The 144,179-nt window shown below is 38.9% G+C and overlaps 1 protein-coding gene across 2 annotated transcripts; it reads left to right on the top strand.

Annotated features, from left to right (window-relative positions):
• Nucleotides 1–34,434: 34,434 nt before the first annotated feature.
• MPPED2 (metallophosphoesterase domain containing 2) lies at nt 34,435–142,564 on the top strand. 2 transcript variants are annotated; one of them, XM_069857491.1, is made up of 7 exons: nt 34,435–34,511; nt 38,168–38,411; nt 71,113–71,294; nt 93,174–93,399; nt 134,753–134,868; nt 137,367–137,480; nt 141,130–142,564. In XM_069857491.1, the coding sequence occupies exons 2-7, from the start codon at nt 38,284–38,286 to the stop codon at nt 141,246–141,248; spliced, it is 885 nt and encodes a 294-aa protein (XP_069713592.1). In that variant the 5' UTR covers nt 34,435–34,511; nt 38,168–38,283; the 3' UTR covers nt 141,249–142,564. The 2 variants fall into 2 exon arrangements, with proteins under 2 accessions (XP_069713592.1, XP_069713590.1); XM_069857489.1 differs by lacking the exon at nt 34,435–34,511 and adding an exon at nt 34,998–35,150.
• Nucleotides 142,565–144,179: the final 1,615 nt, after the last annotated feature.

The raw sequence follows: 144,179 nt of genomic DNA, 5'->3' as shown, positions 1-144,179 counted from the left end.
TACAGTGATCTGCAAAAATGGGTAATTAGTGTAGTAGAGCATTACACTGATGTGACTATTCTGCTCCTAGTTCTGCAGGTAGCATGCTCACCCCTAGCTCAGGGATCTTTGCTTTCTGTGCTGCTCAAGACAGCATAGACGCTTTCTGTCTTCCCAAGCTTCTGAAATTATTCAATCCACAGAAGCTTATCACATTGCCAAGCTCATATAATCTCCTTATCACAGTCAGTCTCACATGAGTAACACCATGACTTATTCTTATGCTGTCCTGGACAATATTTATGTATTCTTTCCAAATAAAACAGCTTCTAATTGCTTGAGCTGTGTGTGATCCATCGTTCACATGGGTAGTACTGCTAATACAAGTATTTAATGGCTTTGTTGTACCTTGAGTATTAAAAAACTATATAAAAGAAATTTTGGGTTATTTTACATCATATTTCAGCAACTTGCTGCAGCACCACTGGCTGCAACAGTGCTAACTGGAATTCTAATATAACTTTCTGACTGATGCTTTTGTTTCTGGTGGATGTTTAACTGCATTTTACCATTTCTATGTACTGCCAGTGAAAGCACCTAAAATCACACAAACTATGTGGAATTCTTTTCGTTAAATACTTATTCCATCTTATCTGAAGATGTGTTATCAGTTTACATATATTCAGATTAGTACATGCAGGGGGATGGGAATGCTATTCTGGATTGTATGAGTACATGACAGCCTAAGTCTTCAATGTGATCTGGATTTAGAAATTCATTTCAAATTCCTTTGTATTTTGGTTACTTGCAGGAAGTAGCACAACTAATGATACTTGATATAATATTGTAGATTTAAAGCAATATTTAATTTGTAGAACACGTCCTGGGAGCTTTCATGTATGTTTTGAAGAGAATTTCCTCTTTTCTCTGCCCACAGGTTTTGTGACGGTGCCCCCCAGCTCCCAGGGTAGAATGCATTGCATTTGTTCATCCACTACAGGTATTCTTCTAAATGAAAAGTAGAAGCGCGGATAGTTGCAAAAACCTTCTCTTCTCAGTGCTTTTCTCTCATTCTGACAAGATGTTAACTTTTGGAAAATGACTGTCAAAAGAAAGATAAAAAATTCTTCCTATTTTCCATAAATATTTGTTACCAAAAAACTGCACCAATATTATCCTTGTATAAATTGCAGTAACTCCCTTGGAGTGAAGTTTCTTTACCTTTCAAATTATTCTTAGATGAAGAATAATAGGAAATAAGTGAACATTTGTGGGTGTTGAATAGAAAAGTTGACTGTCCTCAGTCAGTTTAGGATTCTTTGTGCTCAGTTTTTATATTTCCAAGTATGACATCTAGTGAGGAAGCATATTATATTCAAAATAAATATTTTAATATTCTTTGATTGAAATGTACTGGAAGAGCTTTTCTTTCAAAGACTGTTCTTTATTTTATTTGTACACAAAATATTTTCTCAGAAGTTCCTAGCTTTTTCTGTTGAGAGGGAAAAAAATTGATGCAATTAAGTAAAAGGATAGTAAAATATAGAGACCAAAGATAACACGTGATGTTATCTCTCTGGAATGCTGTTTGTTCTCAAAGGTTTGGGTTTCTCAAAAGGTATTCACTTAGAGGAAAGTCTGAGACACCCAATTCCTTCACATCTGTGACTTCTTTTATAAGCAAATGAGACTTCTTTTCTTTACCACTCAGACTTCAGTATCTGCGTATGATGCTGTTATGTTGGAATGACATTGTCAGAAAATCTGTCAGTACCCTATGACAGTGGTTGGCACTCATGAACAGACTAAAGCAAACTTTTCTGAGATATAACAAAACCAGCAATATGTGCTAAGCGTGGTAGTGTAAGCAATCTTCTGACCGTTTAGCACAATACCATGAATTTTAGGAATGCATTCTGGAACCCGTCTCTTCCTGATGGAAAAATAATACCTTACACTGCCTGGGAAGGGAGAGGGCAGCAAAGCGTTTTAACAGAATATTTTGGGGAGGCAGAAACCTTATTTCTTCAGCATATCATATTTGCTACAGACTTCCAGTAGCCGTTTCACTCTATGGCATCCTGGTGCTATACAGCTAATATGAATCATGACATTAAATGCAAAATAGGCAGGAAGATTTGCAGCTGCTTGCAGATAGGATATGTCTCCATATATAATCACACTGAGTCAGTATTACCAAATCTTTGGCTAGCATTTGAGACCCTTTGGTCTTTTGATTTTTTTTTTCCCTATTGCCAGATGATTTCTGTTCCCTAATTGCGTTTACATGTACTGTGTTCTTGTATGACCTACCAGGCAGCCTCTATTGATGGTCAGGATCAAGAGTGATTCTCATTGCAGTGCAAAGGGAATGATTTTACACTCAGGGTATTATCTTATGAATAAGGCTTAAAGCTGACCAGAGCTTTAAGTCTAGAGCTATATTCTTTCTGCATTACTTAATTTCACTTTGGGGCAACTAAATTATTATTCATTTTGTCCTGCAGTTTCAAAGAGTTGTTTAAAAAACCCAGTTCCTCTTCTAAGCTGCAGTAAATATGAGCAATGGGTGAAATGATATCTGTATGCTTTTTAAAGTGTATGTAGTAATCAATAGTGACAGAATCTCTTTATAAAAACAGAAGTTAGTATTTAAAATCAACCTTTGAAATACTGCAGATATTTTAATTACTTTAAATTTAGTTCTCTTATTTTAATTACTTGTCAAATGTTACTTTAATTTTTGTTAGATAGCCTTTTTGATATAGGTTTGGGTCAGGCAGAAATGCAGAGGTGGCAGAACAGAACAAAGCAGGAAGCTGGCTATGTTCCATCCCATCCTTTTCTTGAACATAGGTTTTGTACAGGAGGATGAACACCTGTCACATGGCAGAACTGTAAATATAGCAGAATTTTCTCTCTTAAACCTGCATCATTTCAAATATATATATGGTTTTTGAGAAGTTCAATGATAAGAGACTATGTCTTTCTAATGAGACTACCTTGTAACACCTTTGCTCATCTCCAGAAATACTGGTCCCAAAGTAAGCAGAATTTTTTTTAATCCAGAGATAAAACAACTTCCTGAAAGGCATGGAGTCTGCAATTAACTTTTTTTCTTCACTTTTATTTTTTTTGTGGAAGAATCAAACTTTCTAAAAAATCTCTTGACAGCCTAAGTCATTTGATGGGGTCCTTCAAGGTAAAAGGGTCATGAAACATCATAGAAAAAGGAGACTTCTTGAAAAAGCCCAGACCTTAACCTTTACTGTAACTATATTTCTTTTACTTCCCAAGAAGAAACACCGTGCTTCAAAATGAAATCTTTCTATCATATAGTAATAACCAAGTGTCGAATAAGAAATAGATATAAAATTGCTCATGAATCCTGTTCTTTTTTAAAGTCTACATTGGGAAAGATGATTAGTACAAGGTCTGTAACAAAAAATTGTTTTATTTATTTTTCTGTACGCTATTCTTTGGTCTAGTCTCTTCTTCTCAAATTATTTTTATAAGACACTTGGGAATTTGTTTAAGTAATACCCATAAAACCAAGAAAATTTGCAAAAGGTGGACTTAATATTACAATTATTGGGATCCACCAGATGCCAACTAATCTAATAATAATGTGTTTGATCTCAAACATTAAACCTGGTGGTACCACTGTACCGCTAGTAGGAGTGAAATCTTCATCCTATTGCCATGAGCAGGGATTGGCTGCATTGCTCTCAGTGCTCGGACTCTGAGCTAATCATTATCAGCCATATTGTCTGCTTGCTTTTCAGGCATGAGCGTGACAATTATAGAAGTTCTTTTATAAAATGAGAACTGATAAAAAGAAAATCTCTATGACAACTATGGCAGCTTCCCTGAGTGTGTTAATATAGATACAAAGAACTATTGATAATTGTGTAAAGTAACCTTACCCTTTAAGTGGAAACAAAGAAGATAAAAGTATACTAATCTATCATTAAAAGAAAATGAAACTTCAGAAGAATTTATGACAATACCTCTACCTCACTGTAGCTTTGTGGCACTTGTTACGATCATTAATCAGGAAAGGCATAATGATGGTGATAACAATAGTCAGGTATGTGGCAAGGGAGTTGAGAGAACTGTCTAATCTAATTAGAAAACTAGCAGATGCCATGAGAAACATCTGAAATGTTTATGGGCTAAGCAATACCAAGGACCTTGACAGCAGGATAAATAGACATACTTAGTGTGGACTAGACATCCAACACTATAGAGAGTCTCAAAGCAAAGTGGGTAACCCATGGTGTCTGAAATATGGTCATCAAAAGGTACGCTTCATTTGGGAAAGATAGAAATCAAAGTGATAGCTGCTTTTCTGTGTTGATGAATCTGTAAAGTGATATAAAAGAATAGAATGTCTGAAACCAGAGGTTTGGAACTAGGATCTTTCAGTGCTGGTTGAACAATGACCTAACGGAAAAATGTCAGCAGTGAGCTATATACAACCAGGCTAAGTTTTGGCTGTGAGTAAAGAACCTTGTTACATGATTTGACAGAGAATTGTTGTGGTAAACATTTTTAAAGTTCACATAAAAGCAGGTGAAAAGCTGAGATATTGGTAATAGGACCCAATTTTAATTCAGTGTGAGTCTCTTTATTAAGTTGTTACAAAAGAAATAAAAGGTGATACTGTGCTATGGTAAGCACTGAGTATGTAATACGACACTGTTGACAGAGAAAAGCCTTGGTTTGGTTGATCTTTTGATTTATTTCAAATTAAGTAGAAATATATCTCAGACTATTTTAGAAGAAATTACCTAAAGAAATCAAGATCGTAGAACTCAAGACCTAGAATTGCTCTCTAATTCTCATTTAAAAAATGTATAAAATTTGCATCTTATGTAAGAGGGAATAAACTTGTAAGGAAGTCCTCTTGTTCTAGATTTAATAGTATTCAGAAATTTAGAGAAGTTAAAGAAGATATTAAGAATAAACAAACAAAAATTTCTGGAGACTGCCCTGAATTTACCACAGAGAAATTATAGCACATCTTTCTGATAAATTATATCTTTTGTGTAAAGGATTATTTTTTTTTGTTCATTTCTGACTTCAATAAACCATGCTGTATGGGTCATGTGGGAAAAAACATGAAGGAAGGAGTAGGAGGAAAATAAGAAATAAACCATAAAGTAGCTGAAGAATTCTACAAAATCTGTTCTAAAACTAGAAAATCTTGGTTGGAATAAGATTGAATGGAGTTTTTTTTTAAAGGTCACCTTTAAATCACTGTTATATAATAACACTGGAATAAAAAGCAGGTATAGCATGATTATATTATTGCGAAGCCCCAAATTATGAAGTCATTGTTATTAAGAAATGAACTTCATAAATGAAGAATTTGGTGACTGAGGATAATGGAAATGGGAAGGTATTTAATACTACAACGGATGATGTTATGCTTTAAAAACTAGTCATAAGGATTTCTTTTGCAAGATCTGAGCTAATCTATGAGAAATAACAAAAAAAAAAAAAAAGAGGAACTTGAATATATTAACAGATTATAGGATGAGGGTGAGCTGCTACCATTATGTAGGTTGTTGAAGAAAACAAAAGTTTGATGCCTCTGGAGAAGTATTCCCAAAAGGGACAGCAAACTGCTAAGGTCATGTATGTGAGAGAGCTACGTGTCATTTAAATCATTGCATGCTGTTCTTGCCCCTGTTTCAGAAATATAGTTACAATTGAAAGAGATGTAGGAAAAGGCTGCAAGGATTATCGATGGGGTCGAGAACCTCTCTGCTGAGAGGAGACTCAAATAGCTTGGTTTGTGTAGCCTGCCAAACTGAAACTCTAAAAGAGCCTGCTTGCTGTTTACAAGTATGTTAAAGAAGTCAACCCTGGACAAAACAGCTGCTTAAGAGAAAGGAAAATAATGGCACAAGAACAAACTGTGTATCACCTGGTCTAAGATGCATGCATTTGGGCTGGAAATGAGGATATCTCTAAGGACTGGAGAAGAGAGATGCCAGAAATGCTGTCTGACAATAGAAATGGGAGAGAGTTGCTGAGGTACTGTTAAAATTAGGTATGATTAATTTATAAACCAGATTATATGATGATGTGGCTTGTGATAGCAGTCAATTAATTTTGATTTAGGAGGTTCTTTCCTGCCCTGTGTTTGGGATTCATTAAATGATTTTCCCACCTGCCTCAGGGTGCCTGATGAATGTGGTAGCATGGCACTGAGGGAACACCAATGATAGCATTTTCAACTGCGTCATAAAATCAGGGAATACATCAGTTGAGATTGTTAAAGATCCTGTGTCTCTTTCTTGAGTTCTTTCTTGCTGCTTATGACCTTGATAGTTGGCCATTTTTATACCTGCCTTCTGTCTCTTGCAGTTTTGCTGTGCCAATATAGGTCAGAATATTTGGCCAATTCTAGCCTTCCATATAGAACAGCAAAGGACAAAGAAGAAACCAGACTTCCTCAGGAGTAGGTCTGAATTCTCTGACTCTGTTCAGGTTATAATGCCTAATAACACCTCTGGCACTTCCGAAGAGGATGTGGAAGTCAGAGGGCAATGACTAAAGTGCTCCTCATCTTCACCAGTCAATGCAAGGTGGGGCATCCCTTTTGCAAACAGCAGCTGGACAGTTCTGTGGCTCCTTCTGAGGCATGTTCAGACTCAAGAGTGGCATGACGTCTGGTCTCAGAATGAAAAAGCTGTTGTGTTGCTGATTCTTTTTCACAGTTTTCCTCTGGTAAGTCTTCAGTTTTTCTGCAGTCACTGGGTGATAGGAACCTGGCTAAGCATTAATTCACTTTGTTATTGTGCATTAGTAAGCAGCGACTGCATTCCTGTTCTGAAATGTATATGGTTTAATGAATGAAATTACATTTATACATAAACTGGACTAAGTATGAGGGGTTACAGTTTACATGAATGACAGCATGTATTTTTTAATTGAATTTACTAAATTAAAGCCGTGTATGATGATGTTAAGGTATTAACATGGATGCTTCAGCTTCAAGAAAAAATGCATACAGAAATGAGGTGTGAAGAATAATATGGAGGTGGGTGAAGGTTTTTTTAGGAGGTTGAATATTAATCATGTGAATTGACTCCATAGTGGGATTTGTGAGGTAGGGTAAGAGTTAGGTATTGCCTCCACAAACTGATGCAGCTGGATTGTTTACCAATGAATCTTTGTAAGAAATCTTTAAAATAAGGAACCTATCTTTTTGTTTCCTTTTATGAAATTGTCATGAAGCTTTGACTCTAGATTAGGGAATTATAATGAAATAAAGGAGACATTGTTTAGTTGTCAAAACGAATTTGAAGCGTGACATGTGTGGGAAGAAAGAAACCACAGAAAATTGGAAATTGGCTCCTTGAAATTTACGTACGTGATGTGATGACTGTGGGTTGTCTAAAAGAATCTAGCCCTTCATGGTTGGTAGAATCAACTATTTTATTGACCTTTCTGGTTTTATGTTTTAAAGAGTATTAATACTAATGACATAAACAAATACTGAAAAAAAGCTCAAGAAGTATTTATTTGTAATCAACTTGATATTCACTGTTTCTGCTTTTTTCAAGTTTTATTATTGCACTTGCTCAGATTTCCTAGTAAGTGAAACAGTAGATTTGAACTTAATGTTGTAGAGCATCTCTGAAACAAAACACTTTTTGCATCATAAACAAAATACTGGATTTACTCTAGGTGATTAAGATACAATTTTATGTAAATAAGAACTAATCACATGCCCTGCCTGTGAATCAAAAATCAAATATTTTTTGTGTAAGAACGATTGATGTTATTTTTCCTAATTTGTGCTTAATAACCTTTGCAAGGCTAGAGTATATGATGTTCAAGTATACAGGAACATACAGAAATACATTCTCTCACATGCAGAGATTTATATATAGGAGGAGAGTCAAATGATGAATGAGCATGTTTTAAAATACAGGTATGAATTTAAGGCGTTGTGCTTATCTTCTAATAGCCAAGCATTTGCATAATCAGGATAGTATCAACTTCACAAGAAATGTATGGAATCCTGAAGTCAGCTTTGACAGCTATAGCAGAGGGAGCTACCTCAATCTTTTGGTTTTGATGTGCCTTTATAGAGAATACGAGATTATGTGATAATGACAGTGCAAATGAGCTTCTGTAAGACAGCTTGTTCTCTCAATAATAATTTTCAATTCTGTATAAATCATCAGTAAATTTTTAAGTTACTTTCAAATTCTCTGAGGCCTTTATAATATGGTCCGGGAATATGCTTATAATATGTTGACGAGGCTAAGAATCTAAATCAAGATGGGTGAGGGTCTGTGCTATTACAGCACAATGACAGGGATGGAACTCTAAGGCCAAAGAAAACGTTGTCTGATGTTTGGGGTTTTGCCATTTTATGCCTAAAAATTACTCTTGAAAACTTGAAACAGGAGTAATTTCCTTCACAGACACTAGTCAGAAGCAAAATTTGCCTTTTCCATAATGGTTCACACAAAAATTTACTGATCAATGTTGGGTTGAAAAAGGAGGGGAAGGCCTGACTAGTTGGTCATAGGGTATATGTCACTGGTTAGAAACTGCTGGAAGCTGGTAGTGACTGGAGTAGGAATTCTCTGACAGCTGTTTGATAGTTGTGTCAACCAAGGTCATGCTTCATTCAGTTCTTAGTTGACTAATGCCTTGAATTTCAGAAAATACTGTGGTGGTTGTCACCAACTGCAATGCCTTTTTCAGTAATTTCACACTGAAATTTGGAAATGAGTGAATTATGAAACTTAGATGTTCTTTTACTACTAAAGTTGTAGTGGCCCTCCTCTCTGCAACTGAAAGCATCTTGCATGGATTTGTAAAGGCTCATGGAATCTGAACCTTAGCTCTATTAGGCTTATGATAGAGTCTCCCCCCTTATACTTCTCTGTGCAATTTTCTTTCTCGGTTTTACATCATGTGGGCTTACTGGCCAGAAGGAGACACTTCGTGAGACTCCATGTGGTTGCAGGAGCAGGACCCCAAGTCATCTGTGGGTCAGGCTGACAGAAGGCCCTGCCTCCAGGCATGATCTGAGAGAGAAAGGTCTTTCCCTCTGCTGTGCTTGCTCGTGAGGGGAAATAACCTTCTGCCTCCTTGGTAATTATAGGACCCACCACAAACACATCTTCCTATACTACGAGCAGACTGAAATGTTGAAAAAAAAGCTTAAATTAATGTCTTCAATCAGCCCTATGACTTATCTGCATAAGGAAACGTGAAACTGCGGCTGTAATCCCCTCTCTCCAGGTGTGCATTCATATGAAATGAAATGATGCTATGCAAGTGCATGGCCTCTGCGGGGCTGTAGGGGAAATGCAGAGAACCAACCCAACAAAAAAAAACAGTGCCCTCACAGAAATAACAGAGGACTCTACACCAATATTGTGTGAAATATTTCAGCAGCAGCAATATTTATGTTTAAACAGCTGTTTACAAAGTCAGTTCAGCAAATTAAAACTCAGTGAAAGGAAGGGTTTAGTAAAAACTTATTTTGTATTGAATGCATGATATTTTGAGACAATGAAAACTAATTTGGAACAGGACACATTACCAGTGAATGAAGCCAGTTCAGGAAGACCTGCAGTTGCAGTTAGTCTGTGGGTGTGTTTCCCTGCACGGCCTTTCACACACCCCAGTTCTTTTTTCCCTTCAGCTCCCTATTCCTGGATGCAAGAAGCGATTGTAGCCCAGACTGAGGCAGGCAGAGGCCCTGCTTCTGCTCCCTGTAAAAGCAAAAGTAGTTCCATGTACTTTAATGGTGTCAATCCTGATTTACTGTGGCACCACTGAGCTTGTAATCTGGCTCTGAAACAATGAATTGATGTACACTTGAGGGGAAAAGGTTTTATGTAAAACCAGGAAAATGCTTTTGTTACAGAAGGACTGTGAGATTTTTATTTTATATTTTGTTTTCCTTTTCTTTTTTGATCTCTGTTAAAAAATACAGGTTTTTTTGCAGATGGATTTGTCACATCAGAGTAAAATAAGAGCAGTATATAGTGGATTGGATATTGGGCTTTGTGGAATTAAATGTAAACAGTGTGTTGTTGGTATCAGTGAAATGCATGCCTTTTTCAACATGTCAGGGGCCTTCTGTTACACTTGTGTTGGCATCATTATACTGTGGTAGGAGAAAGTCATTTATTTATTTATTCCCTTTTGGCATCCATAGGATTCAGAGATGAGACATTGCCCTTCTGGATACATAATGCAATTCTGATGCTTTCGTTTTTTCCAGTAAAACATCAATAATTTGATATGTTTCTATTGTCTAAAGCGGTTGTGTCTTGATGAAAGACATTGTAAGTGGGCAGTGTTTCAGAACAAAATTTCTCTTATGTAACTTGTCATTATGTGTATAATACGTAAGTAAATCTTATCTATTAAATTAATGAGAATGTGGGGAGAAGGAAATATTTTTGATCAGCAGTAACCAAACTCTGAGAACAGGGAGGAAAAAAGATGTGCAGAAAGCTTCAAAATACAGCGCTGCATTGTTTGCAAAAAGCCTGCTGTTTCCTTTATGTCTAACTGATCCGTGCCAGAAGCCCTCTTGAATTTCTACAAGAATAGAGCTTCAGATCATCTGCATTCAGTGCCAGAGTCATGGCCCTGGAACCGATAATTGCCTCTGACAGGATTTAATTACCTTCTCCAGGACCTTTTCTCTGTTTGATTGGAGACCACCCCCTGCCTCCGATCAAATCAGACAGTAATAACACGCCGCGGCGCCGGAGCCAATCCCAAGCCCGGCTGGCACGGTGACCTTGCGGTGCCAGAGCCGATTGGCGGTGTCGGCCTTGGTGGCGGTGGCAGGCAGCCCTCACCGGCCGGCCACCGGGAGATAAGGGAGCAGCATTAATGCTAATGGAGTCTGTCAGCATGTCGGGTTGCAGTCGGAACACGGCGGCATGGGCAGGCACAAGGGCTGTGGAGCCACCGCATGCCCAAGCCACCCATGGCCATGGCCATCTCTGCGGGCCGGTTGCGGTTCAGCAGCAGCCCTGGCAGCTGGCCGGCCGTGGCCACTCAGCGTGACACAGTCCTTTTCAGCAGAGAGTCTTCCTGCGCTCCCCTTCCGAAACAAGCAGGGAGGATTTCCCAGGCTGAAACCTCCCGGTATTTTGTTCGGTAGAAGGAGAATGACAGTATTTGATATGCATCACACAGCCCCTGTTTTTAATATTAACTTGACACGTGCAGGCTCTATATTATTTATGGTTGTTTTAGTGCACAGTCTAAATGTACCCTTGGCTGTAAGGAAGAAAACTGCATTCCTTTAGCAGTTGGCTTTTGGAGACCTGATGCTTTCTAGGTGAAGTAGCAGCAGAATTTAGAGTGTGATCGTTTTTAGCAAATATTTTCTGATTCTCAGAAATTAAACAAAATCTTTTCCCTGCATCACATTTAGCAGCTGGATGTCTTGACAGCATCACTGCTTTGAGAGTTTAAATGGCTGGACTTCAACCGTGAGGTGTGCGTAACAGCCAAAAGTCAACAGATATTCTTTTGTTTTTGTTCAAAGTTATATTGATCTTGGTGCTGGTAAAGGGCTGGTCCCTGCTCCTGCAAAGCAAATGGCCAAGCTCCAGGAGAGGCAAGGGTAGATCTAGGCTTATTTTGTGCTGTATTTGTTGCTTCATCTGTTTTCACCTCGAAGGGAGATGTAAATGCCATGTAGTGAAATGGAGGGAGAGGGTGATTTGATGTCATGGTAACTTCTCCAACTATCTGTACAGCTGTACATAAAACCCAGCACTGCTAGAGGCAGCGCATGTCATAGCACCTCTGACAGCAGTTGGGGGATGCTAATGCAATTCTTTTCCTTGTGGCTCCACTAAGAAGAGCAGCAGTTACCCTGGTGAATGACTTGCATCACGATATTGCCCCTTGCAGTTTGAAAGGCCTACCAGTACAAACAGGAAAAAGATGCTTACAGAGGCAGGGTTACTCAAAGAAGCAAAAGCACAGAAGGGTGGGGGGAGCATGTTCAGTTCTGCATTAGGTGGTCTAGCCCTTTGTGCAAATGCCCTGTCCTCATTTTGCCATTTTGCCAGTTACCCTTTCTTTCCCTTTTCCTAAGTTTCCCTGTAATGCAGATCCAAGATGTTTTCATACGCTCTAAACCAGAATTGCAGGGATGTAGGGCTCTTCTATCTCAAGGCTAAGAAACCTCCATAGGAAAGTATTGTTTAGTGAAAATAAGTTGTGTTTCTGCTGGGCAGCCCATAACCATGTACATGTGACTCTGGTCTGACCAAAGGCTGATTTACTTTGGAGTTATTTCACCCTTCTGTGGATGGTCTGGCAACACAGCAGATGCAGAGCTGTTAAAAGAAAAAGGTGGAGATGCAATTTTTTTCTTTCTCTTTCAAACCTCTGCTAGCAAATAGCAAAGTACAGAGACTGCTTGTATAGACTGAAACACCACACAAATGCTCTTAACTGCAGAGCAAAAGCTCTTCACTTTTCTTAAAGTATTGAAAGAATAAATAGCACAATTTTCTGAGTGCAGATCCCTCCAGAAACACGGAGGAAAAACCAGTAACCCTAACTCTGTAAAGATTTTAATTTCTAGAATGGACAAAACTACACAATTTTTTCTTATTTCAAATAGTAACAGAATAAAACAGAGTAAGAGTGTGTGTGAGTTGGGGGAGGGTGGGCAGAATCTGAGGCAAGTAGTATTTTCTGCTTTTTTCATTTGCCCAGACAGATTCCACTGTGAACATGTAATAGTTTTCACTGGGGCACTGTGTTATTTTAAGGTAAATCTGCTGACTTCAGAATGCATAATCAGTTTCATGATCGTAATAAATTATATCACAGCCATCTCTGGTGGGAAAATAGAAGGAAATGCAGAAAGCAAGAGTGCCAGGACAGCTTGCTGGTTAGGAAGCAAGCTTAGAACCTTTTTTCTTTGTTGCTTTTTAAAGTAAATTATTTCAAAAGCATCTAGGTCAATTAAAAACTCATTTTGAAAGCGTTGTAAGCACTGAGTATTTAAGTATCTGTGAAAGGTATTTTTGGAAACGTTGCTGCAGTTCAGTTTCACAGCTGTAAATCAGGAATTGTAGCACTTCTTGCAAAGGGGATGGGTGAACAAATATATTTGGAAGAAACTGGAACAACAAAGAAGTTCTCTAAGGACTTAAGATAGAGAGACAGTCTACATAGGCTGGGGTACTGAGGGCATTTATTCACTAGCAATTATAGCTTAAGCAGCTCAGGCATCTATTCTCTCTCCTGTCAGGTTGTTCCCAGGTCTTGTGTTTGTTGCCACAACTGTTTGCACAGCGGCACAGTGAACTTGATCAAGGAATAGATCCAGCTGGTAAAAGATAAAATGTATGCTGGCTACATGGCAACGCAAATGAGTGTGCCAGCCAAAACACTGGTTGGCACACAGGATGGAACAAAGGCTGGGAGGAAGAAATATGGGAGCAACTTAAGCAACCCGTCTCCAAATGCAAAATCACACCCTATTCTTACTTTCCAAGTACCTTTAAATATACCTAGATTATAGAACAGTTTTTGTTCTAATGTGAAAAAAGGATCAACCATGGTCGGATGAGAAGACTTGGAGATTTTTTTCACCAATTTCTATACAAGGAAAACTGGCTCTCTGATTTATATATGAAAATGAGGAAGTAAAATAAAACAAAAATTGTTAACAATGGCAGTAGCCCACAAAAGAAATGATTTAGGAGTCATACTGTCAAGTGTTAGGTTTTCATTTTTCTGAAGAATTTAATTGAAAACATACAAATGGAACGCTGCCTGCAAAAAGGACAGCTATAATTTTTTAAAACTTTCCTTAGGAGCTTGTATTGTATGTCTGCTACAGTATTAGTCTTTTTAATTACCACTGCCTAATTGTGAGATAAATCATTGTTGCATTACCCTTTTATATTTAAGATACAGGTACTCAGACTTCAGGTTTGTCTTTCCAGGCTTCGGTGGCAGTATACTAAAGATGAATTTCATCTATTCCATGTGACACAGGTTGTTAAACAGGAAAATGTTTTTATTAGAAGAGCTGGGTTAAAGGTCCATCTGGAACCAATTGAATTCTCTAATGGCCTAACCTTCTATTTCTAGAGGGAGAGAGGAGAAAACACTGGGAGGAAATTCAGGCTAAGAGTGTAGTTCTGCAATGTGAGTTTAAGAACTTTCCCCTCTGCTCCCTCCAGCCTCCTGCTCCTGCTCTCTTGCTGTAATTTGCCACGTCCTCAGCTTTGTATGTACAGCTACTTCTATGATTTGCTGTCAATTATACTCTTCTAGTAACTGTTGTTAAAAGTCATCATCAAAAATGCATGGGGGGAGGAGCACTTAAACAGGACAAATGAGGGAAGAGTAATTATGCTGTGGGAAAGGGAATAAGCATGGGTCTATGGGGGAAGCCTAGGAACCTCTTGAGCCAGTCATCCCTAAAGCTCATATGCCATATAAGTACAGGCTCAGTCATAGACTTGGATGATCAGCAGCCCTCTTCATATCATCAAAGTCTCACTGTGTACCTCCCAGGACTGCATGTGAAGCTTTATCAATATATGAAATACTATAAAAATGGATGGCTACTTTTTGCAGCCTGATTCAAAGTCCAGTGATGATCCCAGATGTCTTTCTCTTCTTCCAAGTGGCTTTGGCCAGAACCTGTGGGTAGCATTTCCACACCAGATGGAAGGAATTCTGCCCATCATGTCCTACAAATCAGGCTGAGCTAAAACGAAGAAGGAAAAAACAGATTTGCACTAACATATCTTTGGGGGACGTTTTCACATCAAAAAGACTTGTCCGGACATTGTGTTGTTTATAAACCCAGAACTTACTGAGTTCCCCATTTTGTAAAGCTATTCTCACATTCAGGCACCATGTTAAGCAATTTCTTTCTCAAATGCAGACAGCCTGTAAGACAAAATATGATTGCTACTTGTCCAGGATGAAAAGGGCTACAGTACATACATTAATATATGTCGTGGAGTTACAAACATTTTTGATTGCATTGCTTGTTTAGTTTCAAAGCTGACTGTAAGAGTCTTTATGGATATATCACTGCATTTGTCTCTGCTCTTTTAGCAGCATAAAATAAGGTCTCTGGCCCAACCATCTTAAAATTATGTTAGTAAGTGATACAGGAAAAAATCTCCAAAAAGAGAATACTTTTCTTTTTTGAAGTTGGTGATTGAAAATATTTTACTTCTAAGTCATGTTGTATTATTAACTCATATCAGGATGGATTGATGGCAAAATGTAGAAAAAGCATATTATGTTGTTAACAGAAACAAACAGCTGTGAAGTCTGAAGCTGTGAATTTTGTTTAGCTTGTGTTCTTTATCATCCCATTCCTGGCAGAAACATTACAGGGTAGAGCATAGCTAGAGGAAATTAATGTAAAAAGTGTTGATTGTAAAATAGTGGTGAATGTATTTGTGTATGTGTTTGGGGAGGAGATAACTGCACAGTTCACTCCTAACCCCATCTGCTTAAGTGCACTGCACAGTTATTTGGCAAACCTTATAAAAAAAAAAAGATAAAATCCTGAGTGCAAAGAGCCTAAAAATGCATCTATATTGAGAAACTGTAGCCAATTGATTATTCAGCTGGCAAAATGGAAATTTCAAGTTGCATAGACAGCTAATTGTGGCCTGCCTATGGAATGACAGGTCTATAATTTTTAGTTTTGTGCACATTCAAAGCCAGTCACCTTGACACTTAACAGTCCATTATCTGCCGGCCACCGACCATATGATGATATTCAAAGAGTGACAGGTCTTTTCCATTACCGAATGATAAAATGCACTATGCTTTATTTGGATAAAGCTGTCTTCACAGACAGAACAAACCAGGTGCTTATCTGATCCTTGCATGCAACAATGACATTAGGACACGTTTTACTCCACAGGGCTAACCTTTTTTTTTTCTGTTGTTGCTGTTGTTCTTTTGGGGTAAGATGAGTGAAATGAGTAAAATTGGTATCCCTAGTATTGTTTTCCAGAAGAACAGGTAAGCTGGCAGTCATATCTGTGATTTCTTTCAGTATTAAATAAGATAGATTGCAGGAAGCATTGGGAGCCAGGTCATGCAACTACATGATTCATAATCTAGGGAGAAATGTTTATTCTTTTATAAAGAAGATTGTTGTGTTTCCAGCATGAATACAGGGCAAGGTCAGGAAATATGTCCCAGGATATTTGCTATCAAAATAATAAAAAAACCAACAAGCCAGCATAAATAAAGCTGAGACGCAGCATTTAATTTAAACAAGAGGCTGGATCCAGCCAGAGACTCTGTTGCACCTTCCCAGGATGTGGTAAATGTGTCCCTGGGTTGCAGCAAGAACACAAGACTGACAACCATCCCTCTCTGTAGGAAAAACATAGCTTGAAGAGGATGGTGCTTGGAGCTGGTTCTTCAGGCTAAGGCATTCCCTACCTGGACGCCTCTTCAGGTAGCTGTATAATCCCAGAAGGGCAGGGAAGAGGTGCTTCTGCCACAAAAGCTCAAGCCATAGTGGCCAGAGGGAGTCTCTTTCTTGTATCTTGCTGTGCAGGGAAAGCCATATCTTTGAGGACTATAATCTGAGTATAGGAACTTGCAGTTTTTGGGAACTTAATGGGAGACCTCACCAAAGTCTCACTAGTTTCTATGCCAAATTGTTCTCAGTGTTGTTTATTTATTTCTAAATGTGACTTTTTAGTTGGGAATTCTGAATGTGCCTTTAGAATAACTATTTTTAAACTATTTCTGAAGTTTGAACAGGAGTCAGTATTATTTTTCTTCACCAGCAGAACCTCTTTCAGCTTCCAATGAGAGTGAGAAGATGCTCACCAATTCATTGTGTGCTGGAGCAAGTGGTATGTGAGTAACTGCAGAACTTTGCAAGAGGTAACTTCTATCAACAGCTCATTTGGAAACTATCTTAAAATTATAAATATCTTGTAAAGTACAAATTTACAAAGGAATTTTCTTGAGCATTTAGGGTTAGCAATAGTAACATTTGCCACTGGAAAAGATTATTTGTGGACTTTCTAAATTATGCAGAGCTGTCATAGCAGTGCTTAATATTATTCTTTTAGCTCCTTGCTTATTCAGTAATGCTCTACAATACTTCTGTGATTTTTTTTTCCCATATAAGAAATGTTCGGTCTCCTGTCTTCTCATATGTACAGTACATTGCATGTATTTATGGCTCTGGAGAAAAGGCTAATGAAGAGAGCTTACTTGGAAGAGAACAATCATGAGACTTTATTTGTTCCTTACAAGCTGCAATAATACCAACACATCTTTTACTCTACAGAATGGCTTGTACTTGGGGAATTGTGTTTCTTCCAATTTTCTTGCAAATAATGAACGAGTTCCCCCAGGTTTATTGGCACTATCTTGTGCACACTTTTTTGATGTAAATTATTTATTCTACTAATTTAACAGCAAACAGTCCTGGATAGTGAGATTAGTGAGGCATTTTCATACATATTGGTTGTAGGTTAATTATTTAGGGATTGAGATATCTCCGGTAATGCCAAATAAGTACAGACCTAATCAGAGAAAGCAATTGAATGCGTCAAGGTTTTCCACATCTCAGATCATGCAACCATTATTTGATGGTCATTAAGTTTGGTGTGTTATTGCAAAAGAACATGAATGTATTTTGAGGTAGCCCACAAGTTAACCCTTATAGTTCCTTTACTTTTCCAGGCAATTGACCCTTTGGTCACTATGAGCCAGCTAACCAGAATGTTCAGCTCCGCATATTCTGTTGTCCTGGAAATGGAGATGGTTAAGGATGTTTTTGGGTTTGTGTCTCATGGGATAGCTTAGTGTTTTGGAGGCTGTTGAAATATGAATGCCAATGAAACAACTGATAAATCCCATTTGGGAATGAAATAAACATCCTCTGCTGATTTTTTTAAAGATGGTGTGCAGCTACACAGAAGACATAATTTAACCATTACAATTGTCACTACTTCGTTTTTACAGAGAGATTTTGGAACCAATAATTTCAGAAACGTGAAACTTCTAAGGTCCTATGTAGTATCACTATCCAGTGTCACTTTAATGGGAATAGGTAGTGTGTAGTATTTCTCTTTTTCAGTGAGGAAAACATTATTCTTAATTGGTATGAGATTTTTTTCAGCTGGCATAAAATAAGTTGGGCAATTAATTGGAGAGAAGTGTAAGCTCTGAGTAGAACCTGGGAAGACAATGAATGAAAGTAGGATGAGGAGAAATCTGTGAGCAATGCTTGATGTGGATAAAATGTTGCTGTTAAGGTATAGTTGTTTCTATTTTGTCATCTTTATTTCTACAACAAAATCACTGCTCTGTGCTACACTGTGCTTGGCTCCTTAAATGGCATTCAAAGCAGGGGCAGAAAGGGGCAGAAACTTTTCATCTTATGTCCATGTTCTAGCACCTCTTCAGTAGGGCTTGAGGGGGGTGCTTTATTTTTGAAGATCTGCAATTGAATAATCTGCTCCGCAGGCTGTTAGTTCTGGTGGAGTTTGTTTTTATTTTCTGTTCAGGTTTGTTTTGGCTTTAGATTGGTTTTTGTTTGGTTTTTGTTTGGGTGTTTTTTGTTGTTTTTTAAATATGCTTGTGGAATCCTTGTTAATGTTAAATTTAAAGCAAATTCCTAAAATGTGCCTTGAAATTTGAGCAGACACTGGGGAAGATTTGAGATGATTCCTTTTTTGTCTAGTGCAGTTCATTACACAGTTTCAGGTCAGCCTTCATGGAAGTTCTTGCTCCCTTTCAGATGAGCCCTACCTTCTTGATTAAGAATCTGTTTTGCTGAAGGAGCAAGGAGTTCATTGCAAAGCTTTATGATTCACAGGCTTTCCAGTGTAGAGAGCAGAGAATATGATGGTGAGTGCATGATATTTTGCATTGTTGAAGGGATATACTGAAGCAATCTGCACTAATTGGATTTTCTTTAGCACGTAAAGCCTTCATGCCAGATGTGTTGCACTGGTAACAGAGATGAATAACTGAAGCCAGATCATTAACAAGCACTATAGGATGGTGTCACTTAGTGACAGATTGGAGGAAGCCCCATTTGTTGCCACATAACGGCATTCTGCTAGCCAGGATTTTAAGAGTACAAATACACGTTTCCCATCTCACAGTCAATTGATCTGAAATGCATCCTAACAATACTTTATTTTTCTTTATTTCACTATGTAAAAGAAACACAATCCTTAAAAAAAAGAGAAAAACTCAAGTGCATCAACTGTTCTCTGGTGGGAAGAGGATGATCTGCTAAATTATCCATTTTTGCATTTCTAAGGAGAGAAGTAACTAAGGATTCGTGGAAGTAGATCAGAAAACTTTGGACGGTGCCTTAATGATGGAAAGCTTCAGGGAAGTTAGGAGACCTGGGGCTGGAGTTTAATGGTCAGCTTCTGAAAAGAAGCCCAAAATGATGGATCTTAAAGTCTGTCCAAGCTTCTGTGTAGCTATGGGGTGGAATAAATAGATACTTCCAGCTATGAGCTTAGAGATCATTTGGTAACTTATATTTTATGGAACCAGGAAAACTAAAAATTAAAAACATGAAGAAAGACTGTAAACCTTAGAAGAGTATACAAGGAATCTTGGCAAAACTATGAAATAAAACACCTACAGCTGTGTTAAGAGAAAGATTTAACTCAATTTTGAATGCCATGAGTCATTAGAACATATTAAAAGGCAAAAAGCAGTGTAATACGGTTTTCCAGCAAAAATTAAGACAAAAAGCTGCATTACACTTAGTTGTAAAGTGTTTTAATTATAGGAGTATGCTGCATTTCTTAGGTGCAATCCCTGTGATCTTAAATCCATCAGCTTAGAATTGTGCAAGTACATGTGAAAATGGAAACACAGATAATCAAAGGCATTGGAGGTACACAGGGTGAATAGAGGAAGGGCTGAATGGGTTATGTGGAGGATTTGGAGTGAGTGGACATGCGCTAGTTCTTGTTATTTTAGACTCTTATTTTGTTAAGACAAAGTGCCAATGAGAAGTAAGAAAAATACCTTGCATAACTCAAGAATTATATGACCTGGCAGGGCTGGAAGAAAATAAAGAATCTCTTAGTATTTGGGTTATATGAACTGTTCATGCAGTACAGCTCTTTTTCCTACAAAGTTGGGAATATGTAGGAAACCGAGCTGTATAATGTAATTAGAATTGAGGAACAGCACATCTAATTTTGCGATACTAGCCTGACCAGTGAGTGAAAACAACAAATGAAAGACACAGCTTCATAAGATGAATGATTTTCTGACAGTAATCAACCACTTGTTCATTCGTTGCAAGGAAGAAAAAATATATGGACTGGAAAAGCAGTGATTAATTGGTCTTTAAATGCTTCCTAGTTTGGGGAAAAAAATATCTATTTTACTAACCGATATGGGGACACTTCAGCTAGTCCAGTGTTTAAAATTATGCTTGCATTACACAACTTGGAGTTCTGTAAAGAGCTACCTGACATAGACATGAATGAACAAGCCAGGTGTTGGAAACAAGCTGGTTTCTAGTAGTAAGGAACTTTTCAAGCCCTAATTTATCCTGTTTAAGAAAAAGCTCATTTTGAATTCCTCAGTTTTTCTTTCCTGCTTATAAATTTTAAATCATCAGTGCAGGATACACTTACATTAATTGATTATGAAGGTATAATTTTATTGGTTGTGATGCTGCTTCTGAGTGAGTATTCGGTAAGAAAACCCTGGATCCCACTCTGTCAGGTTTCTTGCCTCTAGTTGGCTGATCTGGGCTGAGACATGCTTGCTGTTACATGACAGTCTTCAAGTTTCTCCTTCTCTTTTTTCTATTGCCTTGAAATTTTGCTGAGGGGATATTGTAGACAGGCACAACAGTAAAGATTTTTAATCCTTTTCATAACAAAACTCAATGAAAATCTTCAGAAACTCAACGTACCTTGTCTGCTAGACTTTGTGCAGTAGTTGCTTTTTTATTTCTTCTGAGAAGCAGTTCTTAAACAGAGTGCAAACCAGTAGGAATGACTGTACAGACTGATGCTTTCCATTGTATTACTGAGCTTTTCACCGTTTACTTCCTGGCATCTCTGATGGCATGGAGACAAAGCTCACAGCCTATCCACATGAAAACGAGAGCACAGGACTGATTTGGATACAGCCAAACTGATCAGAGAAACTTGAAATAAGAACACCTGCCAGATTCAGGGGCTTCTGGGTGAAATACAGCCTTTTAAAGTCTCAAGAGAATAACACGTTGTCTTTCAATGACATGTCTTTCAATGAATCCTGTCATTTTCACATTGTTCTTCAGTATGAAATGCTAAATGGAGATTCCACCTGCCTGTTCCACAAGTAGGTCAGCATTTGATAACTGCATTAAAATTGGCCTTTCCTAAGTGCTCTCTCTCACTGTAATCCTTCCCATCCTTCTCAATTTTCCTATGTTCTAATGCTTCGCTATGGAGAAAATATTGAGGTTTTTTTCAGATTATTTCCAGACCATCACCCACAATGGGGCTGTTCTGTTTTTGTTTTGGATCATGTTTCTTCCCCAAATGCTTCCAAAGATAGACATCAGAGATATGACGCCACACGGGGAAGAATATTTTTTTATGCCTGTGCAAAATTCAGAGTCTTTTTCTATGGCTTTGAAAAAAAAAAAAGAACAACCCAGACCATTTTGGGCTTGTGAAAATGTCTTAAAGAAAATATTCAGAATATTTAAATATATTTGGTAATTTAATTCTCAAGCCTAACATGCAGTTCATTTTCAATGTGGCCTATCACTTCTGGTGTGACATTACTGAAAACCTTCTGATTAAAGCCAGCTCTCTTATGCATACTTTACCTCTGTGACCTATGAGTAGCTTGAAACCATTTGAACTCCGTCTAAATTGGATCCCCCTGGTTGTAAGTGTTACTGCATGTCAGTTCTATGTCAGTTGGATGGAAATCTTGCTGCAGAGGATGAAAGTTCACAGCTCAGTATTAATCTACTGGGCAAACTACATCTAATGCCTTCAGTTTTCTTGAAATACAGCTTCTGATGACCTCTGACAGGTAAAATATATTATAGGATTTTCTAATATTAATTTTTAGTGTAGATATTTTAAATGTAGCGTGTATCATCCTCCTGTACCAAATAAATGCTATGAGAGACAAAATTTAGAATAGTGACAAGTGGGTTATTCGACATGAAGACTTTCGTTAATAAGATATGTGTAGGTCCACTGCTTCACAGTTGCCTGGTTCTCAAAATAGAAAAAGCAACTCCTGGCTTCAGTAAAGGAGGCTGTGTACCGATGAACTGCTAGCTGAGATTCCCTTGATATCTGTTGGATGAGACTTTCAGCCTGGTGTGCGAAGAGGAGTTTAACAAAAAAAAAAAAAATCCGAATATGCATGGCTTCTGGAGTGGGTAGCATAAATCACTGAGTGCTGGTGGAGTCTGTCTTTAACTCACAAACAAGAACTTGGAATTTAGCACTCACTGGCTGTTTATAAAAGAATCTGCATAGATTTGTGTGGCTTAGATGGCACTATTATCAACATCCACTGTTACAGAGTGATATCTTTGCTCTGGTTTGTCAGTGTTGGGGAATCTTACATTGCAATATAGTACATTTGGGTTTGCTTTTGAAGTGGCCTTTTTGTACATAAAAGTCCAAGCTAAAAATAAGTCTAATAGATACACGCTTGTAAATCTGCAACTTGATCTCACTTCTGTTTAAACTAGTGGTAAAATTCATACCTCTTTCAGTAGCAGCAAGATAGACTTTCAAATATTTAGTTAGTATCTGAAAGGAAACTGATCCTGTATTCCTTGTAAATCTCAAATTGTCTCTGAAAATAATGGGATTTGATAGGAGGAAAGAAATCTAAGATTAAGCTCCGGTCTGTGATGGGATAATGCTGATGCTGGGAAGGATGCTTTCTAGGCATTAGACATTAATCCAATTCTTCTTTCTCCAAACTGTGTTCCAGTCCTACTGAGGAGACCTGAAAAAGTGTGCGTGTGCTAGGCCTGAATGGAGCTTTTGGCTCTTCCAGAAGCCTGTGCTTCAGCCCTGGGTTTGAAAGAGAAATTTTAGTCTATAGAGTGTGTACCTAGTTTAAAAAATCTTTTGAGCCCTTCCAGCTCCTCTTTATTCTGTAACTGCAGTTTGTCATTACAAAGTATTTGATAAGTCAGGTAGAATATCTCATCAGATTACTCTCATCCTGTCACTTCAGTCCTCTTACAGAAGTACAAAACAATACTAATAAATCAGTATTGGTACAGCCAGAGATATTTTAAGACAATGTCTACTGGATCAGTTCTGGAACAGTTTAGGGGGATATTCCTGTTGTTTCCATTTTTAAACTGAGCCTTGTAAAATCCTGAAAGTGTCACACTTTTTCCTATGAGTCACACAAAGAAATAAATTTTTAATTACAACATGTGCAGAACCCAGAGTCCAAAACCTTGGAGTCTCTTCCATCAGAGGCTCTAACACCTGCTATCAAAAGCTATATATCAGAAGTCAGGGGCGCTCCCTGTGGATGCAGTGTTTGGGTCACATTGATCTCTGGGAGACTGGAACTAAGCCAGCAGCAATGCCACAGAAGTTTTCTACAAGTACACATGCTGTACATACACATATTCTAATATAAATAAAGAATAACAGCTTAGGGACTCTTACAACAATGTAATAAGAACAAAGTATTAAAAAAAAAGGAAATTAAGCAGCTTGCAGACTGTTGCAATCTTGTGGCTTGTGGGCTTTAATCATTGATTTTTGCTTTGTTAATTTGGCAGTATTGAACGCAGGTAACTGCAAGGTTCTGATCTGACAAATATGTGGAAAAGAGCACACTGATGAAAATCCATCAGAAGATAAGTGAACGTTTCAAAGTAACATGAGTGTACATAGTCAGATTCTGAGCTGAAAGTACTAAAGTGTGAACTGACAGTGATCTCTACTGAGTGTGATCTCTACTGTTCATTGGCTCACACTATTCATTTTAATAGAGAGACTGAGATATGTAGAAGTCATTTGCTTGTTGTAAAACTCCAATAGGTGGTAAATTTTATTTTTAAGCTTACAGAGCGATTTATGATGGAAAGAATAGAAAGAGATAAACATTGATGAATGAAATAGTATGGTTTAATAGTTTTTGCATTTGAAATAGCTTAAAATCATGCATATTTTAAAAAAAAACCCCACTTTTATATCAATAGCTAATTTATCATCTCAAATCCAAGGGTCTGATCTCAAGGCAGAGCAGAACATCTGTTCCTTTCAATTTTATCCGTTTAGCTAGAAGTGAAGCCAAGGATTTCAGTGGGATGAAGGTGATTCTGTAGTTTCTGCTCTCTGACCCAACAACATAAAGTATAGCTTTTTGTTTGAAGCTTGAGCAGAAGCTTAAATATACATTAGTCCAGGTTTAGTCTAGTTTTTGGCCTTCTTAAAGTTGACAGCTTGTTCTAAATGGGAGTAATTGTCAGACTGTTAGTTTATCTTGTATCTGGGTGGAGACATCAGCTAATCTGGGGATGTTCTGTGCCTTCCTTTGTAGGCTTATCCCCATATTGGATATGCCACTGGGTTTGTGGAAAGCTGTGATCCAAACCCCTACTTTTTCCTTTGTCTTTTGCCTTGCCATTTTAATTTTTTCCCTTTTCTCCTTTCCAGTGGTGAGACATCTCAATGAATGGGTCCCTGTGACACTGAAGGTACTACAGACTCTGTGATTCTGCTTCTCTCAGCTGTTGTTAAAGGCTTTGCTTTATGCAAACCTAAATGTGCAACATGAACCCATGGAAGCCCTGTGTACCAGAAAGGTACCCTGGTTAAATTCTAACTGAGATTTATGAACTGATTTTATAAACTGGTCTTCTTTAGAAGGCTCTTATTTTTTTTTTTAGCAATGAGATCATGGTGTAAAATTTGCAGTAATAACATCACAAAAGATGGAATTGGGGTCAGTAGGTCTGAGGGGGGATGGGAACACTGATAGAAGAGAGCTCCTCAAGTGCATAGTTTGGGTTAACAGTAACTGACAGAGAAAATGACTTTGTAACACGTAGGTTTTGAGATCACCTCATGGGAAAAGAAGATATCAAAACTCATGGAAATCATGCCTGGATTAGTTTAGAAACTTGAATGTATTACCAGAAAATCCTCTCAAGATTCCACTTACCCTTTCTTGACTAAGTCTCCTATCTGTATATTCCCTAATAGAAAAGAGTCTTCTAGATATTTGTTAGCACAATTTTCTAATTAGGCTTATTGATAATTAATCTGGATAAATCAATGTGCAGAAACTTCTCATTATCAGTCTTTTAAAGCATGACATAGGACCTCCAAGAGATGCTTATTTATCAATACTTTCCATTTCATGGTTTCTGCTATGTGCTTGCCATGGTGAGATTGTGGGTATAGTTTAGTTAAATATCCAAATCAGACTACACTTTAAAGAAATTATTGCTTAGTATTCACTGCTTGATCTTGATGATTGCCTTTTGTACACAAAAATGTCTATGTGACAGTAAGAAATATCCTGACATAAATATTTTCTTTTACAACAGCATACTTTGTATCATTCCAGGGTATTTTTGATTTGTTTTGTTGTTTGGATTGGGATTTTTTTTTTGTTACTTCCAGTCCTTGTTCAGCTCTACAAGCACACTGCTAAGTAGCAGGAGGAATAACATATAGCTTGCAGTCCATCATCTGCATTCCCTTTGCATTAGGTGTAACACTGGCATGAAAATCAGAGCCCCTGCTCCAATTTTTCCAGCTGTCTCTGTCTCCCTGTGATCTTTTTGTACAAATTTTCTGGCAAGACTTTGAATATGCAAGCTTATATCCCTTTCTTGAACATACATACACATGTTGCTATCTCAAAACACGGGTACAACTGAATAGAATCATTAATGGATTTTTTTTTTCAGTAGTTTAAGTGTGTTTACTGCCGTAGGCAAATCCTTAAAACATACAATGTCTTCTTCCTTTGTCCTCTTGCTCTCAGATTTCTATGTCAGTTTGTTTTGTTTTCATGCAAAATGTATGAATAAAGCAATATCAGGATCTTTTCACTGCCATCTTCAGGTCTTATTTATAGAGTACTTTTACAGCTTCAGGAATTGTTAACTTTTAGGCAATAAATGTCATCTTACTTCTGAGGTTACATTTGTTTTATTTTCCTTAGCAATATTATTGCTTTAAAACTGTAATATGTTTTCTATTTTGGTCTTTTTATATTGCCCCAAGGGACTTGAGCTATAACTAGGATTTGCATTGGCCACTATGCTGTTCTTATTCTGCACATGGTTACAGACAGACAGGCAGGAGTGCCAGGGCCAAACATGGTATTCTATCAGAAGAGCTTGTGCCAAGATTTGAGCTTGAACAATTTAGAGGAGACATGATGTCACTGTTTCTGTAAAGTGAATTTGGACAGGAATGTTGTATTGTATTTTAGGCTTGTGTTTCAAAAATAACAATTAAAGTAATGTTTTATGTTTTCTTAATTTTTCTATTTACTCTCCGGTGCCACAGTCCTCACCCTATATTTCTTGTGTCCTAGTGGTATTTCCGTTTCATTATTTTTCAAGCAGAGTTTGATGACACTGATTTAGCAGCTTCTCACAGTTCACTGCTTCAGTTTTCATCAAATTATACTTCTAGTTATACTAGACACTTTCATCATCAATTTCCATATGCCTCAAAGACTTGCAGGGACCAGTTTGCCAACACTGAACTCAACTGCTAGACAATAACTGGAATACAGGATTTTTTTTCCTCAGATGTCTGAGACAAGGAGTGTAGAATCCCTTAGTTCTCAGCAAGTGTTTTCAGCCAGTATGCATTAAAAATCTAGACAATAACAACTATGGAATATTGACTTTAAAATGTCAAATCATGGAATAAAAATTAACATTAACCAGAGAGTATACAATAAGATTTTATCCATTTCTTTCTGGAAGCCTATCATACGTTAGAAAGCACGGCATGTGAATTCAAGCTTTGCTCTTTCACCACAGAATGGGTGGATTCATAAGCATGCTGAACTGTATTTTTTGCACAAGAGTTTGATAACTGTGATAGTTAGCACATGAAAAAGATTTTGGCTTCAGGCTCTGGGTTTACATGCACCTTCAGATCAGTAGTGTTACTGGGGACATTCAAAGTGCTAAGACTCCTGAGAGTGACCGTGAAAGTCTTTTCCTTTCTTCAGGGACTCTTGTTCTTAACTTCATGCTCAAATTGGAAATATCTTCCTGTTGGAATGCCTGATCCTTTTAAAGGCTTTCCATTATGTTCATCCTACAGTTCCCTACAATTTTCTATAAAGGGACCACACTCCTGACCCAAAGGTAATTTGAAGTCTATAATCTGAAAGTAGATGTAGAGACCATGGTTCTTAATGTCTTCCAAAAGCATAAAGCTAATTATGGAAGACATGAAGTGAAGCCTTGGTGCCTATTTGTTTAGATGTAAAGAGGTTAACCCTTAGTAACTGTTGACAATGATCACTATCAGCGGATAAAATGCAATTAAATCTGTAGACTTCAAAAAAACACCCCTTCAAGTTAGCATAGGAGTAAAATTTTGTCTTCTGCTCCATCATGTAAATCACTTTACTTGCATGGTGAGATAAGATCTGTTTCAGTTTTGCAGTTTGCTTATGGAATTTTAACTGATGTTGAGAATTTTGTACATAACATTCAGTCCTGACCTTCTCTCAGGTATATAAAGATTTTTTCTCCATCTGCAGGAATTTCAATTCATTGAGACTGCAGAATGCGCTCAATGCCATATAAACCCCTTTCACAGAATCTTCTGTCTAAAGCCAGAAGGACTTGGGTAGAGGGAGAGCATAGACAGGGAGCCATCTGATATCACTGTGACTTCTCAAAACTCATGGGGACACAGTTCATCTCATACCCAGGAATGGAAAAGTAGTGTGGACAGAGTCTGCCACAGGATAAGATTATCTATGTGATGAAGAGGGAAGGAAGTTGTTGAATAAATTGAAGTTCAAGAAGAGAGGTTTCTAATGCTTTTCACTGTAGTATTAGGTGCCTGTTTCCTCACAGAACTTCAAGTTTTGGAATTATTTGGTACAGTGAGTTTTGAGTGCCTGAACTGCTGCTGAATTAAACTGAAAGTTTTCTCGTGCATGGGCTTCAACTCACTGCACTGTAGACCAATTAAGCAATGAAACAATCACTTGAGGAAAAGGGCACCTGCCTTTTCTAAACAGGTAAAGTGATGTGCAATAAGTAGGATATTTTAACACCTCACATTATTTTCACAGTTGTGTAGTCCCTGCCACAGCCCATTGACCAGAACGTGACCACCAAAAACCTTTTGTGCCCTGAGCCTTCACTATCTGGGAGTTCCTGCAGAAATGTCTTTGCAACAAGTGCTGTGCATCAAACAATACTTAGATGTTTATGTGTGTAAAAAACTGAAGTCACTGCATATTCCATTATGAAGGAATAAATCACCCATACATACTTCTCAATTCTTAAAAAAGAATATTGGGTGGAATTTTCAAAACCAAAACCATTGATGAGCAGCTACACTGGGAGTTTTTAGAAGGGCAAATGATTCACCTACAGCTTTTTTGCATCACTTTCTTTTTTCTACAGAAAGCAAGTAGGAAAGTTGCAATCAAACATTTAATTTAATTTAATAGGGGCAAGGCAGCAGATGACCATTATCCTGTGACAATGTTCCGGTCCATCAAGTATAAAATGAATGCCCAGAGGACAACTAGTGATATTTCCTTCAGTAATCTTACCTGATGCACTCCCAGTATTATAATAACATGCTCCTCTAATGTGCAGATTCTGACACAGGGTCCGGGTTTCACTTCCTTTTGGTGATTGTCCTTTTCCTCAAAAAGCTGGCATGCTTCTATGGAGAGACCAGGGATTCTTCCTGAAGATGCAGTGTTTGCTGGAGCGTTGAACAGGTTAGTGTATGGGGCCATATTTGTGAGAGAAAAAGTCAGAGATTCATAGAGATTACACAAAATGAAAAGCAAAGGGGCAGATTTTCTTAAATCCAGTTTTTAGGATTTAATTAGCTACTAGGTCCATTTTGTGATTTTCAAAAGGGAAAAAAAGTTTCAACAGCTAAAAAATATTTACTTGGTATCTTCAGAATTAGAATTCTATTTTTTTTCTTATTTTGTTTGTTTGGGTTTTAATATCTAATATTCCATGGGGATTTTATATCTAATATTCCACTTCTCTGTTGTTTTCATGTTGATGCCCAGTGCGCAAACCAAATGCTCTCTGACTTATGGACTACAAAAGGAGGATGAGAGCAACGGAGAATTTTTACTCTATCGAACTATATTCTGCAATTTCGGAATGCAGTATCTGCTCAGTGGGGCATGAAGCCTAAACTAACACAGTTTTCTCCAGCTGTCTTCTGTTCCACAGTAACAGAAGAATTTTTACTTTAATGAGGGGAACAAGCCTGTTAAGATACAGTTTCTTGCAGATTTGCAGTGGTCTAGATTGAAATATAGTCAGTTCAGTGACTTTTGGTGTAGGTTGCTACCAGTGGATGTCCACTGAACCAAACTTCACTGTCTTAAAATGTTAACATACCAAAATGTACATTGTCTAGGGCTGTACGTAATTTACTAGCCTGCCAGCACGCCCCAGTCTGGCAGGCTGAAGGGGCATTCTCTTTGCAATACAAATGAGAACTCTTGATGCTCTGGTCTTAAAATGGCTAAAAAATTGAGAAAATACATTAAAACAAACTAACAACAGCCCCACCCCCCACCATGCTACCGTGTGCAAACTGAAACAGTGTGAAACACTGGCCTAACTTTTTCTGAAACTGTGGCATACCCTGATACCCCGTGCCGGTCTTGGTCCTGCACTGCGGACAGTGGCACTCTGCGTTATTAAGTGTTCTAGAGACTGTGCTGTGGACTACACTGAGGAACTAATCTGCCTTAAAACCCCTTTTTTCTTTTTGGAAGGAGGCTTTTTTAAGCTTAATTTGTTCTTCTGGTGTTGTTGGTCTCCTTGAGGTATGGGAGCAGAAGTGGCAGAGCGTTGGGGGAGCTGTGGAAACACCCTTAAAGTTGTGTTGTTGATCATTATATACAGTGAGACATAGCCTTGTAATCGTGTCTTCCCTCCTTTGGCTAGATGATGGAATATTCTTGACGTTGCTTACTCTGAGAGTGCCCTCCATGAGGAACATGCAGCAAATTGTGGAGCCCAGTAAATGCACAGCACGATGCAGTACATCCTGACCAGGTAGGATCCCTGTTGGGACAGTACTGTAACCATAGACCGATGTCATGAGACATTTTCAAAGATTTTTAGGGCTTTTAAAAATTCTATTGTCTGTAAAAGATCACCCAGAAGATCTTATTATTTAATAAGTTCTCAGAGACTGACTTCAAATGATACTTTCTTGTATTGATTCACGGATACTTAGGGAAGATTCTTGCCAAAGTGAAGAGTAAAATGAGATGAGTGTCTGTGGTTCGTTCACTCTGGACTACTCTATGTGTGTCTCAAAAGTTGTTAGCTCTTTCTTGTGCTTTGCAGAAACTGGAGACAGTGGTACCTATGAAGTATAGTAGAGATGACACAATAGATGTCAAAGAATTTGTATGCTTTTTGTGATACTGCGGTGTCTTGTAATTTTTAACATACATCTGCTGCATCTGCATGTTTGATGATACTCACTTGGAATTTTTTAAAGGGAAAAAAACAAAATCCAGAGCAAACTCTGAACATGACTAAGGTTTTGTGTAGAACATACACTTTCAACATTACTGATAGAAAGTATTAAAGTAAACAAAAGCTGCTTGTTCAGTGTTTTGAATTTCACCCAGCTAGAAAAATCAGTCCTGTGACACTCACAAGAAACAGCTTGTTTACTTTCTAAGTTTTCAAATTGATCTCTGAAATCCTCTAGTCAAGTGTGTATTAATCAATACACATTCTGGCCAAAATAAAGACAATTTCTTTTCCTGTGCTTACAGATTTGCATTTTGATACTGTTCTTGTGAGTTAGAGAAGAAAGGCAACAAAATGCAACTATTTTCCTCAGAAAACTCTTTAATCAATTCAAGAAAAAATATTTTTTCCTTCTTTTAGCAAGTCCAAGGCCAGCCCTTTCTGAATCATAGAATCATAGAATCATAGAATCATAGAATCATAGAATAACCAGGTTGGAAGAGACCCACTGGATCATCAAGTCCAACCATTCCTATCAAACACTAAACCATGCCCCTTAGCACCTCGTCCACCCGTGCCTTAAACACCTCCCTGGGCAGCCTGTTCCAGTGCCCAATGACCCTTTCTGTGAAGAATTTTTTCCTAATGTCCAGCCTAAATCTCCCCTGGCGGAGCTTGAAGCCATTCCCCCTTGTCCTGTCCCCTGTCACTTGGGAGAAGAGGCCAGCACCCTCCTCTCTACAACCTCCTTTCAGGTAGTTGTAGAGAGCAATGAGGTCTCCCCTCAGCCTCCTCTTCTCCAGGCTAAACACCCCCAGCTCTGAGAGTGGGTACGTCTTTGGGAAGCATACTGTTCTCAGGGAAGCAGCAAACAGTTTGTAAAAAGTAAAAGTCTTGTTATGTGCTTGTGACAGAAAATGTTTCAGAGTTTGTCCGGTTATATACTAAAAGCAATGCTCTCAATGATGGTATTACAGCTTGGTGTTGTTACTGAACATTTGCTATTGTGAAAAAGATGATCCAGATGTGTGTCCCGCTCTGGGTTAATTTGAGCAAACCTCAAGTACCGCCAACTTTCAGGCCACATACCTTGCTTTTTATAAGAACCAGGGAATTAGGTAAATGCTTATTTCAATACTGGGACACCAAGACACTGGAGTAACATCTGATTTGTCTCTCACCATACAAGCTATCAGAGATTAAATCTTTGAGCTTCCTAATTCCCAGTCCAGTCACCTATCCAGGCTTTCACCCCATTTCTCCCTCTATTCAAGAAGTTCATTTTTGCAGTGCAGGGGGATCTAGATGTGGCATAAAGACATGAAAATACAAGAATACAAATACAAGAAAAGTCTGTCTGCTGCAACGATAGGTTCAGGATCAAACATGCTCCTCCTCACTCCCCCTCTCCACATTTTTACATTTAAGCTGGCAGTGGTTCCAGCAAAGCTATCCTGTCTACTCTGTGTCCTCACATGCTCACCCTGCTCTCTGCCTTGTTCCAGCAGAAGCATCAGTGTCAGAAGCAAGTCAGCTAAAAATATTTATGAGACTGTGGTCTCAGACTCCATTCCAGGCAAAGATTCCCTGGAAATGTTGCTTTGATTTGGTGAGGAGGACGACTCATCTGTGGGCCATTTTGTCTGAAACAGGAATTTTCCTTTGGTGGTTCACAGCGCTTACTTCTACTAAAATGGACAATGGCAATAGTTAAAAAAAAAAAATAATCAGACTAAAAGGTCTAATATCAATTTTGGAGAAAACTTGTGCTGTTTAATCTTTTTCAGGTTGAATTTTGTTAATTTGTCATGCTTCTAAACAGGATAATCCATCCTCGTGGACTTCTGTCTGGCAATACTGGGGACCCTTCTTATTGTTTTCGACAACAAAGAAAAACCTGCCTAGTTGCCATGCATATCTCAAGGTTGGCCAGAGTCAAAATTACTTATTTTAAATACGTAGGATGCCACTTATTCTTAGAGGCCTGATAGGAGCTTTTATTTTCTGTCAACTCGATTTTTCTGAATTAATTGTAATTTTTTCTTTTTCTTTTTTTTTTTTTCTCCCCGCTCTAAGTGTCTGACTGTAGAAGTCTCTTCCCTTTGCTGTCTTGAAAGTAAAAGAACAAACACCTCTAATCTTTACTTTGTTACTATTGTGGCTGTTGACAGAACAGCCGTGGATTTCAGGGGAGAAAAAAAAAAAGACAAAAAAAAAACAACAACAAAAAGACGACTGCAACCTCCCTGATGCTACCTCCCCACGGAAAAGCCCCAATTACCCTGAGACAATGTTGAGCCTCAAAGGCTGACCCCGCAGCGGCTGTTTCTTTATGTTTGCTGAGGTTAGCCGGGCTGCACAAGGAGCGGAGCGGTAATACCTAGCGATGAAAGGTGGGGGAAGACGTGAACACCCGTCTCGAGGATTTTTTTTTTTTAAATTGTTGTTATTTATTTTATTATTTGCGTCGGGCAGGGGAAGAGGCGAGCGCGGGCTGCGCTGCCCCGGGGGTCCCGGCGGGCATCGCCCTTGGCGCTGCCCCCGACCCCGGCTGGAGGGGGGGAGCGAAAGGCGGCAGCGATTCCTCCCTCCGTGCCCGGGGAGGGGGTGAAGTGCGAGGCGGCGGGAGGAGCCGTGTGTGTGTGTGTGTGTGTCTGTGTGTGTGTGTGTGTGTGTGGAGCCGCCGCGTTTCCTGCTCCCTGACCCCAGTGGCAGCCCCGCTCACTGCAGCGCCCGCACCGCTGCCGAGGCCGCCGGGCGCCGCCGCGGGGTCGGGCGCAGGCTCTGCCCCGGCCGCGCCCCCGCCGCCCCATGGAGCGGCCCCGCTGAGCAGCGGCGCATCCCCGAGCCGGACGGAGCGCAGGGAGGGAGGTGAGCGGCCCCGGGGCGGCACAAAGCGGCGGGGGAGAGCTGCCGTGTCATGGGGGGGGGGGGGGGCCGGGCGGGCGGCGCCGGGGACAGCCTTCTGCAAACAATAATAAGGAGAAGAACTGCCCGCCCGCTCCTCTCCGCCTCCCCCGCCGGGTCGGGTCGGGTCGGGTCCTTCCCCGCAGCCCGGGCGGCTTTTTTTTTTTTTCTCCCGGCGCTGCCCGCCCTGCCCCGCTCCCCCCCCGGCCGTGCCCCCGCTGCCCTCGGCGCTCCTGCCCGCGGCCCCGGGGCTCGGGGGGCGCCCTGCGAGCGGCCGGGGGCGTAGGCCGGTCAGCATTGTGCGGGCTGGGGCCAGCGGGCGAGCGGCAGCCCCGGGGGGGGACGGGGGGTGTGTGTGTGGGGGGGGGGGGGTGCGCGCTGGAGGAGGGGGACACACACACACGCTGCAAAAGTAACGCGGGTAACGCTTCCCCTCTCCGTTTCGCTTCGAAACCCTGATCCCGGAGGCCTGAAGCACTTGCAAAGCTTCTGGGGTGGGGGCGAGGTTGGCATCACCGGAATAAAGAATCCAGCGGGAATCCCCCCCCCCACCCCAGCTCGCCCGCGGTGGAGTTTATCGCGTCCCTCCCCCGAGCATCCTCTCCCCCCCCCACCCCCCCGCCAAAAAATATAATAATTTCTGTTCCGTGGCAGCCGGGGGGTGATGTGAACTTTGTGCGCCGTGGCACGTATCGTCTGGCAATTGCAGAAATGCCCCCTCGGTGGCAAGCGGGGCGGGGGCTGCGGCACACGCCGGGACGGGGCCATTGGCCACCCGGAGCCATCAATCACCGGGGGGGGGGGGGGGGGAAGGGGGCGAGCCCGGCGCCCCACGGGGCCGCGACCGGGGCGGCCCGGGAGCCGGCGGAGGTGGGAGCGGCGGGGAGCCCAGGTACCGGCGGAGGGAGGGTGGGAAAAGAACGGGGTCGGGCTCTCCTGCCTCCGCCTTGGGAGCGGGGGGTCAGGCTGGAGCGCGGAGTTAACCCCCGAGCTGCGCGCAGCATCGCGGGGGCCGGCGGGGCAGCTGCTCAGTCACCGCGCTGGGAGATGCGGGGGGGGAGGGATGCGGCGTGTCGGGTCGCGGTGACACTGTCGGGACAGTGGATGTGTCAGCGGGAGGTGTTGACACGGGATTAACCCTTTCCGCCTCTTGCCTTTCATATTTTTTAATTTTTTTTTTTTTCCTCCTTCTACAACCGGAAGGCAAATGTTTGAAATTCAGATGAGGAAGGCGTAAATATTTTATTTTGAGGGGGGTGGAAATACGTTTTCCGCTTGTGCACACTCAGGGCTTGTGTCGGGGGGGGGGGTTCCCCGAGAAATGTAACGTCGCGCTTTAAAACCACTTCTCGGTGCGGATCCTGAGAGAGTTTTGTGACACGGCAGGAGGAGGCTGCTGTGAAATCGGCTGCGCCCAACTTTGTGCCAGCCCTTTTATGAAAAAGTGCTGGTTTCTACCTGTAAAACTGAGCAGATGTCTCCAATAGCGCATCCCCTGCCTCGCAGTCGGTGCGGAGCCGCGCTGGAAAAGGTTTGTTGCTCCCAGGATATCGGCTGTATTTGGGGAAAAATGCTATACATTAAAAAAAAAAAAAGAAATCTTCCTTTAGGTTTTCAATACACCCATACTTGCGTCTTCCACGTCTTGCGGAGCAGTTTTTGCACGTTGTTTTACTTGGTCGATGTGAAAAATAATGCAACTTTGATTCTTTTGTACTCACCTCGAAGAGTGACTGCAGCTGGAGAAAGAAGAACGGTAGTGATTCAAAGTAGCCTTTCCTTGGGGCCTAAAATAAATTTGTTTTTAAAGTTTTGAAGTGTTCGGCTCCTTTTTTGATGTTTTCCTCGGAGAAGTCCCCAGTAAAGAAGCTAAAAACTAAGATACTGCTGGTAGGTGAGCTCTAGCACTCCACGGAGCGCTAAATAGAAATCAGGGAATTGACAGAGGAGCCAGCTTCAAATTTTACTTTTTTTGCAGTCCATCATTTGTGGTTGAATTTCGTTTTAAAAGGATGCTTTGTTCGGCTCTGTCTTAATTTAAGTGTAGAGATTTGTTGTTAAGATTAAAGATTGGAACAGTGGGAAGCAATTGCAGTTTATATACTTACAATCTTACTGAAAGTCAACTTTAAAGTATTTAATGCAGCTATTCAAGTATCCTCTTGTCATTCGTTTTATGCCAGTTAGTTGTAATTTCTTTCTGTAACATGAATTGTTATAAACCTTGTATAAAATGCTTATTATCTTTATGTATAATTCACTCGCATGAACAAATTGGATTTTTTGCCAAGAGTAAACTATAATATGAAATGTAATGTTCTGACCTTGCTTGTGTTAGATTACTGAAAATAGTGCGATTTAGCTTTTCTGAAAGCCCAAGCATTTTTGTTGTTGTCGATTTAACGCGTTGGTTTACATTGTAGCTTCTAATTGTGAAAAAATAACATTGGGCATGTAATTTTCACACTACTTCTTAAATTATGCAGATGCTGAAGTTCTTGCTGTGTAAAAGAAAAACTTGGATATTTTTTTTTCCTGGGAGCTTTGATGGCTAGCATTCTAGTTAATGACAGTCATTTCTCTAACAGGAAGATGTTTTCATTTGTATTTACTTTTCAGTGCAGGGCAATTATGCTGCTCTGTGTCGCACACTCTTGGTAGTTTCTATCTCAAAAGAATTACAGTGCTTGGAACGGGACTGCAGTTTGAAGCAGGTGTTGTGTTTTACTGTTATGCAAAATAACACTAAAATATAATTGTAAGGGAAATTAAGGAAACAGCTGCAGACTTGGTATGGTAACTGCTACAATTCGTAAGTGGTTGTTGCACACATCTTACATCATGTCTAACACGGCAAAGGTTTGGCTTAGTAAAGATCACCTTGCTAATTTTTACTCCTGGAACTATTGTGCTTATTCTTAGTAGAGAAGGTTAGTGCAAAGACCAGACTATAACCTCGGTTATGGAGTTGTAATGTCTTACTAGTGACTTTGTTTTTAAATGGGAACTTTATGGTTTAGTTTCATCTTCATATATTTTTTTTTCTCTAATAATAAAGAAGATGAAGGATAGAAGCCAATTACTGGAATGAAGGTTGCAGAATGTCTTAACCCAACTAACATATGGAAGCCTGTATAGGCCTGAGGTTGTAAAATAGTAAAATAAATGGCCTATAGCAGGCCATCTGCCATTTGCAGGGCATTTTTATCGTGCTTCATGCCAAACTGGAAATTAGTCTTTGTATTAAAAATATATTTTGAATACAAATCAAAGATTCCAATTGTTTAATGTTACACATGGCAAACACATTTATATCTTGGAGCTAAGAGAAGCCTGGGAAAATCACATTGGAAAAATACTTCTTAGTTTTGATGTTCAGGGCTCAAGTAATTTTCTTCTCTTTCCTATCTCTTTGTCTTCCCAGTAAGCACTGATTTACTTTTGTGAATTACACACCAGATATGAAAAATTCACTGTTGCATGTGGCAACTAAAAGGGGATCAACTGATGGCGAAGAGCCATGACTTCACGCAAGTGCTTGCAGCTAGGATGACGTGTCCCAGCTGAACATCTGTCTCCTAAATAGGGCCTTTAAAGAGTTGCTTGTCTTGAAAGGGTTCTTTGAGCATCAGCTTATCAATTTTTACCAAGTCCCTCTGAAAGGAAAGCAGCTGAGGTATCCTCGGTTTATCGATTGAAGAAATTGAAGCTCAGACTCTATGTGGGGAACTCAATAGAGATCAGGTTTGGGAGTTCTGGCTATTGGGTTTACGCTTGTGTTATAGAATGCATCCAGTATTGATGCACAATGTGTTTAAGAGCGCTTTGAAGAAGTGAAAGATAGAGGGAAGAGCATGTTCCGTTAATCTTATGCAGAAATATTTATGCATAAAATTGCACTTAAACCTGTCAGATAAATCGTTACTGTCTGGTGATGAATCCAAACCAGTTTCATTGTTAGTGCGCTGTAACAGGTGTAGATGTTCTGTTAACATTGTCTAGATATTAGAAAGATAAATACTTGGATTCCAAGATGTTTGGGTGTGTCTTTGGCTATGCAACTGCAAGATTTTCTGCTTTGCAACAGCTTCTCCGAAGTCTCTCAGTTGTAACTTATTTCATAAAGCTACAACAGGGATTTGAAGACAAGCGTGCGCATTTGTGGAAAGCCATTTGTCCTTCGGAAAACTGGGTTCACTTGTTAATGTTCATGGTTGCCATTAGCACAAGATGTTTTTAAAATCAAGATTAGTAAATGTCGAGTATATAACTGGGGCTTTCAACACAGATCTTCTCCGCCCTCTGAAGATAAAGCCTTATTTTAAGCATTTATCCTTTGGATGTATTTAATGATGATGGAGTTAAATGATGACATAGTTAAAAAAAGATATGTGATTAGTAACGCTTAGAGAGTTGGGTGTTGGGTACATCAAAAATACCGAAAAGGATCTTTGCATGGAAATCGGGAAAGGCTAGAGTAATACGTCTGCGTATGTTTACATCTCCTTCCAATTTATAGCAGTGTGTGTTTTCTTTCTCTCCTGGCAGAGGTCCACGGAGTTGATGAGGAGCTGCTCGGAGTCGGGAGCCACCTGGAACACGATGCCCTACCTCGCTCCTGGCCTTGGGAAGTTGTGAGCTGCTCATGTCCATAAGGAGGAAGGATGGCTCATGGAATTCCTTCACAAGGCAAAGTTACCATAACGGTGGATGAATACAGCTCCAACCCAACGCAGGCGTTTACACACTACAACATCAATCAGAGCAGGTTCCAGCCTCCGCACGTGCACATGTGAGTATTCCTGCCACTGCCTTTGTGCGTGACCTCCTGTGTGTCTGAGCATCCCTTAGAACTGGGAGGAGTGGGCTGAAAACTGGAAAAATTGGTCTAGCGGGCGAGACGGTTGTCGAATCTCTTAGCTGGGGAGCTGGAGAAACCCTGCTCCGTCCCCTCCCTCTGCCTGGAACTTGCCCAGCGGTGACTCCGAGGGTGCGTTCCCCAGGACTTGTCACTTCACCGATCTCACTTTAACTCGCCTGAGGGACTCGTAGCTTTAAAATTTAAGATCCCTTCCCCCCAGCCCTTACACTCAGCTGCGAAATAGGCCTAATTGGGACTAATTGTCCCCCCGATCACTGAATCCTTTGTCCTCCTGGTTGCGAGTGGAACGTGTGCCGCATGCTGCATTCCACTCGCAACCCGCAGCACAAAGGAGTCCCGGCGGTTCCTCCCGAGAAATACGAATAACGGCGTTGAAACGACATCCCTGGCCCGACCTTAAACCAATAAAAGCTTGGGAAGTGGGGAGCTGAAGGCTTCTTGCCTCACCTTCTTGTTCCTGGGTATTGTGTGACCTAGGCACAATGGTTTGTGTGGAGAGCTAAGTACCAGCTTTAACTCTGAATTTCCTTCCCTTTGTTTAGTTAGGGTTGATCTTTATCGGTATTTCTGTGAAGGTTCTTTTTCTTTTTACATTAATAGACTGAAAATCACGTGGAACTAAAACAAAGACGGCATCTCTTGACCTCCCGCGTGCCATTGTTAGTCAGGGTTTTGAACGCTGTCACACTATTGAATTTGATAAGGATTTTGCATAATAAGAGGGGGAAAAGTTGTATGGAACTTCATTGCATTTTTGTTATGTAGAAGCCTGCCGGAAGAGTCACAATGTCGGAGTTCAGCACCTTCTAATAGGATTTCATGTGGTTACAATCTTCCTAAAGGCAACTTTGGGAAGGATGCTGGAGTGTCTGTGGTGCATGTGACCTCTCAAGGTGGAAAAAGTTTTCATCTGTTATATTTGATTTATTAGTGCAATGATGATGTAACTTTTCTATTAGAAATACGTCCATTTCTTGATTCACTTTTCAGACCTTTCGTCAGCAAATTTCCATGGCACTCCAGACTGCACTTCTGACTATTCTCTATGTAGAGAAAGAATTCAGAACAAATGAACAAAAGAAATTTAGAGAATAATTTTAAAGAGCCCCTTCTTACTGACTTTCATTTCAGTGGGGGCTGCTGTTAAGACCAAGGAATTGTGGCATTCAACACTGTAACAATTACTTACGGTTTGTTTCAAAAGCTCACAAACATTTATACAGCTACTTCCCTAATAATTTGTGTGTTTAGGAAAGGATGTTGACTTGAAAGACATCTTGGAAGGTATTTTACTTGTTTAGAGGGATTGTATAACTGAAATAAATACTGAAACTGTCATTTACAATATAGTGACAGGATTTTAAAGGATTTTTAACTGGAATATTGCAGCTTTCTTAAGATCAGTAATTTGGTTTCAAGGAAGGGTGTGGCATACTGAAAGGGAGGTCAAAACTGAGAAAAACTGGAAGGGAATTAGTCTTAGATATACAGTGAAAGCAAAGAAGACAATGGTGCTGTGCGGGAGGTGAGTTCACCTGTAGATATTTAGACAGATAGCATGTGATGAATTTTAGAAAACTTGTTCATGAAGAAATGACAGGATCCTACCAGGTGTGTAGAGTTGTAGATTGAGGAAAGCAAGGAAGCGAAGATGCGACTGTGGCTGTGGGTATGTGTTCTGGGGAGAGCGGTAGAGTTATTTCTGGGGAGGAGAGGCTAGAGCGTCTGAGGGCTTCAGAGGGGGTCCTTGCTTGTCTTCCCAGTGTTTTATATAGAAGCCTGCATATTTTTGAAATATGCAGTCATCAAGCATGAAAATGAACAGAAAATTGGAAAGCAGTTAGCGTGGAAACTGTGATCTTTGTACCCTGTTGTATCTTTGCTAGTGCCACTTTGTTGCAGCTGCCAGGATTGATTGATCTGATTTGGTTTTACAGTCTGCTTTCTTTTTTTGCTGTCTTAAAATAATGCTTGCATTGGCTTGTTTGGTTTTTTTTTTTTTTTTTTACTTTCTTTTAAGAAGGAGTTTGTGGAGGTTTTATCCTCTAGTGAAAAAAATATTTAAAAAATCATGGGGTGATAAAAAATGAATAAAGCCACACAGAAACTGAGCATTACAACATGTATGTGAATAGCAGGGCAGTATGTTGCTACAGGGCCCTGCTGCATGCCACAAATCACTGACTGGGTGCAGTTTAAGGACAATGTTCTTTCTGAAAGGAAATAATGTTTTTAAAAGTAATTTCTTTCTGGGTATGCACCTTCACATGCAGAGGTGAAAACTGGCTTCTTGGCATATACTGAGCCATTTCTGATTCCAGTATCCTTTGGGCTTGACTCTCATACAAAGTAAATGGAGAGTCTGGAATATCATCGGTGTAAACCTGGTGGTTAAAGCACTACTGGCATTCAGCTGCTGGTTTCATGGGGGACGTGTCCTGTGCTTTTTCTCCCGCTTCCATTTTGTGCCTTTCACGTGACAGTGTCATGTAGCTTGAGCACCAGGGGTACAGTTCTCTTTTGATATCATCTTTATTTGTATTTTTACACCAGCACTTCTTGGTGCATCTGTTGAAGTGTGCTATCCGGAAAATAACAGTGTGTGGAAGCTCTTTTGCTTGGGCTGGCTGTGACAGCAATTTTGGCAGTTACTTTGGCTCTGACCAAATTTTAAATCAGTTTCTCCGGTCATTGTGTTTTATTTCTCTACTAATTAATGTTTGAACAAGTGTTCTAAAGATACTGTACAATTATTTTGGGTAAAGGAATACAATGCTAAATTTTTTGTTATCTTGAAGTAGTGCTCCCACCACAGGTTTCACTTATTTTCTGAAGATGTTATAAAATGTTTGTATGTGAATGCTAAGTCATGTTTACTTTCAGTTAGTTTTAATTAACTACATCACCTTAGCTCCCTGCTTTGAAGGGCAGCTGCAAAATAATAACAATTATAGTGTGCCTGCCTTTGCTTCTTAATAATTATTATTCTCCCACAATCCTTCATACTTTCCCATGTTTTGTCAGAAATTGTGACTTAAGGAGGCAAATGCTTGTTGCTTATTTGGTTTAGGGCTGCCAAGTATTATAAAGGTGGGGTTTTGTTTTTATTTTTTTTTAAAAAAAAAAGACTTGTAAGCCTTTTTAGGTCCCTTGAGATGTTCTGTATGAGGCCATGGACAGTAGTGCCAAGGATACCAGGAGCAGCAGTAGGGTGGAGGATGAGCAACTGTGGGAGGAGCTGCTGGAGGCATCCTCCTGTGAAACTGCAGCCTCAAAGGAGAGAGGATAGAGAGAATTTCTACTATTGGAAGCAAACAGTAGGAAAAAAGTAAAAATTACTGAACTTAGAAGGTAATTGGATTCATCAGGTATATCTGTCATTTGCTTAGGATGTTCGCTTTTTTTTAATTTCTTCTTTCAACTCCACAGCTTTACAACAGCCTCCACGGTTGTCTTTAAACAGTTTCAATTTACCAGGAATTACTGAGGCTTAGTTTTGTAGAACCTTCATGTCTCACCTGTTTTTTTCCCTTAGTCCAGTGGAAAGGAGCTGAAAAGAAAGTAGAACAAATCCGGATGGAAAAATATTGAGTTTTAACCAGAGACAAAAATCTTCCTGTTTGGGTATGACACACCATTTACTTTCAGGGAAAAACAAACAAACAAGCAAACAAAAGCGAAATAAACTTTGTGTATTTGTTGTTTAAAATGCCTATTTCAACTGGGCCAGATGGGGAGGGTGAGGGAGTTTGATGGAGGTAAAGTAGCTGTAGCCCAAACTGCTGCAGGCTGAGCCTTTTGGAGGAGTTCACTAGCTTGCCTCTGGGGTCCCCAGAATGGCTTGGTCGCTTGTTTTTAGGATACATAGAGTAAAAACTCTGGTGTGGTTTAAATCAATAGTAAAGGAGTAAGAAAAAAAAAAAAAGGTTTCTGCGCCAGAGCAAAAGTCTTCTAAATTAGTTTATGCATACCTGGAGATACATTGAACAATCTGTAACTATATAATTTTACTGCCTTTTCTGTACTGCAGTAATTCCCTATGAGGATATTCTTATTTTAAAACAAAGAGTATAAACAGCATTTTATATTAGAAGAACTATGTGTGTATAGTTGAAAAAAGTATTTAAATATATGAAGGTGTGTAAATGTGTATATATAATAATAGTAGTAATATAAAAATATAACTGAATAATCGTATAAGAAAAAATTTTGAACTGTGATGGAGCCTTAAATTGGTAAATCCCAGAGATCTTATTAGACTACTAACCTTGAGAAACAGGATCTTGAATATTTTTTTTTTTCTTGGGGAGACCATCCTGCATTTGATGGGTTTTATAAACTCCCACTGAGATTAGTGGGAAATCATGCATTTGATTTGTAATATCCTTAACTTTTGTTTTGTATCGGGTGTGTGATATTTAGGAGCAGGGGAGAGAGGTGGCATTAGTAGAATACGGACTCCTTTGACATTTACAGAATAGTGGAGTTCATACGTGTGATAATATTGATGGAGAGACTACAGAGATTCAGTTTGAAGCTGGTTAGCTGTACCTACTGTGACTAGGCAGACTGTTTCAGTTGATGCCAGTGAGGTGAGGATCATCATTTTGATGCAAATCGTTGCCGAGTTCATTAAGAACGCTTCTTACAGAAGTGTACATAGCTTGTGACCACCTAAGTTCCTTTTCGCTACTTATTTTTCTAAATAAATAAAAAAACAGTTCTCCTTCAAACAGTTAAGTTACATGTAAGCTCTAATAATGAAAAGATAAATACGTTGAATGAATGTAGTTAAAACTTGAGCCTTACTTCTGGACACAGGGATTTTTACTGGGGTCATGGCTCACGCTCAGCTTACCTTTATGCAGTTGTAGTCTCCTTTCCCTCACTGGTCCCTCAGTTGCATGGGTGGCTATCAAAATGCAGCAGTTCACAACCTGATGAGTTAAGTAAAACCTGGTTTTAGTAAGCTGACAGCGGTGAGCATTCAGCAGCTGCCCTGGAGCAGCTGAGCCCTCCTTGCTGTGGCATGGGCGTTCCAGCAGAAAGGTGGTGAGGCTGGCAGCTGTGGCTGCAAATCCTTACAGCTGTCCCAAAATAAATAGTCCCCACTCAAGAAGAGTGCAATGAACTGATTGCATTTTCTGATTCTCCTGCAAAAGGACAATAGACACCACCTTGCAAAGATGCTAATTTTAACCGTCATTAAGAGAACTGTGTTACTAGAGCGTGTGCATATGTCTGTGTGAGTTTAAATAATGAAATTTCTACTGACCTTAACAGTTAAGTTACTGATTTTGCAAAATCTAAGCATAAAATAAGTTCTAAAGTTAAGTTTTACACATTAAATGAGAATGAAACTTTTTAATGAGAATACGCTTACATTTAAAGTCTTCTGAGATGCTTGAGTGGAGCATGCTGAATATGAAATGTTCACACAGTGGTAATATAAGGTTCAGAGATTGCAGCTCAGTAATTAGAACTCAAATTTAGGCCCTTGTGTTTATGCAGCGTTGTCATAATACACTAAACTCTTGAAAATTTGATTATGTTTCTGACCTTTCTTTTTGTCATTGTAAAAAGTAATAATACCAACCTGCCTTTAAAAAAGTCTTCCGACATCCTTAGAAGGCTGATACTGTAGAAGTGCCATTATTATTATTATTATTATTATTATTATTATTATTATTATTATTATTGTAGGATAGGTTTAAAATATTTTTTGTCACCATAGCCCTATTATTTACTATACTTCTGGATTGCCCTGTTCTAAGATGGAAGCCAGGTCTGTTTAAACTGGTGATAAAACCCTTTACCTCTAGTGCTAGTGGGAAGAGACTGACCGAGCAGTCTTCGTACCTATCAAAATCAATCAGTCAATCCTTCAGTGTGGGATAAGGAGTTGTCTGACTGTAAAAAGCTCTGCCTGTAGGTTACTTGCAAGGCTGGAATGGGGGAAATTCCTTGATACACAGACAGCAGCACTGAACCTGCTGCTCCCCAGCTGTTGGCTTCTGCTTGTGCTACACTCTTTGCCACCTCCCCAGTAGAGCCAGCAGAGTCTTTTGTGAAGCTGCCGTATAGATCATACTGCTAAGAAGGTGTGGGTTACATATGTCCTTTCAGTGGTGTGGGTTTTATATTTTCCAATGAGCTACTTTCAGTGATCTCCTCCTTGGTGTAGCCTCAGCAGCAGTGGGTTATGGGGGTGGGCAGCACAGGTAGGAGTGCAGTGAATGTATGGATCAGCCAGCAAGCAAGAATGGGAGGAGGGGGACAGTTCTTTACCTTCTTCATTGATGAAATCGTGCTGTTAAAAAACACTGCCTGGTGGAGTCAGTCTGTCCCCTGTGGTAAGCCCTGAGAGGGAGAAAGAACGAAAAAGGTTTGGGTTTTATGCATGTGTATGTTAATATTCTCCTATGCTGCATTAATCATTTAAAGAAGCCTTCGGGTAATGAGTATTTTAATTGTAAGGCCTGTTTCAGTAACTCAGTGCCGCAAATGAATATTTTCATTACATGATCTGATTCTATGTTACAGTATTACCTATGTAGGAAATTTAATGGTCAGTCATACTGAGTGACAGTTGACTTGCAGTTTCATATCTATGTACCATATACAGTGTGTTCTTATCTTCCAGGAGGTGTGTGATGGGATCAGAGCAGGGAGGCTTTCTGCAGCAGCTGTCCCTACCACTGTACCCTGTGCTGGAGGGAGACTGATCACTGAGAGAGTTCTTTGCTGGGAAGTAGTTATGGAAAAATGGTGGATGTACATTATAATGAGGATATTGTATGGGAAGCTTGCAATTTCTTTTTTTTTCTAAAGATATCAAGACAGTTGGGATATTGTGTTAGCAGCAGATTCTTGCTTTTGTGTTATGCTTGAAGGGTGAGAGTGCAATTTATCTCATGAAACAACTTCTAGAGCATAGATTTCCAATAAAGAGTTAATACTTTACACAATTTGCAGGGTCCATACTGGAAATCTCATCGTAAAGTGTTTTTGGCTCCTGTTTTTCTCCTAGTGGCAGAATGAGACTGGTCCTCCCTGCCAGCAGCAGTGAGAGAGCCTGTCCCCTGTGGTGAATGACTATTCCAAGCCCAGGGAAAGTCCGACACCTACCTAGCACGCATCATATTATTTTATTTTACAAATCCTTGTTTGAATAACTTTAACTTGTGGGACAAATAAGTAAAAGAGGGCCCAGTAAACAATATGGATTTAGAAATCTATGTTAAATTACTACATGCAGTTTACTTATGTTGGATGCAGGACTATTTCAGGAGGGCTGAATTGTTGGTGAGAAACATCGATTTTGTACTGAATGTTGCATGGTTACTTTTTGAGTTTATACTTCCAATCTTGAGATACTGGAGGTGGCTTAATTTCTGAGTCAGTTGCATAACATGGGTGTCTATGGAAAAATCTAGAAATGCAGGCCAGTGTGTCTCCTTCCCCCCAAAAAGCACCTGATTAGTTTTATTTTGAATTCTGTAAAATGTCATGGCATAACTCGAGAAAATTAATGTTTTTAGGCATAGCAGAAATACAGTGAGGTGGGGAGGTTTCTTTAAAACATGCAGCTCTTACAGCAACCTATAAAGTTACTTCTTTGAAGATACAGTAAAGTTTGTTGTAGGGATTTGTTTCTTTTCTTGCATTGCCCCAAGTGATGTGTGGTACCCGAGAAAGTGGAGTGCTCATTTTGGACAGGAAGGCCTTCAGTCTTACATGGTAAAATCATTCACCTCTTAATGCATGCCAGGTTTTCCAAGTCCCTAGAAAGTTTTCCAGTGCGTTTTGGTCCTTGACGCAATGGCTGCTTGTTTCTAGTGTTTTAAATCATACTTGGCACATCCAGTTGTTGTTTTGTGGACTTTATTGTGATTATATTTGCTTGCAGGAGGCCTGATACTGGCTTTCTGATCTTTTCTGTAATTTGTATGTGTGCAGAGCAGTGCAAAATAGAGGAAGGAGGTAAGCATGTCTGCATATACACCTGCACGTATTTCATAGAAGATATTTCAGAAGATATAAAGAGCTTGTTTGATAGCATTTGGAAATTAAGGTGTTGCTCATTTACTTTCAGTTCTGATGTGGGCCGTTACAATTGCAATTTTTAGGTCTTACATTGCAGAGGGCAAGTTTTGTGATGCTGTATGTGGTTGTTTTTAATTATGATGAAGCTGTGGCCAAAACGTGCATTTGAAACACTGAAGTCAAACAGATTCTGTCCTGTAGTAAATGAGACTAGAGTTCGTGGAATGATTTTTAGTTGGATGCCTTTTTCAAACAAAAGCGTATATAATCTTGTACACAGTAACCTGTACAGTAGGTAATACCATGCCCGGAGCAGTAACAAGCGGTTAGAGCAGAAAACTGCAAGCCTGGATTCTAGACAATAAACCTTAGGTACCTGGAGTTGCAGTCATTATATTTATCTGCTGAAAAATTAACCGTAAAGCTTGGTCTTAACCTCCATAAACCTGGAGATTTCTTCTGGCACATCAGCTGCATGTATCTTGCGGGATCTGCTGCATGAAAGCTGGTTGAAACAAAGTGCAGGTGGTGGATGAGCATTGGTGTTGAGTGCTGGTGCTGAAGCGTTTGCGGTGGGGGCAGAGAGGATGGCTAGAGAGCAAGTCAACCTGTAATCCCCAAATAGAGTTGTCCACTTCATAATTCTGATGGATCAAACTCATGTTACTTCTTTCTCTGGTCTTGCAGGTCAGAATGCTGTCAACAGAATTTGCCTGTGTACTCTCTGCTGACAGGGAAATTCTTGCCCCTGTTTTTATATGCCCTATTTTATTATGGGTGTATTTTCTAAATTTTAAATCATTATGTTGAGGGGAGAGACAAATAAGAAAATCTGAACTCTCTCCTGTTTTTACCAAAAGATTGTTTAAGTGATTGTGTTCTGTGGTATCTTGCAAGATTTATTTTTTTGTCACAGGTTGTGAATTTCATATTCCCAGACTCTTTTCCTTGTATACTGCTTGACATTAGGGCTACAGAGATTCCACTGGATGTTGACAAGGAAAAAAACAGTTCTGGAGGCTCCCTTGTAGCAGAGCCCCCACTTACTGTACTGGGCATTAACTTATATCCAGCACATTAGACTTAAAAGCACACAGCCATTAAGTGTAGCACTCCCTTCCCAAGAGGGCAGCAGATGGAGAGAGAATGGGGGAGGGAGGGAGAGAGAAAGGAGTATGATAGAGGGACTTTATCTGATGTATTTCTAAGCCAGGAAACTTGCTATTTACCACGTTTACAATTTCTTTGATATAAGGAATTGAGTGTAGTGACCGGGAGCTTCGGGGTCAGCACATTACTCCTAAATGTTTAGCTATTTTATCAGTTTATGGGAAGGAGAAGGTACTAGTCCAGTATATCTTCCCTCAGGCTCCTTTATATAGGGAGGACAAAGAAAAAGTCATTACTTTTTAATTACTCTAGGCTTCTTTGTTTCTTAAAGCACATTCACTTTTGGCCAAAAGTGAAAATTACCAAAGGGTTATTTTCTTCCCTATAAATTGGTGAAGTCGTAATTTGGGGAGAATTATTGTTCAGAATTGAAATTTCATGTGGTCCAGCATATTTAATAAACAGGAGCCTTGTCCTATACTTGTTAGGTGCAGTGATTAGTGACACTCTTATTGCTTCCAGTGGGACAGGATCAGTCACTTGGAGATGCCAGATAAGCAGCTCCCTTAAATTTAAGCTATGATTCTTTCAGGGACTTATTTTCTCTGGTTGTTAACAATGTACATAGAAAGTTATGGTAATTAACAGAAACTAAAGAGAAGAAAAAAATCTCATCTCTATGGTTTATTTAGTTTATAAAATTTAAATCAGCCAGGCTTTCACTTTTCCTCCTGGTTGAAAGGAGTGAATAAATTAGAACTAAACAAATACATTATTATATGTTACAAATGTAGAACACAGCTGTAATCTTTGAAATTACTTAAAAGTTTTAATTTTTTAAAAAATTTTGGTTATATTTCTCTTTGTATTAGTTTGATTTACCATCATCTTTTGCTTGTTACACAGTGGTGTTTGCAGCTTTGATAGGAAGGCATAGTTGCAAGAAAAACAGATTTTATTCTGCTGTCATTATTATTATATACCTTGGAAGTTTCCACTGTAGGACACACTCTTTGGGTTAGGAAGGGAGAGTTACAACTCCTATTGCAACTTTTTAGATCTTTTGGAGGGTATTTTAATTGTATGCATGAAGTTCTTAGACAGTTTTTCTGTTGGAAATGTTGTCAGTATAATGAGGCCGCACAGATCAAATACTGTAACACAAGTTTCAGATACCCTCTGAGAATTAAAATGATGATGATAATCCTCTAGGGGTGGTGTATGATTTTTTAAATTTTTTTTTCACTGTGACCTTTGGCGATGTTCTGCTCCGCTGCTTTGCATGCCTGCTTTGTGAGAGTGCCGCTGTGTTAATGGGAGGATCACACATTCTGTTCCTCTCAGAACCTGATACCTCATCTTGGCAACAAAATGAAGACCTTTAACTTTTGGAGTTTTCATCATTTGTTGCTAGTTATCTATTACCATAAATTCTATGCCTTCAAGAAAACAGGTTGCTGTTAAAATGTATGTAAGTAGAGTAAAGCCTTCATTTTCTCTGAGACAGTGGAGAAATTAAATCCTGATGTTGCTTTCAAGGAATTTAGTTGGTCTGTATTTAGGGGGATTTTGTTTTGTTTTCAAGTTCATTAATTTTAGATACCATTAATGCAAGGATATATTTTCCTGAAAAAGAATCCTTGCATTCAGTCTAGATTGTCAAGAGGAATAATTGAGGTTGAAAATTAATTTTGGATCACCTGGTGTCCTTGATAGTCCATTCATACCATTGCTTAATCCTGTGGTATAGAAGAGTCACTGTTCTCAGTCAGTATTTCTCTTAGAAGGTTTTTATGACATTATTCTGCAGAATGAGAGAGACCTTTTATGAATCATTTTATTCAGTGTTGAGTTAAAAGTTGTAAACTGAAATGCACAGAGTCAGGAAGTTGATGAAATTTTTTTGATTAATTAGTTCAAATTAAATTGGAGTCTATAGAAGATTTGGTACAAGAAGTGGCAATTTTCTGTATATCATTTTCCAAAGAGGAAATGCAATTTCTTTAGGGTCCAGACACTTGTACAATAAAATGCAGGAGGAATGTACTGGAGGTGACTAATACAGAATAAATGGAAGATGAGAAATGGATAAATGATCTGAAATACCCAGAAATAACCAGAGATAAGATGTTGACCTAAAGTATAGTTCTTGGCACATCTTGCACCTGCAGCTGTATTTCATTTGTTACGATTTTACTGTCTGCATATGTGTGTAAAGGCAATCTTCCTCTAGCGTGAAGCATAGCAGTAATATATGGCATGTTATTACCGCAGCAGGAGTATTGGAGTCTTTCAGGTTTGTGTCTGTTTTATTATTTTCCTAACAAAAGGTTTTTTAGATTTTGAGCTTCCAGACTGATTCCTTGTAGTTGTTCACAAGTTAAGCTGGTAGTGCTGACCAAGAGGTTGTACCTTAACATACCAAAGCAGGGGCATTTGAACCTTTCAGTGCTGTACCCAGAACTTCGCGGCTTTAAAGGCACGCTTTTTTTTTTTCTTTTTTCTCTCTGTTCTTTACAGTGTTTCTTCTGTTGGGCTTAGTGTGCTTGTGAGCAGTGTCAGACAGTGCACTGGGAACAAATTCTCTTTCTCCCTGTATGCACACAGAGCTATTGTAGTTACTGTTAGAGATTCCCTCATAAGTTCTTCACAAATTACTGTCATCTCTTCCAGGTAGGGACTTCATGTGGAACCAGGAGGGTAGATTAGTCTCGGCCTCCATTCAAACTAGAGTTTCTTCAGAGAACACCAGTTGCCGTGGCGTTCTGTTCTTTGTTACATGAACGTCTTTATAGGAACTAAAGCAGAGTCCTTTGTGGTTTTTTTAAGGCATTAAACAGCTGTTGGGGGTAGGATTTCTGTTTGTTTAGGGTCAGCTTAGACAATGCGCTCTAAATGAAAAATCAGGTATCCTGCTATCTGTCCCCTGAGTCATCTAATATTAAACAATATACTGTGCATTCCTTGGGCATTAACAGCGCTGACAAGTATGTTCAAAGAATTTATTGATTTTATTTCCTCTCCTATTTTCCAAGCAGAAAAATGCAGAGAACTAAGAGTTAAAATGTTGACTTGCTGATGGTATAGCTTAAGTGTATTTTGTGTCAGCTAAAACCATGGCTGCTGGAGTTGCCACTCCTAGCATTCTGACTTTAGCACCCTCCTGAAGGCTGTTACCCTGCAGAAGGAACAGTTGAATGGTGCATGAAAATGTTTCCTCAACTGCCTTCATTTGCACTTCAGTATATTACTCTAAATGAAAACTGGCGTTAGTCTATGTGAATATTTTGACTTGAAACAGTGATAGTCAAGGACCATGGTACATGGGAGGCTATGTCTGGAAGAGGCGTGGAAGACGAAGTAAAACCTAGGCTGTCCTTACTGAATTTGTTGCCAAACTTGTCATTACTGAATGAGCCAAACATGGCTCAGTACCTTGGCTCAGATTGGGCAGTGACACTTGTTAACAGCAGTGTTCTGAGTACTTGCATACCAATGTTACATTAGGCATCATTTAAGCAAATGATTTGAAATGTTATTCTAACTTCTGCAGTCTTTTTTGGTCCAGTATCATAGAAGGGTTGTCTTACTGTACACTTGACTAAAGATGTGACTACCTGTGTTCTTTGAGCATGACAGATTTGAGGTCTATTCTCTGTGAACACCATGCAGTTCACCCACTGCCAATTTGCGGTAGATGTCTCACAGTATCTCCTTGTTGTAGGAAGCCATGTGCCTACTGCATTAGTTGCAATTTGAGATTTCAGTGATGTTAGTTCAATGGTTCTTGCATATCTCGTAATAGAAAGAGCTTTTAAAAACAGATGGGTATAGTATTAAAGCAATGACTACGTAGGGCATAGCAACAAATGTCTTCTATTTGTGTTACTAATGCTGCTGCTTGCATTTTTGAAGTAAAGTCTTCTGATGCCTCACACAGCTACACTTCTGTTTCCTCTGAGGAGCCTTATGACCGTATTTTGGATGTGTCTTCTGCAGTGTGTGGTACAGCTGCCAGTGACCTGGCAGCTTAATCAAGTTAGGAGTTGATCTGTACAAAGAAACCTTATTCATTAACCCTCATGTAGCTTTTGGTAATTAGTAAAGGTGGTATGGGTAATTACAAGAAAGACCTGAAGGTAAATTGAGACATTTTAGTAGGTATTTCCCCCACTGTGAGAATCTGACTTTGAGATGGCATAGAGAGACACCAGCCCACATGTGCAATTTAAATAGGTCTGGATTCTGCATTATAAATATGCACCGGATGCAGGGGAGAAACCCAGCACATTCTCTCAGGATGCTGTTAGGGCCAAGCAGAATCTCATTAGGGACAACTTCAAAGATCAGTTCCTCATGTCCATAAAAACAAGTGTAAATTATCTTCTGTGAGCCTGCTGTTAGCAGTTGCACTGTTACATTATGCATGATTCTAGACTGCACATGATATGAACACACTGTGCTATGTTTCATTAGTGTTTTTCATTTTAATGCTAAGCCTGGCAACTTTGCTATTTATTGGTGTTGTTTTGGCTAATGTACTACTTGACTTAAAATTTCCTGTAATATTAGCTGTTGTTAGTGACACCATGCCTGAAAAGGACTTCTAAGGTTCTACAGTGCTGATGGTTATTCAGAGGAATAGCATAGAGACAACTCCTGGTATTGACAGCTTTACTTGCTATCATTCTTCTGCTCCTTGTGCTCAGTAAGTAGGTGGCTGCTCCTGACTCTTGGAGTGAATCTTTAAGAGCATTCTTTGTTGCTGCTCTGCAGCACTTGAGTTAAATGTTTATGAAAATAATAAGAAAGTAGAACTTGAGTGACTTGTGCTTTCACTGAGCTGCACACTCCGTCAAATACATTTGAAAGGCCAGTATGTAATTATTGCTGGGGAAGTGTTTTGAAGTAGTGAAGTGCAACCTCTTTGGGCAGAAGTTCCGTCACACGTTTCAGTGGGATCACAATTTTTGAGTTTAAGTCTTAATTATCCTTGCAGAAGCAGTAAGATGCTGTGCAATACTTTCCTAAACTGGGCAATATTGCTAAAAAGGGCACAATATCTTCTCTATTTTTTTTTCCTTGTGGTATTTCTACCTTTTTTTATATGATTTAATCACTGATCAAGCCAAGCTAGGAAAGCATTCACTTGCACACCTACTCAAGGCTCACTCCTGCCTTCACATGTGATGTTAAACTCCTGAACAGGTCAGCAGTCTGTGGTTTCACTGAGACCTGCAACCTGGGGCTGCTTTAAGCTGGTCAAACTAACGTCTCTTGTAACATCCACTGTGGTTTGACAGCTGGTTTAAGCCACTGCTTGTTAAATTCATAATGACAACGTGTGTGTGAAGCTGTGATTTTATAATGGCTTTTTTTGCCTCCTGTTTTTTTTTTGGGTGGTGGTACTTCCACCTTGAATAGCCCTCACTCCTTGGCTCTGTTGTTCTGTTCTTCCACATGTGTCTGGGTGGTATGCATAGCGGGGACTTCAGAATAATCCCCTGGAACAAGAGGAGAGAAACTCTGTGTAGCCCAGTTCAGTTCTCAGCTGCGTTCAGCATCCGTCCCTGCAGACAGTTGTACTGGCACAACACAGGAGACTGCTGGAGCAGGAACCAGCCACAGCGAGAGGAGACTGGGAGCTGCAGAGGCTGGCACTAGTGCTTAAAGGCGACATTATCAAACTACCCATGCTGGTTAGTAGCCTTGGGTTTAATATTTAGCTGACTTCACAGTTCATTTGCAGAATTACATCATGAGACACAGCTATGAAGTTGTTGGTTCATGTGTCTTGTAGTGTCAGTGGTTTAGAGTTTGGTGTGTAGGTGAATTGCAAAGCTAAAATGAACCTATGTGAGACTTTCATGCTATTTCCAAACAAGATTTGTAGAGTTTTTGTTCAAAGCTACAAGGGTAATCTGAGATAATGTCTACATTATGCTGGAGTGCACCAATGGCGATCAGTGGGAGTTTAACTTTCTACAGGGCAAGAGTAGTGCTTTAAAGCATGGAGAGTGCTGAGCTGTCCTGCTGGTGTTACCACAACAAGTGATGGTGCGAGGACTCAAAAGAACTACTCCATTTTGGACTGGAGGGTAGCATCTCTGGACCATCGCTGGTACTGAGGCCTCTGGAGAGCTTTGGGCAGTCAGCATGGTGCTACTTTAGACTGTGCTGATGGGTTGGGATGAATGAGGAATGGTCTTCGTCACGTGAAGCTTTGGACAGGATGATCTCTCCTTGAAAACCCTTAATCCTCATGTAGAGGTTCTTACCAGTGACTCCTCAAAGAAAGTCTGAACAGAGACCAAATGGATAAGTTTGCTAATATAGTTCTAATGTTAATCGTGTTAATAGATCCACCCAATGAGGACAGTAATTATGCTGGTAAAAAAGCTTATACCTTTGACAGCAAGAAGCCATATGGAGAAAAAATATGGAAGCTTAAGTCTTACTTCTTCCTGGATTTAGGTTTTTTGTTTTGTTTCATACGTATCAGATCTTTTACCATTGAAAAGAACATTGCAAAAATAATTTTCTCTAGCTGACATTGCTTTCTAATGAAGAGCTGTCTGAATTTTAATGAAATTAAAAGACTTTGAGTTCTTTACTCTGGAAAACTCCCAGGCACTTCAGCTGCCTTTTAAAATCTAATGAGCCAAAAAGGCTCCTTTAAACTTTTTTTTCTGCTCACCAGGTGTAACAGAGGAGAATTTGATCTTTTTTTTTTCTGTGATTAAAAAGCAAAGGAATCAAAAACCCCATATGGTTTACAGTTTTTTCTATACGTGTGTATGTATGTATGTACATATACATATAGTTGGTGCTTACCTGTTTCCCAGGGAGAATGTTTACCTGCAGTAATAGGTTTGCCATTCCCTGGAAGCTCACCTCCCTTTGACATTCTTTTGATTTCGATTTTAAAGCCTATAAAACCCCGACATGGGTTTCATTAGAAGTTCAAGACTGCATTGGGAGGAAGTCTTCATTTAACATCATTGTTTAGGTCTGGCTCTTTGTCTGACCATAGCAGACGATGTTTGAAACGGCGATAAGATAAGAAGTGGCAGTGATAGCCATGCTGCAGGGTTACTGGAAGGGCATGAAGCAGTGTCAGGCCATTGGACTTTAGAGGTTTGATTCTTAGTTGTAATGGGTGATTGAAATGTTCCTCTCAGAGAGTTGGCAGTTAATGTGGCATTCATGTCAGCGTGTCCCTCAGGAAAGAATGTAGTGGTTGTAGGAAAACAAAACCAAAAAAAGCGAAATCTGCAAAACTGAGCAGAGCATAAGTGTTTTTCGTATACAGCATGGTCACTCGCCACTTTTGAAGTTCAAATAAATACATGAGACCATGTAGGCTACAGTTTTGTTCAAGGAAGATGTGAAAAACACAGTCACAAATAATCGTGGATGGTTAGGACTGAGATGCTGGGAAAGAAAGGCGTGAAGAAGGTTGTGAAATATACCCCCTTACCACAATAAAGAAATTCCAGTCAGGGCTCTTGTTATCTCAGGATACTAATTGCTTTCTTTTTTTGGTTCATTCATTTTGTTTGTTTGTTTGCTTTTAATTTGTCTGTTTAGGAAGTTTGTTTCCCTTCCAAGCCTAATACTGTCTAACAAAAAGAGTCATCTAGAAGTCAAATATATGATACAAGTTCAAACAGTATCTGGAAACAGAGACAACTGTCATTAGACGGTAGAGTTTCTTATTTTTTTATTATTTGGAAGAGAAAAACCCCACTTAACATTTAATTGCTATGTTGATTCAACATGTAGCTTCTGCTAATAGGAACAGCCCACTGCCTTCATTCCTGCTGTGGCCCATACTCCTGTTTCTTCACTTGTGCTCGCGCTGTCCTGTCTGTAAGATCAGTTGAATCAGCTCCTGTAAGGTCTACACAACTTCCAGAGCTAGTTCAAGTCAGCAGTCATGCTATGAGAAGTGGCAAGGTGGGTATGGGAGAGCAGCTACAGCCAACTCTGGGTCTGCATGGCTCTCCTGTGGATATTAGAGGTCTTGTAGCCCTGGCTCGAAACAGTTGCTAGTGCAGTTGCACTGTGAACCAGATTGGGAAGAGGCTTGACTGAAAACATGCCTGGAAATGAGGAATGGTTTGGAAGATGTGACCAGCCACCTGTTTACAGGCTTCCGGTATAGCTTCTGGGTTACCGGGAGCAGAAGGCCTTTCTTCTTTATTTCTTGACAAGTATCCATGAATCAGCTTGGTGGAACGCCTGTGAAAAAGAGAATCACAGGCTGGGAACCAGCAGGGAAAATCCAAGAGGAGACAACAGGTCTTCATGGTTACCAGTTTCTTCTGTTTTGCTTAGTGGTGTGAAGAATCACAGCAGAGTTTATACAGTCAGCAGCACTTCTCTGCGCTTACTTCAAGATATAAAAGTGGCTGTACATTGTTTTATCGTCAGTGTGCAGCTCTGACATCTTGTTAAACTGGTGGCAAGGCTGTACTTAATGTCTCAGGGCTGAATTCCCTTTGTACCATACTGCAGTTGTCCCTCCTCATCTAAGCATGTACCCATCATGCTTGGATTGGAATTGCATTTTTGCCATGAGGCTGGGAACTGAAAAGTGAGTGGCACATGCCACAAGTCAGAGGCCTTGTTAAATTCCTGTGAGGTTAGATTCCCTTGGGATAGTTGGCTTGTCTGAGTTGAGCGCAGCAAGGCATGCCCCTGCCTTCTGAGGTCTCGGGTCTGGCAGTACGTGGGTCTGGCAGTACGTACGCCTGGCAGGTTGCCTCGTGCTGAGAAATAGTTCAGTGGCAAGTCTGTAATTTGGGCTATTCTCTGGGCATGGTTGTTTAGCAAAGGTCAAGGGCAGAGTGACTTACTGGATCATATTGTTTGGGGTGTGTGTGCACAGAGGGAGAGTGACTTATAAGGAAGGGCATTGTGATACAGTGAACGTCATTGATCTATATAGAAGTGGTTGTCAGCCACTTTAATTAGCTGTTTTACAAAAAAATATACAGCTGTATATATTAAACAGTTGTATTTGCTGCTATCTTGGTGGCAGAGTGTAAAGAGTATACGGGTATCAAATCGTAATAACAGCAAGGTCTTACTTTCGGTGAGATGGTCTCTGGGGAGATTGTGATGTTTCAGACAAGAAAATGTCATTTGTGTGGGTGGGATGAGCATAGCTCTTTAGAACTGCATAACTTCATGAGTTAAAGATGATAATTATTGAAAAAAAAATTAACATGTTGCTTGACAAGGAGAGAAAAAGATGTGATCCTCGTTACTCTAGGTGATACCAATGGAAAAAACCCAAGAGCTAGAGATAGCAACTGATTTTGCATGAAGCACTACTAGAAAGCCTCTGAGCATGTTACCATTTGGTTTCTCCAGCAGCCTGCAGACAAAGCAATTCTTTAGAGCAGTTGATTTTCCAGGTGTCTGATTGACCAGAACCTCTTAGTTCTAGAAAAAGCCAGTCTTGCCCTTTAGGGGTGTAGTTATTCTTAGGTCTTCACAGTCTGCAGAAGATGGAGGAGCTCAGGATTATATAGACCAAAGTAAACCGGTCGAGTACAACTGCATGGAATAATCAGTTACAGAAGGGATTTCTGGAGCAGACTGAACTATCTTGCCAGTTTTGCCCTTAAGGGCAGTATTAGTTATGAAAGAGTCTGTGAGTCTGTTCTTGGTTGCCAAAATGTTTGGAGGGAGGAAGGAGGAGAAAGGTTGCAGGAAATTAGTCACTTCAGTCAAAGAACTAAGCATCTGAACTGCTAATTTTGTTTAATATAGATGCCTGTTAAAGTATAGATGTGAACAAAATAGTTTCACTTAGCTCACATTCCTGTACCTCTACCATCACTGTGAACTCTGGTTTGATTGACCTCGGTAAGCATGAGCACTTCGTGCTGTCCAAATGGAAATTACAGTGGTGGCACTAGAATGTAGAAGTGTAAAGAAAACTAAAAACCAAACGGATCCACATGTAAAGGAAGAAATGGTTAAGGCACTTGTTCCCAGGTTTTAACAGTTGTCAGGTTTCTTTTTGTTTCCTTGACTGATTTACTAAAGTAGCCTGTTTCCCTACTTAGAAAATACCCCACTAGTGCCCAGCCTATCAAAGGTGCTCGGAGGTTTTAAGTTACAGCCTTTTACACAATGTTTAGTAATGATTTTTTTTCTGAAAACTCTAGGAAACATTTTGTTTTTAATTTGCAATTCCCCATAGTCTTGCAGAGCTGTTGTGGAATTCTGTCATAGTCTGCCCCTGGAAGGTGTCTTTTCCTGTTCCATAATGACAGGGAAAAGAACCAGCATTTCATTTGCATGCTGAGAAAAATCACTGTGAATGGGTAGGTAGGTGCAATTTTACACATTCTCAGTCAAAGCAAAAATGATTTTGATATTTTTAGAAAAAGAAACAACCCATCCAAAGTAGTATAGCTGACGATTTGTGCACCCTGATATTCCATATACTTGTGTGCTTTCGTTTTGTCAGGCTGTTGGTTCTATTGTGAATTTTCAAGTAGTTGAAGCTTTCCTTAAGTTTTTGTTAATGGAATATATATTAAGAACATTAAACGTTTCTTTTCCTTTTAAGTACTAAGAGGAGTATGAAAATGAAAACCAAGACTAAGTGTGTATCCATACAGGAAAATTGATTCAGATAGTTCCTGTAGAAAAGGCAGCTGCAGCTGATACTCTGAAATTCCTCTTGGTGTGGACACTCATATTCTCTAGGAAAAGTGCTTAAGCTAAATCAGACAGCAGGACTGTGCCTAATAACTAGACTCCTTGGGGAGTCATATAGGAAATGTTATGGTACTTTTAATTCACACAGCGTAACCTTCTCATATTCTCAAGCTTGAAGAAACCAGCAGACAAATAAAAACACTGAAAAAGATTCTTTTTTTGTTGAAAAAGATGTAAGTTTGTGGTGTTTTGTTAGCTTTGTTGGTTTTTTTTTTTTAACTCATGGTTTGGGGTATCTGAGGTATGATTTCTCTGTCTTTAGTTTGTTAATGACGGGTTTGGTGGAATTCATGACTGTGTGTGAGCCCTTAAGTACCATTGACTTTGTGAGCTTAAATGTTGCCTTACTCAGTTTATACCTTACCAGCACCCACCACAGCAGGATGAATTTCACCCACCTTGGTTATTCTCATCTAAGTATTAAATGATGGTTTCTATTTATTCTGCTGCAGATAGGATGCTTCATAATTTTTACATTGGTTGAAGTAGTGAAATCCCCTCTTTTGTGTTGAAGTGTAATCAGTGAGATTTCTCTTATGTGATTCGGTTATAAAGAATGCAAATGCAATTACATTGCCTGCATCTCATTTTGTATCATAAAATGTTATGTGGTGCAGCTTGTCTCCCTCCTTTCTGGAGCTTTTCAGAGTGATGTTCTTTAAATTTCAAAGCTACAAAACATTTTCTTTTTGTATTTGGCATAGAAATGACTTTCTGCAGTGCACTTTTATATCTGCCATGTCAACCAAAATTTTGATAGTGCTCAACACAAGGATTTGGAAAGCAGTTCACTTTCGAAGCTTTCAGGGTCTTGTGTTCTGTTGCATATTAAATGACTACTAAGTGGGTTTGTAGAATTAACAAACTCTGAATAATGTGTGATAATACCTTACTATTATACAGAAATGGAAACTGCATATTGAACAATTTCAGATTATTTGGCTTTGGAATTGACTTGTAAGTAGTATTGAAATCAGAATGATTCTGTGGTTCTTCCTTCTTTTCCAATGCCTTTGTTACTGCCATAGAAGAGAAAGTAAATGCATTTTTAAATTGAGTTTTCTAAAAGCATCCCTGAGGTAGATTTCTATCTTGACTATAATTCATTTTTGGATTTATTTGATTTTTGGGGGTACATATTTGGAAATAAATGCTTTGACCCAGTAAGAATAATTGCTAACTATAGAAGTCCGTAGCGATTCTGATAATGTGAATGTCCCAGATATTCCCACTGAGGACTTTTAAGTCATTAATTTTTATGATAGAAGTATAAACAAAACAATAATGTACTTAGATAACCTATAACTCAGTGGTTGCCCACAAACCCTCTGCCTGTTAACTACATTATTGATAAAACCTCCTGATCATATATGCAGTAGAGCTTCCTATAATATTGCCTAAATGTGGTGTGTGTCAAATACATGCCATAGATAAGTTACAGTGATGGTGTGACAAAAACATTCAGTGCTGGTTCTTATCCATAGGATTTTTAAAATTTTCTTCAAGAAGGCATTGGTGCTGAGTTCAGCAGGCTCTAGTATGTAAGTACTCATTGCTTAGGAGAAAGTATATGAGAACCTCAAATAATAAGTGAGATTTGAAAAAGAGAATATAGGGGGGAAGGATTTAAGTCAGAATGAATTGTACATTTCTAAGAAGTATCTCTAGCTGAAGATGCATGCAGTGTTCCGCTAGTGCAGACATGAGATTTTTTCTTCTGCTATAGCCTTATCTACCAAGCTGTTTCTCCCTCATACTAATGTTTTTCTCTTGAAGTATTTTGGAATGTATACTATTTGACCTGCAGTTTCCTTGTTGTAAGTTGTTTAATACTGGAGAGAGAGAAAGGAGGGAGAAAGCTATCTGGTATAATCTTTTTAGCTGGAAGTGTTTGGCACAATCTTTTAGAAATAAAAGAACCTGCTTTCAGTATCTGCAGTACAGCACACTGCAGCCTTCTCCAATTCAGTCACTAAAGAATTGCAGCATTTTGTTGATTGAATCCAGTTCTGTCTGGGACTGGGTTCCATGTTAGATATGGATGTTGGAAATGGTTAGCTGTAATGAAGACACTTGGATTAGAAAGATAAAGAACAGAAAGATAAACGTGTAAAATTCTCTCCAGTAAGTGCTGAAAGTTGTCTTTTATGTTTCTGTGTCTCCAGCAAAGTTACTGTTAAGGATTTAGAGCATACACCTAAGAGCAGAACTTAGTATTCTTTTTCCCTACTTCAATGAAAATTAAACAAAGTGAATACATATTCTTCTATACATCCTGAGACTGATTCAGATTCTCCATAGACCAGTTTAAATCTAGAACTCAAATTGAGCTTAAGATGACTGGCGTCAAAATTGGTGGCAATAGAATTACTAGGAATATAGAAATACTAGGCCAGCTGCCTGACTGTATCACATGAAAGCTTACATAATTTTCATCACCATTTTACTGTGCTGAGCGTTTCTGTAGCCTGGATGCTGAGTAGAAATCTGTATTTTGGTGTTAGTAGAAACTAGTTAATAATGGCCTCTCTCTATTTGTATTAAAAACAAGGACTTAGCAATTTAGCCTTCTTTCTAAAGTTGTCTACATTTTATTGTCTTCCCTGCAGGAAGCCTTTTAAACCTTAAGAGAAGCCAGAGGGTGAAACCTTCGACAAGGGCTGAAATAATTCATATACATGAGACTGAGTGGCAATAAGCCTTTTAAGACAACATAGCTATTATGAAGTTTTATTTAGTAAGAAAAGAGTGTTAAATGCCCAGATTTCAATGGGAATAATTTTATTACTCATATCTTCAAAAAGTTTGTTAGAGCTTAGATGCAGAAGAGAATATACATCCTAACGGAGACAGATTTTTGTACTGATTCAGATTCACAAATGGATTTTGTAGAGAACATAGAGTGTCTGTCAGTTTACCTCCTTAAAGTAGTATCTGATGCTGCAGAATACTAGGGAATTTCTTTTTGAGTTACATGTTCTGCTCTGTTTGTTCACTGATCTCCTACTAACATCAATGACAATTCCCTAGGCATGTTGATGGCACTCTGTGCCCTTAGTAACTTAAAAATGGGAACTGATGGTTTTTGCCCAGCATGAATTGTCCTTCATTTGAACAGGCTTTTTGGACTCAGTTTCATCACTCCTGTGGAAGTCAAATCATAAGGCAGAGTAGGAGAGAGACTCGTGATTAACACTCTGGTTAGGAGGGTCTAACACTGCTTGCATAGAGATGGAATCACATCTCATCCCTGCAGAGGGTCATACCTGCAGGTCAGAAAGGAGAATGATTGAGAAGGCCTAGTGCGGCATTTCTTACTTGCACTATATAGTTAACTTGTGGACTAAAGAACACTTCTATTTCCTGAGCTGGAAATCAGTGAAATTTCTAGTAGTTACTGCACTTATTTAGACCAAATATATATGGTGGCAGGAGAGAATAAGAGCCAACCTCAGATGTTTCTCAGCAAAAGCTCTAGGCTCAATCCCAAGTATTTGTTTCTGAAACACGAAGAGAGATTTTAGATTTCATGACAAATTCTGCAAGATAATCAGTTCTTCTAAAAATTTTGTACGCCTTCAAGTCCAGTTGTCCAGTTGCCTTATTACCTGACAGGTATTGTCTATTGCTGAATTTATTATCTGCAAGAGAAAGTATTGAGTTGTGCTTATGAATTCTCTGTATTTTAAGACATTCCAGATTTCATTCTTAATACAAATGGGCATAAGAAAGGGAGTATGTGCTGCTGTATTTTCTCTTACACAATTCTTTTTTTGATGGAACCTTGTCATTATAAGCCCTCTCATCTGTCAAGTTAGAGCAAAACAAATGAAATTTAATCCATCTTGGACATCTACTTCTATTTGGTTTGGGGTTTTTTTTGCATTAGAATTTGAAAAAAAAAAGTTCTACTATTGAAGCAATGGCTAAAGCCTTCTCTTTAGTTTCCACCCTAGAAATAAGTCCACCCCATTTTATGACCTAGGCAATTGAAATAATTGGAGGAATACCACACATTAATTCAGCCTCACTCTTGCTGAGATAGAAAAATGCGAGTTTTTCAAATCTCATTGTCTTTAAATTAAAATTTGGGGCTTGGGATGCTGGGGTATACATCGAGTATAGTTAATGAGTGGGTGTTGTAGAGCTTATAGTAGGGAAGTAAAAATCTGCCTTTAGTGTAGACAGTTTATTGACACACCTTCCTAGTGCGTGTGGTTTAGTCAACAAAAGAGTCTTCAGGATGGAGGGAAGTTATAATTTATATCAGTCCCCCAGCAACAACAAAAGAATATGGGAAAATACTTCTTAATAATTGAAACCATACTAGCACAAAAAAGGCAATTTACTCTTTTATTTAAAGGAGACATTTGCCTGGAATTTAGAGGAATGCTGATACTACTGTTGATACTCTTTTCAGTTCTGTTTTGCTTATCTAACCTTTGGAAAGCCACTTATACCCAAATTTCAGAAGGTATTTTTTCCAGCATGAAGCAATTTCATCTGCAAAGGTGTGATTCATAGGATTTTCAAAAGCGCTCAATCAATTCAGTTTCTGAATTCCCATTAATATCAAAGGAGGTTAGGTACTTCAGAAAAAGGACTATTTGTAATTATTTGCCCCCAAAGAACACCATAGAAAATCTGGATTTTACTTCTTTCTCGTTTTATTACTGATCAGAATCTGGGATTAACAGAGTTAGGACTCTTAATTAGTTGACATTTGTATTGGGCTGAGAAGATGTATTATAATACAAATTTCTTAGAGAGGAGGGTTTTCTTAAATTTGACCAAATGATGACAGTGGATAATATAGGTCTTTTCTGTTTAATCTCATAAATCTCACTGGAAGTGAAACAGCTCAAAAACCTGTAATAAAAAGATCCATCATTTCCCTGCAGCTATAATTGTTGGAAACGCTAGCACTAAGCTGCTGAGTGGTGCATTGAGTCCTCCTGTGGGTTTGTTAATGTAATTTAGGTTTTTTTCCCACATTGCGCCAATATGCAATTAATGCAATTTCTGAAAAAAATACCAGACCTCTGCTTTACCGTTTCCAGAACTCCTGTAAGGTTTTGATAGGTGACATGTGTACGTGGAGATTTCCAGAAGAGGTGTGGCTTTCTGGCTAATTTGAAGTGTTCTATTCTTAGATACCTGAGCTTGTATAAATAAGATCTACCAGTAAGAGTGTTGAAAGATATTTGCATCCCTTTCTTTTTAATCCGAGAAGAAAACAGATTTTTTTTTGGTATTTGGCCATACTGAAAGATGGAGTCAAGTTAACAAAAGCACTAATGTGTATGATTTAAACAATTAATGGATGACAGTGGCCATCTAAAGCAGTGCTGTATTTTGAGTTTCATTGTGTTTATTGAGAGGAAATGGGTACTTAGCTTTGTGTCGTTCAGCATGTGTTGTATAACAAAATCAGCTTTGTATATGTATATGTTTTTCTGCCTGGAGATGTCTGGATATCTGTATGATGCACTGGATTTATGCTGTAAGAATTTGCATGCAGCCCACCGTTCACTTGAGTGTACAACATGATCTGATAACCTGCCTGGCCCATTCACCGAAGTTTTTGTAGTTTCTCTTTCAAAATCATGAGATCAAGTATGAATACTGAGAACTTAATCTATTTGCCAAGGCATTTTTATAAAATAGTCCCTACACCTTCAAAAAAAAAAACTTTATAAAAGCCGTATTTTGCTTGCAAGTTTTAAATTCAAGTCACAAAGTGGTAATAATTCTTGATGGACTAGCGTGAGTTTCCAGTCCCACAGGTCCTTACTGTTGGCACAGCAGGTCTGGTGGTCAGTCATCTGCGTGACAACCAAGTGTGACGTGTGCTGAGTTTTCACGTCCTTACATTAGTGCTGGAGGGGCTGCCAGTGAGGGCTCCAATACCAGGTGGATGTGGGAGGGAAGCTCTGGAAGTAAGGATAGAGGTGCTGAGGTGGCCCTATTGGAAGTTGCTGACCTGCCATTGTTTTCTTGCCTGGTGCACTGGCTTTTGCCTCTCCTCTTTGATGGCAAGTGGTGTGCTATTAGCAGAGTGTTCACCGTGCTGGTTTTCCTTCCACTCCCACCACCCTACCTGGCTTTTTCTCCAATTCATTGCTTGCCCTCTTGGCTGAGGAAAGCCTCAGTAACCCGTAGTGTCTGACCTCACCCATGAGTACTAGGATTTCTTGAACAGGAAAATCAAAACAGTTATTATCAGCTGAATGTGGTATAGTCTTCTTCATCTCATCCTCCTTTTCCAGACACACTTCTTCTACCCCTTTTAATCAGTTCCCACGACTCATCTGGTAGAGTCTTGTTTAGGATTGGGATACCCAGCTATGCTTGGGAAACCAGCATCTGCCTTGGCAATCATAGTGAGATAACTCAAAGTTAAAGATGCCTGTTGGATTCAGTAAGCTGAGCCAGTTCAGGGAACAAAACCAATGGGATGGAGCAGCTGGGGAGGCTCAGCCGTGCATGCTGGGGCTGCATTGATCCAAACAAGAGTGAGCTTGTGGTCAATGAGAGAGTGCTGGATAAAACCCCTGGGGCCTGACGAGTCCTTGGAAAAAAACAAGGTCTCTGGCACCATCTCAGCAGTCTTACAGCCTCTTTTAGTGTCATTTCTCTTTTTATGGACTTTTATCCTCCAGGAACCTTGGTCTTGGCTGTGTGCTGTTGGCTCTGATGGTTCTTTTCGCTGGCGTTTTCATCGTGGTGAATGAGAAGATGCACTTGCTCTGCCTGTCCGGGCTTGGGGTGCCACAGGCGAGTAGGACGTGTGGGAAGGCTGTTCCCGTCGTGCTGTTGCTGTGGTGGCTCCATCTGCCAGCATCCTGCAGCTGTGGCATGTAGGGGAGTTGCAGTGTTCGGTGTTGAGATGCGTGCTGCCATTGTGATAATTGTAAGAAATATGAGTGCTTCAGTATGGGAGAAAAAGAGAAAGTACCTGGGTCTTCCAAGATGCCTTACAAATTTGGGGAACTGCATCCAGAGCAGCTGTGGGAGATGCAATTGCAGAGCAATACAGGTGCAGAAAGCTTCCTCCCTTGTAGCTTTGGTAGAATGAAGCAGCTCAGAAGGTTGCGAGTAAGTTCTAGTAAAGAACTGTGTCTGCTCCACATTTGATGCTTGGGTTCTGGTTTTTAATCTGATAGCATATGAAATCTTTAGTAATGTGTTTGTGTTCATATCAGTGTAATAAACAAACCAAATGACATGTTTTGAAACTAATGTTAATGTTTTGAGTTGGAGATTTTAAATTCAGACGTTAAACTTTTGTTTCAAAATATAGATGTGTTTACAGTTAGCTTTTGATATAGTCCTCTGGTTTGTGGCATAAAAAACTGGTTCTAAAATTACAAAGTTGGCCTAATGGTCCTGAGATGTTTTTAAAAATAAGAACAATTACACATGTTTTATTTTCGTTCAATATCTTGAACATCTGCAGGGCATATTGATGCATTTGATGCATTTTTCTTCAACTGAGAGACTTAATGGTAGATTTTGACAAAAATAATTAAGGCACACGTCTCTCATGATCACCCAGTTCCAGGACTGGGCTTTAAGAGAAATAACAAATTTCACGATGTAACAAAGCTGTGAGATTTAGCCACAGTAGCAAATACTTTAAGTACTGTAGCAAGGAGTATTTACAGGAATCTCCTCAACTGGCTTTTCAGAGAGAGCATTTGTAGGGGTAAAGGAATGAATTCAAAGAAAAAGAAAGCTGAAAAAAAATAGAAAATATGTGGGTTTTGATTTTCAGTTTCAACAAAATTGTATTTGTTGCCTTAGCTGAGGAGAGGAACCTAACAGCACTTAGAAACAAGCTTTTAAAAGTGTTTTTGCAGAAAATGCTTGTATTTTAATCCTAAAATAAATATACTGAAATAACTGGCTCTTTGAAAAAGAGCAGGAAAAGTATAAAGATTTTGAAGAAGACAGCTAAACTGTAAATAAATAAAACTATGACTGTTCATAGCAAGTATGAGTAGGTGGTTTTTTAAAAGCTAGTAATATAGATATGTTTTTAAAATAGAATAGTTTTTAAAATAGAATGTGTCTCCAAATGACTCCCGAAACAGTAGAATATGTGCAACAGCACACACATTTTATGTGGTACACAGACTCGTGGTCTATGCCTAAATGGATTTATAATTAATACTAATTTAGGTGTCATAAAAACCAAACTCACAAATTCACTCGCAGGTATAACCCAATGGAGAAATTTTTAAGAGATGAAAAGATGTTGTACAATGTGACACGGTCTCAGAAGGACATGGACTCATATATCATGGACCTGTTAATGCATCTGGTGAGCCTGGGAAGAAGTCAAACTATGTGATCTTCTGCACCAACTACTAACTTGTCCACCTGTAGCAAAAGCCAAAACAGAACCAGCTTAAGCTGTAAGCAGTAATAGTGCTGGTTTGAATTGTAGAGTTTGGGGCAGGGGGAAGGATTTTCATCATCTGTAAATGTTTTGTCTGGCCATAGGTGCTGCATTCATCTGAGTGATTTATTCATTGTTAGGAACTGAAAATTCTTCCTGTCTTAATATTTAAGATTTTTATTCAGTTTTCAGGGATGAATTGGTTTCTTGGGAATTGTTCCATAAGAGGGGATTTGGGGTCTGCATATCTCAAAACACAAGAGAGCAGGGAAGTGAAAAGGTGGAACCCACACTCAGCTCTCAAAGCACAGGCATTCCCAGGGACCTGCTAACCTAGAGCCGTGTGTTTTCAGCATTATAACTCACCGATGCAGAATTATCTTTTAATTTCTTTCAGAAAAATTAATGCTTGTGTCTTTTCTAAATTTTCTTGAAAGCAGGGTCCCTGTCTAATTCTTCCTCCATCTGTGTCTTGGGGTTGGGGGCTGCACTGCCCTTTCTGCCTTGGAGGTACTTGCTAATGGTGTTAATTTATATGACATCATTATGAGTAACTAGCATAAACTTGGGCTGAAATACAGAGCTAACATGCCTGTTCCATGGTGTGACATCCTGTACCAAGTCCTTTGCCTTCTTGCATGTGAAAGGCCCTCCTCTACGAATTTCTGAATTCGGCCCTCCTGCCTTGCTGTTAAAATCCCTTTGATAACATCTGCCTTGCTCATTGTTGCTTATTTACTCAATCTCTGCTTTTAAAGTGTAAAGCCATGACAAAATTGCTGTCTGATGGATGAGGACAACATACAGCTCCCAGTTCCTGGGAAGAGCATCGGGTGCTGACATCCCAGTCAGCATCACACGTGGGCTGCCATGGGCAAAGCCCACAGGGCAAGGGGCAGCAGTCGCTTTGCTTCTGTACACGGCCCTGTTCTCTTGGAAGTGCCGTGGTAACTGTGGTTTTGGGGGAAGACATTGATCAGTGATAGCTGAGCAAGCCGGCTTGGATCCTTGTTTACGCTGCCGTTTGATTCAGCTGCAGCAATGTGTGAGGAACTGTACATTTGAGGTTTGTACCTGAGGGACTCCTACTCTAAATGAAAACAACTGGTGGTAAGGACAGTTTAGTAAAGCCGAGTAATTATCTGATAAACAAGGTTCTTCTAGAAGTGTATGAAGATTACATTGTCCGTTCTGATTTCTAAACCCTTGTCATAAATGTATTAAATGTGACAGATCTTACATTACTGTCATGATCTTAGAAAGCAGTCATTGCTCAACTGCCTTACAGGATTTCATTCTAGCTCTTATAAACTTTTGAAAAAACACTAGAGTGCCTGATTTTCTCAGGTGCAAGATATCTTGGGATAGACAAGTACCCATTAACAGCTCTCCGAAAATGAAGTTGGGTGCCCAAAATAATTTACTAATTTGAGGCAAAACCAGTCCTCATTCATTTTGATACTTCCCTCTTTTTTTTTTTTTAAGTTGTTCTGTTTCCTGATTAATCCTAATGTATGAGCATTTTTATTATTCTGGAATAACACTTACTGCATCTTTCCATGAGCATGCTTTTCCAAATACAATGCTCAAATAACCTGTAAAGTATTTCAGTCCACCAGATGAAGAATACTGAAAAATAATGGAGTAATGGTGATGAGGGAGAGTGTCAAAGTTAGCTGGATGCACTGTGTTTGGAGCAAATGGTAAAGAATGTGTTGAATTTCTTAGGTATGTGCTCTGATTCAGCAGGGACTGGTTGTGAGCAGGGCTGAAATATAATAATTATTTTATTTTCTGTTGAATTGCAATGAGGGTCAGATGCATAACTGTTAAAGAGCTTTTAGAAATGCCGGTCTATAATCCCCAAGAGCTGGGTGGTGAGGTAAGCAGACCACTAGAAGAAGGGATGACATTCACAGCCCAGACAGAAGCCTGCTAGCAAGCAGTGTGTTACCAACAGTGGTGAAAGGGAAGCACCTTGCCTACTTGTGGTAGCTGACCGTACAAGTTCAGAGGCCAATCCTCTTGTGATGTATTGTGAAAGAAAAATCTTGCATTATTGTTTGCCATACTGTAGCTCTGGATGAAAAGAAAACTTGAGCCTTTAGGACTGGAAATAGCACCACTTTTATTAAGTTTCTTTTGAAGGATTATTTTGAGGAAGATAGATTGATGGGCTGAACACAATAACCTTCAGTATCTCACTTTCAAAAACTTAGTAGGCAAGCACAAGCGAATAAAAGAAGAAATTAAGCTAAGTTGTAGAAAAAGGTTTCTTGGCAACATCATAGTATTTGTAAAGAGAAAGAAGGGTCAGGAACTTAATGAATTTTGATTATAGAATTTTCTGTAAGTCAGTGCATGAATACAAAAAATTCTAAATCAGATTTTAGTGTCACACACTAATAGGGATCAGATAAAGCAAAACAAGGTTTGTTTGGAAGCAAACTGCAGAGAATAGCAAGAGCATAGCTTCTGCGTGCAAATAAAATTTGGACTTCCCATAAGCAGGCAGTGCTGGTAGTAGTTTAAGCAGAGATTATCAGAACAAGGTATGTGGTACTGATGAAAGCTAGTGTTCATTTGATGTTCTGGAGTGAACATACTTGGAAGTGTGGAAATGTTGATTTGGAGACCCTCATATTTACTACGTGACATAGTATTAATAAAGTTTCAGCTTACCTTCAGTATTTGGAAGGAAGACATCAAATACAAAAGCACTATGGCCTACAATTACAATAACCTTATTAATTTCTGACTCTTGAAGAGATGAAGAATCCATTGATTGTCAGAGTTCAGATGTTTGCAGTGAGTTTCTGTAGTGGTAGCCAGTTGTATGGCTCAACCAATCATATGTAGTGCTTTGGCTGGAATTACTTCAAAAGTCTGTATTTTCTTAGGATTTGTGATTTATTTTCTATTACTGATCCTACATCTCATTTCAATTATGGGAATTTAAGCAAAACAGATTCACAGTGATGTATACTAGTTGCTTGTTTTTCTTTTCAGTGTGGAAAGCAAATAATAAAACCTATTTGATTTTCTTTTTACTTTCAGGCACTGATTTTGGAATGTCTGCTATGTCAGTTTGTTCTAATAAGTTTTAGAGCAGCATTATTTTGGGTGCTTTAAAATATTTAGAGCTTGGTTTCACTGCTCTGTTAATTGGAGACGCAAGCAGACAGTTATTCTGACATAACTCCTACATACCTCAAAATTTCTAGCTGAAGCTAAGCTCTAACCATGATCAAAGTGGCACATCAATGGAATGGGTTGAAGTTCTGTGGAGTTGGGGTAGGGTTTTCTGTTGTGCTAATCCAGATGCTGTGCTATTCAAATGTTAAGTTGAGCAAATCGAATTATAGTAACTCTGCAGAGAAGTAATTGCTATTCCAAAGTAGACAATGGGTTGCCTACTGTATTCTAAGTTTTTCTGTTACGAATTAGAACTCCTAACTGCTAAGTATGCATAAAGGACTTCTCTCCCGTATTATTTTCCTCTGTTCTGCTTAAATTTAAAAAAACAAAGCCCAAAGCTCCTCAAACAAAACTTCTGTGCTGGGTCACATACAGTTGATAAGATCAAATTAATGGATTTAGCTTGCACATAACCCATGGAACTAAAGTTATTACATTGATGGCTGTAGAAAAAAATGTTTTATCTATGGTTGCTTAGTGCTCTGCCACATCAGTTTCTGACTTGACAGAGTTTGGGAAGAAGAGCTCAGAATTTTGTATAAGGGTATGAAGTTGACATTAGACTAAGTCCTGCAATTTCCAGGCTTCATCAAAGCAGTCCTGAATGTACCTGATTGTGTGTGTGAGGAAAAAAAAATAATTCCTGCTGGAATCTGTAGGAGTGCCTATGCCCTTGAAGAAAATCGTATGCTAAGCTGCTCAGCTCAAGTGAGAGCCTGTTGCAGGCCAGCCTGTGAGACCTTTTATTTAACAGCCTGTGTGCTTGTTCATGTGTAAGGCAGATGATGGAAAAAATATATTTGAATTCAAATTCTCTTCAATCCATATTCTTCAGTGTTTAAACTAACTTTAATGTCAGTAACTGGTTGTATCTTGTGTTTTTTTCAATCTCCCTGTCTTACCAGGTAAGTATTGAAGAAGCAGTGTGGTCCCTTCTGTATATGTGGCAGTGTTGCACTACAGTCATTTTGTTCAGCGTATTGTGTGTAAATGGATGTGTGTGTGAGCTTGCACGCTTTTATAGAGATAGATCCATGTTGATATCTGAAATAATAGGTGTGAGGGTTTTAACCTTGTAACTGTTACAAGATCTTTATGTGTCTGCTTTAGGGTCGACCCTATCCCGTATGACACTCCAAAACCAGCCGGCCACACGCGATTTGTCTGCGTCTCAGACACACACTCCAGAACAGATGGCATCCAGATGCCTTATGGGGACATCCTTCTCCACACGGGCGATTTCACCGAACTGGGACTGCCCTCAGAGGTTAAGAAGTTTAATGACTGGTTAGGTAAGGAATTACTGCGTTTTGGTGACCCCAATTAACCCCTCCTGTCCAAGTGTCAGTCACTGCCTCCTAATTGAATTAGAGCACTTGAAATTCTCCCCCCACCCTTGCTTCACTTGTCTTCATGTGATGTGCTGTTTCTAGCCTCAGTATGATTCTGTTAATTAAGACAAATTTAGAGACTTTGCTGTATTTTTGCATTATCTTGGGGGAAAATATTCTGTCATTCCATAGCAAGGTCTATGTAGACTTCTGTGTGTGCTGAGGCGGTGGTGGCATCTTGTATGAATATACACAATGTCTCCTTAGTTGATGCTATGGGGTTTTATATCCACAGCCAAAACTATTGCTTGCTGTAGTTTGGGTTTACCATAATTTAGAGTCATGCTGAAAGCCACAACGTATTTGGAAACAATGAAAATCTTTCTTCCCACAATATAGAAAGGCAAAATCAGTAATATTGTTTGGAGAAGGAGAATTTTTTGGGGTGGTATTCGTATGATTGCCTCTTTGAGTTGGAGTACTGGCATTTTAACTTTGAATGCAGGCACTCAGTGCCTCTTTGGTAGAATGCATTTCTTATTCTGCTATATTTGATAGCAGTGGCTTGATAGTGTGTTGCTACAGTTGAGAGCAACCAAACTGCAACAGCAGAAGACCAAAATGAAGAAGGGAACTTGTGAAGGAGGCTCCTGTTACAAATGCCACTGGTGGGCTGTCTGTGTGTTGCCATGTCACTGTTTGCACTAGAAACATGCAGAGGTGAAAGTGGCTCGAGCAGCTGATCCTCAAGAAACATTAGAATGAATTTACAGCATTATATAAAACCTTTGAAAGCATAGCTTTGTTATCAGGCTTTACCTCCATCAACACCCTCTCCCTTGCCTGCTGTATGATGGCCATACCTCTACGTGCCTTTAATGCATCATTTTATTCCACTGGAGTTCCTTGGCTGACCCTTAAAGAGATAAGTAAAAAACATTTAGATGTATAAAGGAATTTTTAAATAGAAGAGCTTCCACATTCTCCATCTTTTCGCCTTCTTTTGCATTTTCTCCATACTGTTCTTTTTATCTTCCTTCTGACCTTTTCTGATTTCCATGGCCCAATTTGAAAGAATTTTTTTTCTTCTTTTTCTTGTCTGTGCATGTGGGATTGTGGCTTCCAGATACTGCAATGTTACTGTAATTTAGTTTTATCATTCTTATTTCTAGAAAGCTGTACTACATTCTATGTGTGCAAAACTACCCTATTTCTAGGAATGTAATTGCAGGACAGGGAAGCAAGAAGCAGTAGGAGGGGTAGGTAGATATGTATGTAGGCTGAGGGATGAGACACAGTGGAAGTCATCTTCTTCAAACTTGCTGAATGTTATTTGTAATAACCTATCATAGAATCATAGAGTGGTTTGGTTTGAAATGGACCTTAGAAATCATTCAGTTCCATCCCCCTGCCATGGGCAAGGACACCTCTAACTAGACCAGGCTGCTCAAAGCCTCATCCAGCCTGGCCTGAAACACTTCCGGAGGGGATGGACATCCACAACTTCCCTGGGCAACCTGTTCCAGTGCCTCACCACCCTCATTGTGAAGAATTTCTTCCTAATGTCTAACTTAAATCTTCCCTCTTCCAATTTGAAGCCGTTCCCACTCATCCTGTCACTCCATGCCACTGTAAAATGTCCCTCCCCAACTTTCTTGTGGCCCCCTTCAGGTACTTGAAGGCCGCTATAACGTTTCTCCAGAGCCTTCTTTCCTCCAGTCTAAATAACCCCAACTCTCTCTGCCCGTCCTCATAGCAGAGGTACTCCATCTCTCTGATCATTTTTGTGGCCTCCTCTGGACCCGTTCCAACAGTTCCATGTACTTCTTACGTTGGAGATTCCAGAACTGGACACAGTACCCCAGGTGGGTTCTCATGAGAGCAGAGCAGAGGGGGAGAATCGCCTCCCTCAACCTTCTGGCCACACTTCTTTTCATGCAGCCCAGGGTACAGTTGGTCTTCTGGGCTGTGAGCACACGTTGCTGGCTGATGTTGAGCTTCTTATCAGTCAGCACCCCCAAGTCCTTCTCTGCAGGGCTGCTCTCCATCATGTCGTCCCCCAGCCTGTCTTGAAACTGCAGATAGCCCTGACCCAGATGTAGGACCTTGTGCTTGGCCTTGTTGAATCTCATGAGGTTCACACAGGCCCAGTTCTCCAGCTTGTGCAGGTCCCTCTGGGTGACATCTCATGCTTCTGGTGTGGCAACTGCTCCACTCAGTGTGGTGTCATCTGCAGACTTTCTGAGGGTGCACTTGAGCTCTCTGGCTATATCATTGATGAAGATATTAAACAGCACTGGTCCCAGTACGCGCCCCTGAGGGACACCACTTGTCACGGATCTCCATCTGGACATTGAGCCGTTGACCACTAATTTCTGAATACGACCATCCAACCAGTTTCTTATCCACCAAACAGCCCACCCATCAAATCCATATTTTTTCCAGTTTAGAGGAAGGATGTTGTAGAGGACCATGCCAAAGTGTTTACAGAAGTCCAGATGGATTACATCCATTGGTTTTCTTGTGTCCACTGCTGCGGTTACCCCATCGTAGAAAGCCACTAGGCTGGTCAGGCAGAACTTGCCCTTGGTGAAGCCGTGCTGGCTGCCTTGAATCACCTCCATGTGCTTTAGCATAGCTTCTAGGAGGATCTGTTCCATGATCTTCCCAGGCACAGAGGTGAAGGGAAATAACCTGTAAACATTAGTGTTGGGCAGGAGGAGAAACAAGCAATTTGAGGGCAATGGGAGGCTCCATAGCTTCCCTGGGAATGGGTGGTGTGGTCTCACCAAGTTACAGTCCTTGTAGAGAGGCTGGACAGCACTGCTGTTGAATGAGGCTTGGTTGTTGCAGATGCCAGGCAGCTCCGGGAAAGGAATGGCTTTCTAGAGAGTGTAGACTTAGAGTCTACCCTGATATAAGCTGCTAAGAGCAGTGTCTGGCTACCCAAGTTCCTCTTTGGACCTTGGGTTGTCTCACAAGTACTGTTCAGATTCAGCCAGAGCCCGTGCCCAGTGCTTGGCATTTGAAAACACTCAGTACTGCTGAAAGCCATAACAAGTAAGCTGGTGCTGTGTTTTCACTCTTTTGTGGGGAATCTTACAGTGTTGGTAGCCACTTGGCATTTCTTGTATTTAAGAGATATTTCATTATGATATTTTATCACACAGATTCTTGGTTTAACATTTGCTACAGGAATTATAACCCCTTGAATAGGTCTTGTTCCAGTCTCAACAGTTTATCATGGGTCTTTCTTAGCATATATATAGCTTGTGTAGAAGTCAGTATGGCATTTATCTGAGAAAGCAGATTTTCTATTCTTTGGCAGTCACTGTCACTGAAACTGGAAGCTTTGACTGTGAGAGGACCTACAGGCTTTCATGAAAGCCTCAGGCTTTCATATTTCAGGTACAGAGAAAACTGCTTTTGTTCTTTCATTTTTATTTATTCTTTTTACACGCACAGAGCCCACTTGCATTTTCATATATATGACAATACCAGTTATTAGGTTTCTGGCATAAGGTGAGGCAGAAAATTGATTCCCCTGTGGAATCTTGTCACGGTGGTGAATACTTGCTCCAGTGCTGTCTGCTCCTTGTCTGGAATCAAAACACTATGAAGTCAGGCGTGCCCTTCTACCACTTTATTTCAGACTTCTGTCTGTAAAATGGGAGTAATCACGTTTTTCTATTTACTCTGTTTATTGTAAAGATTAATACCTTCAGAGTTGTGAGGTGATGACATTTAATAGCTTAAAGAATACATACCAGTGGCAGGCAGGAACAAGCAAGATTCCTTTTGCCTCTGCTATATAGTGGGAGGCATCTTTTCTTTATCATAGTTGGTATGAACCTTATTCCAAAGCAGTGTGCTGAGAACTCCCATCAAATACAACGTTGTCCTTATAGAAAGTGGTTTTCATATCTTTTGTGTGCATGGTTTCCTCCGCTGGCAATTGTGTTGTAAAGCGGTAATGAAGACAAGGCATCTGTGTCGTTTATACCTTGAGGGAGAGAAGTGAGATCAAAGCTAGGCTTCATTCTACAGCTTATTTTACCTACTCTGGTTAAAAAAACAGGGTCTCATCACCTCTAGGATGATATAATGGGATAACTAAGATACAATAACTGTTTGCAATTTTCTTGGCAGTAAAGCCACGGGAAAAGTTAAAAGCTGATTATTCTGAACCCTTGCCTTGCTTGCACTTCTCTGCATGTCACACGTGCCACAGTTATACATGACTGAGAGCACTTCTGTCAGCCTTGCAATTTTAAATTGTGCATCCCATTGCAGGTCTTTGGATATAGCACCTAAGCAAAATGTTCAGCATTTTGTCCATCCATTTCATAACGTTCTTCCCTCTATAGCAAGATCACAGAACGTGCTTTCTCTGGCCTCTTTCCCACTTCTTCTAGCTCTTGGCCCTTCCTGCAAGTTTGCTACTTCTTATGCTTTTTTCTCTTTGACTGATAAATTTTTGTTATTGGTTTTGCCAGAAAGTTGTCTGAGCTCATACATTGAATAACCTCTGTGGTCACTTAGTGATTACATACACTGGCTGAGGTAATTTATTCACTTTGTTTTGGTGTGAACATGTCCCTTGGGTCTTGTAACTGCTGTAATCACTTGACCTTAGTGACTGTTAAATGCTTTAAACACAGTTATTTTAAATTTATAATTGTTTTCATTAAAAATCTCTTTTAGTAACTTAACTGACCTTGCAGTAAACACAGCATTATGTGCTGAGGAAGAATTAAGATGTTGCTCTATGCTCAGTATATTTCTTACTGAATGTTGCAACATACCATTATTATCACTGTTCATATTTTTCCCATCCATTCTTATTCAGTCATATATGGGAAATGAAATACAGGAATGTCTAATTATAGCTCTGTCTTTATAGAGCAATATTTCCTTTCCAGGATGATGGGAAGTGATTGAATAACTCGAAAGAACTGAAGAGAAAGCAAAGATAAATCCAGGCAGATAAATCTTTAATGAGTGGCGATATGTTTATTGTGCTCAATTAGTGTGGGCTTGGTTGTGCATATCCTTACTTGGATGCGTAGTTTGCATCTGGTTTAGTAATTTTTCTCAAACAGCCAGTTTTGTTCTTTTTTTGTTTAATGGTTATCTCTTACTGTATCCATTTGTGATTTGGGGTTTTCCTTTCCATGTAAGATTTCTATAACAAGATATAGTACTGGATGAACTAGGGAGAATTCTACAGATATGGATCAATCCCATAAGCGAAATTACTGCTGGTTGATGTCTGTGGAGCTGAGAGTAGAATTCGGCCAGACTTTTTCTGAGTTGGTCTGGTGTTTCATGTTTTTTTCTTTCATGTCTTGCTTTTGTTTTGAATTAATATTTCTTTTAATTTCCAGGGGATAATGATTTGAGGAACATTGTGAATTGTTTAGTGGCCAAATACATATGTGTTTGTACTGGAAGAAATGTTTCTTTACCTGTAATATATCCTTTCCTTTAGTATAAACATTGTTGATAGAGCTAAAATAAAAATAAAGTGCTTTTTCTGTGGTTTAGTTCTTCTGTCATGTTACTTATAGGGAGCATAAAAGAATGTTTATACTATTTGAATGTGGCAGTTTTCATGTTACTCTGCGTGTATGAATGTGGTCCTCAGAAGTGTATTCTTTTAGAATTTGTTCTTATGTGAAAGTTTAGTTATTGAAAATAGCAACCTCAACTTGGAATTGCTGTCTGTCAGGGAATAGATAACAAAATGGGAAGAGCACTGGAAGTGTGGTGTTGCTCTCGGAGGCATGGACTTGGTTCCAGTCTACACAGAGATTTCTGCGTTAATACTGTAGAACCATGAAATTATATCCAAAAGTATAAACCAGACACCTGCCATAACAGTGTTTGATCTTGAAGACAGTATCATTTAATCTGAAAAAAAATGAACTGTAACAAAACAAGATAATAGTAAGACCAAGCTCTTTTCTTATCATTGTTTGAAAATTCAGGATCACATCCCTTGTGTCCTTTCTCAGTCTCTCTCATATGGCTTAGTTAGTCCCCCATTTTATCTAGGCTTCATCTCCTCTCCAGGCATATTTCTTTTAGGATTGTGTGTGTGTTCCTTTTGCTGATGTACACTGAAAGCAGTTTCATTGTGACAAAGTATTTGTTCTTGAGAACTTTAGCTCCTTAAAAGTATATATGTGATGTGAATTATTTTAGCATCTGACGTGACTTTTTTTATAAAAACAAGCAAGTAACTCTAATTTTCTCCAAATTCAGAGGGATATTAGCTCAAAGTATTCAGAACTAATTTAGATCCAGAAGGAAGCTTATGAATATTTTAAAGTGAAATTATGGCAATAAAAACAAATCTCTTCCTATTTTTATAAATTGATTTATTTCTGATTTGTGCTTTTACCATCTGGAGCATATTTTGAATTCTGTATTGCTCTACTTGTTATAGCTAGAATGAATAATTGACTAAACATAAAATAACATTTTGATGAACAAAATTCCTAGCACTTGAAAAAAAATTGCATTCATTGAAAGTGAAAGAAAATGCTGAGGTAGCTTTAATCCTGTAAGTATGTATGAGTTTTGCACAGCTGTTCTTGGAGAGAGGGAAGCAACTCACTGGAAAATCCATTAGTCTGATTTTGAAAACAGCTTCTCTGGTGAGGAGCTACTTAGGCTTCAGGCTGAAAAGGAATATGCTTATTTTAATAAGAGATTGAGCTGGCTGTTGAGGACAGTTGACTCTTCTGTTGGTGTTCTGCTGTCCTGCTGATCCTGTTCGGAGTTTGGTGTGATTTGCAGGATTCAGACAAGGCTGGCTGCCTGCTTTAGAGATGCCCTGAACTGGAGAATAACGGAGACTTGAAGATGCACTGGCAAGCCTGTACCAACAGTTTTATGGTGTCTACTTGCTTATTAAATATTGCTGCTAATAGATGCTGAATATTATGAGTTTAGAACATGTTGATGCAATTTCTTTGAAAACACCCTTCACTTATATCATGAAATCTAGAGTCATCTTCCAATTTTTTGGTTTGATGGCTTTTTTAAACTTAGTTAGTTTTCTGGGATGTATATGTCACTCTATCTTGTTGGTAAAGTTTTTTAAAACTTATTCCAAATTTATTTAGATTTTATTGCCGTGTCATTACTTATTTCTTTGCTTGTTCTAACTTGAACTGTGTTTAATGTCACTGTTAAATTCTCACTTGCGCTTCGTTTTAAATTCCCATAGGGCTTGACTAAATTAATCATCAGTGCTCAGTTCTTATTTGCAAATACCTTTCTAGATATATTAATAGTAAATTTTTTTTTCTTCTTGGAGGAATGAAAAATTAATTTGAATGTTGCATTTTATTGTATTTATAAAATAGTGGGGGAATACAGCCATGTGGATTTTTTATAATGAGCTGAATGATGTTTTCCTGATGTAAAATCTCTGCTAAGGTGGAATTTGTGCATGAGGAATGATGTGAGTTTATTCATATCTTATCATTTGTTTCTTGTTTTGTTCTTGTTATTCCTGACAACTTTTCATAAAGAAATTTCACAGGAACCTGTTTTTACTACCTGTTCATGGCATACAGAGAGACTTCGAGCTTTTTTCCTAAACTGTAGTCACTGACTTCCTAGAGATACCGTTCTCTGTACAAGTTGTTTACTACCTACCATGATCAGTCAACCCAAATATTAAGGTGTTATTTGACAGCTATTAGGGAAGTTGGCTCAGGTGAAAAGTGCTTTCAAAGAGAATAATGTTATGGATTGAGTGGCTTTTTGTATGTTTAAAACTGACATTCATTTAGTAATTTTCAATGAAAGGAAGGAGCCAGGAGCACTGGAAAGTGTTGCACAATTCTTGGACAGGACTTTCAATCATGATAATTGCTTAGTCATTTCTTGGGTCTGCTTCCCTGGACTGCTGTTGTATTGAAAGGAGGGGATGATCAGGTTTTGAATAACAAACCATAACCAAAGCAAATTTATTAAATAACCAAAATAATTCTTCCTTTTAATTCCCTCTTCCCTGCAAATCCACTTTAAAACAGAACAAAGATTTATGGTGGTTGTATTGACCAGGCATGAAACAAGTAATGCCACCCAAATAGCAAGTTTTATAGACATTGTCATCAAATTCTTCTTCCAGCATTGCTGCTGCAGCTGCATGTCGAAACATGAGAATTATTTCAACGGAAAGCAGTCTATGTATTCTTTGTACACCATAAATTTATTTTGCTACTTACAAATTAAATGTTGCATCAAAAATAAAAAATGCAAAAATGCCTCCCTTAAATTTTCACATTACATACACCATATTAACAATACCTAATCAAAATAAGAAATCTTTCTCTTAGTAGAGCATCACATTCCTGCTTAGAAAGAACAATGGTTTCGGGGTGGAGGAGTTGCTTTGAGCAGAGAGAGGTTGGGGCTGGAGTGAGGAAGCACTGCAGATTTTAGTATAATGTGTAGTGTTCAAAGAAATTTTATTTCATCATAAAGATTAGCAGGCTGTGTAATTCAATTTAAAGCTGGTTGGCAGTGTCCTGTCTATTACAAAGGCTTTTTTTTTTTTTTTTTTAATCACCACTGGTGGTTTTTTTATGTTGTATGCGAGTACAGAAACTAGCAGGCAGCAGGAATGATCTTTGGGTTTTGCGCTTCCTACCTCCTTCCTCTTTGCAGTTCTGCCTGTAAGGAAATGTGTGAGGTTACCTTAAACTGAGGTACAAAACAGAATCTTGGTGAAACGACATCCTGCATTTTTTTGGCTTGTATAAAATAATTTTTTTTTTTTTTGTGGCCAGCCACTGAGGCTGAAGATCTGCTAAAAATGTTAGATTGTGGGGTGGGGATGCGGCATGCTGTTGATTCAAGCTTAAAACTCAAATGTTCTTTAGAAAAGCAACATGCAGCAATTTATGTTAATGCAAGACTGGCAGACCTTTCTTTTACAGTAATTGCCTATACTAGGGGAGTTAATATATGTGCCAAGAATTACTGACTTCTTTTTTTGTTAAATAGATTGTTGTTTTTTGCTGGCTATAGCCAGCCTGCATAGCTAGTTAATTAACCCTCTTGTTGCCGTAGGCTGAAGCTGAGTATTTGAGCTTGGAAAAATTCTGCATACTTTTTATGTATTGGGCACGGTGGTGTCTTGGCACGGAAGGGCTGCAAGAAAGACCTGTGAACTCCACCTCTCACATCCATCCTCACTGCCTGTTAAAAGAGCTTGAAATCTTTAATGTGACTGTATTTAGGAAGTATATTGACTTCAGAGGATGAGTGTTATATTCGTCATCTGATACCACTGGTGAGGAGAAAAAGGAAGAGAACCTCTTCTCCCAGAGTGAAAGGAATTTGCTTTTTCTTTGTCCTGCTTTGTCATCCTGAGCATGATGATGTGAACAATGGTGCTTTGCTCTGTAGGTTGGTTGCAAGACCCACAGGCTGCATCCTCTCTCATAAATCCTGGTACAAGGCTGGAGGACTTTCTCTGCTGCAATGTCTTGTCTTGTGGTACTGGGCTGGTCTCAGTGTTTGGCTGACGTGTGGACTGGTTCAGGATGGCTCTTCCATAGCTTTGGGAGCCAAGCTTCTCAGGACCTGAGATCCCACTGAGGCTGAGGTCACTTCAATGTCTCACTTCACTGTTCTGGTTTCATCCTGCACCCCAGCTGTGAGGTGACAGTTACCAAACCCTCGCTTACTATTGATGATACGTGTAGTAGAGAAGGAACAAAGCAGCACCAGTGTAAGGAGAGAGGCAAGAAGATGCAAAACCAGCACAGAAAATGAAATAACATCAAACTGAAAGAGGGACTAAGGCTACAAAGAAGAAGGAGACAAATGAGAGCACAGGGATGTAAAGTGTGGAGATTCACCTGGTTTTTCCAGAGATTCATTTCTTCCCAAGTCAATAAAATTAAGACATGAGAGCTCAGGAACACTTCGTACTTTGAATTTCCTGTAACTGTTGATAAGTGAACCTTAAAGACCTCAGAATTATGTGCATCGTTTCTAATGAACTAGACAGAATCTTTAATACTACAGGCTGGGCTGGGTATCAAAGTGCAACAGCTCCTTTTCTCCTGAATATTGCCATTAATTTTTTTTTTCATGCAACCAGCCACACAAACATGGAGTTTTAGTTTAAAACAGAGCTGCAAATGATAAAGTTACTCCCATTTCCTCACTTTTATTTGAGCCTCTCTCCCCTATACATTACTCTAATGGCTCCCACCTCTCTTAAGCAGCATTTGGCATTTGTCTTTGCTGTGGAGAGATGAGCAGAAAAGCTGCAAGGCAACCGTGAAGTTTCCTGCATTTTTGTGTTGTAGATGTCTCCTGAGCATTGTAGGGAAGGCGCGTGTTCCCTCTTCTCTCCTTTGTCCCTGCTGCAAGCTTTAGTGGTCGCTGGGAATTAAAAAATGTAGTTGTAGCCATACATGTGGTCCTGAGAGTAAAGGTCTGTGATAACGTCCCCATATAAAACCCCATGCAAAGTAATTCCCAGACTAGCACTGAAGGGAAAGCTGTTTGCCATTTGCAGTCTCCTGATTGTAAATTATAATCCTGTGCCATTAGCTGGAATATGAAAGGCGGGGGGGGATTGCCTGAGCAAGGAGGGCTGCCTGGATACCACGCTGCAGCCTTTGACTGGGCTGCCTGGGGTAGAGGGAAGGGAGAGCAGCTGTGCTGGTGACAGGCAGCTCTGGCTCTCTGTGTCAAAATGGGTCCTGGCATTTGAGTGAGTTACTGGAGAGGGTGTGTGTACAGTTCTAGTGGAAGCAATATAGCCATTCCTAAACAAATGCTTCCGTGAAGCCAGCTGCAAAAACAATGATGCTTGCCTTTGAGGTGAAAGGGCAAAACCTTAGCAGAAAGGAGTATAAATAAGAAATAAATTGTTACCTTTGTGCAAGTGACTGAAATAGCTGTTCTCTTAGTGCTTTGTCCTAATGACCAGCTCTGCTTAACTATAGTTCGTGCTTTATTCAGCTAAACTTAAGGTCTACGTGTTATACCTTTTAACAGCAATTTTTCATTCCTTGTTTAGTTTTTTTTTTAGTTCTAGAAATGACGGCTAAAATGGATAAGTCAAGAGAGACCCTACTCAGTAGAAAACACGTGAGATGAAAAATTGCAAATGTTGCATGTCTCAACAGTTAATGATAGCGTTTAATTACAGAGAAGTATTTATTCGTGTATGGAATCCTTGGTGTATTTCTGTACACAAAAGGAAACTACAGATATTGTGTCATACAGGTTTTGCAGCGCATTGGAAAATGTTAGTGTAAATTCAAATGCATGGATACAAATGCCATAAATATCACATATCAATTTAACTTGATTAAAAAACATTTCACTGCCTTAGTAGATTAAGTGCTTAATATTGTCCCTATAAAGAGCAGAGACAGCTGCAGCAAAGGGCCTGCATATTTGTAATAAGGATAGGAAAAATAAGAGTTTCAGCTGAATTCCATCACATATAAAGTACTCAAAGTCTATATTGCAGAATGTAGTTCACATTGTATATACTATTTTTCGTTGTTCTGTGTTGTCCTTCCTTCTTTGGAAGGACTGTTAGGAGATATTTCAGCACATTGGTTTGCCCACAGAAATTCAAAGAGCAGCGCCTTGGATTTTTTAAAAAAACTTCAGTCTGAACCATCTGTTATGAGGTTCTGGGATACTGTAATATAAATAATTTGGTAAACTCAAGTTCTTCAAAGCCAGGAGGAGAGGCAGGGTGGCAAGAAATAGTAGCAGGGGTGAGATTTGGAGCTGAGAAATCACTGGCACCGATTTCTGTAGTTATCACTCTAAACCTTTATCAGCCTTAAAGTTTTCTTCTGTCTCTCTCTCTTTAGTGTTTGGGCTTGCTATATATGCTTAAATATACAAGGAAGGTATCTGAGGCTATGTGTCATTGTGCTCAGGGAATTCAAGATGGATAGGAAAAAAAACTACTTAAGAGGAATTCAGTTCCATGTAATAACGTGATACAGCTGGAGTGATATGGTTGTCTCCTTTAGTAGCTAAGAAACGTCTCTGTGGGCTGGGTTATTAAAAGGAATTTCCTTACAGGGCTCAGGAGATTCCTGGTATCCAAGTTCATCTTGAATGACTATAATGGAATGTTTAGGTTTATTTAGAATTATAAATTTAAATGTGGGATTCACAAAATCGTACTGGAGGTACGTAAAGACCAGCCTGAATATTTTTGGGTGACTGTACTTTCTGTCTGCATTCTTTGTGTACTTTCTCACCGTGGAGGTAGTTCTGAAATACAGTACATAGTGCTGTCAAATGGATATCGGCTGCTTCCAGAGGTGGAGTTCAGTTCAGGTTTTAGATTTCTCTTCTAACTTCAAAAAAGAAGAAACAGGTCCCAAAAACCATCAGCATTGCCATCTAAAAATATGTTTTAAAACCTTTGAATATCAGACTTGCTTCTCATACTTAAATGTTTACAAGTAAAAGCACAAAACATGATGACAGGGTAACATTTCAAAAGTCACTAATATCTTTAGCACACTGGAGAACGTTACATTCTCAGATTTGTTAAAAAGCTTATGTACTGCTTCTAGACAGCAGTCCATGCTTTTAAAACCTTTGGGATATTTAAAAAAAAAATTAGCTTATTACTCCTTTTTCCTTTCAGTGTATTTTCTTGTGATTATTCTTGCTGTCAGTTATTATTTTTTATTTCTTGTGAGAATTTATTTGTGTTACATTAGCATTGGTAGCCAGTTAAGTCTGAGCCCCCAGTATGTTTTGTAGTTTACCAATAATGGACTCAAAAATTACAGTTTTAAAAGGAAGCATTTCAGTTCCACGTATAGAAATGGAGAAGTTACGTAAAATATACTGTATTATAGAAAGAAAATTAAAATGGTTATCATGAATTTCTTGTTTATGTATTTGAGATTTTTCTTCTCATAAGTTTAACACTTTGATTATCTTTCTGTGATAGAGGAAAAAAAGGAAGCACTCAGAGGGATTTTTTGAGAAATTGTGACCAAGCTTTACCAGGCTTTGAGGTGAAGGGAGGCATCTGCCTCTTGCTCTGTGCATTGTGAACCTCAAAGACGTTTATTTAAAAATGAGAAAACAAATAATGAGAACAAGTTCAGAGAGGGCAGAGACAGCAGAAATTTTCTTGGTGATTTTATGTGGCTTTTGATTTTTTTATCTTAGGATGAGTAGGTAGATATTGGAGGTGTCCCAGTAGAGATGTGTTTTTCAGTCCAGTGGACAGAAAAGGAAGTTCTGCTGCTCACATAAAGGGTGCCTGCCAATAAGGCAGAAAAATCTGGGTCCTGTATTCATAATTCTCATTTCCTTCAGTAAGAAGAGAAGAATTGATATCCAGACTTTTTACTTCGTCTGGAAAATCTTGTCCCCAGCGTTTGCTGGCCTTTTGCAGTGTGAAAGTATACGTACATGACAACACCAAGACATTGTCTGTGATAATTATGATTAGCTTAATTACTTTCTGTATAATTGTTTCTCAAGATGACCTCCTTTTTGATGGCTTTTATTCATTTATTTTAGGGAAAAAAGGACTTAATTGGAATTGTAAATGACAGAGACAAAGGGTATGTTATGGGAAGTTGGTTCAGATCTGTTTGTATCAGACAGTGATGGCTGTTTATTGTATTTTTAAGATTCATGGAGAAAAATCATTTAAATTGATACAATATGTGCGTGCACAAGGTAATATCAACAACCAATATATTATTTTAAAATCTGGTGAGTTTCTTGATAGAAGATTAGGTTATATAGTGTGGGGGGACTCTGAAAAGAAAATAGAATTGTGTATTGATGCCTTTAGAAATATTATTTGAAGGCAATAAAATGTTCCCTGGAATTCCCTCCTGAGTGGAGAAAATGGAGTTTGTTTGCAGTAATTGCATTTTCTAGCATTTGCTTTCGCACTTTCCAATATGAGTTAAGCCAATTGGAACCTGTGATTTCGTTTTGCTTATTGGCAGAAGTACCATGTAAATTGATCTGTGATGCATTTATACAGAATGCTTTGAAAATTTTGAAATAGAGATGGCTTTCTCTTATTAGATTTAGATAGTATTAGGGTTCGTTTCTGTATTTTAGCCTAATGTAATTGTAACCAAAAAAGTTCCTTTTCAATTTAGTCTTAATCAAGTTCAAGGAGAACATTTCTACTTAGCCCCACTGGCATCGTGAAGGCAGAGTTTATGTTCCCATTCTCAGTGTTGGTATTCAGAGTTTGAGATTGGAGCCATTTGAAACCACACCGAGCTGGAATGAGTCTAAAACTTGTCAGCCCTGGTACACTAAGATCTCGATTGCCAGCAAAAATGTAAAATTCAGTTGGAATTACAAAATATATTTCTGTTTATTTGCAGTATACATGCACTGTAGATCTCAAACAACTGGGGGTTAAATGCAAATCTCATTAGAAGTGTAAATATGGGTTTAGACGAACAGCCTTCAGTTCTGCTGGACTAAAGATGTTCTTGCCTGAAAACCTCAGATATTTTCACAAGTGAACACACTATTTCACTTAAAGGATCTCTATGAAAGTGCACACACAGCACCGAAGCATTCGTGGTAGCCCTTTATGTATTGCTTTGCTGTGGGAAAGAGGAGACTAGCAGGAGCTAGCATTCTGCAAGAAGAATTTTTAAAAATGAAAGGGAAAAATAAGGCTACTGCAACTTCCAGGGAGCATGTTTTTCTCAGAATTTGCTGAATTTAAAGGAAAACTTAATAGCTGTCAGCTCTTTTGATTTTAAGTTAGGTGATTTTTTTTTTCCTGTGTTTTTTTTTTCTTTTTTTTTTTAAAAAAAGCTCCATCTTTTAGGTTACATAATTGTAAGCCTGAAAAGTAAACTTTTTCAGGAACTAGCAAGCAGAGAAATTCTGTGGTCCTTCCGTTTCAAATTTCATAATTTTAAAGTCAATTTTGGGGGACTTTTTACACCTAACATTGGCGGTGCTGTGAGCTGCAAAATCTGGAGGCTTTTTTTGGTTTTGAGGTTAGACTAAACAAAAAATTCTGGGTCTCTCTGTTTCAAAACAAATAAATGTCATGTATTAATTGATAAAGCTTAAGTGAAGCTTTCCATGTTTCAAGAAAAAATGTTTCAATAACAGTAGCCCAGTGAAATTCAAAACAACTCCGAGATCAAAAGCTGGCGCGTGGAATGTCAGGATAATGCTAAGGAAGCCGTGGAACACTGAAGCGAAACAAAAGATAGTCGCTTGTGTTGTGCCACATTTTTCTTTTAACAGAGAGAAGAAGGAAATTAATCACAAACAGTTACATTAGAATAATGTTACGGTTGAGACATAAATACATAAAAGCAAGGAATTGTTACCAGTGCAGAGCATCTTTCAATCAGACCCGTAATTACTAGTTTCAGCAGTGTACATGGCCCCGTTGCAGGGTTCATGCTGCACTTGGTGATGTACGTCCCAGTGTTGGGCATCGTTCTCTACATTTACCTGTGGGAAAGAGACTAAATGAAAGCACTGGGTATTAAGTACTGCTGATTCGCCAGTGTCAAACTTCTCCTAAGTGCCTGTGTAGGTTAAGTAGCACCTGTATCCGTGGTTGCGCGGAGAGGAGCGTTTTTGCTGCAATACCTTGGCACTGCATAGCTGAGTTATAGGCGCTGAGGCAAGATTCACTCAATACTTCCTTGCTTTCATGGGTTTATGACTCAACCTTGGCATTATTGTAACGTAGTTTTTTGTGTTTAATGTTTCTTAGACTTGGTTTTCCATTGCCAGCATGGAAGAAATCCTAATGCATGAGTTTCAGAGGAGAAGGTAGCAGTCTGAACCTACTGTGTGGCTCGATCCGCAAGTGTGAGTATTAACGCTAGAGCTGTCAGGCCTTGTGAAAATTAATGAAGCCTGACGGTTACAGAGTGAAAGGTCAGAGGCAGAGCTTGCACTTACCTAACATTTCTGTTTTGTTGTGTCTAACAGCATTTCCAACAAAGGGGAGCTTTAATGTACAAGCTTTAGATTTATCACAGGAATTCAAGGGTCTCAGCCTTTGCTTCTCCCTGTGCTGTGGTTTGATATTTTCTTTGCATAAAGGCAAAACAGTTAAACTTTCATTCATCTACTGTTCTGGCTGTGTAGCCCTTGTGTGTTTTGCCTTTACTTTTTCTTTTCCAAATTTTTTTTGGAGGGACAAAAAGGAAGATGCATCTGAACCGATGACAGTTTAAAAAGCCAGTGGAATACTTTTCATTAAGAAGATTTTGAGACATCTTCCTTTAGTTCTTTGTACTTCTTTAGAAGCATGTTCTGGTTTTGTGCATGTTCTGTCTTTTATTTGCCTGCCTTTTTGTTTTTAATTGTTTAATTCTGTGGATTTCTACAGACACAGAGAGGTAAAATGCATAGGAATTCATGGGTTACGTTTTCTGCCAGGATGTTGGTTGACATCAGTTTTTGCTATTCCACTGAGGACTTTTTGTGAAGGCAGTTTGATTAAAACAACCAGAGTATTTTCACAGGCAGTTGGTCAATCTCATCCTAGAAAAGATGTTTGTTTTTCCTACCCAGTTTTGGATCTCAGTACCTGCAGCTGATTGTTGGTGAGAGAAGTCCAGCTTACCATATGAAAGGTCAGGTTTGCATAACTACTTCTGCAGTCCAACTTATTTGTTGCTGTTGAAGGAGAAATCAGAGCCTTTGAGTATTCTGCCTGTCTTTTAAAAAGCCAAAGGGGGCCTGTGTGTTGCAGTTGTGCTAGAAATACTTGGAGGAGGAGAGAATAGCCATTTCCCTGAGGTGCGGTGGGTTTTCCCTGAGAAACCTCTGTGAAGAGTTGCAGAGCTGCTGACCAGTAGCAGGTTCTGCTGGTTGCTCTCACCTGCTGCCCTTCGGTGGGCGGCTGTGGCCGGACAGCTGATGGCAACCTGTGCTGCTGTGGGGACTGGAAGTCCATAGGAACAACACAAAGTCTGCTTCTTCAGTGTTTTATCTCTGGATGTGTGTGTAGTTGGTTATGGGTGAATGCTCCATGATCAGTTAGGCACTTTTGAAGCATATATGATATACCATAAGTTCAAGATCACTCACTTGTGCAGGCATCACACTTGTACGGATTTTCCTCTTTTTGATGGGACAAAGATCTGTAGTTCAAGCCCATTTCTCAACATACGGCCGAAAGGTCTATGAGGCTATGAAATGGACTGGACATGAGACACTTCATGTGTTGTGGAAATATTGTGTGGTTTGAATAGTTAATGTATCCATGTGCATTTCCAGAGCTTCACATGAAAAGCACTTGCATAGCATTTGTGTGTAAACAGAGGTTTCTACCATGATATACCCAGCTATACGTTATTTCTTATTCCCCTACTTCCATGTGGGTTTTGTAGGTACAGTAGACAAAAAAATAATGTGATTTTCTATTTTTATAGGGACTCAGCAGTTAACATTCCTTGCCAGTCAGACTCCTTTTCATGTCTGGCAGCTCTACAGAACTTGGGTTGTGACTAAATTGTACTCATATGAAGCATGCCATTAAAACGGGAACGCTTGTTCAACAGATTAAGGACTCCGAGGATCAAGTACTTAAGGTGAACTTAAAAACCCACTGGAACACCTAGGTTAAAAATAAAAACCACAACTCCCTTCCCCTCTGACCTTCCCCCTTTGTCCTATGTAATAGCTGTATTTAAAGTCAGTCTGTTCAGCTAACACTTTAGTGATATAAGTGATTGCAGCCAGCAAAAGAAGTTCTGCCTTTAAAATGCTCACAGAGCCTTGTTCCTTTTTTTCTATATCAATTTTCAGCTGGATCAGTTTCCTGATCCGCTGTGCTGTGTGACCACCAAATCCATGTGGTGGCAAAGTGGTGTGGTGGCAGAGGAGTGAGGATGAGCACTGAGGGGGGACAAACGTATGTGGGACTGTAGCTTGAAGGCTGGCTTGTTAAATGAGAAGTCACCAAAATATTTGGAAGACTCCCAAGTTAATGAATTTACTATAAACATTTCAGTTTTTAGAAGCTATTCACAGTTAACTATCTTTGTTTTTATTTGAGCAAGTGTGATACTGACCTTTTGTCTTCCAGAAGAGAACAACTTGTCTAATTGCAATATTTTCTTAATCAATGATTACACTATGCCCTTGCTTCTCTGCTGTTAAAGGCAGGTGTTGAAAAACGTCTTAGACAAAAAAATACCAATGTGTATTGAAGGTACACATGTGCCCCCATGTGTGTGTATATGCATAAATATATAAGGTTACAAATACTCCAGGATAAGTGACTCTACTTCACAGATGTGGTGCTCTAATCATTTTTAGTAGCTGTAATTTTAGGATTTTGATCTCACCTGTTAGACATTTAAGTATTTTTAATTTAAACCCAGTTATTACCCTGGGAGTTACTAATTGGGGTTTCTGAAGTGCTCATCCCAGCAAACTCATCAAACTCTTTTCCTTGTTTGGAAGGTGATTCTTTTATCAGATTCACAATATAAATTAGAATGAATATTACTGGTGCGTGATGGAAAATTTGATAGTTAGGAAATTAGACTAATAAAGACCAAATGTAGCTAATGAAATTTTAGTGAAGGAAAATGAGGAAAATCCTTTCAACCTGTGTATTGTGCTACAGTGTCTCTCTTTGTACAAACAGCACAGATGTAGATATGCAGAGATTAATCTGGTCAAGATGGAACTAAAATACCATGGAGTAGGAGATTTTGTGTGTGACTGTTTATGTTTCCATATTAATCACAGAAGGTCAGCAGATTATAGACAAAGGGCAGGACTGCCAAAAGAAAACACACCGAAATATTTCATGAACTTTATCAGAGAGAATGGATGTTGTGTGCTGCCGTGGGGCTTTTCAGGAAGGAAAAACCTGGGTGCAACAAATAAATAGCTAATCTGTTTGCAGGTAATTTATTACTGGGATTAATGCTATATACTGTTTCCTTGGGGAAGAGAAAAGAAACTGATGAGACTTCCTCTTGCTGCTCCCCTTTGCTTGGCCCTGGCTTTTGATGTGTTTGCATTTCAATGAGTGGTGTTGCTCATCACAAGCTCCTGAACCAGCTGTGGAAAAGGACAGCAAAATGTGGCTGATTATAGAGTTCAGAAGCTAGGTCAGGCCTTGGTACCCATCCTGTGGTAAATCATGTACAAATGTGGGGTGAAGTATATCTCGTATCCTTGCTGGATGGGGCACCTGGGTTACATCCACAGCGCTGTTTACCCTCTGACTCACAGGCTATGGGCATGCAGTGCAGCTGAGCTAGAGCTTATGGGTAGATGCTGCTGAATTTTTGGTCCTTATCGAGTTTCTCCTCTGAAGCTTGTTTTGCATTATTCCTCAGTCCTGACGTTGGTTGTTAGGTTTCATTGATGAGGCCATGTCCTGAGCTCCCCGGCAGCACTGGGAAGAGGTTGTTCTCTCCCAGGCCTCCTGGCTTCCCGGCACCTTCCTGGCTCTCAAGAACTGACCAAGCAGAACCTCTCCGTAGTCTTAATAAACTCCACATCTATTTTGACACAGATTGCAATAAATACTGTTTGGTTTTCCCTACTGATTCCAGATGCTGATGTAACATATATGGTGTTACATTTATATCTTTTCATAATCACTGATGACACCATTGGTTTGTCTTGTTGTGTCCTGTATGCCTTCAAAGTAAGCCTTTCAAGATGTCAAGATAAAACCATTGACTTCAAGCAAAAATGTTCCAGGCTTAATTGGCATAGTATCAGCACAATGCACTGATTTTCAAGTCTATTAAAATAAATGGGAGAAAGTATAAAACTTGGACGTTTATTCAGTAAGATAAGTTCTCTCTGCTAAAACTGGCAAATGTTGATAACTTGGCAAAAACCTGAATTTAACCTCTCCATCCTACTTCTTCAAGAATTTTATCACATCTAGCTTGTTTCGGGGGATTGATAGTTATGACAAGTGTATCAAATTTCATGCTGGTGCTATCTTTTATGTTTCCTGAGAGAGGAGAAAATAGCAATTTTGTCTTGTGCCCAGGAGTCACAGAGAGCTGGAATTGTAGGTACCTGCCACATTGAATTTTTAAATAAAAATGAATTGCAGAGCAGCATGTAGCGTGGATGGGGAAGGAGAGAGAAGAGAGAAAGGAGTGAGGCGTAAACCGTAGAGGAGCATTTATGGCGTCTTCCCCAGCTTTTAATCTAATGCAGCACTGCAGAGAGTTATGAATATGTATGATCCGCATTTTGTTCAGATGTGTCTATGAAGCTGTCTTGGTTTTTTTCAGGGGATTTGTAGCTTTTTGGTTTTCTATCCAGAATTAACTAATTTTGCAAAGATTATGTTTATACTCATATCTTGTGTAATTCCTGTTTCTGTGCTGTAAATATTGAAAAGCAGAAGGGTTTGACTGGTTCCCCATAAGTCTTATTTAGGGTAAAGTTAATCTTGTTGTAAATACTTACAGCTCTACTTTGAAACTTAATTTCAAAAAAAAACCACAAACCCAAACAGTTATGAAAGTTGTAAGACAAGTTTTAAACTATCAAAGCCACATCTGTTTAGGAGAACTGCAGTTATGGGGAATAGCATCCAAATCTGTGTTCCTCAGGGTAGATGTTGGAAGTACCAGAATTGGAAGATGGACCCATAGATTTCCACATGCATTTTGCTACCTTTATGAAAAACAAACAAAGAAAGAAACAAACCTCAGCCTTTTTCCAATTCTTATTAGGAATAAACACTGGAATGAATTATTTGGTAGAAGACTATGCAGTCAGGCTTATGGTGAAGGCAGTAGAAGTTAGCTTTAATGCAAACTTAACTACCGTGTGATTTTTGGCAAGTCACAGTGGGACAGATTTGTAAAAGAACCTAACTTGTAGAAAGACGCCACAGTATGGGACCATATTTTTAAGGGAGCTCAGCACCCTAGTATGTTTTCTTGGAAGATCTAGCTCTGATTGTTGGTACTGAGTGCTTGAAAATCTGTCTTTGAATTCCGCAAAATCTGTCTCTTTGGGCCTGATCTATGCCTCTTTCCAAATGCTGGGAATAGTTGCCCTGAATTGGGGTGATCAAATCTATTCTCTTTATCTCTGACCCTCACAGTAAATAAATTAATCACCTTTCCTTTTTCCTACCTTATGTCTTACTTGCCTGAGTTTCATGGTTTCTTCTACATGTGTACTTCTTACAGAATTGAGATACTGTTATAAACTGAATAGAATGCAAGTACATTGCAAGTGAATTTAAGCTTTGGAGAACAGGCTAGGTCTGGAATAAATGCCACTTGTACACAAATTAGTCCAAATAATGGCATAGTTTAGAAAGCAGCAATATCAGCAGCCTAATTGAGTACCCCATGGCTGGTACCCTCCTGACATACTTGAGGCGTACTGCAGTCTCTGCTCTACCCACCTGCTCAGACACCTGAGGCATCGCGCTGCAGGTCACTCCTGTGGATTGAGACTCAGCACTGCTGACACTGTCCCAGTCCCATCAATTCAGTGGCAGAACTCAGGGTTGCATCTCAGGCTAATTTAAATCGGTGTGGTGGTTTGTGCCACCTTTGGATTGAGTTTGGTGCCTGCCAGCTTGGTTTTTTTAGCTCAGCAGCACACATGTTTTATTATGACATTGTTTTATGTGACATTACTTTACATTTTAATACAATTTAATTCAGTGGAAGAGAATCAGCATTAAGAACTTCTGCTCAACATGGAGGTGCACTCAGATCTTGGGTATTTCATTCTGTTACTGCTAGCTGTCTACTTATTGTGCCGGCAATGCTGGTGTGGGAGGAAAATGTGCTAATTAAGTCCTCTTTTTTGTTATTTCAGGAAACCTACCATATGAATATAAAATAGTGATTGCTGGGAATCATGAACTGACATTTGATAAGGAATTCATGGCAGACCTTGTTAAACAAGATTACTACCGCTTTCCCTCTGTGTCCAAATTGAAACCAGAGGACTTTGACAATGTTCAGTCACTCCTGACAAATAGTATTTACTTACAAGATTCAGAGGTAACAGTTAAAGGATTCCGAATATACGGTGCCCCATGGTAAGTCTCAATTTAAACTTTCTTTGCTGCTTATTATTTGAACCACAGCAGGAATCATTCCTGTTGAAAATGCATGAAGCCACTTTGTTGCATTGCCCTGCAGAACAGTATCAAACTTAGCTGCAAACCACCCTGAAACAATCGCTACAATTTTTTTTTTTTTTTGTGGATAAATAGGCTATATTTAGCCATGCGTGTGAAATAAGACAGAAGGAATTGTAATTTTTTCTATACAGCCTGCACTTAAAAAGTGGTGGACTCAATATCCACTCTGTATTTCTGGATTAATTGCTGTGGCATCTTAGTGTGTATTAGGGAAGCTCCATTATATTGTATGCTGTTAGGATATTTATGTCTGCTGTGTTAATAGATAAGTATGATAGCACTTAACACCCAAACAGCACAAAGTACAAGGCAGCAGGTGCTTTATGTGTTATTTCTGATCGTTTCTAGGCATTGTTTTCTTTCACTTGTAAAGTTGTATTAATGAAATTTCAAGCCAATTCTGATCTCATTCCACCCCTGTGCCCAGCATATGAAGGGAGAATTGCCGTTTGGTTTTGTATGAAGGACACTTTTTCTTGTTATTTTCTGTGTGTTGCTTAATTGTGATGCCTGATATCTCTGTATGGAGTCTTGGGTAGCACTTATTTTAAACTCACATGTTAACAACAGCCATAGTCCTTTCAGGCTGTACCAGAAACTTCAGTGATGGTGATAATCGTTCTGTTACTTGATGTTCTCAATTGTCAGCTGCAGTACTTAGATGCTAATTTATGCACACCTATAAGAAGGGTTTATTATAAGCTTATAACATTTTGATGTCAGATTTACTTTAAAGGTGGAAGTAGGAGATGAAGAAGGAATAGCAGGAATTGAACCAAAGCAAGGAACAAACCTATAGAGATATTAAAAATTTTCCCCTTCATCTCATCACTATTGACTGTTCAGTTGGCCTGCGTGCCTTGGTGATTCATACAAGGCCACACATGTTGATAATACTAACAATGCTTTTTTGGTCACATTGTGTACATTACTGCTAGCTAGAAAACTGTGATCTAGCTGTGTATCTCACATTCTTGACTTAGGCTACTGATTTTTAAAATTTAAGTCCTAGCCTTTAGCTAGTAGTTAAAATCACTCTGACATTGCTTAGCTGATAAAAAAAACACCTCTTAAATCCTGCAGTATCAGCTAATTGGGAAGAAAGATCTTAATTTGGGTTAGGAATCATCTCTTAAAGACGTTTCAAATAATTTTGTTAGTAATAGCATATAACACAGAAAAAGGCAGGACACATAAGGGCTTGGGTGGTGTAAGGTGGATTTGAGATTTGCTGGAAGGTTAGCTCCTAAGGTTGAGATTGTGTTAAACTACTTTCATATGTATATCTCAGAAGGCTTGTATTCTGCAGGCATCCAGTGATAACAGAGCATAGGTATCTTTTCAAATTTACTCAGGGTGGATTTGCCTGAACTCTAGTTACTACAGAGGTGCTGGAGATACTGGAGAATGTAGACTCCAAGACTGGGAAAGAAGAGAGCTTGGTATTGTGAAATGGAGAACTGTGTGATATCCCTTTACATTTACATTTTTATGTACTGGCAAAACATAGTGATCTTTTCCCCTTTCTACTTCCCAAATCCATAATGTTATCCTTTTGTCTCCAGATGCATTTAGAAGTTCTTTCATTTTGCAGTTATACACACGGATTTAGAATGTTTGCTTTGAAATATTGAGGGACATTGCATCAAGGAACTGAGTTCTTTTAACTGTGACGAATGAATGGCACATGTATTCTGACCTAGTCATGGAAGACAAATCTTAATTATTCTTCCATATAATCTATTGATTACTGGATTTTTCCAATTAGCAATCAATGGGAAGTGAAGCTGCTGAGCCCCATCCAAGTGCAGACATCCTCTTGAAGGATGTTCCATTTATGTTCAGCTTTGAGAAACTGTTGTCAAAGCATGTTCTGAACAACTTTCGATGTGGAGTTGAGGCTATAATTTTGAAGACAGCATTTTAGATCAGCTAGTGTGTTTGGAGTACAGAGGTGTGGTGTCATCTTTTCTCTCTCGCTTTTCATCATTATTGCTGTTTTTATTAACGACAGGTCCTGGAAAATGCTAGTTTCCTGCATTTTAGTTGGTCTTTGAGGGGAAGAAAAAGTCACATCAGATACTGGAAAAATCTGTTCCAAATCTTTTCTGTGCCTGAAAACTGAGACAGAATGATTACAAGCCTGTTAGCACTTATTACATTTTTTTTCTCCTTCCCCTCCAATCACTTCTCACTCTGCTACAATAAATCTTGAGATTACCCCAAAGGAAGAGAATTTGTTGGGGGGTTTGTAGGTATTTATGGCCTCCTTACCCCAATTAGTTCTGTCACAGAACTGGAACACTGGTCATTAACCCAGAAGATGCTCTAGCCCTAAAACGAGATAAGTCGGCATGTTCAATTTATGTGCATTTTAGTAAGTATTTCCAGAGGGAAAAAAATCTCATTTGCTGATAAAGCTACTGGTTTTAATTTTAAAAGAGGGATCAAACCAAGAATAACAGCTGTGATTCTGGAGGTTTCAGCCTGTCAGGGGTTTCTAAGAAGTAATTGCCAGAATAGTGGGAAAACTGGCTATCAGTCATCTATCTATTTAGAAAATGTAAATTGCCAACTCAGTGTAACTACGGAAAAGAAATATCAGTCCATATTCATTACATGTTATTACTCATGGTACATCTGAAAGCTTTCTAAAGACCTAAGAGAATTCAAGTAGTGCCTCCTAACTTACAATTTAGTAGAATTTGTATGTTGAAAATAACTTACAATACACAGGAGCATTCATGTGTATTTGCAATTGGAATGCGCGGTGGTGCATATCAACAGCCTCTAAGAAGCAGAAAATTTGAATTTAGCCTGATGGTTCTGAGCGCATTAAATGGCATTAGCTGGAGGGGAGCTGAGAACAAGAGTATCAGCCCCTAAAAGAGAAAAGAGCAAAGGTGGTACATGAATCACATTCAGAGCTCTGCTCATTTTCAGAGGTGGAGAATGTAACTGACATTTTCACACCTTAAATAGGAGATTATTTGATGTACTTTGAAGGAGCAGAATGGCTGAAGATTTTCCATTTGGTCTGGAGATTACTATCCACAAAAACATATCCCTGCTTTCTCTTCCTCCTGACTTTGCCCTATGAACCTGGCTTGTTTGGTGGGAAAATAGTTGATAGTTTATATTTACGCAGTCAAAACTCTCAGAGGTTCCAATGGAAAAATTTTCTCCTTTGAGATTTTGAGATTCAGCCCATGTATTAATCAGGACAAAATGTACAAACTGTAATGGATATGTGAATTTTTAAATCTTTAAACTCCCTTTATGAAGTATACGTAAGTATAACTTGTACTGATTTATCTGTAAAAGGCTAAGGAGAGAGAGCCTTGATATTACTGCAGCTTTGGGTGCTGAATATGTATAAGTAAATACATGTAAGTTTCATTTAAATTCATGTGTTTTTTAAAATTATGTTGGAAATTGTTCAGCAATGTGAAGGACTGAATTTACTACAGTGTGCTATAAAAGTTTAAATACAAATATTCTAGCAATGTCTGTTTTCTAATGAAGCTTTAAAAGCATTCAAACCACTAGAGAGCTGTGGTTAACTGGAGCCAGAATTTGTTTAAACCATGTTTTGACAGAAACAATTGTTCAGGGAAAATATTTTTCTCTGTTTTATTTTGTTCTTCTATTCAACTCTACAGGTAGCTTTTTGTTTGTTTGAAAGATATAAATAATTGAAATGAAAAAGTATTCTGATAAACTTTTATTTTTTGCGTATAAATTTATGGTAATTAATTAATAACAAGTCAATAGGCTTATTTATGGATTTTAAATGCTGTTTTCCATAAAAATAACACAAAAAAGTCACAAACTTTCAGTACAAAATAATCTAATAAAGCAATAATTTAAATTATTTTGGAATAATACCACGCATGTCTAGCAAAAAGAAAAGTAAAACTGAAGACCCAAGACTTTCAGCATATATGTTTGTTTAGATAAGGAGAGATGAATCTTCGAGGGAAGAAAATGTTTAATGTGAAAACTAGTTCAGTATAAATCAGTGTGCTTTAGTGGTTAACAGAATCAACTTTATGGAAATAACTGAAAAGCACAAATGTAGAAGATTAAAATTGATTATTTGAATAATGATTGAAATCTGGGATTTGCATCATTGTGATGAAAATCAGTTCATCCTGAATGAAGCCGAGGATAAAGCTCTTCCCTTCTGACAGGAACAGCAGCATTGTTCAGCAATATCCTGCACATTTGTCAAGTTGTAGCTTGTTCAGGTCTCCAGAACAGAAGCACAAAGCTGGCCTCCCAGTTGCTTTTAATGAATACTAGTGGGTTTTTCCTATGTCCAAGAATTTGATCTGTAGGGTGATCCAGAGGTCAAGAACAAACGGCTCACTACCGCTCACCTCTGCAAAGCCAAGGCTTTCATTTGCTTTTTTTAGTAACTCTAGAGGAAGTGCCTTAACCCTTTTTCAGAAGCAAAATTTTAATTGGCATAGATAATGCAGCCTTAAGAAAGTATAAACAGGTTCAGTCATCTCCTTTCAAAATAATGGTCTGTGTATTTTTGTTCTTTTCAGCTCAACGTAAATTTTGGGGATTTCATCTAATAGTTTTGCATGAGTTTAAAATTATTTCTGTAACCCTTTCTTTCCCTGCTTCACTTGCAATCATATTTTAATATAAGTAGCTCTCAGTGCCTCTCCCTTGTTCTGATCAGTGTTTTCAGACTTCATGTTTATCCTGTCAGAAAAGCATCAGATGTTGGGTTTTTTTCTTTTCAATTATAAGTTTTGTAATGCATCACGGATTTTGCTGACAGTCTTCAAGTTCTTGAAATAGCAGGCAAATTAACAGCAGATATTGAGCGTAAGGACTGGAAAACCAATTGGCAAATCACATGGTACAATTCAAATATACTGATGGGTTGGAATAGATCTCATTTCTTTTATTTTCATAGTCTTAGTTGGCAATTAGCTTGTGCCTAAAAAGAGGAATAGAAATTGGACTACTCAGCGATAAAGTTCTTCAGTTCTGTTTAGCAGTGAGGAAGCCAAGGGGAAACTGGACGAGACTGTTGGTGTTGTACCAGTTCTTTAGGAATTCAGCATTTATGCAGTCGGTAGAAGTCAGCAACCAAGAAAAGTATTGGCAAAGACTGGAGTTTTCTGTCTGTGTGTTAAATAAACACACCACCACTGTAGCATGGTTGTGTTTAAAGGTGCAAGCTTCTGTTTCATTTTTCTTGGCATTTGTCCTTCAGGTCTCTCATTTTAAGTTGAAGAATGTGTTTCCTGTGGTGTAGAATTGCAGCCGTTTATTTACGTTTTTTACCGTGTTGGTAGTAGTTGATTTTTCATCAGTCTCCTTGATAACAGTTTCACTTCTAAGTAAAAAATTGTCCTGTTTACTTTTAGAAGCTTTCATTTCTTTCCTTTTTTTTTCCCTTTCTTTTAAAAAAATAAATAAGTAACTGAATGTTTGTAATTTTAAATACATAATCTCATCAGTAATTTTTAATACTAAGATGCTAACCTGTCTTAGCTAATTCTTTGGAAAGCTCTGTATCCTGACACAGGGGCAAATCATGAAGTTTTAACCTTTCCTTCAGGCTTGACTTCAGCAGGCATAGGAACTTCAGTGTATTCATTACTAATGTAACACACAAAGTGTGTCTGTTTGTGGGTGGAAGTCTAGCCAGTTAAAACTCTTAACTCTTTTGAATCTGTCCTAGTGTGGAAACAGGGATTTGAATTCCTTCAGTGCAGTATCAAATGGATGATTGTGGGAATCTGCCATGTCTCTTATTTCTGTTTCATTTTGCTGGAGTTCAGTAGGTGCTGCACAAAAAAGCAAAGAGCCAGAATAAGTGTGCATTATGCTGTTGAGGGGTAGTTATTTCTATTGGTCTGCTGTTCATAGGTTTTGCTCAACAAGGAGATGATTTTGATATACAAGTTTTGCATACAAAACCCACAAGTTGTGCTTGTGTTTGTAGCTTTCTTTGTTTGGGATCTTTTCAACTGCCAGCTTTCCAGGAACAAGTTTGCTTTCCTTTTGCTGAACGCTGGAATAACACAGTGGTCAATGTGGCATTTGTGGGCACTGAAAGCATTTGCAGCCAGTGAAGAGCTGGAAAGCGTAGGAATTAACTAGAATATCACAAAACTCCAGAAATTTTGCGTTTGAGTGCTACAGACTTCATTTGGGAGGGGGTTTAAATCCCCATAAAGAATGGGAACTAGGAAAAGAGGAGGGAAGGAGAGAGTTAAACCAAGTGTAGAGGTAGGCTGTTCCTTGCAGGATTGGACTCAGTGTTTTGTGTTGATATTTGCTTGAATAAATTCTTTTGTGTGGTTTTCCATTTCCAATTTTTCCATTTTGTTCTACCTGTATGTGCGCTATAGCTCTTTGTGGTGGTCAAGTGCAAAAGGGAAGAAAGACAGAACTGAAAATACCATGCTGTTAGGGTTAACTGGAAAATTATTTCAGTCAAAGACAACCATGCTCACAGTAGGAGAGTGGAGAAGTAAGAGAGGGGCTTGAGCTTTGACTAGCAGACATCAGAATGGATTTTGCATTGGATAGCGCGTGTCAAGCCCTATTACTTTTTTCATCCATTGGTCCTATGTGGCCTATTGTGAACAGGAAGAAGGAGCAGGGGGATGCTTTGAGTGAGAGGTAGAGAGGCTGCTGGAAGAGGTGTGGGCAAATGCCAGCCAAGGCACAGAGCAGGAGGAGGTTCACGACTCCAGTGAAGAACTAAGTGGGAGACCAAGGCTTTGCTATAGGGGCAGGTGGAGAGCGTGAGGGCTGTGTCAGTGAAAGGGCGAGGCCCATCCAGCCCAACGAACATGAACGTGTGTATTTCCAGCAGGAAATTTTGATCCAAACATCACATCAGTGCATTTGATGGGCAGTTGTAAGCAGAAGCAGTGCTGCTGGTTTAAAAGCACTGGATGCGTCAATCATTTCTAAGTCAGGAGTCGTGACCCTGAGTAAAAAAAGACTACATGGGCTGGTACCTTCACAGTGCAAATGTCGACTCATACTGGAAAAATGTACCTAAATCCCCCCACTCCAACAAGGTACCTAAATGTGCCAAGTTTGGGACATGGGTGGTTTCACTGACTCAGTGAGATTAGTAGTAGTAACCTTTAATTAAATGTATAATTATCTGTTAAATACAGATATACATCTGAATTTTGCTGAATTAAATTATCGTTGGAAAATAGGGATACTTTCAACTGTCTTTACAAGATGTGGTGAAATACATGAGGTTGGGGCAGTGGGCAACTGAAGAATTCCTGTGTACTATCAGGAATGTGAAACATGTAGTCTACAGGTGATTTGCTTCATAGTTCATCCATTTAGGACAAGCAAGAAAACATTTAGAAGAGTTTACATTGCTTCAGGTAGAGCTGATGATATATCTGACATGATACACTGATGATAAAATAGAAGTGGAAGAGAAATTAAGTTTGAAAACCTGTATGTGGATTTAACAAAAAAAGTCGGTCAGGTAGCAAGTGACTAGATTTTGTTAGCTCCCAGTGAACGCAAGACTTCTCATGACTGTCTTCAACATGATTTGGGTCATATTTATCTAATAGTTATTGATCAGAATGCAAACTTTGCCCTGACATGTGTATAAAATGCTTAAAGTAATTCACAGAGGCTATGAAATAAAGCAAAAATTGCACAAGCACTTCTAATAAGAGAACACTGATCATGAATCTGGGCATAGACATAAAGGTCAGGAGTGACAGCTGCGTTTATCAGATTTTTCAGGAGAATCCATTCAGTAGAATAGATCTGGCATCTTGCTTCAGAAGTGCTCAATACTCATGGATTCAGCTGAAAATCAATGAGACTGCTGGGTATTTATAACCACCTCTAAAATGTTTAGGTGCTACTCTATATTATGATTTGTGTGCATGTAAAGTATGAAAGTTGCTGACATTTCTGACTCTGCTAGTTAAATATCAAATCTTAATATGGCTGAGAGCTGTGTTTGTGTACATGCGCACAGAGGGAAGGCTTAAGCAGTGGTTTACGAGCAGGAAGATGTCAACAGCTTATCATTGTGCCTTCATAATCGTGGCTGAGTTGCATTCACCGTTGATCAGTACAGAAGGCCTCACAAGCTGCGATGCTTGCTACCTCCTGAGATAGTTTTGCACAGGTGGCGATATTGTTTTACAGCCTTCATGCAGTGTACCTGGGGGAAAGTGATGGGAGTTACCACCTAGTAACTCCATTCTGTGCTCTTCATTAGTTTTAGATAAATGCTAAAGGCGGTATCCTTTAATATATGTGCTGCACTGGTTCCCTTGTATACTGACATGCATGCCATGCTTGGAAACCCTGTGACTATGACTATTTTGACAAAGGAAATAAGGCTTCCTAGAAAATGAGCTCACGATGATTTGACATCATCTGACACGTGTGTCATCGTATTTATCTCTTGAATAATGTTACGAGTAGTGGAGTATTGTATCTACAGATCTGCCAGCTCATCTGTCCTCTGCTTCTGGAGAGCTCTTGCCTTCTGTTTCGATGCTTCAGCAACATTTTCTGGATGCGTAGAATTGATATGAAAGTTGTGTGGTCTGTTTTTTCTTTTTGAAGAATAGTTCAGTTCTGTAGACACGTGAAATCGGTGTATCTTACCAACAAAGGCTAGTATTTGCAGCTGCTAACTGTATAGCTCTCTTGAGTAAGAGTTACAAGTTTGTACCCTGAGAACATACTTACAGAATGTGTATCACCTCAAACTTTGTGTAAAGAAAGCTTTATGTAAGAAGGAAGGATGACTCTTTCAGTCTCCTTCTCCTAGCACAGATTTTAGTGCATCTTGTTTCCAAAATGGGAAATGTAATAAAAAGAAACTGCAAGAAAGGTGTTCTCTTTAACACCTCTCTTGGTGTTCCATCTGGACTGCTTTAGACACTTCCATGTCCTGCATCACAGGAAGACAGAAAAGAAAGGCAAACCTAAGTGCTAATCTGAAAGCTGCAGTTTAAAGTGTTTCCCTTTTTAATATGGGATGTCCTAATGCACTGTAATCCCTATTTTTATTGATATCTGATTTTTTTTCCTGTTCTTAGTGAGTTTTTCTCCTTCTATTTGTGAATCTAACACAGATTTTCTATTTGCTGAGAAACCTAGAAAAGGATCTGAAGATCCTTTTTTACAAACTCCTAGATTTATAAAGTTCAAGAATGACATTGCTTATGTTCTTGTCTGTATAGCATTGGAAGAGCTACAACTTTTGGGAAGGCTTATAAAATGTGGAAATAAGTCAAATATAAACCATTCCAGTAGAGTTTGATGTATCATTTAATCTATTTGTAGATTAAGAGATACTTTGAAACATAAAAAATGAAATTTGTCCTCCCTGAAGTTAGGAGGACGTATTTATTTCATTCAGGATTTTGGACAGCAGATACCACATGTTCAGTGAATCACTGGCTGTGAGTGGTACCTGCAGTTGTTCTTGAACTGTGAAGCAGGCATGGACGCAGCACTTTATACTGCCATTATCTTCACTACATTTTGTTATAGGTGATCAAATTGGATACTTTCAAAAGCAGAGAAATTTCCTCAGAGGCATGAAAAAGTTGTATCATTTTCCATATGGTGTTTGTGTAGACACTCCGCATCGTACACACAACTCCTAATTGTTATTAAACAAGAGGAAAACTCCAGTTGATGAAAAAATGTACATTATCTTGCATTCTGTTTCATAGAGTTTTATTTGTAGGACTTTTCTCTGTCTGAGTACCTTTCCTCATGAGGTGGAATCCTGCTCAGGGCAAGGAAAATGCGCTCCCCAGGATGGCACAGTGGGAGCTGCACACCTCCTTGTGGGGTCAGATGGAGTGTGGGGGATCTCTGCTGGGTCTTAGCATCTGCTACCATGTTGCAGTGGCAGCAGTGTTTTAAGTCACTGCTTATATGCCAGCCTTGTATTTGCTGATCCATGTATGTAACTGAAAAGTATAGTTTCAGGAAATTTTATGATCTTATATCAACAGAAGTTTTAAGTGATACTTAGAATGTGAGATGAAAGTATGTTTTGTTTTAGAGAAAGCTTCTGCTGTTGTTTCATGAATTTTGGAGTTTAAATACGGATAAAATATTCAGAGACACAGAGGCTGATCGTCCATCTGGAAGTGAGCTGCTTTAGGCACAGAACAGCAAGACCTCACCATAAGGATGTGCCTTTCACTGATAATTATTAGCAGGCAAACTACCTAGAGTGTACACCTTTTCTTATTTATATTCCAGTGCTGTAACCTTCCCTATTCTCTTGTGCCTTTGTTCTATTAATCTACAAAACAGGGCTCGACTTGTGATTAGTCCTTAGAGGTTGTTTCTATTAATCAGGCTGCAAAACAGGTCTACTTGGATGTTCTGTTGCAAGTGCTTAATGTGCTTTCCTCATCAGTCCGTGGCACAGAGCTGCTAGGGTTGTATGAAATGGCAATGAAATCAGTGATGTGTCTGCTGCACTTTCTTTGTGTTTACATCTTGATTGTGTTGCTGTAGGATGGGGAAAATAGAAACAGGAGAATAATTGCAGTCCTGTACAAAATTGCTTAAGTTTGTGGCTGTACACTGATACAGGAGTACCCGTCAGGTGCAGGACGAAGCCTGGCACAGCAGAACCACTTTCTGAATGATAAAAGCCTGCCCCATCTTTAAATGTGAGGATTAAAATTCAAGTTTTGATCACAGATAGGGGGTTAAATTTTAAACTCTTGTATAGAGATATTTATCTCCATAAAAGAGGGGTTTTTTTTAGATGGTCTGTATATTTCTGCAGTAGATAGGAAGCCAGACAGATTTCTTCTGCTGGTGTGTGTGTATATATGTGTGTATATATATAAATATAAAACAAAAAAATCTAAGATTTGGTGATAAACGTAAACAGAAACCCCCAAACTGAACTGTTCAGTAACACTTCCATTATTAGAAGTTATTGTAAAATTTGAACAATAAAGAGGGTATGTAGTGAGAAACTAATCTAATTTCATTATGGAAGATATTACTAACTATAAAAGCATAATGATTTATGCTTCTAATTAAATACAGTATTTCCTCCCTGTAGGAGGAAAGTATCTATTTAAAAAATGTGTCAGAAGAAACAAACCAGCCCCCCTGGTTATTTTTGCTGTAGTGTTCCTTTGATTTTACTTTGTAAAGTTTTTGTTATGTTGATTATGTGGTTTTTTGCCAGCTCAATAAAGTCTGTCACTGAGCCGAAGAGCTTGGGCTGCTGTCTGGAAAAATCCATGGCCCTAAGGCAGCAGGGTTTGTCTCAGCCACTGCTTTGTCTCTCATTGTGTCCACGCTTGTTTTTTTCTCTATTCCCACGGCACACGCTTCGGTTCCTCCTAGAACCTTAGCTTCTAGCCTTTGCGAAACTGGCCCAGTCTTGACTTCCAGTAAGGTCCACCCTGAAATTCTTGCTGGCTATGCTGAGAACTGTCCCTTACCTACTCAGAACTGTCCCTTACCTCTATAGTGCCATCATTTAACTGCTAAATTGAAAGGCTTTGTGCTGCCTCACCCCGAGCTACAAAGCACTTCATTAGGCTGTGGTTTGTCCAGTTTGACCTTCCATGGCCTAAAGAGCAGAGTTAAATACCAGCGTGGTTGATACAGTGCAGATGTGTAAATGCCTTTGGTTGTGCCTTATCGCTGACAAGATCCTGGCGGCAATAACCAAGCAAGCAGCTTGCGTGCACCTAAGTAACTTGTTTCACAGCAGTTAAGGAGAAAGCATTCCCAAATGTACCATGCTTGCAAATTCGTTGTGCCTGCTCTTTATTGTGTTTGTGGAGGAGGAGCTGGGATTTGGGATTACCACTGTCTTCTCCCTCTGGCAAACTGGAGGTGTTGCAGAGGGCTGGCTGCTCGAAGGTGCTCTGTTGTAAAGCCATTTTTTCAGGAATTTGCAAACTCACTAGTGGTAACAGTCACCTAAACAAATTAGTAAGAGTTTGTATTGTCCGAGGTGATTGTCTTTCCAGTTGTAGCTGTCTTTGGGTAACGCTGTTTCAAAGCCACCATGGTGAAATTTTACATACATTGCTCTTATTAGGAATTCGGAAGAAATTGAATCATAGATTCATAGAATAGACCCCCTAACATGTTTTTTCTAGTCCCTTTTCAGTCATTTCATTTTCCCCAGCTATGTGTACTGTTTTTTTTCTTCTTTTTTTTTTTTTTTTTCTTCTTTCCTTATCATTTCCCCGGTTATCAGAGAAATCACTCTTCCTGCATTGATTCATTTCAACCAGAGTCTGAAAGGCACGGAGAATCAAATTAACTAATATTTTACTTTTGCATGTGATTAATGCTAATGCTTACAAAGAAGAAAGTACTATACTGTGATTTAATTTTCCTTTTCCAGTTGTTTCCCAGTGATTTAATTTTGTAGAGGGTTGTCTCTCTGCTTATTGTCTTTCATGGAATCATTGAAGTTAGAGAAGGAAAAGACTCATTAAGTCATTTTGCCATCGCAGTAATGTCTTCCTATGCTGTGTTTTTTAATGTTTTGCCCAGTTTTAATGAATGAAGAAAAGGAGTTTTAGACAATTCCTTTTGAGATTTCTTAATGTAGTAGGTGTTGCTAACGAGAACCAATATTCCGCTTATATTCTTCATATGTTCATTTTGATTTAAAAAAAAAATCAAAATTTTACTATGCTTGAAGAGATGAGCCTAAAGGTTTCTTGTACCCTTCAAGATATTTATATTCTTGTACCTTTCAGATGCTGTGCAATTAATTACATTATATATTCAGTCTTTGTAATCCTTTCACGTTTCTCTCTGTCGCTCTAACTTACTTCTGGTGAGGTTTTTTTAATATTCTTGAGTGTTGAGTTTTGGTTGGTTCATTTTTCAAAATAAAATTTTCAGAAGAGGCTCAAAACCAAACCTCAGTATTCTGCATGGATGTCACTAACATACTCTGGTTGAGCAGAGATGCTTGGCTACTTGATAAAGTGTGGTAACCATCTGTTTCATTGCTTCTGCTGAAAGTTCAGACTTTTCTGACAATGTCTTTTTGATGTCTTGCGATACATACATGTGTGTAGCCCAGATCATTTTATTCTTTTTCCCATTCATGTTGCAAGCTCATACATAATTTGCTGTCAGCTGCTGCCTTTAGGTCTTTTGTTTTAGTGTAATGGCTTGCAGGTTTCTTCCTCTTGCTGATTATTTACATTTTTTAATTCTTTGTAGATGTGTTAGGCTGAATTTTTTCAGAAGGAATCCCATTTTCTTCTCTCAGTGTTTCTTACCTCCTTTTGCATAATTTTTTTCCCCACTGTCATGTTTATAGCACCTCTCACTATATTGAAATCTGTGAATTTAATTAATGTACTGTTTACCCGTTCTTCCAGATCATTAATAAAGATGTTAAATAAAACTGATCCTAATACCAATCCCTGTGGCAACCCACTAGCACCTCCCTTGTGCTGCAGCAATCTATTTGTTTATAGCCCTTTAGCCACTATTCATCTACGTGATGGCCCTTACAGGCAAGCCAATTTTAGGGTCTTTTTTAAAGAGACTGTATCCCATTTTGCTAAAGTCTGGGGTGATAAAACCTACTATATTATTTTAATATTTTATATTTATTTTACTGACTTGAGTGAATTTAATATATTTACAGAAATTATATGTGATTAAATAGAGCTCTGTTTTTGGGGCACTTCAAAATCTTAGCAGCTGGGAAACTATAATTCTCCTTTCTTGGAGCAATTACACGTCCTCCACACTCCCCCTTCTGCTTCTCCCCCTGCCCCCCAGTTACAGCATAATTTTGTTCTGTGCTGAATTTAGATTTACTAGGAAATAATTCTCAGTATCATTCTGTAATTTATGGTGTACAGATCATCACCAAGTCTCACTGCTTTTTCAGAGTATGAATTTAAAAAAAAATAGTACTCCAGACAAAATACTTTCTATTAATATTTCAAGCTTTGAACTCTTATCAGCAGTCATCGTGGTTTGTCATTTTGTAATTTTATATATTTGTGTATGTGCCTACTTTAAATTTTGTTCACCTGTTTGCAAAAGCAACAACAAACTCTTGCCTGAATTTTAAATGCATATTTGAACCCTTGTGAAATTTGTAAGATTTATGTGTGTGCTTAAGTTTAACGTGGGCATAAGTGCTTTCTTGCTGTGTAGCTTGAGGGTATGTATCATTTGGTTAGTAATTCTCTGAATTTATATTTCATTCAAATTCAAAGATGCTTTAAGTTGCAACAGGAAAAAATCTTTTGCTTCATTACTTCTTCCATTTATATCGTGTGCATCTGTATGAACTTGAATAGCAAGTTGTGTCATCAGCAACTGGATAAAAACAATGTTGGAATATTTCTGTTTCCTTTATGTATATTTGGCTTGATTTTACAAGCTTGGTTCAAGAATAATTTTTTACATTATAAAGTGTGGTATGCAGAGTTTATTTGTCACAGCTTGGTTGGAATGGCATGCTGCTCAAACCGCAACTGAATCTGCATAACTGAGAGAAGAAAAGGTATTAAAGTAGGGATCACAGCCCTGATTTATTACTGTGGTAATCCATAACTATAGTAACATGAAACCAGAACACTTGTTAGCTTTTGGTTGGTTGGGGTTGGGAAGGACTGCAGTCTGAATGAAGAAATCACTCACGGGGTGCATGGTGCTCATGCATCATTCACCACATTTTTCCCGGGACTACTTCTTTCTCCCTGCTGAAGGAAGCAGTTTCTCCAGTGACACTAAGCAGTGGGATGCTATATTAAATGATTTCAAACACAGCAATTTTGATGTCGCCCTGCATGTATTTAAATCCCACTGAAATTGAGGAACAGAGGCCAAGAAGCAGTGTAATCCCAATTCCACAATCTGTAATACTGGGTCTAAGCTCTGCTGAACTGTCCATTAATAGTGACTTCCTCTAAGTCAGCTGGGTTTCTGGTTCATCCTCCAGAGCATGAAACAGGGGGTGTGTGCTGACTGCAGGAGTGACACAGGTACAGCTTCAGTTGTCCTCTAAATTTTGAACTGGCCAAATTTATGCTGGGTAAATGCTTTTTTTCTTGTTGCTGCAGTGCTTTGGTTTGGGGTTTTGAACAAGGTTTGATCTAATGCTACGCTAAAATGGGATTTACTGTCTTGAACAGTGATTTCAGAGCTGAATTAGTACTTCAGCAAGATCTAATCATGAATAGTGAGAGATGGAGTGACAAATTTGGTGTGTATCTTTGTACTTTTGTATACATAAAGAGGTCCCATTTGAATTAAAGTGCTTTTTGTATAAAGCAGGTAACGGAAATTGGCTGTGATATATAAGATCAGACACCAAAAAACTGCAAGGGCTAACCCTCTAGTTTGAGAACCAACAGTGGGAGGGGGGAGAGAAAGAGACAGTAATAGAACATATTCTAACCTGTCACAGTGAGACAGTTGAGCAAGGCTCAACTCGACTGCTTCACTCGGTACAAGTGGACACGTGTTTGAGTTTATAGATATTTTCTTACCCTTGGTGGGAAAGCGTTGGTGTGCAGGAGTGAACAGCACGTGAACGTCAAGGCAATGTGCAAGTCCACAACACTTCGCCTGTGGAGCAGTTTTTAGCTAATAACTACCTCTTTCCAAAGATCAAGTTGATGTTCAAAGGAACCGATTTTTTATTGGTAGAAACTGTGAAAGCAAAAACGGTGGAGGTCCTCTACAGCTTTTCAGAAACTGATCTGCAGAATTGCTTTGAACATTGGTAGCATCATATATAGTTGTGTGTCAACTCAGAAGGGAACTATTTTGAAGGCGACCGTAGCTGATTTTCTTAATCTGTTAAATAAAAAGATTTTATAGGCACAGTCTCTTTTGTTTGTGTTGGACTTAATATTTTGAAAAGTGTTGCTTAGCTGGCATATATTCTTAATGTGTCTAACCCTTGAGGAGAAACATATAATGAAGTTACTGTGCCTTCTCATCAAGAACCATATGTTTTGCACTTATGCATGTACATGATAGGCAATTTCACATAGGTAAAATAATTTTAATTCAGACATATTTTGGAAAGATATGTGGGTAAGGAGATACAATAAATGTATTGGTTTCTTCAGGAGTCAAACTATTGGGTCATGGGTTCTTGGTGTAGAGGAGAGTGTTCTAGGAAGGTGTCCATAGTTTGTGAGAGCTGATGGCGTATGCATGTCAGAAATGCTCTTAAAATTAATAGGTTTTACAGTTACTACATAAGTAGAAGAACATGCATCCTCGAGGAGATCTAGTCCTTCTTCTGGTTATTGAATGATGGTATGTATCACGGTTTAGTGACATGACTGTTTCTAATTACTGTATTTGATCTATATTAATTGCTGCAGACTGTAGTAATTAGCAGAACGTATTTAAAGTTTGTTTGCAGACCTGCAGACTGCCAGACAGCTGACACGCATGCTGACTGTGTTACCAATTAAGAGAGCCGCATGGGTGCTGGAAGGATGGGGCTTATGGGTGAGGGAACAAGAACTGGGAGTCCCAGCTCTGACACTGTCTAACTGTGCAAGGAGCAGCAACTAACTGGTTTCTTTGCCTGAATTTCATCTGCAAAATAAGGCTCGTAATAGTTATATGCTTTCTTCACTGCTTGCGGTTTGGATAGTACTTCCAGCACATGAAACACTGTGAAAGTGCCAAGTATTACTGTTAACTTATTTTTAGTGAGATGGTACGGCAAGGTACTGAGCAGATGTAGACTTACATTCATGAATGGTTTGAAAGGAGCCAGTGGTTTGCCTGCTTGAAGTTTGTATAATTGCTTAAGTACATGGCTGGATCATGGCACTGGAAAGCTAAGTAGGTGCCTATTTTTTGCAGGATAAGAAGGGGCGTATTTGCGATACTGTTGAAGCAGAATAGCTGTGTTACTTAAAGTGGGAGCTGATAACATGTGATTTCAGGACATTTGAAGCCCTCTTCTCCAAAAAAAAGAGGAAGGTTAATAAAAACTGCATTGAGTTTACTTCCTGAAATTTCTGCATCACTCATTAATAATTAGTTTATTAGTAAAGGTTAAAATAGTACAGGCAGGCTTCAGTCTGTACCACGGTACTATGGAGTCAGGGAAAACTGTCTGAAATTGTTTGCTGGAAATAATGTGCTTTCTTGCTGCTACATGAACTCAGCAATGGGCTGGCTAATGTGCCAGTAGCATAGAAACTGTTCCCCAGACTAAGTCTGTACTCAAATGCCCATTGAGAACTACTTCTTCCAAGGAAGTGATGAGTTGTCATTGACCTGGGCAATCCCAGCACACCTCTCTCCACCCTGAACTCTCGAGTCCAGCCCATTTGTTTTCCATGGAGCTGTTAGGATGTTACTTATTTTTGCAATAGACTCACCTTGGCACTGAGTATCTGTAGGGAAGATATTTATACTTAAAAGGAATTTAGACCTTCATTTGAACTCGGAGCTGGGACAGGCATAAGCAGCTGTGGGAAGAAATGCACCTTTATACTTCACAAAATCATACTAATATTCATTCCTACCTACAAAAAAACACCTTCTGCTCTTTATTTAAAATCAGACTAAAAGATTTCAGTCTTCAATCAAAGGCACTACTCAAGTATTTGGGAAGAGTTCTGCTGTCCAGGCAGCGAAAACCGACACTGCTTACCTTCTATCAAAAGCAGTGTTGAAATGTAGGGCCTGTTATTGTACATTTATTCAGGCATCAATCACAATCAAGCCTTTTGCTAGTTCATCTGTAAGGGCATTGTAATCCTATTTTTATCAGTTCCTTCCTGTACTACAGGCAGTTAAAATAGCATGAGTAGGGGTCAGAAATATCTTAATGGGTTCAGTTCCCAGAGATATCAGTGACCAGAGGAAGAGTTTTGTCGAAATTTCTTCCTGAGCTGATAAGGTAGATAAACAGGGGCAAGGTGCAGAGTGAGGACATGCTGTGGGAAGTAGAGCATTAGATGGCACCGTAAAGGAGCTGCAGAAAGATTAGGTAGACAGTATTACTTATGGAAAGACCTCAGGAGCAGAAAATAAATATTACTGTTTGCCAAGTTACCTGTTTGTAAAAGGCAGTTTAATTCTTTTTCATAGTGGTACGGTTTAAATCGGAGTGATTTTTATAATTAACTTCACTCCTGGTTTTGTTTTGTGTTCCTTAAAAATCTGTGAGTGATTATTTAAAGAAGGCAGATTATCGCTATTGGCAGGGTTTCATTTGTGTTGATTTTGGACAGTATGCTACTTTTATTTAAATAACAGAAGAGCTCAGTATACATCAGAGTAATTACGTTTTTATTTTACTTTTTTACACTTCTTATTTTTTGTCTATATATTTTAAATTTTTCTGGTTACAAAGTGATGATTTATGCTTTTTAAACACCTCTTTTTGTCATTAATTCAGCTGTCTTTGGATGCAAATTAGAATTAATTTATGATTCAACACAGTGAATGGTTTAAATTTTATTCTCTTGCCAGAATAAAACTACCTTAGAACTTATAAATGCATAATGAAAAAGTAAGTTAATTACAGCAAATTTTATCTTATAAGACCAACTTTTACCTTTGTTTCAATTTTTAAACTGAGCTATTGTTCCTGGTCAAGCTAGTCTTTCTAGATTGCAGAGATAATGGACCTAGGCTTTCATACTTAGTCTTTAGTCATAAATTGCAGGTGGCACCTCTGCTTTTCTGATTCCAAGTCTTATTTTTTTCTTTTTAATTAAACTTCAATAGAAACTACTTGTATGAGTGAAAATAAAAAAAATATATTCTGTTCTCCAAAAGCAGAGGCAAGTGTCGTAAGAAATCCATTTCAGCAAACTGATCCTCAGAGTTTATCTGGGGACTTCTGCCATTTCAGTGGCTTCACTTTTAACTTCAGGAGCAATTAAACATTACTTACTTTATAGGATATTGTGAGCATAGATTTCACATGGGTAGTTACAGATTGAGGGTAAATGTTAGAAATAACAAGCTACCCAAACCAGTAATAACGTACTAAATATAAGCTAGAATTCATTATGTAAAAACCCAAACCAAAAATACATGTTAATTAAATTGGAAATGTGTTTGTTTCCACACCACTATTTGCTGGTTTGAATTTTAATAATTCTGCTGCAAGTCTGTGATAAACTTGCTAAAGAGAACAGAGAAGCCACACATGTCGAGCTACTCTTGTACTTTGAGTATTTTTCTCTTCTATTGTGCTAGGGTCTGCAGCTGCTTGGTGACACTTGAGCTTATGTTTAATTACACAGTACATGAAGTTAATGCTGATAGGCAATGTGCTGAAGATTTTGAATGGCGTTCTACCATGTTTTATTTTAAGTTTAATTGTTAATTATTCTAATCGTGTATTCCGAAAGTCTTTCCCATGGAAACTTATTTCAAATAAATGGAAAGCAAACAATCAGCAAAGTAAAAAATACTTTTGGAGACTGACTGACTTTTGCAAGTGATCAAAGAGTGAAGGCATCAGCATTCCTCCATCACAAATAGTCAAAATTAGTAGCAAATAATAATAAGTCATCCCACTCGTTACAAACTAAAAATGCATACATGGTAAGATAAACTTTAGTATTTCTCTACTTCTGGATTGGTGTGATGCTTTCTGAAACACACTGAATGCAAATCAAGAGGAGCTTGGTAAACTTGCATACAGCTGCAACCTCTGGAAAGCTGTAGTGCTCTTCACAAAGGCTGGGGAAGCTCATGGGGTTGGGTGATGCTTTTGCTGATGGACTCAAGCTGTCGGGGCTGGTGGCAAGCAAGCACTGCAGGTAAGTCTTCCTCTGGAACCTCTCCCAGATATTCTTGCCTCCCATTTTTGTTTCTGTAGTGGAAGTTCCTTATGTTTTTAAGCCTAGCTGTCCAGAGCACTGTTTTTTCATTCAGAAATGTCGTGCTGAAATGTGCATTACAAATATTAAATCATTGTAATTTTTTAGCAGCTGACCTTAACATGAGCAATTAAATCTTACTCTTTGAGGAAGATGCATTAATGCAAAAAGAAAAATTCTGTACAGTTACAATAATCTTGGTTTTTCTTTTATTGCTGCTCTTAACTATACTTTGAAGAAGCATTAATCATTTCTGGAGGTATGGAATGTAAGTTAATTTAAAAGTTAGGGTCTGACTTTTTTTTTCCTCTTTAAAATGACAAGGAGATAAATATTTGTGTGAGCAAAAGATGTTTTTCTAGTTTGAATAAATACTAGGGGCGGAGAAGGTTTTGACTTTCATATCCCAGCTTTCATGTAATACGTAGGGTTCTAATTATGTTGAACTTCCCCCTCGCCCTACTCCAATGGTAATATTTCAGATGAATTTGTTTTACTCCAGCAAAAGCTGGCATGAAAGGGCAAACTTGATAAAGCTATAGAAATTGCTCGTTCTTGATATTCTGTTCCAGAAAGTACATTTTTTCATTAGCATGGTGATTCTTTAAGACGGCCGCCCTCAAGGTAGCCAAGCAACACAGGGAGCTCCCTGGGCTCTGAACAGAAAATCCATCTCATGCTGCTGCTCTGTGGCTCCCGGTCAGACACGTTGCTCTTTTAACTGTTCAGGACAAAAAAGTTGCTGTTAAAACTTGAAGCAAAGAATATACAGACTGTGGTTTCTGTGCTTGATCTCTCAAATATGCCATGAGGCTGGTGGAAGTAAGCAGAAGTGTCTGTCCTGTAAATTTTGGTGTAAAAGAAAACACACATTTGCTATCAGCGGCACCCTTAAATGCTTGTCAGTAATTGTGTGTTTTGGAAACATGCTCTGTCTTCTCATCCTGCTTCCTCAGTATGTTTTTACCATTCATGACCACTCTTTTACATTTTATTCTATGGAGAATTTATATAGATAATCAGTAACCTGCCTCTAATCCTTTGTAAAAAACTGTTGGCTCTACAGCAAGATTATGATCCAGAGCTCCCTTCATTTATCCATTGACTTCAGTGAGCATCCGATCTGATCCTTCAAATTCCACCTTCGTGGGTTTCCAACATTTTAGTATCCTTATCATTAATGGAATGTGTTTTGCAATAACTCTGCAGTAAATGGTTTGCCAGTAGTCACCTGGAATTAAGTCTTGGTACAATTTAGGCAGACTTCTGATTTCAGGGGGAGATGAGTCCCTCTGAAAGACTGCCAGATCTGGGATGAGAAGACAGAGGATGGTTGTTCCTTCCAAGACAGGCAGGGGCTCTGTTTTGATATATTTTGCAGTGAAGCAGAAGGTACTGTATAAACCTTGTTTTGTATGCCTGATATTCTCCAGCTCAAATAAGACATTGTACTCCTAGAGGCTTTGGTAAACATATGTTTAAAGGTTAAATGCAAGATTATAAAACACAGAAAATGGCAAACCATATTTACCTATGTGCATACATAGCTGTAAGGGAGCAGACTGACCTGGGTGGCCTTGGACAAGGAAATTGATTGTAGTGGCTGTGCAATATTGATATAGCAAAGAAAAGTGTCTCTGGATTTTAACAGAACTGGACTGATAGATTGCAGTGATTTTTACTTTGCTAATGCTGTAGGAGACTTTTTTGGCTATGAAGTTGTATCTGATTATAGTGCCATGTTATAAAACGTGACACTTATTATAAATAAATATTCTATAGCCATCATTGTGAACTATTAAATAATTATCTCTGATGGTTACCCTATGTGAACTGGTTTTCTTAATTTAATATTTTAAAACATGCTTTAAAAGTATATTTGTTTCCGTGAATAGTGTGAGCAAAAGGCCCTGATAATTAAGTCATTTTCTCTTTAGGAAGAATAGAATTACCATCTAAAATATTTATAGGAAATATTTCAGTGAACATATAATGTATCAAGTCCAGTTTGAAATCACCATTTCCTATCTCTTGGTTTCAAAAGAAGTTAAAATATCTTTGCATAACATGAGTAGAAGTTAAAAGTATTAGTAAAAGTATTATCTTTATCACCAAACAGAGAAGGGGGAGGATGAGGGGTGGGAGGGTCAGGAAAGAGGGAAAAAAGTAAGAGGCTTCAGTTTTCCAAAGAAGCAAGGAATAAAGAAAATATTTTATTAGTACACTTTGGGACAAGAATGTAGAAACACAAGAGAGGAAAGCTAGGATAACTAGAAGTTTTGATACTGTGCTAGCAAAATTGGCATAGTTTAACTGGGAGTCTGTTCTTAGTCAAAATCAATGTGGAAAACACCCAGTCATAAAAGTATCTTCAGCATCTGCAGACAGGCTACATCAGTGCTCTGGAAAACTCACCAGATACTTTTTTTAGGCCTTTGATAATTTTGACTCTTGTCCTCTGAGTCTGATCCAAGGCTTATTGAAGCCAATAGGATTTTTTCCACTTATCACGATAGGCTTTAAATTATGTGCATGATACTGAAGTTCTTGGACAACAGATAGGAAGAATTTAAACCCTGTACTTGGAATTCTGCCTGATTAAGGACTATAGACTAACCTCTAGAAATGCAACCATATCTCCTTCTTGATGCTTAATAGCTTAAAAAAATACTGGAAGTCTCCAGGCCTGTAAGAATTTGAAGATGGCTTTTCCTTTGTGCCTTCAAAGAATCCTTTATTGTAGCTATAATCTGAAAAGTTATGTAGGTGCTGTTTTCTCCAGTGTAGATGTTTTCCAGTATTCCAGTGCATTATATTAAAATAAATTATTATTTTCCTTACACTAAGCAGGTACTGATTCATTATGCAGATTGAAATAAAAAGATAGGGATGAAGCCAGCTCCCTCTGCAATCAGTAGCATTGACTCCTCAGTTCTGTAAAGCCAGGATTTCATTTCAAAAGTTAGTTTAGAAGATAAAAGCCTTCCCAATAAAAGGCACATCCAATGTAGTTTCATAGAAGACTAAGTAAATAGGAAGCTGCTTTTCAGCTGTACTGTACTTGTTGGAGATGTAAACATAACTATTTGAAAGTGTGTGAAATTCTTCCAAATTTCTTAAAAACTATCTAAACTTCCACTAAATAATTTTGATTCTAAAAAGGAATAGTTTTCAGTTTTTGCCTATGTTTGTGATGCAGTCCAATACTGTCACACTTTAGAAAGGCAGATGGGAACGATAAGGGAAAGCATCTAATTCACACACCACCTTTATAATAACCCTGTTTATAATGTGGGCTGAAGAAAGAGTGCTTTTTAAGTTAAATTGTGTGGACTTGAAAGCATCAATGCTGAATATTTTATGTGAAGCTTGTCAAGGGCCCTTACTAAAATAGCTTAAAAGCAGTATCACAGTTGCCTTCTTATAAGCACTGCACACTTTCAAAGAAGAAACATGCTGAAGGGTTTTCAATATTGCCAGAAGTTGGTATATATATATATTTTTTGGTGTCACATTTTATATGCTGTATATATACATGCACACTCAAGTGAACAAAAACACCTTTCTCACTAGTTTTTTGCAGAACCTGTATTTTACATAATGCATTATGTTCCTTGAAGTATAATAAATGGCTTTTTTGGTTGTGTTTTTTGGGGGGTTGGAAGTGCTTTTTAAAATTTTATTAACATTTGAGAGTTTAAACTAAGTTAAGCTCCCTTTTTAGTTTAAGGAGATAGAAAACAGCACCTGCAATTGATACCAGCAGCTTTAAACATCAGCATATGCACAAGCTGAATTACCCTTTGCAAAGACTTGTCTTTCTCCCTTGCTTATTAAGGAGCTCAGCAAACAAGGTTGTACCAAACATTTGACTTTTGAGTGGTTAAATTTAGCTGGCAAGGACTCCAGTATGAATAGACTTGGATTCACTTTGCCTAATACCAGGTTGTATATGTTCCTGATGCATTGTAAGAGATAAAGCCACAGCAGAGATAGACTTGCTTCAGTAAGGATATCATGACAGAGATTTAGACACTGAAAAATGTTGAGTGTTGTGGAAAACACCTTCCTGATGACAGCCAGAAGTAGCTCATATTTTAAACACTTAGCTAATTCATCTATCTGAATACAAGTTGCAGTGAAGCAATCAGATGTTGAAGCAGAAATAGTAAATACCGTTCTCCCTTTTAAAAATGAATATTTACAGGTGGGAGTTGAACTGCTGTAACACTTGAGGAAGTTTAGTAAGGACTTTCATGTTTTGATATGCAAGTCAAACTACTTTAATGTGCCAAACCATGCTCATTTTCTATGCACTCTTTTTTAATCTTTGCGTAGCATGTAATATAGCAAATCTTGTTCATATATGTAAATGAAAAAATATTTATGGACTATTTCATGTATGTGTGTATATGTGTGTGTGTGTGTGTATATATATATGGGGGAGGGCGTGTGCAGTCTTACTGGCCTTGGTGGTGGGGAATGGTGGGGTGGAGGACTTTCTGAGGAAGTTTTTGGACCACTAGAGTGTTGAATAAAAAAGTCACCATCCGCAGTCTTCTGCTTCCCTTCCCCCTTCTTTCTCCCAGCTGTAGCAGAGGAATGGTAAGCTAAGGAAACGGCTTGGGCTGTGGGTCTCCTGGGGACAAGTAATCTCCTGCATCTGTGGAAGAGGAAGGTTTCAGATGCATCCCACTATCGAGCTCTGAAAATTTATCCCAAAAATATTGTATGTCTTAATCTTATCTCAGTCATGGAAGATTCTGATCTTTTGGGGCCTCAGTTGTGTGCTGTTAAAGAAAATAGTTGTATAGATTTACATCTCCTGGGGAATCTAGCCAAAATGTGATGCAGAACTATTTTGACTATACCTCTACTACTCAAAAAGGTTTTTCTAATGCTTAAAGAGAGACCATTATGACTTTTTTTTTTTTTTTAAACAGAAGGTACTATGATAGTCAAAATTATTATTTCTTCTAAGGATGAAGGCAGGTGAAGGCTGCATAGCAGCTTGTATCCGAGAATAGATGGCAACAGAGCCTTATGAAGAGGGTAGAATGTGAAGGTTTAAAGTGGATGTTGCCAATAGAAATGCACCTTTTCCTATCTTTTGTGCTTTCAGAAGCAAAGCAATATCAAAGTGCAGAACAGTGAGTGATGACTTATTGAAAAATAAATCATGGGTGAAATTTTGAACATTGACTGCAATGAGACCAGCATTTCACAGACATTGACAATGGTGCTGGATGTTTCTAGATGGAGGTTGCTGCATAAAAATGCTCACTGCTTCTTTCTCATCATAGCTCAGAAAGAGTCATTTCCATGAGTGGCTAGTCTTCCTCTTTCCCGGGGGTGAGGTAAATGGTAGCATTATTTAGAGTGAGCAATTACTCAAATGGAAAAAAGTAAGTAAGAAAGTAAGAAATATTTAGGTGTTAATTGATAATACAAAACCATCTGTTTTTCATCTAGTGTTTACCTGCTGTATGACACTAGCAGCCTGTATAAAGAAGTTACCTTTTAAAGGCAGAAGTTAATTATTTCGTTACAGGAAGAAAAGACATTTAGAAAAGAGAAACCCAAGTTCACAGATTGATCTTGAAATTCTCTGTAGAGCAAGTCATTGTCATTAATAAAAATAATATTACATATGTTAGGGTAATGATAATTGTTATGGTCTTCTTCCTGTTGTTGAAAGGAAATCTTTTATTCACCGACATAAAATACGTAATGTGGCCGCTTGGCTCAATCTTCTGTAATGCAAGTGGTTTATTGTTGTCAGTCTCTCACTAACCTTACTCTCATAACCTGTGGTGGTAAAGTAAATAATTGCAAGATTTGGCCCTTAGTGGTGTTTTTTAATAATGTATGTATGCACATACATACATGCATACAAAGTTTTCTCAACCCATGCTCTGTAATTCAGCCTGCATGAAGTAGCATTGCAGAGCTTCCCCCTGTTAGTATCTAGGAGTGGACTAGGACCTAGGGGCAGAAGTAAATTTTCATGTTTGCCAGGCATGCTTTGTTGGACAAACTAGCTCAGTTGCTTTCTTGTGCCTTTTCTCATCTGTCATTGTGGCAACACATAGTGGCATTTCAAACTGCTAGCATGGAAATAAGATAAAAAGTGTTTGGGACAACTGGGAAATTTCATTTAGACAGAATGTCAGACCCTAGTCTCCAGTGAAAATACTGTAGATTTACCGTGTCTAGCTTTGCAATATCATTTGATGTGAAATTAAATCAGAGGCCAGCCACGAACAGGAAAGCAGTTGAGCCTGTAGTTTGTTGTAGTTCTGGTACTCCTGATCTCTGTTCCTTGCAAGTTAAGTTACAATGGCTAACGATTTAATAAAGGTGTTTCCCACAGAAATGTCTACTATTTCCTTGCATTACTTGAACTTTGAAAAGTTTAAGTCTCTAAAAACCTTGTTCTGGCCCTTATTGTTCTTGTGGATCGAGTTCATACTGGCTAACAGTTATTCTGCTTAGCACAGTAACCCAACACTGATACTCCAGGACAAATAGGCACCAGCATGGCTTCTGAAAGGGTGAATTATATGTATTCATAAGCCATTCCATTCATTTCTGTGACATGGAAAAAGGGTAGGGCTGCTTTCATCCTGCTGCCAACTCTTTTATTGTTAAAGAATCAAATTTCAGGAAACCTTTCTGCCTAGGTCAAAATTTCAAAGGGGTCCTGTAATATTTAAAGTTTAGCATCTTAATTCTCATACTTTTAAGGGGAATGGGTTTTTTTGTATGGAAAAAACAAAATGAAGCAGCCTCCCAAAACAAAACAGAAACCAATGAAAAAAACGTAAAGCAAAACACAGGTTTGGAGATGTGGGATTTAGTAAAAATATGTTTAGTGTTACCTCACTTCCTACTATTCAGGACAACACATTGTTAAAACTGACACAGTGTTTATACACATTGTGGTTATGGCTATAGTCAGAGCTATTGTTGAAGGATGTTATACTGACATTTATCATAGTATGTCAGTAAACCCATTGTAAAAATGTCCTAGTAGTTAAATGAGGCTTAGATTTAATGAGGCTGTAAGAAAGGACCATTTTTTTAATCATACTGTAAATAAGGTTCCTATAGCAATGTCACTTGGACCAATGTGCAGATTTTTTTTGTTTGTTTCAAAACAGGGACAATATCTCCATGAAGTTCAGCAAGCAATTTAAAGATTATGCTTTTACAAAGCCTTTGAAGGAATAGTTGCTTGGTGATACTCTGACTACACAATGACAGTAAATGAAGGTGTGACATTATAAAAAACCCAAGACTTACCACCACTGCCCCTCTACCCCAAAGCAGTATTACTATATAGGTAATAAAACCCTAACACTAATAAAATGCTAAGTTTATGGCTAAGCAATATGTTGTCAACGGCACAAAACCACTCTTCAATACTTAGATACTTATTTAATATAGTTCCAGAATTTTGTGCTGTGTCATATGCTAATGGCTAACTGACTTTAATACTTGTTTTTAACAATGCTGCCACTGAGAAATGTGAAAATGAGACTCATAACCATTAAGATTTTACCCACCAATATTTACTTTTCTTATAGCTGTAAAAACAACTCTCTAAAGCTCCATAAGGTAGTCGTTTGGACCACATTTTAGCTTTCTGCATTTATATTCAATCTGACATTTTTTGTGAAGTATAGAGGCCTTGCCTTATATTTAAACTAGAAAGTATGAAACTGTAAGGGGAAATAAATATAATTTTAACCATTCAAAAGCACATTATCAACAGGAGAAGATGAGGAAGGGAAGAGCATCTGAATTATTCTTCATAGTTTTCCTTCATGGTAGGGGCGCATTATCATCTTTAAAGCTGTAGTTTGATAGTAAAGCTTTAAGTGAATTTTGCCATCAGAAAAGCAGTGCCTGCCCAGAATAACCAGCCCTGAGCCCAGTGCTGCTGCTCTTCAGTCCTGTATTTGTGCTGTTGAAGATTTGAATCCTATAAAACCAAATATCTGAAAAGACCTTCCAATTTATTTTAAACACGGTTAATTTCAGTGACCCCATCTCATCCTCAGCAGTTCCACTAGAAGAGAGTGGTTGGTGCCTGTGGCATGGAGGAGCAGGAAAGTCAAAGAATGATATCTGACTGCAAACATCTCTCTCTAGTCTTTGTAGAGTGATTTGTGCTAGTCCACTCACAAGGGACAACTGTCCACAGCACGGAAGGCAGGGCCAACCCTGGGCTCTTGGCTTTCCGACAGCCTCCTGTGAGCTCCGGAATGGAGCAGAGCTGCCTGGGAGGCTGACTCACCCAAGTGAGAGGCACAGAATTCAGTTCTACATCATTTGGTTCCAATTTTAGTATGGCTGGCTTTAAGAGGAAGACCCAGACAATGGAATATTCTCAAGGAAGAAAAACAAAGAAGATTATTCAGGATGAGGATATTTGGGTCTGTGGCAGCAGCCATAAACACAGCAGCTTTCCTCTTCCATGCAGAAACATTTTGACTTAGCCAGGGACTTGCATGCCCTGTCAGTGTCTGAGGTTTGTCTTTGGCAATGCATTTCCTTTTGGCTGCTACATTCTCTGCTTAAACTTTTCTGGGGGCATTGCTAGGTGTGTGATTCTGAGTGCTTTGTCCTACAAGAGCAGATTCCTGCAGCTCTCTATTTAGAAGGCTATTTAATGCTAGCTCTCTATTCATTTGGAAATAATGGTGTTGGGGAAAAAAATTAATTAAAATGGCTTCAGAAAGTAGTTAATTATAAAGCCTACCATGGCCTGAAGTGTAAAATACATTGCAGACTGAGAAATCACGTAGGGGTGCATTACTAAAATAATTAATTTAAGATTTTACATATATCACCCACACAGCAAATGCCATGGCTGCTGCTAAAATGAGTCCAGTGCCCTTCAAAAACTGTGAGCATCTCTTGTATCTCCCACTCACTCCCTTTTAGATGTGCTTGTTTTCTTCTTTACTATGGGCATGCACTTTGTGTCGATAGCATTAATTTTATGGAAAGGCTTTGAGTAAGAAATGAAATCTTCACCACATTTATTTTAGCATTATCATTGTGTTTTGTGGGTCTAGGGTTTAAATTGTTGAGTACCCAGTCTAACACAGGCAAGAGGTGCACAGGTGCTACCTGTGCCATGCTTCCTTCAGCCAGTGCAGCCTCTGCATTGATCTGGATCAGTTAGTGTGAGTTGTTAAACTAAGCCTAGACCATTTGCAGTATTGCCTGTTCTCTCAAAAGATAACACAGATGTAGGACCTTAAATGGCTGTGGGATCCCATCAAGGCAATCCTTTACGTTCAGCACCGTTGTACCAAATTTAGGGCTTTTCTGTGCTCCTGTAAATGGCAAATATGAGTTAAATATTGCAAAATCTTACCTTTAAGTGCAGGCTGGTGGGTTTTGGTATTTGGAAGTGAGGCGAGGTGTTTGGGCGTTTGTTTTTTCTGCTTTACTTTTGAAGAAATGAAATGTGCCCTGTACAGGTACTGGTTTTCTGATCACATCCCAACTGTACCTGCTCTCTGTTAGCTATCAATATGCTGAGGTTCTTGCCTCTTGTCAGTCTAATTTCTAGTTGGTGCAAGTTCTTGACATTCAGTGCTTTATCAAACATAGGCTGCTTGGCACCTATTACCACTGATCTCAGCATTGCTAATAAACAGCAACATCAAGGCCATATTTTCTGGTTCCTGTCAGACCACTGCTTTCCTGGGTGAAATAAAAGTCCTATTAACATGCTCCTCCTCATTGGCTCTGACACTTTGATTAATTAGGCCCCCTCTTTAGATGACCTCTGCACTGACACGACAAGGAGGTGAATATAAAATGAATGGTTTGTCCACATAATGGCCTTCTGCAAGTTTCAGATTTTTATCAGATCAGACTGAAGTCCTGGACCTGTATTAAAACCTACAGTGAACAGCAATATACGGCTGTGGGTTATGAACCGCAGGCTTTATGACATGGTTAAAGAATTAAAACCAAACCAATCCTAGCTATCTATCCTGATATATTGACTTCTCCTCTAAGAATTAATCTTTCCTTTTCTTTCTTGATACAATACAAATCTAATTTGTTTACATTATCAGATAAAATGACCTTTTGTTTTCAACAGATTTTTTTATTGCCAGAAAATACAGTGTATTAACTCTGTGGTTATTCAGCCTCCCATAAAATACTAATGTAAAGCCATTATTCTAGTGCCACTCTATTTAAATGTCAGTCTGCCTTCCTATTATAAACCAGCAGTTCATAGTCTTGTAACTCATCAGTGAAAAATTTACTTCAGGTGAACACTTGGAATATGAGCTCACAACTTTTGTTTGGAAGTGCATTTTTTAAAATACGAGAGTGTGCGTTCCCAAGGGATGAATATGTAATTGTGAACCTATAGCACGGCACGTTGCCCACCCGACGGTGCCCCTGACTGGGGCTGGTGATTTGCGGTTCCAGAAGAAGCAGTTTGGTCAGCAGCTACACAGAGGGGGTTGAACTATGTTGCAATCCAAGTAGGAGGCGACTCAGACTTTTAATAAATCCTACACTTTTCACTCATGGTCAGTGAGAGACCCATACATCTTCCCTACCTCATTTTTCCTGCTGCTTGCTTGCACTTAATTACATTCCATTAACACTCTCTTGAGGGGAATTAGGTGTTGTGTGTTGCCTTGGAGAGATGTGGGGGTCAAAATCCTCTCTGCATCCAGGTGAGAACTGGAAAGAGCATCAATAGCACTATGTTAATCAACTGGAGTCACTGATACTGAGGTGAAAAATATACTGTGTTTGCTTCTGATTAAAGTTTTCATGCTAGTTTTTTTTCACCTAAAGAGTCATACTACTTCCTATTCAGTCTGTGGCGATCTACATCTTCCACAAACCTCTTTGAAGGGACAATGTGAAGGTGGATGAGACTAAAATTAAATATTGTGTAAACTGACCTGCATGTAATCTGAGCTCCTTGTTTAATGATCTTGAAGCTAACAAAAGCAAGTGACCCATGCTTAAACATATCCTTTTCAATTAAAATAATACTCCTTTTACCTTTGTGATGCCAAATGCTCTCTGCAGTCTTTTAAACAGCTTCTGCTTCTTTTATAACCCTTGTGGGTTTTTTTTCCCTCAATGACTCCTGTCATTTTTTTTCCTTTGTGTTCATCCGGTGATCACATAACTGTATTACTTTAATTGATTTGCTAAATTGCCTCATACATAACACAGCTCCTCCAGGTAATAACCTGAAAATGTTAGCTTATATTACTAGGGTCATGCTTCAGTGCAACAGCAGTTGGAGTTTTCATTGGTTTGGGAGTGTATTGCACCATTTCTTCAAGATATTTGATGGACTTCTTGTGACAAGCAGAGCAACAGGAGATAAATGTATTTTTATACTTTTATATATATATACACACAGACACAAACATGCACATGTTGTATGCATATAATATCGGGTATAAGATTTTTGTACGTGTGAACTTTGTTTTCATACAAGTCTCCTGAGGTTTCCTGAGCTGAGAAGGAGGTGTGATATGCATTTGGAGATCCATAATCACCCCTCTCCATAGATGACTTTTTTTTTTTAGTATCTTGGTTGACAGATTTGACAAATTAAGTAGCAATGGTTTTGGATGAAGATTGGACAGGAGTTGCTAACTTTCCCTTCCTGGAGGCTCCAAAGAAGGATCACAGTTTTCAGTAAAGGTGAAATTGTGTCTAGCCCAGATGTCGAATCTCTGTAGAGAGCAAAGGCTGTAATAAGTGAACAAAATGAAATAAATCTGCAAATAGTTTAAATAAATTATATTTCCTAAAAGTTATAATTAAGTAGTAAGCTGGTGTCATTGCTTAAAGTCCAGCTGTGATGTTTTATACTGTACTGAAATGCCACATTAGTGTACATTGTGACACTGAAAACTCTTGTTTTGGTTGTTTTCATCTGGTGATTTGACAACTAACTTAGCTGAAACGGAAAGTAGTGCTGACTTCAAACAAACAAGAAATGCTGGGAGCATCCTATGGCCTAATTATAACTAACTGCATTGTTTTTTGTAAATTTTCAGAAGATTACGTTACATGTTCCTACAATTAAATATTGTGGGCTGTGTGTGCACGGAAGACTTAATACATGTGACTCTTGTTTGGTTTTCCTACCAGACCTTCTGGAAAGTTTCAGTTTCTTCTTGAAGAATGCTAAGCAGCATTTTGAGCAAAACATAAATAAAAATAGTAATGGTATTTATAGATAAACAGCACCATCTGGCAATAAGCAATCACAGTGTCTGATTTTAAATCATTGGAGTAGTTAAGGGTAATTGAGTTATTGTTAAAGAGTAATAGTGAAAATCATGGAGAGTGGCATTCAGTGTCTACCATCTGAGTTTAAGAAAGTCACTTAGGCGTACACTCTGGCAAATTTATTCTTGGTGTAGTCAGTCTTTCTACACGGTACTGCTATAAACAGTGTTCTGTCTAGAATGTTCTCAGGCTAAATTAATTATTACTTGCAAGATAGTTGAAAAGAGTTTCTGAAAGCCTTAGAGTTCCTGTGATTGTGATACAGATTTGTGCTTAGTGGGTTTATTCCTGGTTGGTTTTACTTTTCAGAAACAATGATCTATTTTGTTAACTCTGAAAACTAGATCGTAAAAAACAAGGGCAGCCCAGACATTCAGAATGTAAAAGCACAAAGACCAAAATCTTTTCTTCCTTATTCTATGTGCCAGAGTGTGGAAATATGTTCTATTGAAAGATCTAAAGGAGTGCAAAACCAAGGGCTAAATTTGGCTCTGATGTAAGCCCATTATTTGGCTCTGATGTAAGCCCATTATTTGGACACATTTTAACTCAAAGTGCCTTTTTAGATGTGTACTAATCACAGTTTTTCTAACTGGGAGAGGGTAAGAACAGTAATGATGAATTTCATTTCTAAGGTGGCTCAAGACATAGATGTAATCTCTAGGACGTATTCCTGTAAGCCTATGACAGCAAAACTCTTCTCTTTGCAGATGAATATATTCAGAGAACAACAGAATGAGAAAAGTTTCTTTCTGGTAGCTCAGCTATTGCTTCTTCCTCCATCTGTGGCTGGGTTTGGCACCATGGCTTATAGAAGTAGTGACATCATCTAGTGTTGTCCTTCATCTGTTAACCAGATTTCAAATAGATAGGGTCTGCAAAGAGCTGGAGCAAGGACTGATGAAGGGCATGTGGGAGAGCTGCATATTGGTTCAGTGGCTCTTGGGAAAACTATTTCTCTGAGGGAAGACTCACCTTTCATTGTAGTGTCATTAGGTTACATATATTAAAAGCAGTACAGTACAGATACAAAGTTACATAAAGGTGCTGAAACACTATATATAATCATCTATCTGGAATTCCTCTGGCTTATTTCTTCAGCGTTTATTAATGAATAAGCAATTGTGTTTTTCTGTGACCAGCATAGCCTTTCAGGGGAACTGCAGAGTCTCCCCAGTGACTCTAAAGAATTCTAAGAAGCATTCAAAAACATGGCATTTCTAGAGGAGAAGAAGAACCAAATTTACCAATAGGGCAGGCGGGCATAACTACTTTTGGGTGGTTTCTACTTACTTCTATCTGGCAACATCTATTTCACAAATCACTGAAATGTAGCTTGCTTCTTTAAAAGTTAGCCATCTTCAGTTAGTATTTTCCAGATGCTACTTTTATAAATATATAAATATTCAACAGAAGCTACAGGATGCAATGATGTAAATACAGATTTTGCTTTTTTATATGTCACAGGCACACACACTCCCCAGGTGAATAAAAAATATGCACAAATATGTGTGTTTTGGAGAGGTCTACTTCCCTTTTGCTTTTGCTCTAATTTAATGTGTTTTGTCATTGCAGAAAGAGGGCTACTAATAAAACCCTCTTCCAGATCTACCTGGAGTGGAAGTTTTGTCAGTTTGCATTTCCAGCATGGATAAGAAGCATATAGAAAATTAGTTTAAGATGTAGTACAACTAGTGTATTATGGTCGCACTTACTGGAAAAAAAGCAGGCATCTAAGCATCATTCTATAACGTGCACAGCTGTTGGGCAAAATTGAACCAAAATTCCAGCCAGCTAATTTTTTTTCTTTTCTTTCCCTTTTCCCCTGGCCTGTCCATCAGAACGGTCATTGGATTGATGTTGTGGTGAGGTCCCGGGCTGAAGAACTCCTTCCTCTAGATAGATATTCTATGATTCTCTATGTTTCTATAAAGACTGCAAGAATCTAGCATAACAGTTTGAGGAGTTCAAGCTCTTTTTAATCCCAAAGCATGCTTTTACACTTCAAGGGTGCAAGTACCCTGCAGAGGGATGCAGTATGGGAATCAAGGGAAGAATGTGCCTGCAGTAGTATGAGAAGAGGTTCTGCAAATCAGTCCAGCATGGTACTTAGGCCTGAGATGCTGTCACAATGCTCCCATCACCATGCAGGAAATCTCAGTGTACTTGCTGTATGAACCCCAGGTCTGTCCTCAAGCCATCCTCAACCATATGCAGAACAGAAATATGCAAGGTCTAATAGTTGCTTCTATTAGTAGGCCTTTGTAATTCTGTTCTTTTTAAAAGTAGAATGAAATTAGCCCTTGAGTCAAGTTTGAATTATTTTCATATTTTTGTGATATTAAAATATCTCCCAGATCTCATTAAGTAAAGCCCTAAATAAAATAATTGCAATACAGTTAGGGATTGGAAAACCTCAGAAGATTTGGAGGAAATTTCCTCTTTGATGAGCAGTTCAGATACTTAAGCAAAGGTTGTTTGAGTCAAAAACTTCAAAAATTCATACTCCATTCCTCTCCTTTCCAGTATCCACTGTTTTCATGGTACCATCCCCTCCTCTGCTTTATTGTATACTCTTTCCCTCTGTCCTCAGGGGACACTGTGCTCTGTATCTTTATGTCCTCAGTGTCTTGTGATCCTCCATGACATTGCTGGTATGTTAACTCCCTGCAGTTCTTCTCCTTTGGCCTTAAGACTCTTAAATGCTGGCTTTATGGTATGCTTGGTTTTATGTGTTTCTCTACACAACTTCCTTCTGTTTTAAAAAAAAATGTCTTCCCCACAGAAGACAAGTTGTGATATTAAATACTTTCTGTGGTGCTCTTGTATTGTTAACACAAAACATATAAACTGAGCAGATATTTTACGTTCCTCCTCCAAAACGCGTCACTAACCATTCAAGGCACAGATACCGGTGGTTGTTATGGGCCATCAGAGAAACCAGACTCTGAAAGGTATCCGCAGTGGTAGTAGGCTTTGGGTTTAAGGACCAGAGCCAGTTATCTGTCAGTAAATGTTGGGAGCAACCTGGAAGCAGCAAAGGCAGAGATGCAGAGAGAGTGGGAGACGGAAGAACTGCAAAATGCATAAAGGAATTTGTTTCATGTACTGTTTTCCCAGTGTATGGATGCGTAAAGCTGCATTTACTTCTGTATCTGTCCTTGGAACGACATCTCCATGGAACAAGTTGAATGACAGCAGTTGAGGTCCTAACCTTTTGTTTCATACCTCTCAGAGATCCAAGTATGGGTCTCTGATGGGAGCCTGGGCTAAAGCCTCCATCGAACAATTTGTACGGTCTGAGGAAGAAATTGAGGACAGGTTGGTGCAAAGAGTGTAGCAGGTCAGACTAGCTTGTGGTGATGAGGTGATTGCTGCAACTTCTTATTGTGGAGGACTGCTTTGTAGAGAAAAGGCAACCTGTGTGCTCTCTCCCTCCAAACACGGTGCATGGGTGGGGGTTGCGTTTCTCTAATGTTTTCTCATTTAGACAGCCAGCAAGTGTTTAGATGTTGTAGTAAGTTGAAAGAGAGGATTAAAACCTGCAAAAAATCCAGCCCTAAATATCAGCAACTGTGGAGGCTTCAGGTTTTGTTAACATGTAAAAATAGCAGAACTGTATTTTAGAGACTTCCTGACTTTACTGCAGGTCAGTAATAAGCAGATAAATGCAGCAACATGGCTAACATAACCACAGTGCTGGTAACCCACTTTTCTGAGAGCTTCAGCTGTTTAAAGATGCAGAATAAGCAAAGTCCCAAGGATCCAGACCCCATGATGCTTCTTTTGGTTGTGTATTATTGTCCTCACTTTCTAAGTGGGACACTGAGGCAGCAGGTAAATGCCGGTGGGAATAAACAGTTCAAGCCACCAGACTGTGCCTTTTACTGATATCCCAACATTGCATATAATGAGCACATTTAGGAAATCATTTAGCCTTTAAGATTTCCTGGTTGTTGTTACATTATGAAAAAGCATTTGAATATTCACTATAAGTAAGAGCTTAACGAAAAAGCTTTTGTAGCATAGAAGGCAAGTTTCAGAGCCTTTATAGAAGCTCTTATCTTGTAAAATGTGCTTCCTTAATACATTATGCACTTGCCCTACTCAGCCTTTTGTTTCCATGATTACACATGCTCTCCTCCTTCTCCCTCACCCCACACTACAATCCCTTTTTGTGTATTCCCGCTAGGCACACTCTGTCCATTGACTGAATGGAGATGGACACGTGTGTGCGGCTTTGCCCTGGCAAACATTTGTGCTTGGCGTTCAGGGTGGAGGCAGGAGGATTGAAAGGCTTTTCTTTGCTGTGCACAAAGGTCACTCTTTTTTTCCCCCTTTGCTGTTTGTTCTGTGCTAGTCTGCTGCGCTGCTGCAGCTTTCGGCTAGGACTGTAACAGATACTTCGAGGATGTGCTTGTAGGTCAGTCCGGTAACAGAGCAAGTCTCAGAGTGCACATCAGTGTCATGTCCTACTGTTTTTGTTCTGTTAAGGGAAATGTCTCTTTCCCTTACAAGCCAGGTCTTTGAAGGCTGACAAAAATAAAGAGCATTTCATTATTGTTATTAATTGCATAATGCCTTTTAGACATCCCCTCGGCTGTTTCTTGTGGAAGGAAACAGACTGAGATTTTTGCCTGCTGTGCACTTTACTCATTGTATTAAGGATAAAATTGAAGCTTTTCTAAAACACTCAGTAGCCTTAAAAATGAATGAATAAATGAGATAAAAACCTGTGAGATCATATTTTTTTTCTAATCCTGTTTAGAAGTAACTATTGAAATAAAAGGATTTACTGGTGAAGGTAAAAGGAAGACTTGTAACTAGAAGGTCTCATTGTATATTTGCCTTTTGAGTGATTGAACTCTGAGGATCAGGTAATTAAATTCACGAGCCAGAGAAAGATGAAAGCAGGCAGTAGGAGATGCCATCCCTTAAAAATGTTTGAGCTCCGGAAGCAGTTGAAATTCCTGTATCATCTGGATGAACTTTGCCGTGGCCTTGTGTCACCTGTTTCCCCACGTGATGTTGTTGCTTCTGAGGTGTACACACCACGGAGCAGTTGTGATTTTGTGCCACAAAATAATGCTTCCTAACGGTGTTTGCCTTTTTTTCTGTTGTTGTTGAGGCTTGTTTTGTTTGTTTGTTTGATTGATTGTTTGTTTGTTTGCTTGTTTGTTTTAATGCAATAGTAAAACAGTAAAACTGTGCAATATTACCTGGAAGAAGGGAGATTCAGTTACCTGCTGAAGAGGCAGTGCACTGCCTTTAGAAGCAAATGGATTTGTGTGTCTTGTCAGGGGGTTCTCCCAATGCACCTGCAAAGGGAAAGTGAATTTTGTCATGCAGCTTATGATCCCCTCCTTCTTGGTATTATGTCAAGTGATGTCTGCGTCTCCTGCAGCACAAGGAGTGAAGATAATATGCAGCCTACTGCATAAGCAATATTTTAATTAACGAAAATGTAACTTCCGAGATGCCAGGTGGAAGGGGATCTTTGGGGATTCCTGCATAGAAATGAAGAACTGTAGAGAGTAACGATGGGCCAGGTGTCTGCCTTTGATGAGGATATTCCCTGTGTCACATCTGGTGCCAGCATAACTGCTATCCCTAAATGATAAGGAAGCTTTGCAGTCAGGGGAGGGCTGAGCTGTCAGGTGAGCTGAGGATCAAGAATTATCATGACGGTTTGATGGCATGTGAAGGATGCTGTGAAACGCAACGTGGTTCCTGACGAGCAGGGGCTCAATTAGGTTTTCCCAGACACAGGCCGACACACTGGGCAAGCGGGACCCGCGTCATGCTATGCATCGCGTATGAGGAAGTGTTCTGGTCCATCAAACATAAAATGACAAAATCATTTGTAATCTCTCATTACTTATCCCTGTGGTTTTTACGTCTACACCTCCCCTGTGGCATTATTCAACAGCTGATAGCTTTCTTTTCTTGCCAGCTACTTCAAAATGAAGTGATGGTTTTAGGAATTAACTGGAGTCTTTTACTTAGAACTTCATAGGAAAGAAAAATAGGTCAGTTCTTAAATAGAGTTTACTAGTGACTAAGTAGCCTTTACTAATTATTTGCACTTGATTCCAACTTACCACAGGTGGGTGCAGCCGAAGTTCATTATAGATGTCTCTTCCTAGATATGAGGTGGTTTCTCTCAGTAAGTCATCAGCTTGAAAATATGTTGCAGAAGGAATGTAACTATGCACACAATTTTTTTTCTTTCTTCTTTAGAAGTTGAGAGCAAGTCTGCTTTTACATATGCAAAAGGGGCACCAACAGGACTGAAATATCCCTATGCAATATGCTACCTGCCTGTAGTGCAGGCTTTATCATCCGCACACATATTTAAATTTTGCTGGGGGTCGCCAGCTATTCAGTTGTCCTCTCACGGGATTCACAGTGCATCAACTCTGTTTTGTCTGCGCTGCAACACAACCTAGCACAAACATCGGGTGACCTTCCTTCTGATCTCATCTAAACCTGAATCTGTGCCATAAAGCTGCTTTTCTCCCTGGTGGTGTTCTGAACACATACTCTTTCCTCTTGGCTTTTCTGGTGAGGCTTGAACCACCTCTGAGACACAGGGGTCGACAACTCTAGGTTGACTCTTGTCAGGGTGCAGTGAATCTGCAGTGCACGTTCAGGTTTTAATGCCTGAAACCTAAATGTGTAATCCAGGTGTTCTTCCAGTCATGCCCGCTTTTCTCCTTGATTTATTCATTTCGTATGAAAATATTTGGTATATTAAAGAAGAACTTGACCGTCTTTTATTATGCACATGCTGCATAATGGGGAAGGTTTCTTGAAAGTTTTCTTACAAGTAGATTCCCATGTGGTGCCTGTTAGTCACAGCTAATTACAGAGGCTGGTGAATGAGGAATATATTGGAGCTCAGGTTCCCCTCCTCCTCCTCCCCCAGTGCTTCAGAAGAAAATAAAACAAAAAACCTGCAGACAAATCCAGCTTTTTCTGTGGTTGTAGTCTCCAAAGAGCTCCAGAGAGATCACAGATGTGGTTTCATGTTTCAGATTTAGCTATGGTGTAATAACTACAGTATTATCTGCAGGAGAAAGGCAAGTGGGGAAAGAATCATTAATTGACAGTGAAAAGTTCAACCTATGCCTGTGTATTTGTTTTCTTAAGCAGCTGAATGTTTAGCCAAATCATATTTTAACTTTTAACTGCAGCCCTGAAGGTTATGATAATCTTGGTATGTTAAAACCTAGGAACATTATAGGAAATTTAGATAAGTGTTTCAGAAAGGTCAGTCATAGAAAAGCAGAAACACTTGTGATTTAGCTAAAGTTGAGACAGATGCTTCAGTTTTAATTCATTGCCTAAAAACCTCCTGTGAGGTATGCTGACCTTACTTTATAACACATGAACTTTTCTAAATGTTTCAGTGGGTGTAGAGTAAGCCAGCAGTGAAAGGTGACATTTCATTGTTGTGCACGTGAGGAACCCATAGCTTACATAAAATGTTTGACTAACATCTGATTTTCCTATCTTGTTAGCGTTCCATCCAGCATCCAGAAAATCTGCTGGGTTGAACAAGTTCCTGTGTGTGTGTAGTATAAGTATTAGTTCAGTAGGATGACATGGGATATGTCTTATTATTTGTTACTATGACACCAGTGACCTTCCTGCTCCTGTATTAGCAGCACCCACTGTTTTCCAGTACTGCCGATCGTCAGGAATTCAGACCATGCATATGACTGTGTGTACTCTTCACTGGTCAAATTGTCGTCTCTGGAAAACATAATACTTCAGTTTAAAAAAAAAAGAAAAAAGAAAGAGATGTAATCTCAGCAAGAAATTTCCACTTAAATGCATATTTGAGGTTGAAAATATGCATAATTTAAAGGGTGCAGGAGGCAGGTTACATACTGAAATGATGTAAGACGCTTAATGATCTCTCTCATTTTAACAAGTTTGCTTTTCTTTAAGGTTGGTTTGGGGTTGGTTTTTTCCCCTAAATTTTTATTTTTTATTTTCAGAACTGCAGTACACAGAAGACTGCAGGAGTAGCTTGGGCTCTCAGAAAGATGGTCCCAAATGCTTAGGGTTAGGACAGGAGTATCCTACCTAGAAGAAAGAGCAATCCAGTCTAAATATGTTGCTTGAGCTCACAGGAGACACACACGTGGATGAAAACTCTTAAAATTAGTACAATTCTAACAGCTGCATAAAAAATTATTAGTAACAGGTGTCAATATTACATTATCTCTTCAGAACAATTGCTCTGTGGACCTACCTGATAAGGAAAGTTTTTCTTATAATACACCTGCATCAAAATTATTCAGTTCGGCTGCTGTACCTTGAAAAAGTATTCCTAAATGGTCCACCTTTCATTGCTACATTCTTGGGTTGCTGGATACACCAATGTCTTAAACCAATGCTGTGCTATGGTAGAGTAGGCTGAGGATTTCAGGTTTCTGTAAGAAATACTAAATTAATTTTAAATTATAAGATTTGTTTTAAAAGTCATTATGCATCCAAACATGGTGTGATCAAGAACTCTAGGAAGCTCAGGAGTTCTAAACTGACTTATGTGACAATGTTCCGATACTAAAAGTGCTAGAAGAACAAGTTTGAGTTTAGTGAAACACCGTAGTACACGTGATGCTTATAACCACAGCATCATACAGCTTCTGGTTGAGCTGTTACTCACCAGCTGCCTTGGGCAGTGAGAGAAAACTTCTTAGATTTTTGTTTACTTTGGTAGGTAACATGAGGCAAGAGTTCTGTCTGAAAATCCCCAAATATTGAAAAAACATATTAGATTTAGACTGCGTTGTTTTTAACTTTTTGTTCCCCTTCTCTGGTGGATAAACGCCTGCAGGGCTGAGTACTCTTAAAATATAAGAAAGGCATAGGATATTAATCTAAATTCAAACATTTACATTACTGTATGTCTGTATCTGAACTAGTTTGTTTTAGGGGCATCCACTTAAAAAAAGCTGTCTGTCAGTAGTCTCTGAAGCACAGAAATTATTTTTATTCAGAAAAATTGGAGAAGGGAAGTGATCTTTGTATTACACTGGTACAGTTCATCTTATTTTTCCCCAAAGGACACCGTGGTTTAATGGATGGGGCTTTAACCTACCCAGAGGTCAGTCTTTGCTAGACAAGTGGAACCTTATTCCTGAGGGAATTGATATACTAATGACACATGGACCTCCCCTTGGTAAGTGAAACAAAAGCTGTGTGTGATTTTTTGCATGAGAATTTTATTTCAAAATGAGCAAAAATTATTAATACTAAAAGCTATATCGTGATCACACCCTAATTCAAAACTCTGAATTAAAAAACGTTTTGGATGAAGTATGAAGTGATTATAGGCTTAGCAGATCTGTTGAGCTTCCAGATGTTTTCTTACTAAAAACTGATTTTTTTGTTAAACTCAAGCTAGGGAAGATAAATATCTGACTCCATAGCCATTATAGTTTGATATTTTATTTAAAGGCAGTATGTTCATCTGACAAAACAGTTTACAATCCCATATGATTTTTCAGGGATTGTCCAAAACTTTTAAAACATTTTCCACTACAATAACATGTTTTCTTAAGATTTTAAACTATGCAGTCAGGAGTTCAGGAGTATGTACTCAGATATTCTCCTTGATAATGTCCTTGTAAACCTAGAATATGTAACAGTAGTTTTAATGATATGAATTGGCTTATAGCAAATTTGTGAAGGAATAAAATTATGGCCACAGATAATTACTCCTTACTCAAACTAATGACAGGCAAACACAGGTATATGAATGTATAATTTGTTTTTTCATTAAGTAGTTGAGGTTTTCTATTTAGTTAAGTTTTGCATGCCTTGTAAATAAGAGTAATTCACTGATCCCCTCTTTAATTCTTAGTTCTAGCCTAAGTTTTGATGGTCTCAAAAAGACACTAAGATGACCATTCAGCAGAGGCAGGGGTACTCAGTTTTGGCATATCTAAAGTAATTAAAGTCCACACTAAAACCATTTGAAAATTCTTACTATTTTTCCCTCTCAAGAAAATATCCCACAAGATAGTATCGCGTTATTGTTTACTGCTTTCCTTTAAGACACGTGGCAAGCAGTGTAGGACAATACAGCTGAGCACCTGCCCTTATAAATGCGTTTTTTCAGGGTAAAAAAGGATGTCAGTCTCATTTCATTACCATTATTGTTAGTAGACTGTGATTTTGTAAGGATTTTAGTAAGCTTTTGAAATACAAAGGGTCAGATGTGCAGAATTACAGAAAGTTTTGACCAGTAATGTACTTACTACTCTTTTATTGCATGGTTACTCTTTTAATATTGCTTACAGAATGTTATAGGATGATCTCCAAATCTACGAATTCTGTTTAATCTTACTGGAGCAAGCAGCACGTGCTGCATTGATAAAGCAGAGATACTCCATCCACTGAAAGTGAGGTGTACCAGATATTGAAAAATGCTTAGAATAGCACTCTTTTAATCTGTTTATTTTCCAAAAACAGCAAAAAACTGCACAAGCATGTTTATAATGTTTTATTATAAACATATAATGTTTAATGTTTAATTCATGTAATGTTTCTATTATAAATGGGATGCTAATCCACATGCTCTGAGGGTTCATATAGAAATACTGTGATGCTGCAGACACTAATGAGTGCTTTAATTGAATACTTAATTGAGTACTTAAATTTTGGATTTGACAGAGAGAAGATATTCAGTTTCAAAAGGTTGGCCCTGTATTTTAACTAGAGGTGCAGATTAGGTGCTAGTACTGTGCCTGAAAGAGGGGGCATCTATGTCTCAGCCTGAATGATAATATTGAAAAACTGCGGGTTTTTAAATTACATAATATCAAGGGAAGTAGAACTGTAACTGGACTCTTTTCTTCTCTCCAAAATTCAGTCAAGTTCTTGTCACAACATGTTTTTACTACCTTGGATAATCTTGGCACAGATGTAACTACTTTAAAGTCAGAAGAATGGTGCTTAGTTGGATGTGGCTCCTGATTTCCCTCCTGCTCCTCACTCACCTTGCCCTGGTGATCCTTACCAGTGCTAGTCCAGGCAGCAGACTTTTCTATAATAGCGGATGTCAAGTTTTGTGCATTTTTCCATATTATCTGTAGGACAAGTCTGTAGGACTGAATGGCAGTGTGGTCAATTAGTGGTAGCTTGTCAGAAGCTACTTTGCTTGCCTTTTCTGTCGTTGGTGACCAGGGACTTAGAAGTACTAGGACATTCGCAGACTGTCGTCCTCTGGAAATTGTGGGAGATTTTAAATCTTTTGGGTGGCAGGGATATTGGGCTGTAGATGAGCTGATCTTCCCAAGGTGTTTCATTTTGAGAGTAACCAAAGGAAGCTACCTGCTGCAAAAGCCAGGGGAGGGGGAAGGGGAAGGGAAAGAAAAATCTGCAGTAGTGCTGGGAATAAATGTCCCAGGGTTTCAAGGTGGAAGATGAGTTTAAACCTATAGTTTAAAATACGAATCACATCCAGAAAAATATTAATGAAGATGGAGGAAGGAAATCTTAAGGAAGACAAAGTGACAGTGAAACATTTCTTAAAAGCCTTTGTGTGCTTTAATGGAGAGGTTATGACTACAAATAATGTAATAAACCTTCTGTGAATTATGACTTCCTGAAAGACTAGGTGAAATTTTACCCGAATAGAGAAAATTAATAGTATTGATTGCATTTTGCCTTCAGGTTTTCGAGACTGGGTTCCAAAGGAGCTGCAGAGAGTGGGTTGTGTGGAACTGTTGAACACGGTGCAAAGGCGAGTAAGGCCCAAACTCCACGTCTTCGGTGGGATTCATGAAGGTAAGAAGCAGCACTGCTCCCATCTTAGGTCTCAGGCTGATGTCAAAGAAGCACATTTCAATGGTGTATTGCAGAGGATGGATTATAGCGTGTTGGACTAAAGTAGGGAGGGAACTGAGGGAAGTGATTGCATGCACAGCACTCTGTAAATTTATGCTAGAATCAAAACAGAATGTTTCAGGAATGTGTGCTACATTTTGCCACCTACATGTTTCACTGTGCAAAGGTTGTTCTGCACAGGTTATTTGAAAGCAATTCAAATTTTGACAAACTTGGTTAGAGTAACAGATGAGATTCCCCACCCCTGCAAGCAAAATGAAAATTATCCCCTTTATTCCAAGTACGGGAGCCAAGCAAGGTGCTAGGAAAAAAAAAACTCAAAGACAACTTACTATCTCAGCTCACCTCCCTCAGTGTTTAAGAAAAAGCAGAAAGGAGGGCATCTTGAATCAGACTTCTGGAGGAGAGATTGCCAGAACTCACTATGCATACATTTCTAAAAGTGTCCTGTAATACAGTTTGTACTGTGTATGTTACCTTCCAGTAGTCTCATATTTTAGAAGAGATATTTCCCCACCAGGTTGGGCAGAGTGTAAAGCTTCAGAAACAATGAGCTCAGTTTGTGGTAGTGTAAAAGGCTGAGAGATTAAATCCATTTTGGAGATACTTAAATATTTATTACAATTTTGTGCTTTCATATGGCTGAGAGACAAACAGTAGGAGTTCTGCCCTAGAAAGAGTGTAAGTCTGTGACCCTAGAACTCAAAATTATACATTAAATACTTTATATTGTCCCCTCTGGAGGTTTCTCCATTGACTCTAATTAGGTTCTCTGCAGGCTTAAAGATTTGGAGGACTTGGTATAAGAAAAATTTTAAAAAAGGACAGCTTTCTCAACTAGTGCTGTTGGTTTTTCTGAAGCCCTTGTGACTTCAATGAGTTCCGTGCCTGGTATCTGTAAACAAAGAGTTCATAATGGAAATACTGACATGACCTCAAGTATAGTGGTATAAATAGCAGTCTTTTAATGCACCTAGGAAATTATTGGATATTTTGTATAAATATTAATCCTTGTATATTAAGAATAAGTTAATACAACAGGACCTCCAGCTAAAACATGTAAATTGTCTACAGCCTTTGCAAGCACATTGGATGACAAAACTTCTGTTTGTTAGAGTGTTAATTAATGGGTGAGGAAAATATTTTAATGTACAAGATCATTATTATGAGAAAGCACCGAGGAATCGTGTGCAGCACCTAACCTTTAAATCTCATAGGAAAGGTGGTAGCACGTGTTAAAAGTGAACATTCAAAGACATTCTTACAAAACAGCTAACAAAAAAGTTAATAACTTGTTTAGTGCTTATGCAGAAAACATAAGAACAGCTTATTTCAGTACAGAAAGAAATAGCCATGTGTTAAGAGCATTATCTTGCAGTGCAATTAATTCTCATCCAACTCCAGCTGAGATGAACATACACCGCATTCCATTAAATCAGCAGAGGCTATACACACATTTTGGTGATGCGGATTTTTTTCCTGGTTGATAAGCACGAACAACTGCAAACAAGGTTTTTCCCACCATGAGGTGATCTAAATCAAAATTGCCAGTCTAAATAAATAAAGTATTGCAGGCGGACAGTGCAGCAATTCTGAAGTGATTATTCTTTGTGATAGACACTGTGGGTAGCTGTATTTATCTTAGCTTTCAGACAGCAGTGATCTGTACTGTATCATAATAGTTTAAAAGAAAAGCATTTTGCCCCTGTGGGTTAGCAATGGGAAGTTCTCTTCTTCCTGAAACTCGTAATTTGGTACCAAATTCTTCCTAGATTTTTTTCTAGCTTCTTTGTTAGCTTTCTGTGGATGTCGGGTGAAGACAATGGCAAAGCTTTCTCTCACCTTTTGCACAGGTGGAACTGCAGGTGGATTCTTTGTGAGAATGTCTGTAAGAGGAGTTTCTGCTTTCTCAGTGCTCTTGCTATCATTCATTTTCTAACTTCACATTTGCTGAATGAACGCTTAGGTGTGGCTCCGTTCATGGGTTGCTGTAGTTAGGTCCACTTTCCCAAATTTGCTGGAGTGCACAGTCCTCTGTTATGTCTTATTCCTGTGTGGCAAGTGGGGGAGAAGGTAAGAGGCCAGCAGAGAAACGGCATTGCTGCTAGTTCCTCAGACACATTCTGAACATACGCATTGCTGCCCAGATGTTTAGAAGGCTGAGAACAGTTTCAGCATTCTGAAAATTATGCCACAGTGTTGCTGAGGAATCAAGTCCTTGGCATTCTGAAAAAACTGGGATTAATATTTGCTTTTTCCAGCTTTTTTTATTTGGAATTACTTTAATAATTCATTCATAATGAAAAGTGGTCATTTCAGTGCTCTGCTTAAGCTGGCGGGTCATCTATTGACTTCCCATGCTCTGTTATGTTTATAGCAGCAGATTCCTTTCTGTAGTCATGATTTTCACTGGTAGGTAACATATAGGAGCAACAAAGCTGGTGAGGGGGCTGGAGAACAGGTCTTACGAGGAGCGGCTGAGAGAGCTGGGGTGGTTTAGCCTGGAGAAGAGGAGGCTGAGGGGAGACCTCATTGCTCTCTATAACTACCTGAAAGGAGGGTGTGGAGAGGAGGGTGCTGGCCTCTTCTCCCAAGTGACGGGGGACAGGACAAGAGGGAATGGCCTCAAGCTCCGCCAGGGGAGATTTAGGCTGAACATTAGGAAAAAATTTTTCACAGAAAGGGTCATTGGGAACTGGAACAGGCTGCCCAGGGAGGTGGTTGATTCACCTTCCCTGGAGGTGTTTAAGGCACAGGCGGACGAGGTGCTGAGGGATATGGTTTAGTGTTTGATAGGAATGGTTGGACTCGATGATCCGGTGGGTCTCTTCCAACCTGGTTATTCTATGATTCTATGATATATAAAATAAATATTTATGTATATATATTTTTAACCTGCTAATGAGTTTCTGAGGTTTCACAAGTGACACTAGCTTGTCCTACGATGAGGAACTGGATCATGGACTTACAGAATGGTTTGGGTTGGAAGGGACCAGATCATCTAGTAAAGATCACCTAGTTCCAACCCCCATGCCATGGGCAGCAACACTTTTCACTTGATCAGGTTGCCCATAGCCTCATGCAGCTTGGCCTTGAACACCTCCAGGGATGGGCCAACCCTGGAAAAAAAAGGGGAAATTAAAAATGAAAAGGGCTAGCATGAGGAAAGCTTATTGGGTTCAGTTCCTTGTCCAGAGTAGGGGTTTTGTAGGCAAACCTAAAGTTACTTGTAAATATTTTGCTCCTGTTTGGTCTTTCTTATGACAGACATACAAACTACATCTCACTGATTGAGTAAATGGAAGAAGTATGTGTGTGGCTTTGTGTCTGTTTCTGTTGTATCTGCTTGCATCGCGATTTTCTATGAGGGAAAAAAGTTTGTATGTAAAATAAAAGCATCAGTTCTTATTTCATTGTAGTTTTTTTTTAATCAAGTTTTTGGGGCAACTTTTAAGAGCTTGTATCATTTTGAAGGGATTAATTTAGTTTTATTCCAAAGCACTGATCCCACAACAAGCTTTCAGCGTGGCTGCCCATGGGCAGTATTGTTTGTTTGTATTACAGTAAGTGTGACACATTCTCCCTACAGGTTACGGCATTATGACAGATGGTTACACAACATACATCAATGCTTCAACGTGTACAGTCAGCTTTCAACCAACCAACCCTCCAATTATATTTGACCTTCCAACCCCTCAAGGATCATGAAGCACTACTGCACATTTGGAACTGGGGGAAGGTCAATAAACTGCCATTTTCTAATTATAAAACTTACATACTGTTCCATGTTTATTTCTAAACTGGGGGAGGTGGATGAGAATTTGGGGACACTGGGGGGCTTTTGTTTTGGGGTGGGATTTGGGGTTGATTTTTGGGGGGTGGTTTTTTGGGGTAGGGTTTTCTTTTGGGGTTTTTTTGTAAATTGCTGGTACAAAAGAAACAAGAAGAGAAGTTAGAGGTTGTGCTTTTTGGAAATGCAGCATTCATTTAAATTGATAAAGCATTGTGAATTTGTAAAATGAATTTTGTTTTCCAATAAATTTGCCATTGTAAATTGTTATAGTGTTCTCAAAAGGACAGCCAAGCTTTCTTTTAATAAGTGAGAGACCTTATTTTAATATTATATTATAAGCTAAAAAATAGGCAGCATTTAAAAACACCCAATTTTGCACAACTTACGTTATTTTCGGGGTTTTTTAAGTGTCTTCTTTTTCCCTAGGTCTAAATGGTAGCTTTACATCTCCATTTACATCAGATTTTTTTAGCGGCACAAACAATGGTCTGGGGTCCATTTACCTCTTGGTATGTGTGCACGTGCTGAAACTTGTTTCTATAAACAGTAGAATGCAGCAAGGGGAGAATAGACTTCTCAGTTGTTTGTCTCTACTTGCTTTATACATTAAAGACTGATACAGATAGTCACAGCCCGTATGTGATATCTGCCTTTTATTGTTTGTTCTTAAATTATTTTAGCTTTAAAAGACTGGGGGTGAAAGCTGCAAAGAGCAGGTATTTCATGCAGTAAAAAAAATGTAAATGCGGACTCCTTTTAAATATGAATTTATATATATATGTATTTTTTGTGCATTATAACTAAGCTAGGATTTACTATTGCCAGTATAGCATCTGCAAAATTATGCTGTACAGCACATCTAAATTATGAAGGATGTGACACATTTTCCAAGTGCTCAAGGCCTTCAAGAGCCCGAGTTAAATCTTGTATCGTAGTTCAGGCATGTATAGAGTCAAATGGATACAATCAAGCCTAACTAAAATAAGGCTTAGTTGTCCTTTATATTTAAATATTCTTCTTGTCTTTTTATTTCCTTTTTCTTATTTTGCACTGTGTGTAAATGCAATCTCGCTAGCACAAAATATTGTTGCAGATAGTTACTTCTGTTCTACCACTGTAAATGCTGTTGAGCTTTGTTCTGTTTTATGTTACCTTGTTAATGGAGTTTAGAAAAGCAGTTGTTTCTTTAAATTTATTGTGATATTATATCTAGCGGCCTTTATATGCAAATAAAATTGCAAGATTTTTAAATATGTGGTTTAAGAGAATTTTGTGGTTTTCTGTGACATTAACAGTTTGGAGGCAGTGATATAGGTAAGTAAGGACTTTTCTATTTCTCATTAAATTTTTATTCTTTACCATTCATAGGAGGCCAGATAAAGCACTTCTCTTTCCATTTCTCTGCCACCTGTCTTCCCATTCCTTTCAGAGACAAAAGATTTTGTCTTCAGATCTTATAATTCAGTGCAACCAAGTTTGTGCAGTTAAGCCTTGTAGGATACTCTTCCAGATCATGTGAGGAAAAATCAATTAGGCTGTAACCTTTGTATTTCCTCCCTTACTTATTAGTAACAAGCTGCAGGTGCCCTATGCTCATCCACTATGTGTTAAGAAATGAATAGTCATAGATGAAATATATCACTTTTTATCTGCATCTCTTCTCAGTTTTGTGGCTCCAGTGGAATCCACCACTGGCAAGAGAACTGCAGGGGAGTATGGTTTGCTGTGTGCCAGCAGAGTGGCAAACACAATAGGATCCACTTGTTTTGCTACAATGCACTGTATAATAATAGAATCCTGTTCAAAATGTAACTCTGAAAATCCAGTTTCAAATGTGAGAAGATAAGGCATCGTTTTCATGAATCTGCACCTGCAGTTACATGAAGCAAGACCTGGAAACCCACAGAGTATTCCCATTTATCTTAGCAGGTTGTTAACTTTGGCATTATTTTGATGCAAAGGTTGTAGACAACAGATTTTAGGCTCTTGGAGCAGAGAGCTACTTCGAATGCACATTACACGTAAGGATGGAGTTTGGCTGAAATTTTCAGATTGACAAGGCCACTATACTAAATTCTGTTCTGGGTAGAAGGCTGCTGTAACTCTCAAATCTAGTTCTTGGCTTGTATGTGGAATTTCTTGTCAGCTTTCCTTATGGAATACCCAGGCACCTTCAGTCTTTAATGGTATCTGCCCTGCTTTGCTTGCAACACTGCTTATTTTATCCATTGAGCCAAAGGTAAAGAAGTCACCAAATATGAGTACTTCCTTTTGGATGTAGCGCAGGATTTGTCTTGTGAGGCTGTTCTTCAGCCAGCGATGAGAAGACAATGAAATAGGTTTGTGCAACCACAGCTGTTTATTGGCAAAGATCATGGCTACATATAAGAAGTTCATCAGATAAGGCATTTTCATGGAGCCCATAGAAAGCATATGTATAATGCACCTTAGATATTCTTGTTCACTGATCTATTGCTTGTTGTCACTGCATAAGGAGAAAATATCTATTGCCTGGGATGCTTTGTAGTGCCATGAACTTCAAAAGAGCAGACACTAGCTGTTGCATCTGGATTGCTCTCCGGCCTTCTGAAGGACCTGGTACCTCTTCACCAACTACGACAGATACATTCCCCACTGTCATTCTCCACTTCAGGTATCTGCCTCTAGTGAAAACTGGATTATTCCTAAAGCGTAAGTGTTAAGCCAGCAGCTTTGTTGCGGGATTTGAGCAGCCTGAAGCCTTCTGGCAGCAGCTGGAGCCAGATGAGTAAAGACTGGCATAAGTTCAGCCAGGAGTCTGCCATGGGTAAGGCTGTTAATGAGAAAATACCAGAAGCAATGACTTA

The sequence above is a fragment of the Phaenicophaeus curvirostris genome, chromosome 5, assembly GCF_032191515.1.
Source record: "Phaenicophaeus curvirostris isolate KB17595 chromosome 5, BPBGC_Pcur_1.0, whole genome shotgun sequence".
In the NCBI taxonomy this organism is placed as follows: domain Eukaryota; kingdom Metazoa; phylum Chordata; class Aves; order Cuculiformes; family Cuculidae; genus Phaenicophaeus; species Phaenicophaeus curvirostris.
Note: the sequence above shows the minus strand (reverse complement) of the source record. Positions and strands in the feature narration are given on the sequence as shown.

What these genes read in the sequence shown, in the direction of transcription:
- MPPED2 (XM_069857491.1), top strand. Translation starts at nt 38,284, where the DNA reads ATGGCTCATGGAATTCCTTCACAAGGCAAAGTTACCATAACGGTGGAT. An exon ending in CGAATATACGGTGCCCCATG is followed by an intron (nt 93,400 to 134,752) that starts GTAAGTCTCAAT and finishes TTTTCCCCAAAG; the next exon opens with GACACCGTGGTTTAATGGAT. An exon ending in GACACATGGACCTCCCCTTG is followed by an intron (nt 134,869 to 137,366) that starts GTAAGTGAAACA and finishes TTTTGCCTTCAG; the next exon opens with GTTTTCGAGACTGGGTTCCA.